Source organism: Molothrus aeneus, chromosome Z, assembly GCF_037042795.1.
Source record: "Molothrus aeneus isolate 106 chromosome Z, BPBGC_Maene_1.0, whole genome shotgun sequence".
Lineage (NCBI taxonomy): Eukaryota > Metazoa > Chordata > Aves > Passeriformes > Icteridae > Molothrus > Molothrus aeneus.
In genome coordinates this window covers 53,857,367-53,978,366 of record NC_089680.1, presented here as the reverse complement: position 1 = coordinate 53,978,366, position 121,000 = coordinate 53,857,367, and the positions used below count along the sequence as shown (strand labels likewise).

General features: G+C 38.4%; 2 protein-coding genes across 2 annotated transcripts; one reads left to right on the top strand and one right to left on the bottom strand.

The window, feature by feature from the left end:
• Nucleotides 1-6,876: 6,876 nt before the first annotated feature.
• Nucleotides 6,877-98,324, top strand: SNX24 (sorting nexin 24). The gene is made up of 7 exons (XM_066568980.1): nucleotides 6,877-6,988; nucleotides 52,425-52,508; nucleotides 61,783-61,887; nucleotides 90,747-90,841; nucleotides 91,951-91,983; nucleotides 92,843-92,907; nucleotides 97,487-98,324. The coding sequence occupies exons 1-7, from the start codon at nucleotides 6,929-6,931 to the stop codon at nucleotides 97,555-97,557; spliced, it is 513 nt and encodes a 170-aa protein (XP_066425077.1). The 5' UTR covers nucleotides 6,877-6,928; the 3' UTR covers nucleotides 97,558-98,324.
• Nucleotides 98,325-99,855: 1,531 nt separating this feature from the next.
• PPIC (peptidylprolyl isomerase C) lies at nucleotides 99,856-108,100 on the bottom strand. The gene is made up of 5 exons (XM_066568936.1): nucleotides 107,977-108,100; nucleotides 104,093-104,206; nucleotides 103,507-103,600; nucleotides 101,641-101,825; nucleotides 99,856-100,419 (listed from the first exon to the last, which is right to left on the bottom strand). The coding sequence occupies exons 1-5, from the start codon at nucleotides 108,073-108,075 to the stop codon at nucleotides 100,291-100,293; spliced, it is 621 nt and encodes a 206-aa protein (XP_066425033.1). The 5' UTR covers nucleotides 108,076-108,100; the 3' UTR covers nucleotides 99,856-100,290.
• Between the last annotated feature and the right edge of the window lie 12,900 nt (nucleotides 108,101-121,000).

Below are 121,000 nucleotides of genomic sequence, written 5' to 3'. Positions count from 1 at the left end.
AAGTTTTTACAAAGCTTCTGCAGAATTAAAATCACCTGCTTCGTCAAACACTGATGTCTTACTGGACTGACACACTGCATCAGTTGTATTCAGTTGTCATCTCAGGATACAAAAATAAAAAAAAACCATCTTGCAGTAATTCTGGTAATAGTTGAGGAAGAAAAGTGGGTAATTCAGCTGAATGTTTGATAGTTGTAAGAGCTAGTATTCTGTTTGGATTTTCTTCAGTAGAAAATATATTTGAAGGGACTTGTTATACCTTTTGCAAGAAATCAGAGCACGTAAACATTTTTCTGAAATACACAATATTAATGTAAGGTGTGATGTCCTGTCATTTTAATGACATACTGAGCTTGTTGATATATTAGTATTAATGTAAACAAATTTTAGGCAAATATACTCACATAAAAAAGCAAGAGAAGCTGTTCCTTTCAGCTAATCATAAGACTGCAGGATAAACACATGAATTTGTATTGTTTGGGGTCAAATATAAAAGGGCACATAATACCATTTCTGAACCACTTCTGAACTGGAAGGTCATACTCTATTTTTACAATAAAGTTAGTGTAAACTTGATTAGTATTTGCTATTGTTTCTCTACATACCTCTCTTAATTCAGTATTTCAAGGAGTTTTCAAGGGAACTAGAACAGAAAACCCTCACCAAAATTTATCAAGCCTAAATTAAGCTTCTTTTTAAATGGTTAAATGCCAAAGCCTTAAGTGAATAATACCCTTATGCATCAGTGTTTGTTCTGTCATTGATCTTAAAACGGCCTTTTGAAGAGCTCAAGTATGCAGGAGATTTATGATGAAGAAACTGATCTAGGCATAAGACTCTGTAACGTGTTACAATGTACTTAATGCTGGCTTACTTGCTGCTCGTTAAAATTGACCAACAGCTCAGTATTAAACTTACTGCTTGTAATATATATTGCTTACACTGAAATTGATATTTCCAGAACTAAAAGACTCAGTTTGGAGATGGCAAGGTCAAAATAGGTGAACATATCCTTTCATTATTTTTTTTTCTTTTTTCTTTATTTATTTTTTCTTTTTTCTCTAAGTGCCCAACTTTCTCAGCTCTTGATCTCTTTTTGCTTCCATCAGGGTTAAAATTCATTTGAATGATGGATCACTTTTCTTCTCTTGTGACAAGAGAATAAGAAAGTCTGCTAGCAAGGATTAGTGTGGCCGTCCATACCAGTCAACTGAAAACAAGAATGAGTTGTGCAAGTTTTTCTCAAAACCAGAAGCTTTTTGGGGAACAAAAAGATAATGGCATATCTGGAGTTCACTGTCACACAGGGTTGGTTACTAATACAAAAGATTCCAGGGGTTTTTTTTCATCACAAGGTTAGCTTGAGCAGAATATCCAGATCAGCTGTTACATTTGGCTAGCATAAAACTCTTGCTGTTTCAAGAAGCCATTAATGATCCTGAGATTGGCTCAATTGGCTGATAATGCCAAAGCTCTGGATTCAAGTCCCAGGTGGATGATTCATTTAAGAGTTGGACTTCATGATCTTTGTGGGTCTCTTTCAACTCAAAATATCCTGTGATATGGAAATTTATTTTGTTTTTCTTCCCCTGCATTGTGAAGATTGGGGATCTGGTTACCGTGTTTCCTCATGTGACTAACATCTGTATTAGCAGAAAAATTTCTCAACCCAAGTGAAAGGAGGTATTACTGAACTCTTTCCTCTGTGGACCTCACTACTAGCTATTGTACTAAATTTAAGTGTGCATTTCATTAAAACTACAAGCCAATGTACCACTGAAGAACCACTAGCATAAGCAAAAAGTAAATGTTTGCAAAATGATGAGCTGTATTTGGAATACTGTATGAAAGACAAGGTGCTACTGAATTCTAGTTTACTTTTTAGGTTAAAATAGAATGCAGATATTTGCAACAAATTCTTCTATTCATCATGTCCATCATCCTTTTTAAATTAAATGTAAATAACATAAAGTGTCTCAAATTGAAGACATTGTTATTTCTTTCTTAAGCTGATGTTCAGTGTACAGTAAGTCTGTAATTCTTTCATCACTATCCCTTTTAAAACAGAATATTCTGCTTCCCTATCAATTATTCTTTCTTCTACCTCTCCTAAGTTATTTCCCTCTGAAAGCGTCATATGGGAATTTGTTTCAGCTTCTGTGAAGTTCATGCCCCAAATATGTCCGTATCTTTCAAACTGTGGAGATGAGCTGCTGGCTGGTAGGTCCTGTACATTTAAGAGAACAGGCAACATCTACTAAAATTATGTGTACAGTGAAATGATTGTCTCAAGGAAAAAAAAAATAGAAAAAAAACCCCATTTGGGTTATATTTTTTTCTCTCCTTCCACTTTAGAGTAGAACAGGCTATGTAATAATCTTAATTTGTGGCAAAATATGAGTCTATTACAAATGTGGGGGAAAAAAGGCAATATTTTAGCAGGTTAGAAGCTGAATTTTCAGGTTGTTCAGAATGTTACTTGTTACCTGCTTGGACAATTCTTCTTTTAAAATTCTTGTCTTCCATAGTTGAATCAATAATAGTAATTGCAGTGATTGTAACTTGTTAGTAATCTTTGGACTTTACTGGTGAAGTCATTCCTTTCCTTTCCCCTCTCCCACCCCAGATCAGTGAGGAAATGATTAACAAAGGAGAGGGGTAAAAAATAATCCTTTTTTTTTTCTCTTATTAAGAAAGAAGAGTACACAAAGCAGTGTAGGTAGACCTGTCCTAGGATATTCATATGCAAGCTAAAATTAAAGAAATATGCAATGGAAATGGAAGGGCAAGAAAAGACTAGAGATAATTTATCTGTGGTTTAATTTTGTGAGTTGACTTAAAATTAGTTTTTTAGCAATTGAAAAATTGACAAACTTAGATTGTGATCTAATTAAGGACTGTTTTTTGATCTGGCCTCTTGTTTTGATGTATATTTTACTTATCACTTAGAATTTTTGTATGGGTTTCTTTGCCTACTTCTATTCTGGAAATTAGCCATTCAGAAAGTCCTTGAATCTTGAGAATTACTGGAAAGTGATCTTTCAGATTTGCCTGTAATTATTCCTTTTTCTCTCCTGTGAATCATTCTAACATGATGGATGCTAAATTCCCCCTCCCTGTATGAGGAATTGCATAGTGATTCTTTTGGAAAAAAAAATAAACACAGAAGTGGCCAGTAAAGGGGCAGATTGATGGTTCCTAGTTTCTATAATTATGGACGGTTAAGTAGAATCTGATCACTGGGAATAGTTACAGCTGGAGTTACAGTATATTATGAATTAATTTTATATTCTGGATCAAGGTAATTTAAGAATAAAACCCAAGATATTGATAGGTGCCACATCACCCAGCACTGAAGGCCAACACTTCCTTGAGTACTTTTGAGAGTCTGCTCAACAGATGAATTTGAAGACAGTCTATGTCACTGTTAGCAGTAGAGTTCAACCATTTTACAGTTTCATTTTTAGGATTACTAACATAATTTTAATGCATGTTATGCCAGTTCAAGTCAAGCTACATTTGAAGTATTTTCACCTTGCTTTGTGTTTTGTGGGAACAATTATTGTAACATCTGTGCAGTTAGCTTTTAAAGACCTTGATGATTTTGAACACACTTTGATAGCATTGTATGAACTAATGTTTCTTAAATTTTTGATCTTTGGTGTGTTAGACAGAAAGACAATCTTGGCCAGCCAGCCATGGGAAGAAATCCTTTTTCTTTCTTCAGATGTAACTTTAAAGATTAGCCAACTAATGATGAGATATTGTGTAAATTAAGTATTTAACATTCCAAAACATATTGACGAATTTGAATTCAGCTCACCATGTAATCTTCCTTGTTCCTCTTGGCTGATGCACAGTCAAAATTTCCATTATATTCTATTGAATTTGAAACCAGATTAATGTCTAAAACATTTCTTTGTTAATAAGTTATATTAAAGAGAAAAGTACCTTTTTGAAATTACTGCTTATTAGGTTGCAAACAGCCACAAACAGTGCTCCAATGAAATTCTTCTACTGACTTCTCAGTGTAAATCCATTATGGCACAAGTGGTGTCCTAAGACTTATCCCTCTGGTTTTTATTAGAGGGAGAACAGAAACTACATCTAAAGACTGGATTCTTAACCAGAAAGTAAGAGTAGTGATAGCATGGTAATTTTTACCTAGTATGCCCATGTTTACTAGAGTGATAAGACTATTATCATATGGCTAATCTTTCCTTGGGACTGTTGTAATATCTTTATCAGAGGGTGCTTTGTGGGGGAATGGGATTTCATATACACCTTTCAGTAAAAGGACATGATGGAGAACACACGGGGGCTGGAAACATTGCTCTTGTCACTACTACCACAGAGCAGTGCTGGGACTGCTGGTTGTCAGCAGTTGAGGACACTGGCCCAGGAGCAGTGTTGTGCAGAAACAGATGCTTGAGAAACATCTGGATCTGATTTCAGGTAATAAAAAATTTTGGTTTGTTACTTCACTTTAGCTTAACAAAGTAAAATAGTGTTAGTTTGCTTAAGTCTTCTTTATTTAAGTCAAATGATGTCTACTTTGTATTGCATCCTTCAAGTCACAGTTCTTTGCTCAGAGCAAAATATAATTAAATTTACCTTTCAGTAAAATAAAGAGATATGGAGGGAAAATGGGCCTGTAATGTGGCACTGTGGCACTCGATGAAGATGCAGGACACACTTTTATGGTGCAAAGAAGAAAAGGATAGATCTCAGCTTATTTTGTGTGTCTCTTTTTGTAGAGTTTTTAAAGAACATCCCATGTCTATCCCCAACTGGTCAGTAACAAGTTGTTAGCCTGTATTTATTGGTCACTCAAACTCCTGGTGTGTACACACAGGAAAAGTTCTTTGTGAGAGATAGTTTTCATTTTTCTGTCTAATGGTGTAAAAACAGTTTATACAGGTGGGTAGTATTTATCACAGCACTAGAGTTCTTTCTCAGGGGAACCAGGTTGTTTTCCACAGACTTACAGCTCTTTCTCAGGGAAAACAAGTTATTTTTCACTGCTGCAGAACTCTGTTCTCAAGAGCTGTCAGCTTTCTCATGGCTTCTGTTGGCTCGAGTCAGAATTCAGTTTGTAGGCCTTTGGCCTGCTGTTTCCCCACCACAGTAATGTTTCCCTCTCCCTCTCCCTCTCCCTCTCCCTCTCCCTCTCCCATGCTATTAATCTAGAAAGAAACAAGTTAGTTTTCAAAATAAATTTCAAAAAGCTCATAGCATAAGCCACAGACATCAGATAAATTTGTTTTCTAACCATTTTTGAGGTATGTTTTTGTACTTGGATCTACTTGTGAAGATCAAACCCTCTATGGTCATGGATTTATCACAGTAGCTACTCCAAAAGATCAGGGAGAGTGTGAGGTTGTCTCAGGTAGTGCCTGAGACTCTCCAGACTCACAAGGTGAGTTTTAAGATACACTGTTTAATACAGTGGCAGTTTGTTGACATTTTGCTTCCAGATGGTTTGGAGCTTGGAATTGGCAAATTTGTGTGAAGTCAAAGCAGTTGCCTGTGCCAAGAGCCTGGCCTCCTAAATTCACTTCATGTGCATTTAGAAACCTTCTGCCTCCATTATTCTTTAAGCCATCAAAACAGCTGCCTATTCTGGAGTCTTATTTAATTTCTCCAGTGGTGAGGAATCACCTACAGTTCTCTGAAATTATATGGTTTCCTTTGCTAAATAACAAAGTTAAGAGTTGGCTTCTTGGGAACACACACAACACAGGGAACTTTCCTGAGTGCCACTTTTCCCCCCCCCTTTTAATTTCATGTCTGTTCCCAACAGGCACTACTAAAGGTGCTGCATTTGTTTATTGACTGACCTAGTCATAGCAGAAGGCTGTGCTGCTATTCAGTGGGCTTGGTGGACTGCAGCGTTGAGTGGCAAGAAGTGGCATGAGGTTCAGTAAGAGCAAATGTAGGGTCATGCACAGGAGTAACATATACAGGAATAACCCCAAGTACCAGCACAGGCTGGGGCTGACCTGCTGGAGAGCAGCTCTGTGGAGAAGCACTTGGGAGTCCTTGTGGATGACAAGCTGGCCATGAGCTGGCTGTGCCCATGGTGTCCTGGGGTGCGCTGGGAAGACTGTGGCCCACAGGTGGAGGGAGTTCCAGTGATGCCACATCTGGAGTGTTGTGTTCAATTCTAGTGTTGGTACCAGAAAGACGAGGTACTACTGAAGAGGGTCTGGTGGAGGTCAAAAAATGATAAGGGATCTGGAGAGGAGAGACTGTGGGAACTGGGCCTGTTTAGTCTGCAGAAGACTGAGAGGGGATCTCATTAATCTCAAAGTCGGGTGCCAAAAGGACGGTACCAGATTCTTTTCAGTAGTGCCCAGCGGTAGTACAAGGAGTAATAGACATAAACTACAACACAAGAAATTCCACCTCAGCCTGAGGAAGAACTTTACACTGAGGATGGCAGAGCACTGGAACAGGCTGCTCAGGAGGGCCTGAGTCTTCCTCTCTCCCTCTCTCCAAACTCATCTGGATGTGTTCCTGTGTCACCTGCTCTAGGTGACCCTGCGTTGGCATGGGGTTGCTTTTGGTGATCTCCAGAGGTCCCTTCCACCCTAATGATTCAGTGATTCAGGTTTGAGCTGCGGTGTGAATTTAGGACTGGATAAATTCGGCCCTCCGGAATTTAATTTTTTTTCCCCTCCGCTTTTTGTGTGCTCCGCAGTAGTGCTGCAACTCCGGCTGAACCAGAAGCCGACGCTGCGGAGCACCGTTTGTTTCAAACCACGTTTTTTCCAGAGGAACCTTGTCCCGCCTTATCCCGGCAGCGCGAGGGGCTGCGGGAGCGGGGCCGAGCCCGCCACCCGCCCCGCCCATGTCACGTGGTGCGTGGTCACGTGAGGGGCGTGCAGATGGCGGCGGCGCTGCCGCCGCGCTGAGGGGAGCCGGCATGGAGGTGTTCATCCCGTCCTTCCGATACGAGGAGAGCGAGCTGGAGCGGGGATACACGGTGAGGTGCGCCGGGGCGGGGCACGCCCGCGCCTCGGGGAGGCCAAGTGCCGCCAGCCAGCAGGGGCTGCGCTGCGGCGCTGTGCAGACATCAGTGTGCCGGGGCCGTTCTGCCCTCCGTGCCCATGCCGGCCCCGACCTGCCCTGCCCAGCCGTGCCCTGACCAGCGCAGCCCGTCCTGCCCCGCCAGCCTTCTCCCCAGCTCTGCCCAGCCTTGCCCCGCCCTGCTCTCTCCAGCATTGCCCTGCTAACCGTGTCCTGTAGAGCCATCCCAGCCCTGCTCTGTGCACCCCATCCATGTCCTCCTTGTCCAGGCCGGCCTGGAGGGAGCCGTGCCCTGCCCAGCGCAGCCCATCCCTGCTTTGCTCCTCTCGGCACGGGCAGGATGGCCTCAGCCCGCCAGACACCTGCTGCCTCAGTCGGGCGCTGTTCTGCGGGGCAGCAGCGGCAGAGGCGGGTGCGGCGTGAGCGGCAAGGGAGGGGAGGCAGCTGCTCCCTCGCCGCTCCGCCCTGCGGGGTCCAGGTGAAGGGAGTGGAGTATCTCTTGCATGTGGAAAGGCTGAGAGAGCCGGGACCGCTCATCCTCGAGAAGAAAAGGGGCAAGGACGTCTCTTCAATATGTACAGATGACCAGAATGGCCAGAGAGAGAGGGCCAGACTCTTCGTGCTGGTGCCCGGTGACAGGAGAGGTGGCAGTGGGCAAACACCAGAACACAGGGAACGCTCTTCAAACATATGACAGGACTGGCTTGTTATCATGAGGTGGTCGAGCACTGGCATAGGTTGCCCAGAGGACTGTGAAGTCTCCATCCTTGCACTTTCTCAAAACTTGGCTGGACACTATCCTGGGTAGCCAGCTGTATAGCTGGCTCCCCTTGAGCAGGCAGATTAGTTTGCACAGGTTTTAGAGGTCCTTTTTGTTCTCAGTAGTTTTCTCACCTCACAAAACTGTTGGACAGTAGCACATTCACATGGTGCTGGGTGGAGACAGGTGGACCAAAACCCAAGGTATTTATCTGAAAGTGGATATTCAAAACTTGCTTCCTCTATTAAATAAATTCATTTAGTAGCTTAGAAAAAAAATCTGAATCCTGTAGAACTTCTAGAAGATTAATCCATATAGGTAGTCATAGTTCCATGAAGCAAGTTCATCTTCCTTATGCTGTATATTATTTGGTCTTCACTACTAGCAAGCGTTTGCAGGCCTTGCAAAAGGTAAACCACTTTAGTTGTGTTAATGTGGGAATGTAGCAGCATTAATACTTTTGCCTCTTGGGTGAACTTAAATGTAAGTGACTCTCTACAAGACACCTGTGTGGTTTTGGGGACTTGGCTTTCAAACATTTTGAATTGAATTTGATTGAGTGTAATTACAATAGCACGGACTGATTCCACCACATCGTAGTTGAGCAGGTTAGTTGAAATGACAGAGTGATTTCTAAGATGCGCATATTGCACAAATAAGATTTCTCATAGTAATGTTTATTTTTAGTATTTGCATTTATTGAGTTTCTGTTTCTTTAAATCTAATACTGTCTATGACTCCTGCTATCTACAGGATATGGGTTTTTAAAATTTCATAAATGTTAAGCTGTGTAAGCTTCAAAGAAATCAGAAATGAAACTATATGATTCTCGGTGTCTTCCAAGAAAAGGATCCTGAGAGCAAACACGTTCTATGACGACACTGTTGATTGTTACAGCATTTTTCCTCTCAAGTCATTTACTGGTGGTGAGTCAGTCTCATGGATCTGAAAGTTGCTGTAGTTTAGTAGATTTTGGTAGTTTTTCCTGCATGATTATTTTGCCATTTTATTCAGGTGAGGGGATTTTATTCTACGTCTGTATGAACCATGATCATACTTTATGCTGACCATGAAACTGTATGAGGTAGTGTAGCTGAAGTTTGTCTGAATTGGGCATGCTTGTAGGAAAGGATATGGAAAACTGCCCTGATAATAACATTGTGTCTTTCCTTTGTGTTTTAAAGGACTATTCATGAGAAAAACTTATGCCAGTCTAATTGCCAATTTGTGATTATGTAAATAATTTGCATAAGTATTGTTCCAAATACAGAAATTCAAAGGGGTATACTATATGTCCTCCTTACAGCAAAACTGAGATTAATGAAAGCTTACCATTGCTCTGTACTAGCTATGAAATTATACAGGTAATCCACTTTATGTTAGTTTTCATCAGCAGCTTTACAATATTAGCATTAAAAAGTGTGGTTTAAAGGTCAAAGAAAGTGTATTCCCAATGGACACTACTGGCAAACTGGTAACAAAAGACAAGAAAAGGCTGAGCTACTTAACTTTTTTTGCTTCAGTCTTCATTTGTGGGTCTCTTTTCCCCACAGTTCTTGAGTGGATAGACTGCAAGGCAGGGAATGGGGATGTAAGTTCTAAGAGATGATAAGGATCATGAAGAACCTGAACATACCTAAGACTATGGATGCTGATAAGATGCATGCCAGAGTCCTGAGGGAGTTGGCTGATGTAGTTGCCAAGCCACTCTCCTTGATATTTAAAAAGTCATGTGAAATCTGAGGTGACTGGAAAAAGGAGTACCCATCTTTAAAGAGCATAAAAAGGAGGACCTTTGAAACTACCAACCTGTCAGAGTCCCCTCCATGCCTGGGAAGATCCTGGGACAGATCGTCCTAGAAGCTCTACTAAGGCACATGGAGCACAGGGAGCCAGGGCAGCTGCACCAAGGGTGAGTCCTTCCTGACCAGCCTGGTGGCCTTCTGTGATGGAGTGGCTGCATCAGTGCCTGAGGGAAAGGCTACAGGTGTCATTTACCTGGACTTCAGTAAGGCCTTGACATGGCCCCATAACATCCTTCTCTCTAAATTGGAGAGGTGTGGGTTGTGCAGATCAGCTGTTAGATAGACAAGAATGGGTTGGGTGGTAGCATCCAGAGGGTGGTGGTCAATGGCTCAGAGTCCCAGAGGATGTCAGTGGCAAGTGGTGCCCTCAGGGGTCTGTACTGGGACCAGTATTATTTAATATCAATGACATAGACAAAAGGATTGAGTGCACCCTCAGCAAATTTGCAGATGAACACCAAGCTGAGGGGTGCGGTTACTCTACTGAAGACAGGACGCCATCCAGAGGGACCTGCATAAGCTCTAGAAGTGTGCCTGTGGGACCTTAATGAGATTCAGAAAGGGCAAGTGGAAGGTGCTGCACCTGGGTTGGGACAACCTCTGTCATCAGTCCAGGCTGGGGGATGGAGGGAGAAGAGCAGCCCTGCCCAGAAAGGCTTGGGGGTGCTGGTGGGTGAGGGGCTGGACATGACCCAGCCATGGGCACTCACAGCCCAGAAAGCCAAGCGTGTCCTGGGCTGCAGCCAAAGCAGGGTGAGGGAGGGGATTCTCCCCCTCTGCTCTGCTCCGCCCTGGTGAGACTCCACCTGGAAGGGGTCTGCTGCATCCAGCTCTGGGGTCCCTAGCATAAGAAAGGGGACTGTTGGAATCAGTCCAGAAAAGGACCACAAAAAAGGGATCAGTGGCATGGAGCTCTTCTGCTTTCTTCTTTCAGTGAGGAAAGGCTAAGCAAGTTCGTGTGTCCAACCTGGAGAAGAGAGGACTTTGGTGCTCCATTTTTGCAATAAACAGGGCTTTTAAGAAAGGTGAGGACAGGCTTTGTAGTAGTAGGCTTTTTCAGTGGAACAAGAAGAGTGCTTTTAAACTAAAAGAGAGTAGATTCAGATTAGACATAAGGAACACACTTTTTACAGTGAGCATAGTGAAATCCTGCACAGGTTGCTCAGAGAGGTTTCAAATGGCCCATCCCCGGAAACATTTAAGACCAGTCTGGATGGGACTCAGACTCAGCAGCCTGACCTAGATGAATATGTCCCTGCTCATTGCAGAAGGAGTGGATTAGATGACCTTTAAAAGTCCCTTCCTACCCAAACTATCACACAATTCTGTGATCACAGAAGTACCACTTTACACAGTTGATTGTTTTACTGTTGTCTTTCCCACGAGTGCTCAAAATTAAAGTATTTTGTTGGACTGGAGTAGCTGGAACAAGGAACTATCAGAGCTTATGCAACTGAGAATAGCAGAAAAGGATGATGGAAGCAGATGGAAGATTGCTGACTTGCAGACTTTCCACCAGCCCAGTCACATGCCGGCGGGTTTCAGAGGGTGCCTTCTGCACTGTGACTGCTGGGGCCATTGCAGACAAGCAGCAGTCATGGGTGGTTTTCTGAGAAGAGTGGTGATGGTTGTCCTGGCATCTTTGCTAGAAACAGTGATGGTGATGACCTCCTGCATGAAATGAGGGATTGAAGGGAGAGTTGTTTCTCTCTATGGTGGCTCTGCATTGCAACCCTAGCATGCTTCCCTGACATCCGTGTGTTTCTAGTTCCTTATCTTTAGCAGAATCGAATCCAGTTCCCCTGGATGCACGCTGCTGCTGTGTGTTCTTACTTCCTGAAAAGAAAGGACACAAAAAGGGTATTTGTCCTTTTCTTTATGGGAATTCATTACCGATTGGTTTGTTTTCAGTTTAGGCCTGTTGTTTTAGATTATTTTCTTTTTTTCCTTGGTGTGGCTAGGCAGCCCTTGGAAAGTGGAATGGCCAGAGATCCATCAGTTCTGCAGAGAGGGAGGAAATGACTTGCCATAGAAAATGGAAATTTCTGTCTAGCTTTAGAGGGCAAACTACAGTACAATTATGAAATAGAAAGGGAGGTCTTGACCAGAGAAATAAAATACTAGGGATATAAAAGATTAGAAAGAAAAATTAGGGAAAAATATAATTATACAATGCTTGAGATTGGGTTCTGTCAATAAAATAAATGGGAAACACAGTTCTTTCAAAAGTGTTTGTTTCAGGAGCTCAGCTTTCCTAAAGCACTGTTTCTCTGATATAAAATCTTGAAAGTCATTTTCCCTCATCCCCTACACAAAAAACCCTATAGAATATTAATCCCGATGTTTCTGGGAGTGTCCTGCCTGGCTTCGTCTAGCCCTCGCTGCTAGACCAAAGGCAGCAGCTGTGGCGTTTTACCCCAGAGATACCTTTGGCCGGCTGGATGCTGCAGCTAGGCACTGGGAACAAATCCAGGCAAAGTAGGAACTCAGTTTACCTCTGGTGGAAAAGGTTCAGGCGACGGTGAAGAGAAAAGGAGCGGGTTCTATTGTAGAGTCTTAATCCAGAGTTTTATTTTAGGGTGGTAGACCTCTGAGTGTTGTAACAGCTCCCAATAGAACTCCCAGCCACGTGGTCTCGTGTCCTTTTAAGCCCCGGGGACAGGGGGAGGGAAGGGACAGGTGAGGGCCAACCAGGTGTGAGGAGGGGAAGCCTCAAGGGATATAGATGCTTGGACGGGCCAATGAACCCGGACCTGAAGGGCATCTTTTGAACTTCTGCCAATCACAAGACACCTTGCTGGAATGTTAAGATTGATTGACAGCTCTTAAGCAGGAGGGCAAAAGGGGGATGGGAAAGGTTGGCACACCTGAGGGGATTGGGATAGGTGAAATAGGAAATCACACTGCAACAAAACCCAAGGAAAGACCCCAGAGTAAACTCGCACTTGTTCCAGTTCTGTTTGGAATGTACATAAAATGATGAAACACAGAATATGGGAAATGTCAGTTTTCTTGGTGGACAATTAAATTTCATTGTCAGTTTAAATTGATGACACTAGCTTCTAAACTATTGAGCCTGTGCTAATAAATGCAACAGTTGTTCATAATTTGGCAGTGAATGACCTTTAAATGTAGGCGCTTACTAAGGATGTCCCTAGAGAACAATTCAACTTCGAAATGACACCCACGTGTTCTTGTTGTCATTTAAATATGCTCCCTTTGTCAATAACAGAATAATAAATACTAGTTAGATTTCTAATGTTGATTCAGATCCCAGGAAACTTATTGAATAAATTAGTGTACATTTGATTTATATTGACCAAAAAAATTTTACAGTGGTATATTGCAGGTCAAGGTGACATACATTTAAATGTGTTGTAGAGCAGAGGGCATACTTGACTGACACAAGTGCTTACTGCACTTTTAATTAATACTTCCAATACTATTCTCCAGATTGCTCCTGGAGCTGCAATTGTAGAAGCAACATCTGACATGTGAGATCGTAAACTAATGTGGGTTTTTTGAAAGTTCATTCGCTTTACCTCCATAGAAGCAGCAGTTTAATTACAAGACTGTACTTCTCTTCATGGAAGTATAAAATCACAAGGATCTAAAGTTTGGTAAAGTTTATGTATTTCAGCATTCTTTGCTGTTAAAATAATGTACATAGAGTCAAAAAGGGAAGTTTTTAGTTCTTCTATCAACACCTAGAATAAGGCACTATAGCAGATTATAAAGGGGCAATATTTATTCATTTTTTTAATGATAAAGTATAGAGGGAGTAATTACGAGTTTATGTAAAAAGATTTCAAAGTATTAGTGTTCTAGCCCTTTAACTTTTAGTTTTCTATACTGTGTAAACTTAGTAGTTTTAAAAAATCTGAACAGATTTTGAGTGCCTTGAGTATAAAATCTACCAGCGTGAAGACGACTTGCATACCGGTTGGGCTTATGTAAGCTCACCATGTATTAACCTTGGGTCAGAAGTAGAAATCAGTGACACAGCAGTCACTCCAAGTTCAAGGAAGTTAAACAGAAGTACTCAATCTATTAGATCTAATTAGTCTTTCACAGTCTTAGTGTCTTCACAGAGGATTTTCAAATGTCCTGGTTTCTCTACCGGCAGTCAAAGTAAGTCTGTACAGATGCATTTCTCTCCTACAGGGATAATGAAGATGATAAAAGATAATTTGACAGATGTCAGTGATTCTGTACTGTCAGAAAAATTCTATTTTGATCATTGGTTTTGGTGAGTTTGATGTTCCAATGAAGGTGGAACATATTAGGAGAGGAAATAGACTAGGTAATTTAAGCCAGATTGCTGTTTCTAAAAATAGATTTTTTTCCTTTTTCTTTTTTTTTAGTAAATCTTATTGGAAAGGGCCATCTAAGATTTCTCTGAGCAAGAAAACCTTTTGTTTTATTTGTGATGGGAGGGTTGTCAGCTGAGTAGAAAAGCAGCAGCATGATTACCTCTATCAATTTTCCATCTGAAAGAGCAAAAGTTGACACATTCTATCTGTACGCTACAACTGCAAAACATGTATTATCCATTCATCTCCCAATATCTACTGGTTTGCAGTTTTAATGAGGAATTTGCATTTTCAGAAAGATTGGAGGTAGCAGGGCATTCAGACATGCATCACAATAAAGATATATTTGAATTCCACTGTGTCTTTTGGAGGTATTGGTGACAACATTTTGTTAGTAATGTAATATTATCAGTGGAATTATTTCATCAGAGGATTCATGCTTAACTGCTCCTGGTGATGTTTCCAGATAGCATCAAGTCATGATAATTGTAAAATCTTGTCCACAAAGATAGTGTTAAACAAGTACATAGTACATTCTTCACTAGCCAGGAGTGAGAACACACCAGACTTTAAAATGCAACATGAGGGAGATGGAATAGATTTCTCCCTTTTTCTTACTGCAGTGCAATTTTAATCGGTCTTTGAATTTGAATACACCACCTGATGTAATTAATTCCAGGTTTAATTGATAGTTAGCGACCGTTGTTTTGGAATTATTAAGTTATCTTGGAATTTCACTTGGCATATGATACCGAAGAGGTGCTTCTGTGCAGAGTGCTCGGTGGGATAACTTCAGTGCTGCACTTGGGTACAGTGGAAATACTTGGTTTAGGTATGCACCATGGAAGTGTGCTAGTGGAGGCTTTCAGGCCATTGTATTCTGAATATTCTTGCTATCAGTAGCCATTTTATTTTTGTGTTTAAAAGAATTATATGAGGACTTGTATCAACTCTTCATTTTCAGTTTTCTATAAGCCTGAAATTTTTGTGGTTTGTGGAAGACTAAAATAGCATTTTGGAGAATGTTCTGTGAGAGGATTTTAAAGACAAAACAGATGTGTTGTTGTTCCCTTTGAAAGTGCCATTGTATTTTTAATAGAAAATGAAAGGAGAAGTGTGTGTTGTCTGTTAATAAACTTATTCTGAGGTGTCTTACAGATAGAGCATGAATACCCTCTTCCTGTAAACAAAATTATTATTTCAACCTATATATTTATAAATTTCACATTTCATAAACCAATAAATGTTGTAGGGTTTTGGTTTTTTGTTTTTAATAAAATATTTGGGGCACAACAATCAGGCTTGGATACTTTCAGGCATTGAAATAAGAAGAGATAGAAGGAGTATACCATGAGTAAGGAGCCCATGTCCATGCCAGGTTCGAAACAACGTATGTTTCTTCTCATTCCCCCTCTGTTGGTGCAGTGAGAGCTCCACCTCTTGTTCAAAAAAACTTTTGGTTCTGGGAGTGTATACATAGGAAATCTGAGAAGATGAATTTGGATGCTGAATTTGCCCTCAGTGTAGGGTACTGACTATGCTAAGTAATTTATGAGAAGTGATAGCCAAACCTCCACTGCAACCTCCATCTAGTGTATTATTTATTTAGATGTCACAGTGTTTGTGTGACCCAAAGGACCCAGTTAAGTCCAGGGCATCTGTGAGACAAGTGTGGAATGATGTACATGCTACACATAGTTTCAAAAGTCACTCTTTAAAGGGGTTGCCTATGCTTGATAATAGTTGTTTCTGGATGAGATGCTGTGAAAAGCATTGCATATCCGAAGATATTCTTACAATTTGAGCACTTAATTCTTTAACAGAGTGTAAACATGTATAAAACTTCTGTGAAAATCTTCTGTCCCACTAGGTTAACTTGAAAATGGTAAGATAAGAATTACTGATCTTCATTGTTTTATTTTTTATATATCTTGTCTCCCTGTGATTGCTTCATTTTTTAAAAATGGACCCCCTTTTTATACCAGAGCAGAAGGTATTCAAGTACTGCAGTATCTTCAGATTGGAAAATAATGAAATCTAACGTTTTCCTTATTATCTTTTACAAAAGGATGAACAAAGTCTTGATTAGGTAGTGAAATAATTAATTGTTCAGCAACAGGTCTGCATTGATGACAATACACTGCTTTTATGAAAAAGGACCATGTGTGTTGAGAAATACAGCTAACTGCTTCTACTTCTGGTTTTGCACAGGACTCTTTCTTTGTGTATAGATTCCCTTGTCTACTCTTTATTTAGTAATCAAGCTCTTAGCAGGAATAGGACTGATCATGTGGCTTCCTTGCAGCTGAGCTGTGATGGTGATTACAGTCTGACTTTCTTGTTCTTTTAAGATGTGGAGAAAGAAAAAAGGGATTATGTCTTCAGTTTAATAGTAAATTAATGGACTAGTAAATTTATGGTAATGTCAGGGAATGTAATAAAAATATTAGCTTTGCTTTAAATATATGAAGAAATGGATATTCAAGAAAAAATGCACATCAACATTGGACTTGAAAGTTATGTCATTATAGAATCAGAAAACATATTAGCCTATTATTTTTCTTATTTGTTCCAAATTCTAAGGTAAATTATTTCCTGTGATGACATACTTCCTATAAAATTTTGAAATGCTTCATTCTTACAAACAAGATGGACAACATTTGAAAACTGTTTTCTAATTAGAGATTCATTCTCTCACTAAAAGTCAAAGACCTCCCAGGTTTATGTTCTAGCAAGGGAGCATAAAAAGTCAGTAATAAGTGACAATATCTAATTTTGGTGTTGAATAGAAATGTCAAAGGCCTTTCCTTTTGCTGAGTGTTCAGAATGTGGGTGTGATTGTGTGATTGGTAGGAATACTGGTTTTGCACCATTGCCTCTGACACAGTGACTAGAAAGCTCAAGTACATTCTGAAGTATGGCTGAGTTTGGGGTGGATTTTTTTTATTGTTTTAGTGTTTGTTGTTTGGTTTGGGGGGGGGGTGATGGGTTTTGTTGGAGTTTTTTATTTAATGATTTCCTTTTCCTATTTGTTGTCTCTATCAAAATCCATTACTAATTTTGGTTTTATCTTCCTGTGTCAGAAATGTTTCAATATCAGACATCCAAGTTTTGGCATGGATTTCTTTTGCCATTTGAGAAGAGGGAGACAATATTTTTTGAAAGAAATTCACTAAGATCTTGATGAGCACGTTATTTTGGCATAGCAATTTTCTTCTCTCAAGTAACTCAGTCCTTATGTTGGCCTGAATTAGAGGCAAAGTAGGAAAGTATACTTTGTAAGAAGTTCAGCACTTGCAGCTAAGAAGTCTTTTAACATTTTGTCTTTTGCTACCTACTTGCTACTATATATTTATCTGGAAAATAAGGAGAATATGATAATGGGAACCAGTTTGAGGGTTCTTGTTAGAATAATTTTTTTCTACATACATTTAGTCTCCATATTTGAATTTTTCCTTTCCTGGCTTGTCATTACAATTACATAATTGCAGCTTTAGAAAACCTCTAAACAGAATTTTAAGGGTGAAAAAACCGTGTACTATCTGGTTTGTAGTATAGAAATCTAAATTAAAAGAATGATTTTTTTTTTGTCTAACCAGTGGGAGAAAGAAGGAAATTTCTCCTGAAATAAATTGTTCAGTATACTAAGAAAAGATGACTTGAAGTTAGTTACTTAAATCATGAAAGTCATTGCTGTTTGCTTTCTTTTCCTTGCTTTGTTTTGTTTTGTTTTGTTTTTAATAAATTGTGAATGTTAGCATTACTTTCCTTGAATGCAGTGGCCAGAATAATACCACTAACACAAAATTTTCCTAACTGACTAAGTATTTAAATAATACATTTTGTGAAGTGAAAAAGAAAAGGTTAGTTTTGAAGTGTGTTTGGTGTATAGGAAAGAAATGGTAACATGCTGCACATTCAAAGCTTTTTTTTTTGCTACTGTAAATTGTCAAAAATTGCTGATTTGAAAGGGGGTAAAAACCTGCTTAAAGTAATCACAGATACAACTGTTATCTGTTACAGGCTAAGAACTTAATGCCCTATTGCTCAAATGAGTTTTTACAATAACGAGATAGCTATATCACACTCCTAAGTGAAAAGCTCATGAACTTTCCTGCATGGTTATTTCCAACCTCTACTCTTCTAACAAGCTCCCAAAGTTGTTGTTGCTTATAAAAGTGGAAAATGGACCTGATAAAAATGTTTAGTCTGCAGGGCTGTGTTTTATTTATCATATCACAAAAGAACAATGTTTTGTTGCATCATGGTCAAAATAGAAGCGACCTTGCTTGTTCATGAGTGCTCAAAGCATAGAGATAAGAGGCAAAGTAATAGAGTACAATAGAAAGAGTGTAGTGTAATTATTTGTGGCTTGTCAAGTGAAGCCCTTTCAGGCCCCAAGTGATTCAAATCTGGGAACTCTGCACAATTCTGTACACTAACCATAGCCAGCATCAGAGAAATCTCACCCAGCTTCTCCGACAGTACTGAAATTGCATCAGTTTGTCACACACTGAGCATGCCAGCTCCGCACAATATCATTTGCTTGCAAATGGGCCTGGCCCCAACGCCCTGAGACACATTCTTTGGTATCTGACTCTTGGCCTGTGATTTGTCATGTCTCTAGTGCTATCGGCGTAAAGTAATTTTAATAGATTCTGATGGTTTGCTTGTGGAAGGTAAAGAATGCACTACAGATTGTGTCAGGTAGCTTTCTATGGCATGCAGTTTGGTGGAGGCCCTCATGATGGTGATAGCCAAACAAAGACTATGGAGAAATGAGAACCCTATTTTGAACAGTATTTAACACTGCCCTTCTCAACACCCTGCTGTGGACATCCTTGCTAACTCAGCAGGTCCAAGAACTTAGCAGCTCAGCAAAGCAGGGTTATTTGTGCTTCAGACTTATTTATGGATGAGAGGATACAGCAGAAAAACAGTGGCTTTTTTGTCCCTACTCAAAAAGTGTGTAAAATGTATAAAAATGTTAATTAGTTTTAAAGAAGTAAACTGGATGTACATTTGTCTTGGTGTTTACCTTTCCATTATTTGTTTTGAGTATTAGTATTCTCTAAATAAAAATTCCCATGTTTTTTAGCAAGTATGTTACATAATACCATAAAAAAATTTTTAAAAGGCTTATGTGATTTATACTAACATGTATCTTTTTATAAAATTATATAAATATGGCCCAAAATATTTATTCCTGAAGAATTTCTTCATAGATTTTAATTGATTTATTTATTTGACAATTATTTGATTGCTAAATCTTTGTTTGAAATTGTTTTCTTACACTATGAAGTAAGTATGTGGCATTATTTTACTCTTCCTTTGACACCACTGAGATGAGATTATTTTGCCATTGACAACTCTGATCTTTGCATCATTTTTTTCAGCTGACTTCCTTAATTGATTACTACTTTGGTGTTGGAGCCTGCAGCATAGCTCTCCAGAATTCTGCTGACACCAATCGATTAATGTGAAGGTGTTAGTTAGTGATTTCATCTAAGAAACATTCAAAACCATGTCAGTAATCGGTTCTTAAAAACTGCCAGATCACTGGATTTTGTTAGTTTGAACGTTTTTTTGCGTTTACAAGGATCAAGGATTTCTCTGGAGAGACAACAATAACAACAAAAGCCCAACAAAACAAAAGCCAACAAGAACCCCAAAAAACCAAGCCAACCCCCCCCCCCCAACAAAAACCAAAGATTCTCCACACTTTGAAGTGAGTCTTGTGGGAAGAACAGATTTTATTCAGTTGTACATTAATATAGTATACGTGCACATGCCTTAATAATTAAAAGACTGTTTTAAAATATGTTCTTATTAATATTTAAGGTATCTCTGAGGAATTTATAAAAATACTTCAGCACAAACTATTTCTTTTTATGTTTACCTGGAGAATTTTTGACAGCAGTGTAACTCTGAGCACCCCGCTAGCAAGTCTGTGCAAGTCTGCCACTTTCTTTTCTGCAGTAACTTTCACATTTGCTTAGCAGCTTTGCATAGCTAAGCAAATTTTTAAAATGAGCCTGCATTTTTTTTCCTTTTTTCTTCTAAATATGTTCAGAAAAATAGTGTTGTTTTATACTATTCCTCAGAGTAATTCTGTGTTATGACCAGAACTCACTGTTCAATATTGCACATAAGAAAAAAAGGAGTAAAGTTTCTTTTTAAGCTTGATATTAACTTTTGAAAGCATGTTTTGCTTTTATTTCTTGGTGGAGTTTTTTGTAGGATGACTTCTTAAAACAACATAGATTTTTGCAGTGTGCTAGGCTCTGTGTATGCTACTGTGCATCAGTAAAACTTCTCTGTCTGATTTCCTAGGGGTGGTTGTGGAGTGTGCAAGTTTGCTAAGTCCAGTGAGCATGCTGTGTTCACAGGCTTTGTTTGTGCAGAAGGCAACCTGAATCAGTTGCCTCTACACCAACATCAAAACCAGCAAAGTATTGTGGTAATATGCTAATATTCAGAATGTAGATGGGCATGCATACACACGTGTTCGTGGGTGCAGATATACAGAAGCACGTGCACATGTCAGCATTGGACGGATTTGTTGGGTTGTATTGCTGAAGGGTCTGTTTGAGTTCCGGTATAACTTGATGTTTTAGTGATGTGGATGATAGAATGAGAATGTCCTTGTTTAAATTTGCCATTGACACCAAGGTGGAAGTGACTGTGATCATGCTGGAGAGCAGTAGAGTTTAAAATAATTTTCATAAGTTGGAAGGTTTATTTAAAAAAGGAAAATGAGGTGCTAACTCAATAGGAACTGGTGTCAAAGGTTATATTTATCAAAAAATAATCAGTTACATGGAGTAACATCTAAAAGATTAGGCAATAGATATTCCTGAAAGGATCTGGGGGTTATCATGCATCGCAAGATGGCCGTGTCACAAGGCAAATGCCTATTGGGGTTCCAAAAGAGGAATGTAACAAAAATGTCAGTGATGTGAAGTGTATACTAAGTGTGGAGTTCCATGTCCAGGTTTAGGTAGTGCATGCTAAGAAACATGAACGAATGAGAAAAATTGTGGATAAAAGAAGGCAATGTAGGAGCACTTACAACAAGTTACATTGCTTTCTGGATCTCTGATCAATGTGAAGGAGCTCTTTAGATTGCAAACAAAACAGTGGGTAGGAACTGCATGACACTCTCCAGCAGTTAAATAACTTGAATAACAGAGGCAGTTGGTCTGTGTATTGACAGTGTTGTGGTCTTCTGCTGTGCAGTTATCTGACCTATCCACCAGAAGTACAGGGCTAATTATGAAATGATCCTGAATCCTAAAGATACTACACCTCCAGAACACTCTTCAGGAGCAGGGTACAGAAGCTTTGTCTGTATGAGGCTTACAGGTTTCTGTTAAGAGTAAGAAGTACAGTTGGTAAGATCTGCAGCCTAGAGACAGCAGAAAGAGCCAGGTAACTCCAAGAAATACAGAGCCAGGTTAGATCTCAGGCTCCTTTTTGTGAGCCCCCCATTGACACTTCGCTGTCATCCTTTGCATTATTTCAAAAATTTTGTTTGTATCTTTGCCCTAATCTTTTATCTCTTACAAATTCTTTGGCTTTCTAAAACTCATATTTAAGAGTCCACACAGAGTAGTTCTGTCTCTTTTCCTGGGGAATGTGAAAGCATCTTTTAATGGAATCGTTGCTGAAACAATCATGAACGTTTCCAACTCTGATTCTTTGTGCAAGAGAAAAAAATGTAATTTGTTTATTTGCTCAGGTAAGCCTTTTTCAAGGTCTTCCTGGGAGGTAAAAATTCTAGATTTTTCCCCATATTTAGCTAATACTATTCAATAAAGCTTTTGTGTTTGGTATTTATCCTGCTTTCATGCTAGTCTATATCTGGTTCCATAACTGTAAATATACATAGCAATGAAAGGAGGTGCAGAACATGAGGGCTGACATCTCCCTCTATAAGCTAGTCAAGAAAATGCAAAAATTCAGTGCTACTTGTACTTCAGTCAGTATGCTTTTTCCTGTTTCACAAAATGAAAGCTTTCTGAGTGTTTAAATTGCTGGATGTGTGGTGTTTTAAGAGGTGACTAGATTGGTGGTTTAGCTGTGAAGCAGAAAGCAGTGTGGGGACAGGAGGGTTAGGAGTCCGGTCAGAGGTCTGAGTCTCTAATCCCTGTCCTGCTCACAGGTGTGTTTCACCTCAGTCCTGTCTCATCTGAAGGGCATGAAGATAGACTGTACAAGTTAGAAGGCTCTTCAGGTTTACTAAATGACAGAAATAACAGAAGGGCAAGCAATTTTTCCTCAATTTACTTCCAAGTATTTTTAGGAGCTGATGAAAAAATTGTATTTTTAAAAGATTATTTCAGAGGGATTTGTAGAGCAACAATTTTTTGCCAAACTATATACCTTATAGTTATTCTATATATACCTTATGTGCAGAACTTTCTGTAGGTATCTTTCATTTGATTCTTTCATTTGATTAATGAATTATGTACTAATTTTAATTTTGTGGGACGAGTTGCTGCTTTGTCAATGTGTGCTCAAACATCAGCATTATCTCCATTTCCTGATGTTTCTTGCATTCTCAGTGGTAACACAGAACATTATCTCTGCCCTGGTGCAGGAGGCATGATGTGATGCCTCTCAGTAGTAAGTTCTTGTTTGCTTGTTCTCATGTGCTTTCTTTTCAGCACTGCTATGATCCATTCCATGATGTGATCATGTGCCTTGGCAGAAGTCAAAGTCAGAGCAAAGAATAGTGCTCTACCATTTGCCATTCTAGTTCTGTCTTGCTACTCTTAGCCAAGGACATACACAGATAGTTCAGCTTCACTTAATTCTTGATGTATGTAATCCATTTATAGCTCATGTGTAGATGTAGCTTTTTACCCTTCACACCATGGAAATCATCAAAAAATCCTCTGCAGTTTCAGCAAGAATGGTACTTTAAAACAGAAGGCTTGGTGCAAAATATTGGATGCACAGCAGTATGGTGATGTGCCACTGTCCTGAACACTAAATAGAAACCTCTCATATTTCACTGCTGTCTTTCTCATTAGTCGGGGGTTTGATGATAAGTGATTTAAATATCCCTAGTATGCAAGAATCATGGTCACTGACAAGGAATATGATTACAGAGATTTTTTTTTTTTTACTCCTCATAGCTCAAATAGGCTATTTCTATACTTCTCAAGGTAACAGGGTGGGGTTATGCTGAGCAGCATGATAAGTAGGCAACACGAGTCAACATTTACTCACTCCCCAGTTATAAACCCATTTTTACCTCCTACATTACAAAAGTTTTTAATTTCTTGTTTGTAGACAGTAAAACATGATTCCATTTGCCAACTGTCAGCAGACTTGCAGAAGAGCATTGAGAACTAATTTTTCATTCCCCAGAGAATGCAAGTTTGTTGCCAGGTAAGCTATCTTATGACTGGCATATATTGACTGTCAGCCTTTCAGAGGCCCCAGTGCTGGGTCCTGCAAGCACCAGAGACACAAGATTTAATTTTGATTACTGACTAACTTCCTTCTGGGTGTTTTTAACCTGAGAGCTCTGTGCATGCATGGATTGCTTACCTGTTAGATGAGACAAGATGCCATGAAAACATACTCAGAAAAGCAGGTGAAGAGGGAAATCTCCAAGTCAGCCAAATTTGGTTTTGTACTCATGCAGTCAAACCATAGCTTTGCACTGCTGTACAGAGGTCAGGGGTTTGGAACTAAAATAGGTAAAAAGCAGTAGTTTGATCAGATAGCCTTCTGTCCTAGTAGTACATTTGGTACTGAAGCTGGCTTGGAAATAGCTTTGGCATTGCACTACTTTTTACTACTACAGAAAGGGAATCGAGGTTCCAAATAGACTTAGGGCCCTTTTCTGGTATAGACAGCTTGGAAATGTAAAATGTGTTCTTGCATAGAATCATGAAGTAGTTTGGATTGGAAAGATTAGATTTAAAAATTATCTAATCTATAATCCAACTCTTTACCATGCGCATGGACAGCTTTCACTATTTCACGTTCCTTGTAAGATTCAGCCTGACCTTTGGCACTTCCAGTGGTGGCATATCCACAGCTTCTCTGGTCAACCTGTTCCAGTGTCTCACCACCCTCATCATATAAAAAGTCTTCCTTGTTTCCAGTCTAAATCTACCCGCTTAATTTATGAGTTAACGTTGCCACCTGTCCTGTCACTACAAACCTTGGTAAAAATTACCCTGTCTCCATCTTCCCTGTAAGCCCCCATTATGTATTGGAAGGTCACAAAATCTCCCTGGACCCTTCTCATCTTGTGCTGAACAACCACAACTATTTTCCTTTACAACTCATCACAGCAGGGATGTTTCAGCTCTCTGGTCAATTCTGTGTCCCTTCTCTTGACTTGTTCCAACAGATCCATTTCTTTCATGTTACTGAGGACCCAAGCACTTCAGGTGAAATCTCACCAGAGCAGAGAGGGAGAGTCTTCTCCTTCTGCCTGCTGACCATGCTGCTTTTGATATTGCCCAAAATGCAATTGACTTTATAGGTTGTGAGCACACATTGCTGCATCGTGCCCAACGTTTCAGTCACTGTAGCCCAAATCCTTTCCTGCTGGGCTGCTCTCAACCCATTCATCCTCTAGCCTGTGTTGATACTGAGGGTTAACCAAACCCATGTTTGCTTTTGGCCATGTTGAATTTCATTACATTGATATGGGCTCACTTGTCAAACCTGTGAAGGTCCCTCTGGATGCCATCCCTTCTCTTCAGTGAATGAACTGCACAGCTCAGCTTGGTGTTTGGTTCAGTTTTGTGTAGAGGGCACTTACAAGACCTGGGATCAAACATGAGCAAGACCAACCACAACAATGGCAGATCACTTGCTCGATGAATAATGCAAAGATCTTGACGAGTAAGTTTTTAATTATCACTTGAGGCAAGCCCAGTGGGATTGATTAAATTGTACATGGACAGGATTATTTCTTGAATTCTGTGACTTTGGAGTTCTTGACTTTTAACCTCAATGGTTTTGTTGTATTTTCTTTGATGGAATAATGTCTAAATTTATACTTTACTATCGTACTCAGTATTTCGGTGAAAACAATAGAAAAGTTCGCTGTATAGTTTGGGGGAAAAATAGCTGAGTTACAGGCTTCTTAAATGTTTTATAACATGTCACTGTTGGTTTCTTTTTTTTTTTTTCTTTTTATTCTCCTTTGTGTAACACTGTAAATATTTAAATATGGCTCCCAAAAATAAAATCTCTCTAAAATGCTGAGCTCCTGTTGAAGGCTCTAGGGATTTGGTGTACTAAGTTAGAACTGGTTGAATGCATTTTAAAAATAACTTGTGGCTATAATTATTTGCTTCAACAGCTTGACTAGTGGTCAGAAGTAGGAGCCAGGGTGCAGGTCAGCCTGCTGGTGGCCACTGGAACAGCTGGAAGTCCAGTTTTTGCCTCTGGACCTGGAGGCTAACGCAGCTACTCCTGAGCAGCCTTTTTTTGTAAGCTCCCAGTATGAGCACATATTGAGTAACATTGGACTGACTTGGTTTAGATGCAATGGAAACTTGTAGTCACTCCAGAATATTCCTTTCTAATTAGCAGAAATTTTGAAGCAGAGAAATTGCTTAAGCTTTTTAAGCAAAGGTTTTCCTCAGAAGAGGAAATCAGTACTATTTTGTCTTACTAGGTTGTTGGGATTACTTCTAGATGAAGTGAAGTCAGAGGCAAATATTTGTTTTGTTTGTTCCTGCACTTTATGTTGTAATCCTGTGTTTGTTACTAAAAAGTCCAGTGGTCAAAGAAATGGATTTAGAATTCACACTTAGCTTAATTTTGCTGTTTTCTAGATCTTGAACAGATTCTCCTACAGAATTAAAATAATAAAAGAATGTATTAGTTGATAAATTGTGTGTGTTATGGAGCACTATCGATTACCTCACTTATTCAGTTGTGCATTAAAGCAGACAGTATTTAGACAAATAATGAAATGCTCTTGTGACTTGCTTTTTATGTATAAAATGAAAGAGTAGCAAGCAAAATCTGAATAATGAGGGCTTGTTGTAATTCACATTAATGTTCAATTGTGAATGTAGAGGAAGTATACATTTTTCTCATTTAGAAACATCTATACACTAAAGTTTGTTTCTTCTGGGTAGTTTTTAAGTTGCTTTTTTTTTTCTTTAATTAGAATTCTTCATAATAATATGGTTTTCAGCTATAGATACTGGTATATAGGTGGTGCTCTTTACAAGCCATCTACTCGATAATTTTGGGTGTTTATAATTACAAGAGGAATTAAAGTTTAAAAGGCCAAAGGAAGCACTGGAATATTTTTGCCTCTACAAAGTTACTAGTATTAGTCATTCTGTAGCTTGAATAAGGTATGTGTGCTCAGCCTGAGGGTTGTCCATGTAAGTAGGCTCAGGATCAGTCCTTGGAGTTATGGTTCTTGTCGGTTTGTGTCTTTGCTGGGGTGCCTAACAGACCAGTAGGGGTCACTCTATGCATTGAATTTAGGGAACATGTTGGTAATTTTAATTACTCTTTTTAATTGCATATGCTAGCACTCTTGAAAAGAAAAAATCCTAGAGGAGAATTCTACTCATTGTTTATTAAATTACTGTTTTTTCTTTGAACTCAGAATATATGTACAAGGCATGTACAATAGTTAATGTATTATAAACTAACATGGCTATTTCACAGATATCTCATGATAAAATTTCAGAGGAGTTTTTGAAAGAGTCTCCACAGTTTGCTGAAAGAGAGTGTGTAGAAAAGAAAGTGATTCTGATTGGGGTTGCTGCATTTCCATGCCCCAACTCAGTAAAAAAGGCTGGAAAGTCTGGTGAGGCAGGTCAATGTGCCACATAAATATTTCAGTGATGTATTCTTCCATTTCTCTCAAAGTCAAACTTTAAGGCTGTTTTTGATACTCTAGGAGAAGGATATCAAGCATCTGTGTGCATCTGTTAAACAAAAGAGATATCCTGGTAAAGATATCCTGGTCTTCTAAGTCTGGCAGTTAATTGTGCAACTAGTTGATGATCAGTGCAGTCACTTCAGACCAATATATAAGATCCATCTATTTCCAGTTTTTCTGTAGTGGCAGTGTTGTGAAATATATTTTTGCCTCCTGTTTTCTTCTAAAATCTATATCTTAGGATTTAAAATGTTTTCCATATAAGATTGGAGAAAGCTAAAAGCATTTTAATGCTTGTGAAAGGACATAATCCTGTCTTAAATGGGGCATTTATCCAATTTTAAATTAAAGGCTGAGATTTGTACTTCATAATACTTTCTTTACTAAGATTTCTTAATGAGGGATACATTGCACATTTTGATGGAACTAGATATGCTATTTAGATTCCTATCCTTTCCATGACCTCCTCTTCCACACTTACTGCAGTAGTTTATGTATTTGTGTTTTTCTGTGCCACAGTTGTGCGCAGGAGCTCAGCTCTTATTTCAAAAGAGCTGGAAGCCACAGACAATCTTCAATGTAAGTGGTCTGTGGAAAAAGGCCAGCAAAAATCACTCCAATCTGGTGGCTTAGCTGAAATCCAGGACTTGAGAGTTCAGTTTCTGACTCAGGCAAGTCAAAGTAGTCTGGTAGTTTGCTTCATAAAAACATGGATAGACACGTGGAGTCAGGTGAAACAGATGGAGAGAAAGAGCATATTTGTGATATTCATGATCTTTTCTTCAGAGGCTGCCAGTAAGGATAAAGTGATTAATTTCAGTAATACTGACACAAGACCAGATGGGAGCAGAAAAAGTAATAGCAAGGTAGTAAGGACCAGCAATTGCTTGTTTTTCTGTGCCTGGTGAGATTTGCTTAATTTGATTGATAAGGGTATCTGAAAAGTTGTGCTGATCACTTTTGCATACATTTCACTTTGATGAGAAAACAAAAGATCAGCTCAGGTGTATGTCTATCTCCATTTTTCAGTGAAGTGGTTTAAATTCTATTTATGTTGGTAATATTTTATTATAGTAAAGAGTATGGTTTTTTCTTTTTGTTAAGTGTTGTCTCTTTACTTAGAAGTGTGTATCAGGGAAGAAAGGGAAAGGTGAAGAAATAAGAGATAAGGAGAGTATTGATCTTTTCCTTGTATTCTTAGTTCATAAAACTGATACTTTATTTCTTTAAGTAGTCCAAAAATTTGTATCTTACAAGCAGAGAAATGTCTTTAAATGACAATGATGCATTTTTAATTGGAATGGAATAAGAAATTTTGTAATCCTGTAATATAAAAACTATTTTCATCTTTCCAGCCAATGTTACTTGAATTCACAAAATTAATTCAACTTTAGTGTGCTTTTTTCAGTGAGACTGCTTGTTTTTCCTTGCAGTATTTTTCTCTGCATTTCCAGTGAAGTCATTATGGCTTAAATAAATCATAGCTTTTCTTTATTTTCTCTCTGCCCCCAGGTGTACTGGTTGTTTTGGTCATCTAAGCCTAACATGTTTTAATGCCTTTATATGTAGCCCTTATTTCTCCAAAACTGATCTTTGAAAAAAAACTTGCTCTCCTTTTCACAGAATCAGAGAATGTTTAAGGTTGGAAGGAACCACTGGATGTAACTTTCACCAATCTCTCTATTCAAGGAGAGCCCTATAGAGTACGTTATTCAGGGTTGTGTCCATATGGCTCTTGAATATCCTGCAGTGAGGGAGACTCCAAGACCTCTCTGGGCAATTTTTCCAGTGCTCAGTCACTCTCACAGTGAAGTTCTTCCACATGTTCAGGTGGAACTTCCAGTGTATCAGTTTCTGCCTATTTTCTGTTGCTTGGCACCACCAAGAAGAGCCTAGTCCAGCCTCCTGGCACCCTCTCTTCAGATACTCATGGACATTGATAAGGTCTGTTCTTAGCTGTCTCTTCTCAAGGCTAAACAGCCCCAGCTCCCTAAGCCTTCCTTGTAAGAGACATTCTCCACTCCCCTAAATACCTTTGAAGCTCTCTGTTGGCCCTACCCCAGGAATTTCATGTCTGTTATGCTGAGGATTCCAGAGGTAGTAGTGGGGATCAAGCACAGTTCCTTTTGGCCCAGTGTACCATAGCATGGCTGCTTGTCTAACTCCAGATCCCCACCAAAATTAATTTCAAATTCATTTTGAATACTTTATTATGTTTTATTATGTTTATTGTAACTTTAAAAGAGTGAACATGTGAGTATTTTCACCTCTTTGGTTGATGCATGTAGCAAAATTCTACAGTAGCTTTACAGTATTGTTGCTAACATGATAACACAGAGATTATTAGTTTCAGTTAGGTAATGCTAATACTTACCACACCATATTATTTAACATGACCACAGATTATTTATTTTAATAATTATTGATAAATGAGTAGTGAGAATTGGGAGATGATAAGGTTTTGGAGGATTTTTTTCTGTTTTGTTGGTTTTTTTTGTTTTGTTTTGTTTTTGTTCTTGTTTGTTTGTCTGATTGGGGTTTTTTTATGGTAGGATTTGGTTACAGCAAATGGTTGTGTCAGTGATTACTTGTATTAATTTATGCACCTTTTTCTTGATAAAAGCTATCTATTTGGACTGAGAGTGAAACAAGACTTGGAGAGTTCAGGGGTTTGATGTGAAGAAGGAATATGACAAATATCAACATATTGGACTGTATTTTCACACAGCACTAGTGGACATAACAGAAAAAAACCAACCAAACCATTCCTTTGCTTCTTCATCCATAGAGAAAAGATGGACTTTCTTCAAAATATATCCAAAAAATGTTTTTTAAAGAATGTTGACAAAATCACCAGATTTGTATGTTCGGACCAGATAAAGGGAACAGGTTATAAGATTTGAGAAGATAAAAATATTTTCTCACTTTATTGACTTAAACAGTATTTCTGTGGTTTCTTTTAAACATGTGATTCTTTTTTTGTCTACATACTGTTTTTCTGTAGGTACATTATAAATTTTGATTCTATTTAGGCTTTTCTTAAATCACAGATGTATCAATTTACCTTTTTTAAAACTCAACTTCATTTTCAAGTATACTTGTATTTAATATTAAAAGCTTAAAACTGAACTTTAGAAAAAAGTGAAAGGTAGTACAAAAAAATTTTAAAAGGAAAAAGGTTTCAAAAGCCCAAGCAGTAATGTAACTGGTCAGTCAGACCACCTAAAGGCAGGGAAAAAACATGTTCTATCATATAGTATTAAATGTCATACTGGTTTTGGAAGTTACTTTGTGTACACTGAGCTTTGTACAGAACAAAAATTGATAATTTTGTCAAGGAGCAGAGTAGGAAGACTGATGCTGAAGGAAGCATCCAAAAGTGACACTGCTGAAGTTGTCATAGATGCTCAATGTAGATTCCTTTTGAGTGGTGTGTCTTCAGTGCAAAGATGAATCCCTGCTTTAAGGAGCCCTCCTAAGTGATGTTTGCTAATAGAAAGATGTAATTATATGGTTGATGCAGGTTGTACTGTTTCATGCTTTGGAATTCAAAATTACAGCAAGAACTGTAAATTATTGCAAAATGGTAAATATTGTAATGTTTGTGACTACATGCATTTGTTTTCCTTAGGTTTTCAGGATTCCTTTTAGAAATGTTGGGTTCTTGATGTATTGTGCACCTGTTTTAAGACAACAGTCTATGGCACTACAATCTATACTTATTCACTAACCAGGGAAGATGCCTCTAATGCATAATGAATCCAAGTATTAGTTTTTTTCTTTTGACTTTGACTTTAACTCCACTGAGTTTAACTAAGAAAACAGAAAAGTCATTGCTTCAGCTAAGTGTGCCTGTCCAGGAAGAAATGGTGATACTGCTACAGGCATGCTTTGAGCAATGGCTTGGGTATTTACCCAGTTCATATATCCCTGTCATAAAGAGTCAGTTTCTGATCTTTTGAAGTGATGTGGCTCTCTGTGAATTATTCACAGGGAAGAAAAGGTCTTCTGTGCCATCTAAAACAGAAACAAATGCCAGTGATATGATTTTGTGTAAGGAAATCAAGAAATATTAGAATGGTGCCCTAAATGTAAGAAAGCTGTTTGTATTATTGCATGATACAGTTAGGATCAGCCATAAAAAGATGAAACCTGAATCTAAAAGAAGGAATAACATTATCAGATGTAAAGTTGTTTTAGATTATCTAAAGACTGAAAGAGATTATCTAAAAGACTGAAGTGTGTTCATCATAAATCACTTTCGAATTCTGCACATCCTCTATACATCCTTATGTCAGCAGTCTATTATACAGTTTCTCTTTCCATTTCTCTTAGCTCCTGCTCTAATAGGGTGGGCATGTATGGCTTCATATTTTTCCTGAGAGAACTGACTCCAAGGTACTAGTGCAGTTTGGGAATTATTAATACTGAATAGTGTTTCCTTAATTTTCAGGGTGATTTCACTGAAGGAAGATAGATGTTTCTTGTGCTTTGGACAGATACTTTGCACTTCAAATAAAACAAATTGTTTTAGATCCAGAGTTAAATTAGAAGTAGGTTCACATAGGGATTTTTTGTTTTTCATAATTGGTTAGGAATTGCTGCTGTCACCAGTATCTGTGTCAAGGCTTTCAGCCCAGATATTTATGCATATCAGATAACTCAGATGAAGAGAATTTCCTGTTTTCTATATAAGCACCAAGTACAAAGACCAGACTTGGAAAGAACAAAATGTAATTTCTCGTCAACTTCTTGTCTAAAGATACTCTTCTATTCTTCTCGATAATTTTGAGTCCTTATGAGTAAAAGTGTATACAGTAGAAGATCTTACAGAAGAATACAGAACACGTCTTTGTTTTCTTTGTTTAAAAAAACCTCAGGGCTGAAATAAGTTTCATAAATATACCTTAAATAGCATCCTATCTATACTTTTCCATTGTCTGGGGTACTTCCTCTTTCCTTCCCACTGACTTCAAGATTACAGGCAGTTTGCTTTTTAGACATTTGTCATCATATTCATTGAATGTTTCTTTATCTTCCATTTTCCTCTTAGATCTGTATATATTAAATATGCATGGGTTTGTGTATGTGCAAATAAATGCTGACAGCTAGCCACAGCATCTGAGATGACACAGTTTCTTTTAGATGCACACTGAGCTAGCTGTGAAAATTGTTAAAGATGTATTTGAAAGCTGTTTGCTATGAATGAATTCTTGGTTTCACATAATGTGAATAATTATAAATATTGGCTTCTGGGCTGAAATTTTCCATCACAAATAATTAGTACACATTGAAATTCTTAAGATTCAGTGATATAATGCATCTGCTTCTGAGAAGAACAAAGTAATAAAAACCCCCAACAAAATGAGGAAATTGTTTTGCCAGAATTAATAAAATAAATTTGATCATGTAACTGTTGTGTTACCTTATTTTTCCTCTCTTTGGAGTGGGAATTAAAAAGTTTTATTAGAGTGGGAAAAGTAATTGCTCTGTACCAGTCTTAGCCAGATGACCTCTGAAAATGTAAGTTTACCCCAAGTTGAGTCTGAAAGCAAAATTCTTCTAGGTTTTTTGCAGAAAGTGCATTACAAGAACCCCAAGAAAAGAACAAAACACTTCTAACCATTATTGCTTTTGTCTGAAAGAAGTTTCGGTGATAACAACTGGACTGAAAGTTAGCAAGGCTGCTTTCACATTTTTCCTTTGCTGTTAATGAGTTTGTAGAGATTAGTTCATATTGTTTCTACTGTTGAATAACAGAAGATGTATTCTGTTTAAGACATTATTCACATGCATTTCTATGTTATTTTCAAAGCTTGGATTTCTCTAGTTGTATGAGATTTGGATTTAGTTAACCTCTGGTTTCATGGTGCTTGCCTAAATCAAGGTATAGGAAATGCCTTCTCTGAGAACTGAGTCTTTTATTTCTTTCCCCTTGAAATGGAAAGAAATTTCTGTGTCTGAGGTGGTGAATAATTTTGTTTTGAATCAGAAGACTGATTCATTTATATTCACTGTATTCATTTATAAGCAGTTTGCCTAAATGCAAGGCTTAACTTTAAAAGGTTGGTCATCACTTACCTACAGTAAAAGAGCAACTTTTGGACCATCAGCATCTTCTTTTGGATTGTTTCTTGAAAACAAAAACCTACTGCTGCTGCCTTCTGTAAGATACGAAGTGGAAAGCAAGTCTGTGCTGTACCCCTAGAAGTTTCATGATTTCAAGCCCATCAGGTACTACTTGTAACATATTGGCTTTTTTTGAATGACTTCTATTTACTTGGTGTAACATTATCCTTTAGTTTTCCAGTTAGACTGATAATGCAAACATAGATTCTGTAAGAAATGGTTGTATAGTGTAATTATACTCTGACAGGTTACTCTGGTGGAAAATGAGTTTTCTGTCCAAGATAACAAAAGAAAAAAGAATGAAAATAAGAAAATTAATATTTTAGCTGCAGGACATCTTGTATGGAGAGCCTCTGCTCATGAATGCCTCAGCATTTAAATCAATACAGTTTGAAAGACTCTCATACAAGCTGATATAATAACCTCTGAAATACTAATGATGAGTTATCACTTCCACTGGGAAACTGTACCGGTCCCAAGCATAAAAGTGGTCATTTAAAATGTCTTTACTAAGCAGCACAGTATTCTGCAGAACTAAATCTCAAGTAGATCTGGCTCCCTAAATGGTAATTCCATCTTTTTTTAAAAGGTCAGCTCAATTAGATTTTGGCAAGATTGAGTCTTCAGTGTCTCTTATGATATTCATCAGGACACATTGGCTGGTAGTTTGCAAGTGTTCATGAGAAAACAGGTTAGTAATATATTGGTACCAGTACAAATAGATTGTCCTCATCACCGCATAGACAAAACACTCATGAGAACTGTGCAATTCTTTAAACACTAGTGGCATGATATAATGAAGTTGTATTCCATTAAGCACTTGTATACAAGGGAGCAAAATGTCATCACCTGAGTGTGGCTGCATTTCTGTGATACAACCTCATCTGTTCCGTCAACTAGTTTTGCTCTGATCAATAAGCAGTTTTCTGTGGCCTTTCACTACTGTCAGATGTCATTGAGTGATGTAAATACACGTCAGAAACTAGAAACTTGACAGCTCACCTAGACTAAAGAGAGAAGTGTGGGAGGGGGTGTACTGCTGGGATAGACAGAAATGACAGCTGATGTCTGCTGTGTATAAATGATTTGATATTGCTACAGACAAGATTTTTCATTTTCCATAAGCATGCAACAAAATGATTCTGGCTTCTACAAGTCAAATTATTCGAAAAGACCAAAAAGAATAAAAAGGATTTTTATATTGCAGGACAGCACTGAACAGAATGGCCCACTTACAGATTACCTTTATTTTTATTCTTATTCTTGCCTTTTGGTACTAAATATTGGGTTCTACTTGATGCTACAATGAAGGAAGAATAAATAAATATTAGAAATGTTTGCCCAGGCAGCATACAATGAGTAAAATATCTATTCATGCTCACATACTCTTTCAAAGTATTAGAGAACTCCAATATTTCACTACATAGAACTCCAATATTTCACTACAGAATCAAAAAACTGGAAGTGTTTTGGTTGCTTGTGTTGTTTTTCAGTTGTGAAGAAGCTTAAAGATACTTTCAAAAATGGCGATAGAGGGCTAACTATGAAAACAGTTACATTCCATAGTGGGGAATTGAAACTGGAATGTGCAGGTTTTTCTAGTTTGAAGTCTTTTTGAGATGCTTCATGATTCCAATGAAGATCAACTGCCTGGAGTTAAGATGAAGAGGAAAGAGTTCAGGACTATTCAGTGTTTATTTATAGCTGCTGTATTATGGGTCTTGCACTCTGAAATATACTTGCTCCTATTTTACCATAAGAAATTTACATTATGAGTTCCAGAACACAGTTTTCTGTGAAGAGAGGAAGTTTCTGTAATAAATGGTTGGCAGTAGAAAAACATTTAAGCTTTTTGAACAGGTGAATGGTATTTGGCCTTTCATCTTGAGTGTTGGTTTTATCCTACCTATGCAGTATATATATAATCCTGACATGTATAGATATTTCTTTATGGTATTTGCTGCTGTGTGAGAAACAAAATATGGAAGTCATGATTTTGAAGAGAAACTGAATATGTTAGTAAAATAAAATCTCTTTCTAAAAAATTCTATGGGCTTTGTAACTTAAAGTAATAGCTACTGATGTGTTGATCTGAACTCTGGCATACTTATAATAGCAATGTCACTGATACCAGCTTGCACTCTAGCTTGCTCTCCTGGCCACTGGCAAAACTGCTGAGAAAGTGGGAGTGTTACCTCTGTGTGATGGTGTGTGCATGTGCATACAGCAATGTATGGAATTCCCAGTCTGCACCTCTGCTCCGGTCCAGGGAGACCCAACATGCAGTGCAGCATCCTGCTCTGGGGTCCCCAGCACAGGAGGGACACCAGCATGTTGGAGTAAATCCTGGGAAATGGCACAAAGATGATCAGAGGGATGGAGCACCACTTCTATGAGGAAAGGCTGAGAGAATCAGAGATTGTTCCACCTAGAGAAGAAACGGTTCTGGAGTGACCTGCTGGCAGTGTTTCAGTACCTAAGGGGAGTCTACAAGAAAGATGAAGAGGGACTTTTAACAAGGGTGTGTCGTGATAAAACAAGAGGCAATGGAATTAAACTGAAAAAGAGTAGATTTAAATATTAGACATAAGAAAGAAATTTTTTGTTGTGGGTGTGGTAAGGTACTAGAAGAGGTTGTCCAAAGAGGCTGTGAATGCCCTGTCCTTGGAAGTATTCAAGGCCAGCTTGAATGGGGCTCTGAGCAGCCTGGGCTAGTGGAAGGTGTCCCTGCCCATGGCAGAGGAGTTAGAACTACATGATCTTTATTCTGCTATCCAACCCTTTTGTGTTTCTTCAATATCTTTGCTGCCTTAATAATGCTGTCATGCTTCAGTGTTCTTATCCACTACACTGAAGTATAATTTGTACAGAGAAAATCCTGTGCTTCTGCTCTGTCAAGACTTGGGCATGTGTCATGAGGTCAGTGCTTAAGTGTTGGAGATTGTGTCTTCAACAGTTACTGGGCCACACTGTTCATATACACCAGGATGTCTCAGCTAAGAAGCCGGGATTCAGACCAGGTGTTGTGATTCCCATTGAATTCTGGAGTTCTTAATTTGGGCTCTCAGGTTTCGATCACCTCTGTCTCTGAGGGTTTTATCTGCAGGGCTTTCAACACAGACAATAGTTGTCCTCATCTGGAACATTTAAAACAGGTTTCTTGAGACTGGCACGAAACTTGGTTAAGAATAGCCAAGCATAACCACCCTAAATTACATGCATTCCCTGTTTTCTCAGACATCAGATCATACCTCCTTTTTCTTTATATTGTCAATTATTTGGTGCTTTGTGTTGCATACAGGGAATGACCATCTGCCATTATAAATTTGTAAGGAGCACAGTGAAATGCAAAGTATGTGATGCTGAGTCATCAATTGTTACTCTGCTAGCATATTTCAGTGAATTTACTGTGAATTATGAACTATTGCTATGAAAGAGATGCTGCTGGATGGCTCTGTGTAGGCTGATGTTTATTTTAAATAAGAAAATTATTTTGAGTTTATTTCTAATTTATCTCATGAAGTCACTCAGAACCAGTAGTGTGTGTCTTGCAAATAAAAAACGTCATTTTTTTCTGATACAAAAACAACCAGTCTTAGTGTGCATACAATAATGGTAACCGAAAGAGTGATGTCATGTTGTAGCTGTTAAGCAGGACTTTGGTAACTAAATTCATTGTGACCAGGATATTATCCACTTTTTTGCAGGGGTAGAAAGGGAGGTAATTGACTTGTGGAGGAGGTCATTACACAGCAGGAAGATATTCTATATCTTTTAGTAGTCTTACATCTTTTCTATATAGTCTTTTATGTCTGGACTCAAATCTTGAGAATTATTCAAGTTCTCTAGAAACTAGCAAGAGAGCTCTAGGGATCTGCTTCAACTTAGCCCCTGCCTGTGCTTTAGGATACTTTATAGGTTTAGACCAATCTAATGTAATTGTCTCCTTTTTTTTACTTAGTTCCTTATACTGGCAAGTGAGATTAGATGTCTTGTAGCCCAGTACAACACCTCCAAATACTGTAACTTCCAGAACACATTGAAAATCCCCCCCCACAAAAGACGGTATAAAATGCTACTTTCCATTGTTCACAGTCCCATTCTGGATCTGATATTTGTAAGATTCTTTCCAGAGCTATGTCTGCTGTAGTTTTGAAATACACTTGCAATTATAATGTATGACCCAGTGATAAAAAAGATTAAAACTCATTTGTGGTAACAGATGGTTGTGTGGTTGCCCCAAATATATAGCGATTTTCCATTCTATTCTTTTTCTCTCTGTTTTATTGTACATAATAAAGTAAGTACATAACCTGGTTTGTTTTGGGTTTTTTGTTTTGGTTTGGCTTTTTTTTTTTTTAATTTACAGATTTTGCAGTGTTTCTGTCACTTCAACTTCTTGTTCCTTATTAAGACTTCAGAGATACAAACCAGTAGCTCAGTAATTGCTTTCTTGAATCTGCCTTTAATAATTACATTTAGTAAAGCTGTATCGAAAATTAGAAAGGCAGAGACTAATGGAAAACTAGATTTTTCACTGAATTAGAAAGCAAGACAATCCATATATTGACAACATTTCAAGTTGAAACAGATCAGGAAAACTGTTTTGGACTGTCTGTGCAAAGAGGCAAACACAGGCCTGATGTGCAGTGGCATCTGCATTTTATACCAGCAGAGAAACTATAAGAGATTTCATGTAAATAGGTGTCTTGAGAGGGGACAGTAGAAATCTGGTTTGGAAGCTAGTCACCTGAGGTTTTTTTTAGTCAGAGAACCTTTTTCTTCACATTAACAAAAGTCTAGAAAGTGCTAACTTTTCGCTGATTAAAATACCTTATAGGCAAGGTGGGAAAAGAGGAAACATGTTTTAATTTCTTATTTTAGATCTATGTAAGAATATTTGTTGAGGGTGGTATCACAACACTGTGAGTCAGCTTGTATGAAGGGGGTAGAGGAGAGGAGGTATTGTATCAGCGTTTAGTCAGTAGTGGAACTTTTCACTAAAAATTTACGGCATTTGAATTCCCATTTAAAGAATAAAAAATAGGAATTCAAATGGGAAAGCATGAAAACTCTTTTCAGGCTTCTATCCCTGATATGGTAATATTTTAAATGCCTCTTATTACAAGCAGGCAGGGGATTGCGCGATTGATTGATTGATTGATTGATTGATAGATTGATAGATGTATTATGCTCAATGTGTTCATTAATTACTAGGTGTTTTGTTTTACCTCAAAATTTAAAAAATGCCCCAAAACCTAAACAACTTTGAAATGTATGTAGATCTGACAGTGTAAAAAGATCATTTCATGGTTGTGTATTGTTAGTGGGATGTATAAGCTTGCGCTTATGAAGATTTTTTTTTTCCCGTTTTTTTTTTACTGGTTCTGTCTCTTAAAAGCTTTCCTTTTTCATTTCATAACTGAGCTGGTTTTAGTTGATAGAGGTTATTTGGGTGTCTTTGGGTCTTTTGTAGCATATTGAGATTGGTCTTTGCTTCAGTTATCTGCTAAACAGACACAGGGCCTAAAAATCGGTTGACACTTTCAGTATTTTTGGAGACCCTTATTTTTAACCAACAGTACAATTCCTCTTACATGCTGCACATTAAATAATAGTTTGCTTTGACAGTGTAATGCTTTCTTCTGCTGCATTTTAGAATGCATATACAGAATTAGGCACATTTTGCATGTAGGATTTGGATTGGTGTTGATTAGTGCAGCATAGATCTTGTTATTTTTATTGCACTGTGGATCAGTTTTGATAAACATGAAAATAGAGTTTTTATTATGTAAATTTTTACAGTTTATTGGATGTTAAACTCATTTTACTGCAAAATGTTGCTGAATTTTCAATTTTTATTACAGTCTCTTTGAAGATAGGTTGATGGTTTGAACGTTTCTGAATGTAGAAGAGATTTCTTCTGCTAGAAACTTCACCTTAAGTCCTAATCACATAGCACAGGATTAAATAGTAACTTTCATTGTTATACATGTATATTAATCAGTGTGTAATTTAAAGTTAATTAATAGTAACTGTTGGTAATCTGATTAATAGTAACTCTTGGTAATCTGATAGACTTCATCACTAATCCAGCAATTTTTATAACATATGGAAAGCTCCAGTTGTTGCTAGTGTTACAGGCAGTGTACTGTACTGTATGGTGATAGCAGCAGTGAAGCCGCTGTTAGATCACCAGCAACCTGACACATTTCACTTCCATTTGTAGAACCCATAGAAGCTAACCTTTTCCTTGTTTGGAATGGAAAAAAAAAATGTATAAGAAAGCACTTCTGAAGTCACAGAGGAAATGGAAGGAACCAGAAAGGTGAGGCATGCTTGAGATTCCTTCCTGTGTCACTGGAATTCCCATAAGAGCAAACAAGTATTCTTTGTAATTTGGAAGGAATTTGTCAGTTTCAAATAATTTGCTGTTTTGATAGTAACTTTTGGACCTATGGTTTGGTTTTTTTCTCTAGCTGGTGAAAAAGATGAAAGACTCTTAAAAAGAGAAATAGCATGAAGCTAATGGGAATATCTATCATCTTCATCCCATTCACCTTCTTCAAAATATTGCAACAGGATCTTCAGAGAAACTTTGCAAACCTAAAGAGCAAATTGCTGCTTGATAACAAAAACCAAAAAAAACCTGTAAAATTTGTGACAGTTGTGAATATATAACTGGGTCTTCTCAGTGTCTTCCAAAAACATGAGCATAGAAAAAGAAGCAATTTTTTCATCTTTCTTCTTTTCCTCCTGCCTTGGAAGGAACTTTCATAGGATCATAGGGTCATTTGGGTTGGCAGGGGCCCATGGAGGTCCAGGCACACCCCCCCACCATCCCTGTTCCACACAGGGCCAATGTAGATCAGATTCCACAGGGTCATGTCCTATCATGTTTTGGCTTTCTCCACTACTTCTCTGGGCCTCAGCTCCAGTGTTTATCTAATATACACTTTCCAATGAAACTATTAAATAAACCAGATTTGGCACTAGGTCTGGTCTTATTTTCCAGAAAAATTGAGTGGTCTTTGCATGCAGTAATTTTTCTTTGGTTCTTTAAAAAGAACGGATGGAATATTTGATAGAAAATGTTTTCAATGGAAAGAAAGATGTGGGAATAGAGTTATAACAGACTGTCCTAATAGAATAGAAAGACAGGCATTTAGGCCTTGGACTTTTAACTTCAGGCCTCTGAATTGTGCCCAATCTGGATGTTCTAAGTAGGTTTTTCTAAGCACAAACATGAAATAAGTTGTTCAGCATTGCAGAAGCACTTGGATTTTAGATCTAAAGTTTCCAAAGTAACCATGATGTTATAATTTGCCATACTTTCTGTATGTGTGGTTTTCCTTGTTAAATGGGTTTTTTTTCAGTTCTTACATGGAAGGACCCCATAACCCATAAAGACATTGTCCTTTGTTAATTTGTTCCCACCACAGCTGGGCATGCATGCTGAGCCAAGTGGACACTCAGTGGGGAAAAGCAGTGTGTGACTGAGTGCTACAAGTAGGTATGTGCAGCAGTGTGGGTTGCATTGTGTGAAAAGCTTAAATATCACTGTGAGCATTTAAATTCACAACCCTTGTTTCTTAGCAGTTTACTTCTTTTACTTACCTTTTTACTTCTTTCATCCCTGAGCAGGTAACTGGGAATTAAGGGAAGGGAAAGGAATATATCATTTGTACAGGTACCGCCCCAGTCATATGTTGATGTCTACCTTTGACGTCCCCAGTAGAAACCTCTTGACTAAGAGACACCTGGGTTTTTGTCATCCAGCTGCCCCACCAGCTGTGCAGGGAGGGAGAGGAGTACCATGTGTTACCAGTGGGTTTTCAGAGCAAGAGGTGCAGTGACATACACTTGTGATTCATACACAGTGGAATTGTGCATTCCCTTTAAAAATACAGGAGTGGGAGTATTTCAGACTACAAGCCCCTTCTCCTGCTCTTCCTTGGCCACCTTATTTTAACAGTATGGTGTTCTCAGGTGTTGTTTTCCTGTGCCATAGATTCCTGTCCAGCATCTCTTACACAAAACTTTAAAATGTCCTCAATTGCTTTTCTGCTTCCTAACATTATAGCTGCTCCTGAATAGAAAAGTGTTCTATAGGTCTGAAATTTATCCTAACTTTGTAGAGAAGCCATGAGCTTTCAATCAGATCAGACATGCTGTGAAAATAACAGAGCACCAGCAGTGCCTATCCTGTTGGAAAAACTACATTATGAACATACTCAGTGCAAAGTTTTGTTAGTAGTTAGGCAGTTTTCCAGAAATTTATGACTTGGCCAAATTTTCCTCCCAGATGTCTTCCTGGTCTTCTTGTCCACATCTTGGAGAAATTTGAGTGAAGCAGTTTGGGTTTTGTTTTGGATTGGGTTTTGGGGTTTTGATTGGGTTTTTTGGCATCGATAATGTAAAATGTATTTTTCTTTAAGTATGTGTTTGGGCTGTCTCAGCTGTAACTTTCTAAAAATATTTTCTGTCTGAATCACATACCTGAGACAGAAAATCTAAGCACAAAAATTAAAGGTTGGCAAAACTATAAGTAACCGAGCACCGTCTTGTAATGGAAAATATTAGATTATTCTAATTGCTCCTGGCTCTGCTATTGAATTCAATAATGCATTTTATTAAATTACTTCCATCTCAGGTCCTCTTCAGATGTTACTGAGATTGTAAAAAGAAAAATAACATCAGTGTGTCTGAGCTGCAGCGTGAAACAGGAGGGTGAGGAATTAGTTGATGCAAGATGAATATCCCCCTTCATTACCCCTTTAGAATTCTTACCCATGAAAAACATGCAGGTGAAAGAAAAGGTAAGTAGGGACAGAGCCTGTACAGAAAGATGAGTATTTTCTTGCTGAGGCAGTTGGAGATGACTTCTCAGTCACATGTAGGATGCATCTTTTTTTGCCCTATAAATAGAAAAGTGACACTTAATCTAAATACGTGGAAGAATCCAACTTTTGCTGCAAGAACTTAGAGTTAACAAGGCATTTACATACCTTCTGCAGGGGCCCACTGCAGTTTCATAATAATAGAGCCTTTGTAAGAGAAAAAATATTAGAAAAAGTTATTTATGGCAGCACTTTGTGTGAATAAAAATGACAGAAATTTTTCTATTCAGTACAAAAGGTAAAACAGGAAAATGGCAAGATTCAAAGGTTTGGATAGGCGAGTAAGTTTTTGCTGAGTACCTAATAAAGCAAGAAGAAAATTTGAAGCCTCAGAATGAACTAAGGAGTGATACCCGTGACAGTATCAGGTTGTACCTGTAAGTCTTCTTAGCGGTATCTCTAATATTTTCTTGGTAGTATTTTTGTCCAACTGAATTTAGAGTTTTAAGTCTGTATGTATTTAAATAGGGAACTTGGTTGGTATCTGCTGGTGATGAACATCAAGTTTTCTAGTAGAAGATTTCTTTCACACCCAAGAAAGAATAGGACATGAAATGGGACTCATATTTGAGCTTAAATGAGTGTATGGATTCTGTTTCCTCATAATACTGTTTTTAGGTAGATACTAGCTTTTGTTACCAAAGTGTTCAAGTCAAGTTAGTTCTTTGGTAGTGTGTGCTGGGCTGTGTCTTCTTTTTTTGTCTTCATTGAGGAAAAGGCAGTTGAGGATTTTTAATACATCCTGTGAATAGTGCTGTTTGATTCTTTGAGTTAACATTTGAGGAGGCTGCCACATCGTATTATCGTTGCAACAGACAGCAGTTAAAAACAGCACAATTTTCAGTCATCTACATCCTGTTGCTTTGTTTGCAGTATGTATGCTTTTTTAAACATATTTCATGCATCAGACTCAATTTCTAACTTATTTAAAATCTCTCAGAAATGTGCTGGATACATAAAACCTTATCTGGCTGAATACTTGTACAGGCATGTAATTAGCTATTTGCCTCACCATCTCCCAAGTGATTGAGAGACCAGTTTAAAATAATGTAATATTCACTGAATCAATTTTCATGTCTTTGAAATATAAATACATGACTGTACAACCCGTGTTCTTGGATAGCTTCAATCTTGTAACACAAAATTACTAATGGGATACTTTGATTATATATATTATGGTGGATATTGGTTTGTATTAGTATTTCTACTGCCTTTGAAGCTATAGAATCTGTTGACATAATTGTACCAAAAGTAGTTCCCATAATTGGTCTAGATATTGCCTTTTCTCAGACATGGCTGTTTGAGTCAAAATCTGTGCTGCCTTAGCTCTTCCGCTAATGTCAATGTAGTTCTCTGTTTGAAGTATCTTTGATTTACGTATTTGCTGTGTTTTCTATTGTAAGCAAAGCAAGTTAAGAAATATTTGTTTCTCTTGCCTGTGTTATTTTTTTATGTTCAAGTAACATCCATACCCTGCTCTGAACTTCGCGCTCACCTGCTCCCTTTTGTGGTGTGCCTGCACCTTGCTGACTGCAGTCCCCATAGACATACTTTGAACAGACGCTCTTGTCACTGAGCTTTGGCCAAACTTTACAATGAGTTCTGCAGTTTGTGCTGCCCATGCTGCTGCTACTGTTAATGCTGTCACCAGTCCCTGAGCCAGTTTGAATCTAGCCCAGGAATATTTGTATTCACTATGTCCAACAAGCCAACTATATAAATACTCTGTTAGTCACAGTGTGTAAATTCAGAAGCTCAAAAGCTTAAATCTCAATTTGGATGCAATATTTTATTATTTTTGAGCACTGTTTGTGGTAGCTGCTGTTGCATTTTCTTCAGTAGTTATGCAGAGTTTGTCACTTCTCTCTACCTTCCTTGCACATGAAGAAGCATTTGATTTTCTGCAGCTGGATACATTGATAACCACATCCTGGTAACCTGTTTTAGGTCTTGTCTCAGTCACAGCAGGCTTAGTCCAGAAGCAAAACTTATATCTATTTGAGCTTATTTCTTTGTCCCACTTTGAATTACCATTCCAAAGAGATTGACCTGGCAAGGGAAACCTTTGGTGAGCAGGATGGCATTCTTTAATAAATTGATGCAGTGACTTGTCTCTCCAGGAATGAGTGCTGATGTTTGAAACTGTGTTGTGTGTAAGAGTAACACAGGTGGCAGGCAATTGCAGACGTAATGAGGTTTCCATTTTGGAAGACCGGCCAGTGCCAATTTAGTTGAAGTTTGGATGATTTAATTTTGGATGAGTTAACAGAATAACTCATTTTGGGTCTGAAAATATGATAATCACAGTATTTAAATGTAGTACAGGAAGGATATTTGCTAAGTTGCACAGACATTTAGGAAAACAACCTCCTTTGACTACTGCTCTTAAAAATTTGCTTGGATGAACTACTTACGTGATAAAGAGGAGCAGAGACTTCTCAGATGGATTACTGTGGAGACCCTAATAAGAAATGTTGCAATGTGGATATACATTATATTTTTCCCCTGGTTTTTAATCATCATGATGAATGTGGAGCTGACTTTAATAGCTTGTGTGTGTGGTATCTTGACTAAATCCTGTTGTGTTTCGAATCCATATGTGTTTTGTTAGTCACCAGGAGAGAAAAAAACTAAATTCATGTATTATGGTAGACATACCAAGGAAAATGAGACAGTGGGAAGTCAGTTCCTTTGAAATGCTTATTACCCTGATGTATATCTTTTTATGTGTTCTCTGGCAACATTTACATTTCTGTTTGTAAACAAAATATCTGTGCTTTGGAGGCATTAGGTTACCCAGGTGCATTCACTCCAGACAGAAAATTCAAGTGCAAACAGAATAACACAGACTCAATGTTTCTAGGAAAAAACTTAATGTTGTGTCTAACCTCTCACAGAAAGGAGCTTCTTGCTGCTAGTTGGCTGCAATATGAGGGTACTTTCATTGTGGTTAGGAATTGCATCCTGCCTTGGGAAGTGAGAGGATTCATTACAGACTCTCCAGAGAAAATAGCAAAGGATTTTGTGACAAAATAGAAGGTTCCTTATATTTTATCCAACTTAGATTTAATCTTTTTCTTGTAAATATACTTCTGGCAACAGTTATTTTTTGCAGTATTCAAGTATTTTATCCCAATTTACTGTTTCTATTGGAAAGCTAATATTTTCCATAAAGAGGCTCATAGTTTTTCTATTAGTAGAACATCTATGATAAGAGGCATTGAGATGATCCAGATGAGAAAATAGAGCAGATTAGACTAATTTTATTTTTTGTCTGCATAACTATAGGCTTTAGCATGGGTTGTAAACTTTTTCCTTTTTCAGTAAATGATCAACACATTTTCCCTTAAGTCTGACTGTAAGGAAGTTAGCCAAATAGGTAACTACAGTGACAATACGATTTTGAAAGGATGTCTGTCGTCTATGTAACAGTTGTCCTCTGCGGGGCCAATAAAGAAAAATGCCAAAAACAAATCAGGTCTTGTAGCATCTTGGTTTGGTTATAAATTAGATTTCCATAGCCAGTGTATCATTGGCAAGGGGGTAGGTTTTTTAGTTTAGAAAGCCAAGTAAGTTATTTTTCAGGAAATGACAGAGAGGTTCCTATGGGATTTTATGAACCATGTGTTTGGAAAAGATTGGTTTAAAGAGAGTTGAAAAAATCAGAAAACTACTTACTCTTACATGTCAGCTACTCTTTCATTCAACAGTGACAGCTCCGTAGAAGCCTCCCTTGAGCTTCCCATGTTATAAGAATTACAAAACTGCCTGACTGGGTTGCAGTATAAATTGTTTTTTCTATCTCTTCCTCCAAACCCTAAGAAATATGACACCTCTAAAAGGCCATCTTCAGGAAGAATATCCCTGAATCCTATGCATGCATTTTGTACATTATTCCTACTAACACTGCCATTTTACAACTGGAGGAGCCTCATACTGCAGAAGAGTGTAGGGGAAGTGTAAGGAAATAATCCTCAACTATTTTGTATTGTTGGTGGAAAATATGAACTGCATGCTGGAAGGTTCCTGAAGAGACTGTAATCTGATTTAGGTAGATACTGGTACCATTAAAACTGGTAGCTGTTAGGGAAGAGAGAATTTTTTAAGTAAACAAGTGTGAAGGTTGTATAAATTGGTAAGGAGGCATTTGAATTAGGAGTCACATTCATAAGAACAAGTGATTTTTCTTACATACACATCTTTTTATTTAGTTATTCTTTTTAGCAATGAAAGCCCAAGTTAGATTGCAGTAACATGAAATTTAACGGAGTCAGTGAAACAGCAGACTTGTCCTCTTATGTCACAGTAGAAAATCTATTTTTAAATGTTAAAAGCAGTAAGGCTGTTTTCCCAGGCAAGAATGGGTCATGGAACTCCTTCACACAGGCTGGAGCTGTTGGGAATACTCTCTGGAAAACCTACAGTGAACATTTCATTTCTCTGTCATGGTTTTTGTCCCTCACAAACTCTGGACAAAGCAGTGTCATAATTGGATAATACCAAGCTTTCATTTCCATAGTCAATAAAACTGTGTATTTTTTTCCTTGTGCTGTAACTTAATATTGTATATTGTACTTGGGACTAAGTGCAACATCTGATTTCATATGACAGACAGTGCTTGGGGTGAGGGAAGGGACACTGAGTTTAACCCAACTTTTGAGCTGACTTGGGGTGAGATAAGCAAATCTTGTAATTGATAATGCAGTGGGTCTGAGTCTCTTTGGGGCCCCTTAGTAGAAGTGAAATGTGTGTTGAGCAGAGCTGTACTGCTGGAGGGTGAGGCGCAGGCACAAGGAGCACCTGCCCCAGGTGAGCAGGGAGGTGGAAGAAGCTGTGAGGACCAGTGCCCAAATGTCTGCGCCAGCTGAGTTGCCCCACTGCAGCTCTGGCCTTCTGCCTGCTCTCATAGCCATCAGGAAAATGTTCAGCATGTGTGAGGATGATACCAGGAAGTGTGGATGACTCTTAGCTCTGTGCCTGTTCATACTCCCTCCCAACACTCTCGATTCCTTAGGCATTCACTTCTCTTCTTTTGCTGCCTTTGGCAGACATTCTCATCTCTTCTTTGGGGCCCAAAGCAAAACCATATGGAGCAAACCGTTCTCATTGGGGCTCTACTGCTTCCTTCTTTACTGTGCCCCAACAAGTTTCCCAGTTCTGCAGCAGAAAAGGGGTCCTTTCCTTATGGGCAGACTGCAGGAGCTCATGTAAGGGCTGCTTGTGTAGAAGAGCAATTTCTAAAGAGAGGAGTCAACAGATGTGACTGTATGCAACCCACCCAAGGAACAGAAGGCCTTAAGTCTCAGTAACTTGAAATGGTGGTGATAACCAAAGTAAACACTGGGTGCTAGACAAAGGAGAACTAGAACTGGGGAGAATATGTTTGGAGAGCCAAAGGGAGATTTCCTTTGCCTCATGCCTCTGTGGATCATGTCAGCCTCCATGCCCTTGAGCTGCCCTGTGCCCGCTGCAGAGCTGATTTTTGCTGCCCTGCTTTCCAAAAGATGAAGTCAGAATAAGTTAATGTGTTTTCATTTGGGGAATAGAGAGATTCAGTTTTATCAAGGCTAGTCTGAAGTTTGAGTTGGCTCTGAATACTCTCCTCCTCTCCGCCTCTGCTGTGGAGGGCATTCAGAAGTATGGAGCATTGCCATGAGGCACTGACACTCCCAAGAGGCAGAACTGCTGTTGTAGCTACATGCAGTTACCACAACCACCCAGATGCTCTTACCGATCATGTAAAATATTGTTTTCTCCTGAAACAGTAGGATGGAAATAGGCCTAAAGTTATCTTTTGATCTCTACTATTTTCTGCAGTCTTCTAGTCGTAGTCGTTGCACAACTGAGACAGAAAATGTGCCATTGTCTGAGCGATAATGAAACACTAAACACGTGGAAATCCTATTAGTGTTTCATGGACCGTAGCTGTCATTTCATTTGCTCTGGAATTCCTTCCATATGGCCATGACAAAGGTTTAAGGTTGAGTTTTCTTGACACTTTGAATGCATTAGCTGTTCCTCAGACAAAAGTCTGTCAAGTATACTGAAGCATCTGAAGGGATGTATTTATTTCTGTAAGTAATATATTAAATAGAATTAGGGTCAGTAAGCTTGGTCTTGAGAGATAAAAACATGACACTAGGATTTTGTGGAGTCTTCTTTCCTGGTGAATGTTAGACAAATGTATCTGGTTTTCGTAAATTTATCTTTTTCTGCTTCTGTTTTTTGTATCTTCTTATTCTAAATGACACTGCCCCAATTCTTTTTTGCAGCTATAATTTTTCAAAAGTATTGCAATTCACTTTTTCATGTATAAGTATGCACAAAGTATTAGGATTAACTTACCATAATAGTAAACTATATAGCCGGCATAATTTCTATGAGTGAATGAGACAGTCGTCTGTGTATTTCTTGTGTAATAGAAAAGCAAACTGAGATGTTATTACACTTGTTAGTTTTCATCCTTACTCATGGTCAATTTTTTGAGATTAAGTTATAGGAACTGCATATTTTTGCATCAGATTATCAGATAAAATATGTCTTTTTGTGTCCAATATACATATGTGACATAGGTAAGAACTGACGGGAGGCAGTGTCAGTGTTACCCACAATACATGATATGCACTTGTGGGCAGTTTTTGTACATCTTATTAGTTCCTGTTTTCTTCCATTTGTGCTTTCTATCTTCAAAATCCCAGTGTTAAAGTACCAAATTTTGCCCATATATAATCCAGTTTAGTTGCTATGTCGAACTGTCAAGGTTCTGCAACAAGAAGAGAAATGTATATGTTCTTGAAAGTATCAAAAAAGGACCATTCGTTTAGAGGTTTGGTAATGATCAGAAACAGATAAATTCAGGAAAATGGCAAAAATCAGGGATAGTTGCTAATAATAAGAAAAGAAAATGGTTTCCAGGATCTGAATGTAATCCGTATAATTGGAACAAAGTGAAGAGGGGAAAAAAATTATGTGTAAATTTGTTTTATACTCAGACCTGAAAATTTTTACTATTTTATTAACAAAGACCTTAGGAATTCTTCTTTCAAAGTTTTCATCATGAATTTGGTTATGAGTTACAGTGGCAGAGCTGCAATTCTGCTAGTTTAAGAAATCAGCATTATTCATACTGACATCCAATGCAGAGATTTTTGCCCCATACATTGTTAATGTGTGTTAAAGTCTGTTGGAAGAATGCTTTTAATGGCTAATGATCTTGTAGCTATGTGCAGACATCACTGATAACTATTGTGGCAGCAACCAAGAACAGTGAGATGTTTTTAGTTTCAAAGTACTCTTGGAGTTTTCTAATTGGTGTCTTAAAATCTGTGGTCCTTTGTGTCCTAGTCAGGGTGAACTGCAAATTGTTCAGGGAAGTGTAATTTCTGGTATTCCAATGGCTATGGGAAAAGTATTTTGCTTGTCTAATTCAGAGATTAATTCTTGCATTTTTCATTTAAGTATCTTTCACTTATAAAAAGTCATCTTTTGAGAGTTATCTGTTCAAGGAACATGAACATTTTTACTAGAAAAGTAATTTCCTAGCACTGTTGCAATTTTTCCCCCATAGTTCTTCCGTCTTTATTTTGGCACTTTCATCTATGTTCACCAGTTTCCTTATATTGTTTTTCTGCCAGGGCCTGCAATTGCACAGTTAAATTTGTGCGAGATTTGCTCATAGCTATTTTGTATCCATTAAGAGATCCTATCTTTCTCTCAGCTCAATGTATTTTTTGTCTTTCACACAAAGCCATGTCATTTTATGAAACAGTGGCACAGAAACTAATTCATATGCTTTTTAATTTGCTCTTGTGAATTGTGATCTGGTAAATAGTGACAAGGCAAACCTGGAATTTATGCAGTCTGAGTTAAGTCATGTAATCATACACGTTTATAAACATAATTGTGTTATTTCTTGCATTTCTGCTTTACGAGTTAATTTGTAAATCAGTTTAATATTTAGATTTAAATTAGATGAAAACATTTCTGCGTTGTCCACTCATTTATCACAAATTTCTTTATATTTCCGAAGTCTAGGTGCCACAATGAGTAGATTAGAAACACCATTTGCACGGTTTTGTTTTCAGTGATACTCAACTTCAAGCATAGCAGTTGCTGTTGCTTTTGTAAATTTTAGGTGTCTTTTAAAGCTGGATCTGAGGCCTCTGGAATGTGAGGGGCAAGTTAAAGCCTTTACACTTTAGGACCATGGTGCAAGGAGTTGAAGGTGTAAGGGTGGCAGTGTGTGTATTTTGAAATAACATTACAGGAGAAGCTACGCTTCCTTCTTTCACCTTCTGTGAAAGTAATTGTCAAATACATTGTTCAATGTCATTACAATAGCAAAATTTATGAAACTGTTATCAAAAGAGGATGAAGAATAAAAGTAGCATAGTTTTTGGTGTTCTGAAAACATTTATGTGGTTCCTTAACCCATGATGAAACACAGAACAAAATAGATACATGCTTTGAAAACAAGGTCCACATAAGGATTTATATTTCATTTCACATAATCCACTCTTCTCCTTTATGAAAAAATGAGTTTTTAGATTTCAGAGGGACAGATATTTCTCTGAAGACACACAAATGAGTAAAATCAAAATGGAACTTCACATGCCAACCTGTGATTCACAAGAAAGTTACCTGCCAAGGGAGTGGTTGTAGCTGAGGGAGGAGCCCCTTTGACTTCTCCAAATTGTTTGGCAAATCCTGTAGCCAACAGAAGTGCTAAACTTAAAGTGGTGAGTGGGTCTTAGCTGGCTGACGTGTAAGTGGGTGTTATAAAGTTCCTCATAATTCCCAGAGATTTAAAATCAAGTAAATACAAAACTGTTGCAACACCTTTGCTTGAGACCCATGATCACTTTTCATTTAACTGCTTTCATATTTTGTTACCCATTCTTTCTAACAAGTTATCCTTAAAACTCCTTTGTTCAAGTGCAATCCAAAACAAATTGTTCCTTGCAGAACTATTTCTTTTATGTAGTGTATAGAATATGAAATGTAAATAATATTTTACTCTCAATTAATATGTTAAGACTTAACTAAAGAAAAATGTCCCCATTGATTTTCCTTTGCATATGATTCTCTTTACAATTCTGAACCTAAAGTTGTAGGGGTGCCTTGGAGTTTTTTCATGTGTGGAGGAAAATTGTTTCATAGCCACTGGCTGTCCTTCCAAAGTAGTCCAAATAGAAGGGGGATGGGGGGCGGGAAATCAATGCACCCAAATAAGACCATCTGCTTGTACTGTTAGGACACAGACATAGTCCTATTCAAAGATGTAGAATGTAGCACAGGTTATTACAGCAACCCAAATGAATTTTGGTAATATAAATATTGGTGGGAAATGGCTGTGGTCCGATCCATACTGCATTCAAAGGTAAAAGCATTTCAGTCTGGGTTAAATAAAATACTGTCTGTTTTTAATGTTGTTTGGCTAGCCAGTGAAAACCATAGCATTTTGACCTGTTTGAAAGGCAGGTTCTAGTGGACAATAGAAGGTGTTTATCCAGTATGGTATGTCAGTGTTTGCTCTGATCAATGCTAGCTGGGCATGTTGTGACAGAAACCCCTTTTTTCTGCATTCAGGCATAAACACTGTTTGCAAATTTATTTCAAAGAACATTTTATTTGGCTAAGTTTTGGGTCTTGATGTGATCATCTATCCTGAACATTGTTTTGCATTGTCCTGAAAATAATTATTTCCAGCATTTTTTGGGCAAAACAGAAAACAAAGAACTCCTAGATAGAACAGGCACCTTTTCTGTATTACTTCTCTGTTGATTTTGTCTTCATTTAATAGACCATATTTTCTTGAGTACCTCGAAATATTTCTCGTCACTTGCCCTCAAAACTGACCTGCTGACCTGAGAATCAAGAAAATGTCATGTTAGTGACTACTAATTAGTGGATCCAGAGAGTTGCTTCTCCTGGCCTTTCAACCTTCCAGAGGCAGCAACAAAAGCTGTCACATGTATCATACAAAGAAAATAAGCATTTGCCATGTGTGCATTTTGTTTTGTTTCTTCATAGAGTGTACATAGCACAAATTCAATTGAGACTAGAGGTGAATTTGTAGGTTAGGAGGAAATTAGCCTAGAATATAGTGTTTGCATTTATTTCTCTATTTCCATGCATAACGCATATATTGTCCAGCTCCTATTGGACATGTGTGAATGTATTAGTACGCTGCATTGTAAGAAGGGGGGAAGAATTAAACCCCTTCCTGATTTCTTTTTTTCTGTCCCTACCAATTTCTCCCTGATTTTTTTTCTGTCCCTACCATTATTTTTTATTTTGATTAGTTCAAAGTATATTGTATCTTTCTGAAAGGAGATATTTTAAAGCTTACTTTTTAATATAAAGCACATAGTCCATGCTTAAGCTGGTTTTTATGTTTGTTGAAAGAACAGGTTAACAGAAGACTCAGCCTTATTTAGCATTAATCACTGTTGTACTTCTGCAACTCATGAGGCACATTGGGTTTTTTGGGACTACTTAGAAGAATGACTGTGGTAAAATGTGCAGTCACAACCATGTCACTGAACTGTTTGTGCAAGTAACATTACCCTCTTTTTTATTATTTATAATTTTCAGGTCTTTAAAATAGAAGTGCTGGTGAGTGGAAGGAAACATTTTGTGGAGAAGAGGTATAGTGAATTCCATGCACTTCATAAAAAGGTACTCATCTTTTACTTTATAATATGTTGCTTTGTTTTGCATCACTGATGTTTTCCTCTCTCTTGTAGTTGTGGTTTTCCTCTCTCTTCTACATGGTTTATCATAAATACATCCTGTGATTCATGCCTTTGGAAATTAATTCCTAACTAACTCAATTTCTTCTTTGTTTTGTAGAAGGGAGTGATGCTTTCTCACATTTACTAAGTCTTCTTTTCTTTTTGATTATTGTTTACATGCCATATGGCTAAAATGCTGTCTGTAGTATGTTTTTATCTTCTTGTAAAGTCACAAAATATATCCCATGCCTGCCACGAATAGAGTGGTTTTTTCCCAGTTAGGCAAATAATTTGTTAGATCTATACATTTTGTTGCTAACCTGCCATATGTAAAGATGAGGAAACAACTTTTGTACATGGGAAAACCAGATACGAAAATGACCAAGTAAAGCATCTCAAATAATGTAATATAAAATAAATGCTAAGCTTGTCTACAGAATCATCTCAGTAACATATAGAAGGGAGCTTGGTGCTTTCAAGGGTGGTTATCCACTAATACTTCTGTAAATTGCTTTGACCATTGTTTGTTGAAGTATGAATTTTTCTCTCCAAGCTGAACTGAAAGACTGCTGTGAAGCTGAAAGGCATGCTTTATTTTTTTTCTCTACTTTATGGAGGCCAGGTATTGTGAAGGAGAATTCTGGAGGAGCATTGCAGCCCATTACCAGCAGTGGGACTGTACTGAAGAGCTTCAGTCCTAGGATCTGGGTCAACTAAGCGTCTCTTGGTTTGTAGGTCTGATTGGCAGTGAAGTGTGGGCACAATCAGCTACTTTGATGCTGCTTGCCTTCATTGTGGAAGAGCTTCCTCTGCAAGCAACAGAGATCAGCATGGGTATTTACAGCTCCTGCCAGTGCAACTTCAGAGGAGTTTATTTCCACCATTATGTTTGCTGGTGGTTCTGAATTGGCTCAGGAAAGAAGCATTAACCTGAGGATGATTTTGCCAGGCTTGTAAGGTGTATAGGTTTAAGCAAACTTGTCTGAGCAAAAGGCAACTATTGACCCATCAAAATCTAAAGACAAGACCCATTTGTTTTACTGCACCATAATTAAGATGTGCTAGTGCTTCTTGCCTATTTGCTTCTTGCCTCAGTAGTGGTATCATCTGCCATTTATTAATACTCATTTCCTTGTTTATTGTTTTACTACAGATATGTCTCAGATATTGTCATTCTTGTGTTCATATTAAATATGAAACCAAATAAGCAACAGTGTCAGAAAGAGTAAAATAAGTCACTCAACAACCACTACGCTTTGTGATATATGAGTGCTTTGTTTTACAGATGAAAATAATTCTGCAGTTGAAGGTAAAGCAGATGAATAGAATTTATACAGTGAAATAGGCTAGGGCACATTAAGAGGGAAAAATCAGGATTTATATCCTTAAAATGTGCCCTATCCAAGTAGGCAGGCTCCTGTTGTTAGAATAGTATAGTGTTGCCACACTTGGGGCGTGGCATCCTGGGTCGAGGACGGCTCGGTGGCAGCACCTTTGCCACACGGACCAAGCACATGCACACACCAAGGTGGTGGATGGTGAAATGGCATTTGTTAACGGTTAGACAGGGTCATTTATAGCAGGGGTTAATGGTAAAGTAACCATAAAAGGGGAGGGGTTCCGCCTGAGCGTAACATCGCGATATCTTCCCACATTTCCCCCCCTTTTATGACCAGCTAAAAACATAGAAAATGCTAAGGTTAAAACTGACAAGTGGGAAACATATAACTGGCAAAATGCACGGAACTTGAACAATGTAACACAACCGCAACAAACTTGTAACTGTAAATGTTTAACAAACAAAAAGCTAACAATCTCTAACTGTTTTTTTCTAAAAAACAACACAAAGTTGTTTAAAATATAAGGTGATCAGTCTTGGGGGCTGACTGAACCATGACTTTGGATATCTTCACAGGACCTCCTCAGTTTTTTGGTTGACATCAGAGCACCGAATTATCCTCCCAGAGTCTGCGACCTGTTTGACCTTAAAGCTAGAGATTTGGAGAGCTCATGTCCAGACTCATGTTCTCTCCAAAACGCCCTTTGAACCTTTGATGCAGGAAAAACTCCAGGTTGATTGGCATTCCATTCAAGTAGAGCCAGAACCTGGCCAGAGTTCAAACTCTACTTGATGGATACCACTTAAAACAAGACTTTCAAAAACAACATTTATGTGAACCATGACTGATAACATTTTGTTGAGCTTTTTCCCCCCAGTCCTTCTCTGTGCCAGCCTCTCCTTTAGTTTGGTCACTGAGTTCTTTCACGACCCCAGCATGGTCTGCCATCGGGCTGCTTGACGATTCGTCACAGCCTTTAGGAAGATACAGGCCGTGGGGGTGTCTGAGGATTCAGTCCTGCAAAACAAACTTTACAAATTTCATTAGTTTTTTGCCCTGAAGGTCCGGTTTTATCGACTTAAGCGGGCACCGTTTAATTTTACTATTTTTCCTAACGGCTGTGTACCCTCACCCTGTGAGTACTAGCCTCCAACCCGTTTCCCATTCTCCTAATTCATTTTTGATCATGACTTGTGGGCCTTCCTCTAGTGGCCCCGCGTGGCCCAGTGCCTCTGGGCAGGACTTTTTCTTTCATCTCCCCTGGGGAACTGATTTAAAGCCAGCAGGGCAGTTGCTAAGATGCGCGCTTGGTCTTTTGGCGGGAATGGAATTGGTAAAACCTTCTGTTTTTGCTAGCACCTCCAGTTTAGTTATTAGGGTTTGGTTAGCCCGTTCGACAATAGCTTGTCTGGTGCTATTATACGGGATGCCGTGGACTAAAGTTATACCCCATCTTGATGCGAATGTTTGGACTGATTTTGAAATGAAACTCGGACCATTATCTGTCTTGATTTGCCTCGGGATACCAAGCCATGCCATGGCTGTTAACCAATGCTGGATAGTTGCTTTGGAGTCGGTCCTTTGGTGTTGTGTGGCCACGATTACTCCACTGTAGGTGTCCACTGTTACCGCAAGCCATGCTTGGGGTTTCAGCAGCTCGCATAATGTAGAATCTGTTTGCCATATTTCAGCAGCCTTGAGGCCCTTGGGGTTGATGCCGCTGGACCACAGTGGTGATTTTTGGCAGTAGGGGCATGAGGCAACGACGTGCTTCACATCAGCGGCTGAGATCCCACATTTCTTTGCGAGCGCTTTGGCCCTGATGTGTCTGTTTGATATCAAATGGGAGCATGTCATCCCCTCCAAAAACAGTCAATGAGAGTAGAGACCATCACCAAATTAATCCCCCTGTCTGCAATCGCTTTGACAATTTCCCGTATGTCCTTGGCATTCACAGGCGTATAGGTTCTTTGATTTCCGCCTGGCCCCCCACCCAGACAGGAAACACTAACTTGGCTGAAGGGGCCCACTTGGCACACGCTATTTTTATTCTCCTCCAGTCCATAAGAGGAGCTTGTTCTTTTCCTAGTTTTCCCTTGACCCAAGGAGGAGGATTGTGATGGCTTACGTGCTCCCACCTTACGTGCTCCCACCTTACGTGCTCCCACTCCCTTTTTGTCTGAATCAGAATCATCAGAATAAGAGTCAGGATCAGCAATGGACCACCTGCGGAACCACTCATCCCAGCTCGAGTCTGACGCGGTCCGGGAACTCGACTGGCTGGAGACTTCTGGGCTCCAGGACCTTTGGGAGCCACAAAGAACATCCCCGCAGCTGTAAATCCCCACACTCGGAGAACTCATGATCGCCCACAGTCTAAAGGTCCCTTGTTTGATCCCGGGTTTCGGCACCACTTGTTGCTGCCGCTTGGGGCGTGGCGTCCCGGGTCAAGGACGGCTCGGTGGCAGCACCTTTGCCACACGGACCAAGCACACGCACACACCAAGTGGTGGCTGGTGAAATGGCATTTATTAACGGTTGGACAGGGTCATTTATAGCAGGGGGTAACGGTAAAGTAACCATAAAAGGGGAGGGGTTCCGCCTGAGTGTAACATCGTGATATCTTGTGCGTAACATCACGATATCTTCCCACAGTATAGTACTGTATAATGTAATGTAGTACAGAATTAGAATTAGAAATATAATTGAATATTTTCAGTTGGAAAAGATGTACAATTATATAGTCAAACTGCCTAAGCAATGCAGGGATGACCAGAAATTATAGCATTATATTAAGGGCATCGTTCAAATGTCCCTGACAGGCCTGGGACATCCACCACCTCTTAAGAATCTTCTTTCAGTGTTTGATCATCCTCTTGGTAAAGAAATGTTCACTCTGAACCTCGCCTGGCACAGCTATGAGCCATTCCCACATGTCCTGTTACTGGATCCCAGGGAGAAATGCTCAGCACCTTCGGCTCCACTTCCCCTCCTCAGGAAGTAATGACATCATCCCTCATCATACTTTTCTCCAAACTAAGCAAACTCAGTGTCCTCAGCCACTTGGCATCTATCTGCTGAGCACCTACATGAGGGTCCTTTGCAAGCAGAGGAGAAGAAATGCCAACACCAAGGCTGGATATGGAAAAGGGAGAAGAAAGCCTGTGGTTGTGGACAGAAGCCTTTCCCAGGCTGCTCACCATCTGGGCAGCTGTGCAGCTGTTCCTTCACAGGGGCAGGACTTCATAATTCCCCTTCTTGGGCTCCTGCTGTGGCAGGGGATGACTCTGGCATGGTGTAGAGTCAAATTGTGAGTCAAAGCAGCACCAAATTGTGACTCCAGGCAAGAGGAGAGATTTGGGTGCCACTGTACGAAGGCTGCCCCAGGCATTGCAGGCTGGTAGGAGAGCAGAGCCCAGGGACATGGAGCAGAAGGTACAGAGAAGAGGAAACAGGCCTGGAGTGATGAGCAGTGGGGTCATGGGCTGGGTCTGGAGACCCCAATCTGGGAACACCTGTCCCAGGATCAGCTGGGCAGTGCTTGCATGTAGAGGAGCAATGATACAGTACTTGACACAAGTAGAAGGACCCATCAGGATTAACATTCCATCCTACCTGGCAAAAAAGAGCGAGGACAGAATCTATACTGTTAATAACACTGAGACTTTCCCTATAGATTTGTGCATTTATTTTATTTCAAGAGTTGGGGCTGGGAGCTTTTAAGGGCTGACACATACCACCAGTTTTAACCATGTTCCAAGGCATCTTCCAACATCATGGTGCTGGGCTCTTGTTTGCTGGAGAGGCCCTGGGGGTCTTTTTCCCTTCTCTTTAGGAGTTGCTGTGACCCTTCAGGGGAGCATTTACTGTGCCATTTGGAAGTGGCAGCCCTGGGCACAGCCTTCCCTGACTCAGCCAGGGGCCCTTCTTGCTCTGTAGAATGGCAATGGAAGCCCAGGGGTGGCTGCCAGGATCCCCACCAGCAGCAGTGGAGGAGGTGCCTTTCTGCTGCTGCATTGCACAGCGACACACGCACACTGCTGCACGGATTTCACTATGCAGTTTTGGAGGGACACCCCAGCATCCAGGCCAGCAGCTCTGCATTCATCCTGTGTTTGGTTGGGATGGTTGTGATGGTGTCTTCCACCATGGCTCATCCAACACTGTTGCCAAATATCTCCATGCCATGATGGATCCATGGTTGCAGTGTCTGGAGGAGCATACCCTGGTTCTGAACGCAGTTCAATGAGCACACGGAGGCTAGATGCCACCCACGGGACACCTGAGCACTCATTCTTGAAGCCCACCTTTGTGGTGCTCCAGGATGATGGATGTCCCAGAGCCACACCCACCTGGTGGATGACTCATGTCATTGGGGGTGTGGTGACATGCTCCAAGCAGTCATCATCCAGCTGAAATGATTGCAAGACTGACAGTATCCTCCTCTTGCAGAGGGGGTGCTTGGGCTTGTCCTCAGCCCATCGCAGGATGGACATGTAGCAGAACTGGTGGAGGGTCCACATCACATAACTGGCATTCTCCCAGCTAGCCAGAGAGATGGGACAGCTGGTCCAACTTCAGTGTAATTTCTGGAGCTGCACAATTACTCCATGAAAAAGTCGTGGATGGCTGCAGTCTCACTCAGATTTGTCTTCTTGTACACCATTTTCACTGCAATAACTCCTTTTGCAGAGATTTCTTATAACACCAGAAAAACCATAAATGATGCCCCCTTTCTTTCTCTGCAGAAGTAGCAGCAAAATAAACAAATCTGAAAAACAGATATTCTAACCAGGCACTTTGCACCACATTTCACTTTGTTTTGTTTTCTTATTCATTTGCTATTTATATTACTCTGCAAAGGAATAGAGACTTTTCCTTATTTGTTCCCTGCACAGATGCAAAACATATATAATATTTTTGCAACAATATACGTTTTCAATAAGTATTACTTTTTGAAGTTGTAAAATTTTGGTTAGTATTGTTGAACAGCTCATACTCTGAACCTTAATGCTTTCGGTGTTACAAAAATCCTAGAGAAAGTATTTGCATCAGTTTACTATCAGCATGCCAGTATGGTCTTTATCCTCCTCTCTTCTCCTTTAATTTGAAATGTATGTTTCATTCTAAATTCCTGCAAGTACATGGCAATTGGAAAGGTCTCTTTAGACTTGCTGCATATTCAAGGTGCCCTTAATGTTGGAGATGTCTGTAGATAGGAGAAACAAAGTTTCTGTAGAGAGCACCTGTGGTAGAAAATGGACGTAGAGGCTGATGAGGAGATTGTGCCTTTTGCTGGAGAACAGTGTGCCTCACTGGCATTGTGGGGAGGAAGGAGGACTGTTGCTCTTAGAAGACATTATTCATTCATCAGAATGCCAATCAATGTTTTGATTAATTACATTTTTTAAACAAAGCTGTTTCCAAGAACACGTCTGGATTTCTGTCTTGGGTTCAATCTTTCATAGATTCCAGTTATGTAAGAAAGTAAAGCCCCACTTCCTGTGTAATCTGGCTGTAGTGGAAAAGGTTTAAAATATTTTCAAGACTTCCACGTTGCACCAGGAGTACAATTTATACTTTTCACAGAAACGACCCACAGATGTTGGCTTCTATGAAATAGCTTGCATACACCATTATGCTTTGCCTTGCTTATGAACAACAAACCTTGCCTGTCAGGCTATGCACCATACCCATTACAGTATTATATATGTCTGAACAGAAGTTTTATTATTCTCATTTGGAAAGTTTTTTAGCAAGAATTAAATTATTTCTAGGTGTATAACATAGTTTAAAATACAACCATTTGTTCATATTTATCCCCAGATATCTTTTTATACTTCTTTGCCCATATGTTAATAAATATTGGTAGTTCTTTTTAAATATAATTATGCTAGAAAGTCACAATGTTAAAACTACTGCAGTGAAATTTACAAAAAACTGAAGAGTAAAACATCTTTTTTTTGCAAGTTGTCTATAATTTTAGAGTAACTAGTGTATACATCATATTGTCTTTTCATAATTGGACAAATAACTCTTTACTTGATCATGTTCACCATCTTTAGGTCTTTCAGGAAATAGAGACTACAGCATGTCCATGGGCATTAGGTCAGTGTTACAGACAGGAAGGTACTGTGGCCAGTAATAGTCCTCAGATAAATATGTTTTGTTTTGTGTTGGAACAAGTCTGAAGCAATACAGCTAATGCATACATAGTTTTGCGTAATATTCCTTGACATTGTTATAATTTTTTATAGCAATATATATGACTGGATTATTGTAAGCATAAGAAAATGGGCTTTTAGTGTATCTTTTGTATATGTATATGTATATCTGTATATGTATATGTATATCTGTATAATGTTGGCTTCGTACTTACAACCAGTATCTATGCCAGCACATTAAATAGTTGGGGTTTGGATGTTTTATATGTAACAGGGCCACAGAGCACAAGGGGATTGTTAATCACCAGCTGAGTTACCAGCCACAGAGTATTTGTCTTGTAAGCAGCTAGGTCTTGGTGGACACTTGTATATTTTCAGATTTGTCTGCACTCATCTGGAGCACTCTTCTCATTTGTTGCTCGCTTGCAGGTGCTGTCATAGTTTGCAACAGTGGTGACCGTAGTTTCTTCAACATCCCCAATCAATTTAGAGGGAAAAATGGGGGGTTGTATTCTGTTTTTAAGATCAGTTAGTAAACGTAGCTGGGTTTGGAGTTTTATTTTCAAGTTGTTTTTCTCACTTCACTTTTAATTGTAATTTAGCACTGTTAAGAAATAAGGAAGTTGCAAAATGTTTCCAGAGCAATTGAGGTTTCCTGGCTGCAGCTTCGATACTTGTGATTGCAGAGACGTTGATACGTTGCCACTGCTTTTTCCTATAGTGACATCCCAGCAAGCTCAAAGATGAAATGTAAATTCTCAGTCTCCCATGGGTATGCATGTCAAAGTCAATTTTGAGTTTCTTTCCTTGCATTCTTTGCTTCAGATTTACTCAGAGGCAATATCCAACAGAAAGAATGCCAGCTTCTATTAAAATGCAATAGAGTCTATTTCAGCTATTATTTTTGCTCTGTAGTTTTGAGTAAAACATTAATAATTTTTGATTTTAAAAATATGTTGCTCCAGCAAGGGGATTTTTAGTGTTGTCAGGTTGCATGTTTTTGTCTTTGTATATACTATCATATGTATACATATATAAATATATAATGTATGTGTGTGTGTGTGTATAGATCTATATAGATACACATTATGTATAGATCTATGTAGATACATGTGTAAGGTTTCCCGTGGGAATCTTTAGAGGAATAGTTATGGAGCTGTCTTTGAAATATAATCAGTGACAATCTTGCTGTTTCTCTGTGTAAGATATTAAACACAGACTGTCAATCTCTTGGTACACTTTAAGAGCATCAATATTTTTCTCTCTTGATTGCCAGCTCTCTAGAGAAATGGTTAGCACTCCTCCTTGTACTTTTCACACCTGTTTATAATTGCCTAACTCTGGAATTAAAAGCCATCATCGTGTGTTCACTGCACTTAGCAAGGTAATTTCTGGTTATGTCATGGTAATGTTGTGAGGTATTGTCCCAGGTAGACTAATGGGAAAATCTAATTTCAAATATTCTCATGTAGTGGTTGCCATTTCATTTTCAGGCTATTAGTCACAAAAAATTGTTAGTACGGTTCCTCTTTACTATCCAGGGCAACTGGATGTGAAGATTTTTAACATTCTGTAGGTATGACAGCTGTTATTATTTCAGGGAGATGATTGTAAGTAACTTCATTTCCATGCTGTTGTCCTTAATACATAGGTTTTTATGCTCTTTTTTTTTTTTTTCTTTTTCTTTTTTTCTTTCTGTCTTTCTTTCTTGCAGCTCAAGAAGTTCATAAGAACACCAGAGATTCCTTCAAAGCACGTGAGAAACTGGGTCCCCAAGGTCCTGGAGCAGCGACGACAAGGCTTGGAGTTGTACTTGCAGGTGTGTCTCCTTGCAGCCTGCTGAAAGTAAAAGCAGCATCTATTTCCACAGCATTAGAAAGTAGGAAGTGTGGCATTTTACTGATAGGCAGTTTTAGAAGTGGGAAGTAATCTGTATGCTTACCAGCAGCAGTGATTTCTGTTCACTTAGCAGAACTACCAGCTAGAAATCCAGACTGTTTTGCATTTTTTTTCCTGATTTTTCCAAAGGCTGCTCATTGACTTTGGTGAACCTTCATTTTCGTCTGCCTAAAATGGGGAAAATAATGTTATTATTTCCAAAGAATATAGTCTTTGTTCTGTCTATACCAATCAAAAATGTTGCAGAAAAACTATAAGGAGGCTTTAATTAGTTCACCTCCATTTAGACAGACTAGGGAAGCATCGGCTCATTAAATTCATATCACTCTGCTGTACATGCCTGTATATGAACTGCTCCTCTAGGTGAAATAGGCACCTGTCATCTCATATTAATTTTAGTTGGTTTGGACATTTGCCTTAAGTCTTAGGATCTACCTAGATGGGTCATGATTTTGATAAAGACAATAAAAGGAGTCTTCAGGAATGATGCAATTGTATAGACGTCTAAATATATCAGGAATAAATCCCATTCATATTTAATAAATGGAATTTCTATTGTCACCATGATTGCTTTAAAAAATGTCCTGTGGTGTACGTTCACAGCTGTTTCTCTGGTGGCAAAGCCAGATGAAGGTGTTCCTCTAAACATGTTCCCAGTTCACTGCGCTTTCAGCTATACTAATCCAAGTGCTGTTTACTGAAAGGGTTAATAGAAATAATGTGTCAAAACATAATTGTTTTGAGAGGAAGGCAAGAATAAGTCTTCTATTTTTACTCACATTGGCCTCTTGCAGTGAATTTTTGGTTTTTCTGGTTTCCATACAACTTTCTATTGGACATAATCACTACCAAAGCACACATACTAGTTAGTCTTAAGCAGCTGATTTCATTAAAAAGGTAGAGATGTAATCTGGTTATCACTTTTAATTGCTGATAAACTGTAAAAGAACATCTCCCCCTACTGGAAGAGTTAGTCAATTCTTGTTCTTTTGCAGTCTTGCATGTTTAATTAACTCTTCCTCTATTCTTTTGCTGTTGGCTGTCATAGGAACATGCCGTGGTTTAGGTTGGAAGGGACTGCTGGGCATCATCTGTTTAAAAACATGACAAGCCTCTAAGTTGTATGCATACCAATGTGCATACTAATTTAAACAAGAAGAAAAGTTGTTAATACTTTTGTCATAGTAATTAATTTCTGTGCCCATTAGTAGAAAGCAGAATTAATCATCAGTGAAATTTTAACATTTAAGATAATTAGAGCGTGGTTCTAGACAATAAAAATTTCATAGTAAGGCACTTCAGTTATGAGACATTTTTTAACAGTGCCAAGCATTTGCCAAAGCACAGTGTAGAAATATCCTACAATTTCAGAAAATGTGATCAGTTTTTTATTTAACACCATTTTTGTAAAATATTGCAAACATGTTTTCAGGTGGTACTACTGACAGTTTATCTGTAGGAGTTGTTTGGCTACTACTGTCACTAGTCAGTGGTGGTGCTTGTAGCCAGACATTTGTGCAGCAGATAAACTTTTATGACAACATGCCAGTCATAAATTGTTTTGTATAAAACCAGCCAGAACCATATGCAAATCCTGAGCTATTACATAGATGTAATGTTCAATGAATTCATACCATGCAGATGGCCATCGAATACAGACCTGTACCTGACAAGGTCTAACCATATTGAGTTCTTAAGACATTTTCAACTAAATAGTTGTCTGTAATTAAATGCAAATAAAAATATTGACATGAAATGAGGGTAGTAGAATCATTCTCTATAAGTAATAAAGAAAGCAAGACATTCCTCTGTCTAAGACAGAAGGTGCTTCAGTTGCCAGGACCTTGTTACTTTTTGTGACCTTTTCATGATGAAACCACCCTTTTAAATGCTTTCAGCGCAAGTTGTTTGTTTCTTGGAGTGGATGGACAGGAGCTCAGAAACATTTCATTATATCTTTCTGAAGAGCAGCAAAATTACAAATAAATGAAGTATTATTAAATTGTGAGCTACAAAGAGTATTTATTTATTATTTTTTAATGTATCAGTAGCCACTGGCAGCTAATTGTCACAAGACTGGTTATTTTACTTCTGTTTTTGAAAGGTTGTGTCAGGACTTTTTCTTGTTATAGTAGACCAATTTTAATAGAATTTTGAAAGAATGATTTATCTACACTATTTTTAAGTAAGATTTTCATATTTTGCAAGTTTGACTGTAATGTGCTACTTTTGTTTTTTATACTGTGAAACAATTGACTAGAGCACTAATGTGCTTAGTAATTCAACTGCATATATAATAATATTTACAGAGTCCTTGTGAATACTGAGAACAATCAACTGACTGACAAGAGGAAAGAAGGATTATGTTTAATTTATTAATGAGGAAACAGATGCAAAGATAAGTGAATGACAGATTGTGGCCCCAAACATTAAAGCAAATTAGTATGAAGAAATAAGCTATTACTACTTTGTTTATCATGGTAAATGTCTCTGTGCATGAGCTTAAACTACAGCACAAAGCACTTAAACTGAGCAGATTTATTCTTTGCTAAATAAGAAAATCACAGAATCTGAGAATAAACTGAATTGGAAGGGACTCACAAGGATCAATGGGTCCAACTCCTGGCCCTGCACAGCAGAGCCCCAGGAGTCACCCCATGTGCTCAAGAGCACTTGGTCCAAACACTTCTTGAGCTCTGTCAGGCTGGTGGTATGACCACTGCCCTGGGGAGCCTGTTCAGTGCCCAGCCACCCTCTGGATGAAGAACTTTTCCTGATATCAAACCTAAATCTCCTTTGAGAGAGAAGAGATCAGTGCTTACCCCTCCTCTTCCCCTCCTGAGGATGTTGAAAATGATGCCTCCCCTTGGTCTCTTTTGAATCTCAAAACACCTGTTACTGTCAGTAGAAGAGTACTTAACCAGCTTTTACTACCTTGTAGTGGCCATTGACTAAGTAACTTTATAGTTACTTACTTGTATATCTGAGCTTGTAGCTTGCAGTACAGCAGAGATGAGAATCCAGGTGGTTTTGATTTTAAATTTGTAAAATAAATCACTGGGTTACACTATTGCTCACAAAAATCTGTCTTGATAGTAGTTTTAGTATGCAGTAAGATTTGGACTTTATATTTATTTATGGTTAGAAATATCTTCTCCTGATAAGCTTCATGAGGAGCTTTGTGTTGAACGCAGGTAGAAGATAAGGATTTTAAGCAGCTGGTTGTATAAGGCGCCTATAATTTGAGAAAGGCTGCCTAAGGGATCTTCCCTGAAAGCCTGTGACTGCTCATAGTAGTGAGTGTAGATAAATGTATTTGCTTTAAAGTACCACAAGGTGAAGGTAAGTGTGGAAGATGATGAAGCAGGCTGATAACCAGCATTGTAGCTTCTGGATGGTGTTTGTTTGGTTTGGGTTTTTTTCATCCACTGTCCAGTCTTGGACTGACTGTTATCACAAAGCAATACAGAAATATAATTTGGTTTTTATGTGTATTTAAATAAGATATAAATCACTTGAAAACACAGTAAGAAAAACAGTTTTACTGTGTCTGAGTTCAGTAAGTCATTTTGTAGATGGATCAAATGAACAGGTAGTTGGGGTCTTATTTTGAATGTTGAGGGGTGACACTGGAGGGACCTCATCTAACTGGCTATCAGAGCAGCTGCAGCTGCTTTGGATCAGATCAGTATTTGTTACAAATACATTTTATATTATATACTATTGGAGGAGCAGTTTTTACAGAGCTTATTTCCTGTGAATTGGTAATGGGGAAGAATTTGATCCAGCCACCTGCTCATTTGGAGTTAGGTCATATCCTTGTCCCAGTAAGCTGACACTGGATGTTATTGCCATCCAGTCTGTCTACCCCAGGGACTTGCCCTTTGACAGGTCTGCCTTTTAAAGTTCAATGGAATAGATATTTTCAACCCCCTTGGGCTAAAGAAATCTCATCATTTGCTGATATCATCAGTCCAACAAGATAACAAGCATCGTTAACAGAATTCACTTTGAAGTGGCACCCACACCTCAGCAGGAGACTTGATAGCTGCTGCTAGTCTTCACTGAAATAATTTGCTTATAGGGAGAGATTTTGAAGGAGGCCCATATTTTTTATTAATTTTAGAGTACTAACTCATTTCATGTGGTCTGGGTGACCTGAAGAAATTCTTCTTGTGACTAGCAAGGCTCTAATATAAAACAGAGTTGTAGACCTTCTAAAGTTCTCTGTATAAATGTATAAATGTAGGGTCTCTATGTACATATGTCTCTAACCAGAGTTAATATGTAGAGCTAATATTCCTCTCTTGGCTGAGGTCAAGAAAACATACTTGCCTTTTATTTATTCTTGAACTTTTTACAAAGAGAACAGTCCTGATTCCTGGAGATAAGATTGGTTAAAGTGCTCCTTGGCTGTGAGACATGAAGACTTGATGAACTTCAACATTCCAGTAGTTTCAGGAATCCAAATCTTAAAAATGAATTATGGCATTTATGAAACTAGACTAGAGATTTGTTTTCCATTTAAGGAAATAATCTGGAGATCTGAGAAGCACTTTGACCTATATTTCAGTATTCTTCAGAATGCAATTATCTTTAAAAATATTTTAACTACCAGTCTTTCCTGAAAACCATAAGTAAAACCATATCTGTTATAATTTTTCTTTTAAGAAATTAAAACCCAATTCTATACTCCTTAGCTGTCTTAGTTTCCAGCAGGGTGGAGTTAGGAAAACAGTGGATGTAATAATGTAATGAATAATGTGTAGTTGCTTTATGAATAAGCTCATCAGAAATATAAAGAAGAAAAGTACACATTATTATATTGCTTTTTTTTACTCTTTTTGGAGGAACAGTTCAACTGCAATTGCAAAAAATGAGGACAAATGAGCTATTTCTGTAGTTAGTTAGACTGCAGAGGACAAACTGTCAATACAGAAAATTTGGCTAAAGGTGTCTTTTCTTCATGGGCATCTATGATTTTCTTTAATTACTTCAATAAGCATTGATACATAATTCCTTGTGGTAAAGTTTAAATAAGTAAATAGCCTTTCCTGACGGGATAGTGGATATGAACAAATTTTTTGTACTATTTTCTTTTAAGTTGATCTAATTTTGTGATGTTACTTCATAAAAGTTTTAGATTCAATTAAAAATACTGAAAGGTTCTTTTTGTTGATTTGAAAACTCTGTTGCAGAGCATTTCAAACTTAGTATGGCATTTCATATTCAGCTGGGGATAAGAATTGTGCTTTCCTCAAGCTTCAGTCATTGTCTCTTTTCACTATCATTCTAAGGGCTGTGTTACTGTGATTTCTCTGGGTTTTTTATCAAATTGTGAAGAAGAAAGCTTTCCATCACCTTATGCGGAGCTTCATTAGTTTCTTCACTGCTTAACTGATTCAATTTCTGTTGACCTCTTGCTATTCTAACAAGAAGGAATGCAAATTCAGACATTTATAACTTTAGCCATTGTCAAGAAGACTGGAGAGATCTCTGCTCTAAAATGAGGCATCTGGGCTCCTGATGCTAGTGTGCAAGTACTCCACGTAATCTGTTTGCTAGAGCTTTGCCTTTCAATAGCCAAATAGCCTGTTGTATAACTGCAGCTGAAATCCTGCTACAGAACTCTGAAGTAGGAGTAGGATCAGAAAAGAAAAGAAATTTATTTCGGGAAAAGAAATGCTTGGTGATGTACACGGTTTTTCATTGTTTTCTCTTCTCTTTGAAGTAGAGGAAAAAAAGGTCCCATAGTAGTACATAAAAGTTATCTGAGCTCTCTTAAGCAGAACAAAAACTAGGACTTCATATAAAGACAGGAAGATCTTGATTGTGGCTTAAGCTGATACAGACCTCTAGTATCAGATGTAATCTGTAAGTGCTTTTCTAAGTGGAACAGTTTTTGATGTTACATATGTAATAGCTGTAGAGATGACTGGTGCTTTTGGAGATGTTTAGAATTATTGAGATCTCTATGTGTGATAGGTGCATTTTATGGGACATTTTATTGCCTTTGCCCAACAAAAATGAATCAAGTTGCTTACTATTTAATTATGGAAATGCAGTGGCAAAATGATCTTAGAATTATTCAATGATCATTCAACTATTTAAATTTTATTTCTGTGCAGTTCAGATTCATCACATTTATCCATTTTGTCCATGTTCATTCACCACATTTATCCATTCATTACAATTTTTCTTGCTTTATATTTTCAAAAATCCATTCTGTATCAAGCATTTAATTGTTCCCACATACCTGTGTACCTTCACCAAAGAGTGTTGTGAACACAAAATTTTGAGTTAGTTCAATTGGAAGGCTGGAAAGGTATATGAAAGGATAGCCTATGTCAAGCATAGAAGGTTCTCTAGTTGGAAATAACTTTTGAAGCTGATTTTGTTTTGAAGAAAAATGTCTTATATGGTAGTCTTGCACATTTATACTCTTCATTGGTATCCATTTATAGCCATTTTGGGATATAGGATACAGTCCTAAATGGATCTTTGGTCTGAAGCAATGACCTTTCTTATATAATCCTTAAAGTAGTTAGAGACACGCTTGTGTTTCAGGTTGTTACTATATTTGTTTAAACATTAATGTGTTTTCAAGAACTGAGCTCTGTATATATCATGACCACTATCTAAAAAGAAAAAGGAGTTAATTATGTGGTTGAGAAGACATATTTGAATAATTGAGATATATCTATAGAGATAGATAGAAGATAGATAGATAGATAGATAGATAGATAGATAGATAGATAGATAGATAGATAGATAGATAGATAGATAGATAATGAAGAGGCATGCAGGTGATGTGACTGTGCAAAGCCACTTGTAAAGGCTTTTTCAGACCAAATGCATGACACATGGGAGGTAATTGGTTATATACTTAAAATCTGAATTCAGAGGTTGAAATTTTAAGCTATGAAAGTTTTACACAAAATATGGGCTTATTTTTTTCTTCTCCACCTTATCATCTGTGTGTCTAACCTGTGGGGTTTTTTCCCCACTAGGCTTCTGCTTAACCATTCCCCATGTCTGTGAGCAAGAGTGGACAGAAATGACTTTGACTTCCTTGTATCATTCATTAGGCACCACAAAAGTTCCTGCAGAGGCAGTCCTTTCCTTTGTCCTATATACACATTCACTGTTAGGATCTATTTCTAACGAATTTAAGATCAAATTGGCTTATTTGCGGAAAAATTCCCATCAAGTCCAGAAGAGATGCTTATCTTCCTGATTGCCGTTTCTGGAAACCAGTTTTATTTTAAATACAGGAGAATATGCTGAGAAGAAAGGGCCCAGCATTAGAAAGTTGCAAAAAAAAGTTGGATTCAGTGAAATAAGATTTAACTAATGTTTTGCTGGAAAGTCTGTTGAATCACCCACATCTATTAATCACATTGAAAATTCTCTCAATTATCCAAAATTATTCAGTGTCTTCTGTCTCTAACTCCATTTAGTGTGTAGAATCAAGGCTGAACAGCTTCTGTAAGGAGTTCGAAAAGCAATGGTATGATAAGTATAAAAAGACAAAATGTTCTTTGTCCTCATTAAAGATTGTGAGCAGAGTGTTAAATAATATTAATGGCTGGGATTGTCAGTACTTAACAGTACTTTCCTAGTACAAGTGATTTTATTGATCGATACAGTCTCAATGTAACAGGGCAGATTATTCTACTGATTTTATCGAAACCTTAACTAAGTTTGTTAGTGTACCACATATCCTTAAATAGATCTAGATGATGATGTAGATTAAGAAAAGCAGACCACCATCCATCTTTTTTTGATCGGTTAATAACTTAAATCCATCATTGTTGTGACCAGCTTTTTTAAGATTCTGTTGTGCATACGTGTTTCTTTGGTGGTAAAGATACATAGCTGGGTCTCGATGGCTGTGGATTTTAAATTAGTGTGCCTGACACATGCAGGATTGCATATTTGTTAAGAAGAAGCAGAAAGCCAAAGAAAACAGTGAAGCAAAATAATTCTGTAGATAGTTTACAGGAGACCCATTTATTAAGTGTCTGTCTGCAGAGATTTATGAAGAATTATTTAAAGCAATTTTCAAGTATGCTCAGAAAATTACCTGGTTTGTGTTTTAGGAGTTAAATTTTTGCTTTTCAACTTGTGCTGTGTTGTGATTTATGATTAATATTTTTTTCTTTCATCTTCAATAATCTGTTTGGTTTTGCTGTATAGAATTGTGCTGCATGAACTCTCTTATTTTACTCTTACATGTTAAAGTGATCAAAATAAATTTTACTCAGTTAAGCACAGAACTTATATTAGTAGTTGTGACAGATTTAGAAATCATGTCCAAGTGCTTGTTCCCTTTTCATTATACTGTGTATCATAATGGTATTGTATTACATTCTTTGCCAAAGTTAAGATGAACATCAAAGTGTACTAATCATGCACTTCCACACAGTGAGAAATGGTCTCTGTCATGACTATACGTGCTCAGAATAAGTGGAAAATATTTAAGAGGAGAGAGAAAGAAATTAAGTTCTCTGTCTAAATCACAGTCTATGAAATCAGAACTATGGGTATTAAAACTCAAAGGCTGGCACACTCCTCTAATCTGCTGATGACTATTCTAACAGCCCTGATTCCTTCTAAATCCATACAAAGTATGAGATACTTAATTCATTTAGCTATGGTAAAAGAAGTCACCTTCATTTTCCTGAATGTAGCTCCACATTTCATATGTAGGCAGTAAATTTTCTTTTTCTTTAATAGATATGTAATAGATTTGCTTAAGGTCTTTGGCAAAGGTGGAGGGAAATCAAAAATGTTTGTCCATTGTAATAAAGAAGGAAGGAGGGGGCAGTAATTCCTGCAGTCTTATTATCACCACCTGAAGTTTGGTAGAACGATTCAGGTTTCCCCCATCTTTTTAATCAATCCATAGCATTTTAAAAACATTTTCAGTTCCTGTTCTGTGCTGTTTTACATAAGGTAATTCTTATATTTAGGTATACAAATGACTATTGCTTTTTTAAATTGGACTTTCAAAGTAAGGTAAATCTTAAGGGCTTCTTCTTCAAAATTAGTCTGTAAAGTTAATGAATTGCTAATAAAGGGATAAACTTATTTTCTGCTGAAGGAGTATTTTATTATTGCAGGTGTAGTGTAACACACTATGTTTCATTAAGGTTGTTCAGTAGTATACAGCACTAAATTAGAATATAGTTTAGACCTAGATTGCATTGACCTTATACATTCTGGTAGCATTGTTCTACATACACTCGTTGTGTGAGTGAAGATCCACCATTAATATTCTTTATACACTTATAAATTGCACATGAGGGCAGGGGGAAAATGTTCATGAAGAAGTGTATAATTCTTTTTTTACATCAGGACTTGAATCTGCACATAAGGCACAGCCTGTGTTTGGAAGCCAGAGGAAGAAAACAAAATATGAAATAACTGAACCATTTATTATGTGCTTTGGATAAAGAACTCCTGGGGGAAAAATTAGTGTAGGAGCATGCTACATGTGTAAGCAATGTTAAATAAATCCTTATACATAAGGAAGCTGAATTAAAGCTTGATTCTAGTGTGCCATAATAACTTTATTGTCCAATATCGTTTGTATCATTTAACATAGACTATTCTAGACTATCTATTTAACATAGACCATTCTGAAAAAAAACCCAGAAAAACAAGCAAACAAAAACCCAACAAGCTGTGGAACTAATCACAGGGGATTACCAGAAAGATACTGAAATAAACAAGCAGTAATTCTTGAACTTCTGGTTTAGATGTTGAAAGGAAGGAGCATAGGAACTGAAGAATTCTTTGCAAGAAGGACTGCTAAGCAAAACATGAGAGCTGGTCTAACAGTAACTAAGAGAGGTGAGCAGAGGAAGAGGCAAACAGTCTTCCTCAGACAGGTTATGGCAGAGTAGTGAGCCTTCTTCTTTGGTTCTGTAGTAAATTGAATGCTCCTGCATTAGGTGTAATTCCCATGTGTCTGTGTGTGTGCTGCCTTTTCTTGGCATTTATGCAGTCTTAGATGACTCCTTTCTGAAAGTTGTTGAAGGATTTCAAGGTGAAGTAAGGGGGGAAGGTCCTGTGGTCATCGGTAGCTTAGAAGAATAACAAATGCTTGTTATCTTCTCTAACATTGTCTATCTCTACCCATATCACTTTTGATTGTCTTTTTTTTTCCCTCCTGCTTATTGTCTGTGTTCTCAAGATATAATATAGATTTAGTAACATGTAAAAAAGCTCATTTTACTAAACCCCTTCATTGCAGAATTTTTCGACTGAGATAGTCTTGGATTTCTGTGAAGGTACATTTACAAACAAATACACATTGAATGTTCCTAAGTTTATAACTCTGATATGGATTTTTCCAGTAGACTTTGAAAATATGGACATTAAAATAAGAAACTTCCAGGGTTGCTTTTGATAAACACTTTGAGTTATAAATAAGAAAATTTTCAAGTATTGATGTAAAAGTTGAGGCTTGTGGTGCAGTTTCTTCTTTTTAATTTCTTAAAATTGTCTTTATCTAATATACTTTTTCTTCTGTAGATGAAAAAAGTTTGCAGAAACAAAGCATGAAGCAGAAGTAGAATCTTTAATTTCATTAGGAATGTTGTAACTGGCGAAGATTAATGTATATATCTCTTGCTAATTCTTTTCAATTACTCAGTTCATATAAATTCCCAAACCTTGTTAATTAGGCTGAAGTCAGGTGGTAATTTTTAACAGTGTTTCCACAGCAAGGGAATTTTCCTGGTCTAACCTTGCCCTCCTGTAGAAACTCTCAGCAGATTAGGCATTCTGACTCTAGTCCATTCGTTTTCAGCACAAGCCTAATTGCTGCCGACTGCCTGCCACAGGTACCCTGGTTATTGTACATTTAAGGGATGCAGGTTCTTCTGAGAACAAATAAGGAAAGATTAATTGTTTGTTTTGTTTCATCCCAAGAGAAATGTGGGAGCTTAATCAAGAAAAATAATTTCTTCTGTTGATTTGGCTTATTTGTGGAAAGGGATAATTGTATAGAGGCAGGCATAGAGCTATGCATTTTGAAAGAAATTTTGCCATTTACCTACTTGGGAGGCAAAGATACAGCAAAATGAATGTAACACAGCCTTGGAATTGATGGGGATGGTTCACATTTCTCATAGTAAGTAATTTGGCTACTGGGCTTTTATTTTAACCAATATTGCTAGGTGGTGTTGTCATTTGTTTTGTCTGCTTCTTTGGATATCTAATCAAGTAGGGGGAAAAACGCTTTTCCAAATTGTCCTTAATTGCCAGAGCACGAAGTGAGCTAAGCACTCAGGTATTTCCAATTAAAGAACTTGTTTCCAGGAAGCACCATTAAATCTATCTTTCCCAATCTGATAAATAAGCTATCAAAGAGTGGAACAGATTAATTGAGAGCAATTAGTTCAAAGCTCAGTATAACAGGCTGAACCAACATTATCAATGAATGCAAATTTTACGTAAAGCAGTAAGAAGCACTGATGCAGCAAAACTGAGTTGAGAGTAGCCACTAAGCACAAAGGAAAATTTTATATGTGATACAGAAATAAAAGATATGGAAGAAACACAGGTCATACAATTCAGAAACATCACAAGATTTATTCTAAAGCATAAGAAAGCCCTGCATATACTTCAGCACTTGTGTTTGTAGACACAGTAATCTCCAAGTGTGCGTTGCTTATGTTAATAATCAGTAACTCCTGTATTTGGTAGAGACTCAGCTTACACACTGTATTTTGATTCCCTTTTAGTACAGGTTTGTGTTCCTATATATCTAGACCTTTTGGATGGGTGTTCCTTTCTTCCAGCTGCCTGTGCATGCCAAATTGCAGTGGTCCACATGGTGCAAACATCATTCTGCATCCTCTGGATGTTTCTCTTAATGACAAAACAGAAAAAGCACCTGAATGCTGGTGTCAGCATTTTGATAACACACATCATCATGAGGAGAAAGTCTCTCTGTCACCTTAGATATTGAAATAAACTTATAGGCTTCTAGTATAAATACCTTTAAAATTGTTTTACGAGTTTTTTTGCTTGTTGATAATTGCTTTGTATACTCTGCTTTGGAGTAATCTACTCCATCAAGAAGTGGGCACATGAAATAGACTGATTTCTTCAGTTTTTGTAGAACTACCTTGGCTAGGCAAGTTGTATTGCTGCTCTGTGTGTTGGCATCATTCCCATAAATTGACAGCACAAATATACCAGCTGCCACAACTTTTAAAACTTCTCTCTTAGAGCATCAGTTTGTGTGGTGCATCTCTGGCCTTTACAGCAGCAATGTAGCTGGAGTCTACTTTTGCAGAATTACAGTTTTAAAATGGTTGGATAAAAATCGTATTTCTTATGCTGTTGCAACCCACTGGGTACATCTATTCTAGGAAAATGAAAAGGTCAGTGATAACTTTCCCAATAAAACCTTCTGAGAAAATGTCATTCCACTTATGTGTATCTGACTGGGAGAGTTCATCCTCCATTTTTTGAGCTTCATATTTTTTTATTTCTCGAATATCATCATCATTAGAGGAATTCAACATTCATAACCATGATAGTATGCTGTCATAGCAGCTCATGAACTGATGATAACATACATGCTTTAACAGACACAGAACTTTGAATACAGGTAATTTACAGTATTTTCCTTTGTATCCTTGCTGGCAAGTCACACCTGAATAAGATCACAGTTGTATTCTGTGTAACCATGGTCTTCTGAGCAGCTTCCCCTTAATGCTGGATTCTGAAAAACTCAGATTATCTCCCAAAAATGATGAAGAAATTAGACAGGTGAAACTTCTCTTAGTTTCTTTGGATGTCGAGGCATCCACATCTTCAAGTGCACTTTCACTGTGGGATCCAGCTCTCGCACATAGTTTAGTGGGAAAGGTTCCTGATGTAACACTCATAAAGAAAAGCACCCACAAAGCCACAGGAGAGTATGGAGGAACAAAGACCATGCACAGAATTCAGAGTCTGCAGTCTTGCAACCAGCAGCAATTAAGCAGCCATCTCCACATTATCCCATCAGACGTTTCTCTGTGTATTTGGACTCAGTCAAGGTCAAGCAATGATATGTGCTAATAGTTTTGAACAGCAGCAGTTGTATAACTTCACAGTTAAGAAGCAATTTGTGTTTCTGTAATGATGTTGTATTTAAATGCCATGCAGTAGTGCCTACCTGCCTTACAGGGGGAATTTTTTTATAATTAATCAAATTCAGGCAAGTTTAATTATGTGACCTGAATTAGTTATCCAGTTTTAAGTGCTGGAATTACAAGAACAGGTACTGCAAGAGTAAGTTACCACAGAATATTGGGGTCTTTTCATAGTATTGGAAATAAAGATTAGCAGGTTTTATGACAAATTTGCCTTCTAATGTTGTAGGAGGCTCTTGATAACTGGGTTCAATGCAGAAACTCAGGAATTGTATTATTAATGTAAAAGTATAGATAGCATTTCAGTGAAGAGGTCCAGCAGCCAGGCTTTACATCTCAACCCAAATTTTAAGTGGCAAAAAATTCCAAAAATAATCGAAACTTCTTTACAGAAATTAATGTCAATTATTTTTGCCCAGTTTTACAGAGCAGTGATGTTCACCAAGGAAGTCAGAGAGAAGTCTATCATCAGACTAGACTGATGGGTTTGTTACTGTGTATATGGAGACATGTAAATTATATTTCCTGTAGCATATTTGCCAGTTATAACCACCATATTATCTTTTTTTAAATCTATAGCAGATTCTATCAACTTCAGATTCTTTCAGCTCTCCATCTTTCAACCTTTTTTTGCTCTGTTTCTTTTTCCCCCTGATATTTAATTTTTTCCCTTTGACTTTATTCAATCTTATTCAATTCAATCTACATGTCAGTTTAGTATTGTCTTCTGATGATCATGTATCGAAGGTCATCTCTGTGGCCAGTCAACAATGATAGGTGTTTTGTGGATTTCAGATCTACTATAAATCCTTTCTGAACTGTTACAGTACATCCACATCTGGTGGCATACTCACTTTTGTTTGCTCATCGTGGAGTCTAGAGTTTGATTAATCTTTCTGTACCACTGTATATAGTACTGTGTTGCCTTTTCATTGAAGCACCACGAGGTGTGACTTAAATAACACTTTTACCTAGCTTCAGATGCCACAACTTTCTTAAAAAGTAAATTAGAGTCTTCAGAGAAATAATAACCACTGGGAAGAAAAGGTGCAACACAGCGTTTTTTTACGAATTCTTCTTGTATGGAAAACATGGAGACCATATATTTGTGCCAAAGTGAGTAATAGAAATAAGGAAGATTGCTGTCTAAAATGCCAGAATATATGTATGATTCATTAATCTGTGATACTCAATTTCAGCCTCATTTGTGGAGTTTACTGACCATAATTAAGTAGTTCTCTGGTTGCTGAGTGAGGAACATCAAGTAGTTGCTAAGTGAGAATATAGCATCAAAAATACGGGATTTATAGAGAACATCTTGGAATTCTTGCGGCATTCTAATGTTATGATAATTTTTAACAGAAATACAGATAACTCTTCTGCTTCTGTTAGCAGGCTAAATTGCAATATTTTTTCTCTGTTTTGGAGAAGTTATCCCTCTTTCAATAAGAAGAATGTGGACAGTTTTTAACCAAATCAGAACATTGTTCACAGAATTGCTATGGTGTGACAAGTACAGGCTTCCAGCTGATGCCACTTGTGTGCCATCAGCACAGAAAGGTGAATAAGCATTCACTGACCAAGTTAGCATGTGTCTTTTCACAAGTAATTGCATCATTCCTCACCTTTATGAAAGACTCTCTTGCTGGTGAGTTTTGGGAGGGACAAGTGTCAAGGAATAGAACCATAATGAAGTACCTGTGATTGAGCAAGGATTACATCGCTCTGTTAATTCTGTAAAAACTTGTCAGTTTGCCACCCAAATAAATGCCTAGACTGTGTAAAACATGGAGCAGAGTGACCTCTAGAAGAAAAATCAATGGCAATTCATATTTCATACGTCTATTATTGCTTGTGAGAATATGGCAGCAGTTTGTTTATAGAGTAGCTTGTTCTACCAGGGATTGTTTCCTGATTTTTTCTTCTTTCTAGTGGTGATGCCACGCATGGACTGTGAATTACAGCTAGACACAGCAATAGACAAGTTTTATTGGTGGTGATTTTTTATTATTGTTTTCACATTACTGTCTTCAGAATTGCTGCAATGTGTTCTGTTCCAACCAGTGCACTAATCTATAGTTACATGTAAATCGTGTTCACAACTGTTTCTGTGAAAGACTCATGAAGCTGTTTTTTACTTCTCTTTAGTAGGCAAGGCTCTATCCTCCATGAAGTCATCCATTTGCTAGTATTTTAGCCATCTAAACTGATTCCATTGTATTGCCATCATTTTTAAGCAATTTGTCAGAGAAGGCATTCTCACAGTCTGCTAATTTAAAGACAGAATTTTGAAAATATCTTTTTTCCCCCTGCTTTGCTTTGTTTTTGTTTTTTTTCTTTTTGAGAAGCTGTTGTAAGATTTGTATCCCCACTGAGGACCGAGATGTCATAGGGATAGAGAAAATGCCGCTCACTTTATGGATTACTGTTAGGTCAACAAAACTTTGGCAGCATTGATTAACTTGACAGTGAGTACAGCAGTACATTTATCACTTATGGCTGTGCTGTAGAAAATCTAATAAGAGGCAAACAATTCCCTTTAGAGCAGTAACAGGTTCACTGTGGCTAACGGTGCATGCACTGGAAATTTCTGACTTTAAATTATACCCTTGCTGCTAGTTGGGTCATTGACTCCAAGCTACTGCACTTTCACTACTATGTTCTGTATTATTAATTTGATCAAAGTTGTTTTGGCTTCTATAAATGTGTGCAAGCCATATATTGAGGTTCATATAAACTCATAAGCATTTTTGAAGAAGGGATGCAGGAGGAACACAATCCAAGCTACATTATACAGAAGGAGCGGTTGCTTGTTACCACTACAAATGTTTGGGGTCTTATAAGGTAATAAAAGAAAAATTTTGAACTGTCGCTTATAAACCTGCCTCTAATTCACAGATTTAAATAAATCCTAATCCCAAATCTATCTTATATTCATTAAGTTTCATTGATTGTTCAGAAGGACTTTTTCCACATGTGTGAATATGTTCTTTTTTAATTACCAGTAATTACCTTAAAAATTCTATACACGCTGATTTGCAGATTTGTTCTTCCAGTTGCCTTCTTTTTGCAATAATAATGAAAACTGAACTGCTAATGAGAGATTTTTTTTTGCCTTTCCTATGTAGAAGTACTGCTGCTTGACTACAAGTTGTTTGGTTATAATCTTATGGTGAAATAGAGTTTTATTCAGTATTTCTTGGTTTTACTTTAATAGAACTTTTCTCAAAGCCTGTGCATTGGAAAATGTCTTTGCATTGCAAATATTTAAAAAATCAAGGTTTTTTGGTTTTGGTTTTTTTTTTGAAAATTGTACTGATTAGTTTTCTTAAATGGAAGCATAAGATACTCTTCTACAGAAGAATATCAAGCTTTTTTTTCAGTTCAAATAACCACATGTATGTAAAGGTCACATACCCAAATAATTGTGTTTCTAGAAATATGCAGGAAACAAGATTGAAGAGAATTTGGTGTGAAGTGCAGATCAGAATACAGAGTGTGCCGCTTAACTTGTGGCTTTGTGATACAATCCGTAAAATTGCTCTTCAAATGAGAGAGTAATTTTAAATTTTTTTTAATGTTAGGATATCTGGTACACTAAACTAGAGAGCATTTGTGGGTAGCAGCTGTTATTTCAAGTATTTTATGTTATTTTAGGAAACTGTTTAAATTGGAGGTTTTGTTCTGCAGTATCTGTAAAAATGATGTTGTTTTCTTTGTTGGGAGAGAAGTATTCTACTTGAATCAATTGTCAAGAGGCTTAATGTAATAAGGCAGTTTGTGGTCTGACTAAAAGAAACACTGTGCAGAAGAAATTCCCATAGCAGTTTGTTTTTAACAGAAAAACTGAGTTCACCTGAACCATAAATACATTGAAAACTGAGGCTTAATAAGGTAGAGCAGCTTCAGAAGGAAGAGGGTTTGTTGTCCAATTGTAATGACTACAATTTAACCAAATATCTGTGTAATGATAGTGGAGCTCTAGCAACACCACAGCTGATTCTTTGCAAGAAATTATCAAGCAAGTTGACATTAGTAATGTTTGCATAGTTAGGGGGAAAACACAACTAAAATAGTGGCTCTACTTTTTATTTTATTTTTTTTTAATTTCCAGGATAGAAGTTGTGATGTTCACTCTTTTATTGCATTTTATAGGTATGAGACACATTTCCACACTTTCTCCTGGGTTCATACAATAAAGGAGTTACCCTACTGGCTCCCTTACTGAACAGAGACCTGGTATTGATTACCTATCACACTGGCATCAGAACTACTCTTAGGATTCAATTTTTTTGTTGTTTTGCATATTTTATTGATCAAAAGTGGTAAATGAGCATCAAGCGTGCAAGAAGACGATGAATTGTTTACTTGCATAAAATAACCTTTCAATAAGGGAAGATGCATTGCTCACACTTTTGGTGCTGTTCTGCTGCCCGAAGCAGATGGCATTCAGCTGCTATTGATTTGCTCCTATAGTTACAGAGCAGCATGTAACAAGGCATGCTCATTTTTCTGAAAGAGAGGTGAGGTTTTTTTGCCAGGGTGGCAGGAGTGAAAAAAGGAAGGATGGAGGGTTATGAGGGTTGTTTTAGGGTTGTGGGTTTTTTGCAAGAAAAACAGGGAAGTCCTGTGTGAACAAAAAGCAGGAGTTCTGTGTTTGCAGAGGAAGGAATTACTTTGTCCAGTTCTGGCAGTTCTGATGACATTAATTCCTGATGCAGATTGAATCCATGAGCAAGCAAGTACTTAGGATTTTAAAAATAACCAGAATTTAGCATCACAGGCTCCACACCACTAGTCTTAACTGCTGTGGTTTTTTGATTTATACATGTTTGGTCCTATCTGTGTAAAGACTGTTGATTCATCAGCAAGACAAAATCATACTGCAATGTGTTGGGATTGATTATGCAAACAGGTAATTTAACTGAAGAATACAGAATTTAATAATTTACTGCTGGATCTCTCCTGTAATGGAGGACATGCAGGCATGACAAAGTCAGCTTTCTCTGAAAATATATGTGGAGGGATATTTAATGCGGAATTTTGGCATGAACAAGATCTCTAATTCTTTGGCAGATTTTAAAAAAATGCAGATATGTGATAGAAAAGGATGTCAGCAAATACAGTATAGGCATGTTTGTTCTAAGACAAAACATTTTAGTTAATTTGTAGTCTTATTCCTGAAAGAGTAGTTTAGTGGGTGATATTGAGGATCAGGGTACAGTCCTTGATCAGTCTCTTTTCACACAGAAATAACCCATCTGTCAAGATCCACAAGTGTTGTAGTGTGAGAGCTAAATTCAGACTCGTGGTGACAAAACTGGACAAGTGTTACATATTAAAGCCTTTCTTGCTCACCTGACTATTCTGCAGTGACTTACTGCAAGAAATGCTTACCGTTGCTTTTGGACAGTCTTGAGCATTTTCCTGTTCTTAGATTATTTAGGAAAATAAAATTAAATAATTTACTCCATTATGACTGCTCTACCGTCCTCTATTTCTTTTGTATTGTGTTTCTTTTTAATGAAAATAATGACTGAGTTATGACCCTGGCAAAACATTGTCATGCAGAGTTAGTTATTAGAGAGCAGAATTAATTACTTATCAAGAATTTAATTTAAACATGCATATCAGCATCTGTTAAAAATGTACTTCTATTCTCTCTGACATTGATTTCAGTCTGCTTGTGTAATTTATGAAATGCTGTCTTATGCTTTTTTAATATCCATATTATGTCACACATATGTCATTACATCTTGACCATTTCTTATGATGTTTCTATAGCATAAGCAGGCAAGAAGACATTGTTTGTATCTTTGACTTTAACCTGTTGGCTCCAATACATAGTAGACATTCCTTATGAGTGTTTTTCAAAGCAAGGAAAACAGATGTTTTTTAATCAATTGCTAATACTATCAGCACAGCATTTATTGCATTGTTCTAAGTTGATTTGGTCTTGCTCTCTTGTGGGGCTATGGAAATGTTTGAAACATAAGAATGTTTACAAACAGAAGTTAATATAAAGAACATTGGTAAGTGTGTGTTTTAAAACAGGGTTTTCTCTTGCTAGGAGAAAGCCCTTTGCTTTCACAAATTTAAACAAATACATTCATATTCTAGTTCTATACCTGTGATGTCTATCTGTACTGTTAGCACTGACTCCAGTTTTCTTTGTTTTCTCCATTTCAGAGTTTGTCAGTGGTCACAATATACTCTGTGCTTCTTTGCCATGGTTAGCAATCACCCCTCAAATACAGAATCAAGGTATCAAAGTAAATTGTTAGTATATTAACTATTCAGACAAAAAAAAACCCAACCAAAAAACTCAGCCCTAGACACAGATTTTTTACCTTTCTTTTGCTAATTAAGGTAAGTAAATATCTCGCACACAGCATGTATTTTCTTGTTGACTAAAGTTTAAGTAAGCTTCAGAATTTTTAAAATAAAGCTTGCCAATTTCATTGTAACTACACTTCCAACATTACAAAACAGCCTGGAGTACTTATTCAACATTGTGTTTTGTGCTGAAAGGGCTACCAACACTCAAAACTAACAAACAAAACCCAAAAAACACCACTATGTAAGTCTAAATATATTTTGCAAGCTATGTTACCCCTGTTTTACCTCTGCAAAAATGACACAATTGAGTTCATTAACCCCAGGTGAAGTGAATTCCCTGGGCTTTCTACATTCTGTTGTTTGGACTTCGGAGTGGGTACCTGCTGCTTAGTCTAATTAGTTTCAAAGGGAATGTAGAATCATTTCTCAAGAGTTTACCCTGACCCAAAACATCTGACAAGAAAATGTCAGAGATACAAAATAAGAAGTTATTGTAGAGTTGAATAGCATTTTTGTTACAGTATCTTGTAGAAATAATGCAGATGAGAAAATCACGCTCAGATGACTTTTAAATTTTGATACAAGATTTGCATGAAATTGTCATTCTTGTGGAAAGCAAGACTTGTTTTCATAAATAAGTTCCTCAGACCTTACCAAACATCTGTCTCTTCCCTTGTTCTGAGCAAAGCCAGCAAAATGAGTTAGAGCTGTGGGAGATTCCTCATGACACTAAAAAGAAGTGAAAATGCTATTATAGACATCAGCAACTCACTCCCCCAGTCGCTAATGGCGTTCTAAGGTCCATCATTGTTTTGTTTCATTTTTCCAGTATGCATCACTCAGAGCAGTGTTCTCCTAACCTATCTTATAACAACTTATTTATCTTTGCAAGGATCTTGTAACAACTTATTTATCTTTGCTGAGTTTGCCTTAAGGCTTTTGGTGGGGGGGGGACGGGGGGGTGGTTTGTTGAAACAGGGTCTGTTTCCTCTGTTGTACTTTATAGTCAGTAACCATCTATCCAGAGTCTCCCTGTTTCAGTCACAGCAGTTCTGTGATATGTTTCCATTCACATGTGTATATCTTTGTTGCCAATAATTCTACTCCTTATTGTTATTGCTATCTTCCTGCTGCAGGCATATCACTTTAATGCCTAGTTCTCTCATGGTACTCTATTGCCATCATCATTATTATTATTACTATTACTATTGTTGTTACTGTCATCATCGTCATCATTATTGCTGTAATTTTTTAGTTCTCTGGTTCTAAAGCAGATATAAACAAGATGTTATACACCATTGTTAATCCAGAAATGAATAAGTTTTCTTTGAAGGAATACTGTGCTCCGGCTGACGTATTACTGTTAAAAGTAAATACCTTTCTGTGTGTTTTATGATCTCAACTATGGAAATGCTTTGATGAGGATCCAAAAAAAAGGGAAAATGGAAGTGTATGGTGGGTATTCTGAGTTTACATCTGACAGTGATGAATGCTGATGCTTCACAACGGCTGCTCGTGTCTAGAACAGACATACTCTTTGCTGAACAGCCAGGCCCAGAGAGTGGAGGCAAATGGAGTTACATCCAGCTCCTGGCCACTCACAAGTGCTGATCCCTAAGGCTCACCCTGTGTAAAGTCTTTATCCATGATCTGGATGTGGGGATCAAGTGCACCCTGTGTCAGTTTGCAGATGACACTAAGTTGGGTAGCAGTGTTGATCTGCTGGAAGGTAGGAAGGCTCTGCAGAGGGATCTGGACAGGCTGGATTGATGGGCTGAGGCCAGTTGGTTGAGGTTCAATAAGGCGAAGATCTGTGTCCTGCCCTTGGGTTGTTACAGCCACCTGCAGTGGTACAGCTGGGGGCAGAGAGGCTGGAAAGCTACACAGCAGAAAAGGACCTGGGTGTGCTGGTTGACAAGCAGCTGAACATGAGCCAGCTGTGCCCAGGTGGCCAAGAAGGCCAATGGCATCCTGGCCTGTGTCCACAATAGTGTGGCCAGCAGGAGCAGGGCAGGGATTTTCCCGCTGTACTGGACACTGGTGACACCTTGAATCACAATCATACCTTGAATCCTGCATTCAGATCTGAGCCCCTCAATTCAAGAAGGACATTGAGGCACTGGAGCATGTCCAGAGAAGGGCAGTGGAGCTGGTGAAGGGTCTGGAGCACAAGTCTCTAGGGAAAAGCTGAGGGAGCTGGGCAGATTTAGCCCAGAGAAATTTTTTCTCAGGGGGGACCTGATCACTATACAACTACATGAAAGGAGGTTGTGGCAGAATGGATGTTGGTCTCCTCTCTCAGATAAGAAGTGGCAGGATAAGAGGAAATGGCCTCTACTTAGGCAGGGGAGGTTTAGATCTGATGTGAGGGAAAATTCCTTTAAGGAACAGGTTGTCAAGCATTGGAACAAGTTGTCCAGGGAAGTAGTTGAGTCACCATCCCTAGAGGTATTTATTTAAAAGACATAGACATGGCACTTAGGAACTTGATTTAGTGATGGATTCAGCAGTGCTGGGTAAGGGTTGGTCTTAAAGACCTTTTCCCACCTAAATAAGTCTATAATTCTAAGAGGGTTGTCACATATTAAGTAGACGGGGATGTACACTAAGCCCTGATATTTAGAGGAAGAAGGTTAGGACTTACAAATTTGAAAAATGTAGAACTGACATTTCCACTTTAAAGTAGATTGTGTATTTATGATAGTATTTAATTACCTGGTCAGATCTGTTGCAGGGTTTTGCTTCTTTTTCCCATACAACCTTCTCCCTGATGCACAAGGATCAGCATAGAAGGAGGGCAGTACCTGACTGACAGAAAGCAAAAACCTATCAATTTTGAAATTTCCCTGGTGTTATAATTTGCAACTACATTTGTTACGCTTCTTATCTTTCTTTTTCTTTTTTCTCTATTTGTCTTGGTGATCTTTTTCCTTTATGTTTTCCAAAATGTATTTTATAGATAAGTGATGTCTCATAAAGCTCTGGTAGTGAACAGCAGAAACTTCGTGAACAGGGAAAATACATGCACTTCTGGTGATATGAATTGTGCTGTGTGCAGGCCCTTCTTGTGGCTGGTTTGTACCTAGAGTGTTCTATGAGGAAATTCTGGCATTTACCAGTGACTCTGTTGGTCTGGGGGGCTGTGTAAGAGGTCTCAGATGCTGCCTGTCTCAGGTGAGCATCCTGGTGCTCCATGGCACTGCCTGTTGGATCTTGCCCTGGGAGAGGGACTGGGTAAACGAGGCACCTTGCTTCTCCTGAATGTTCAGCGGGGCTTTTTTTAATGATAGCATATTTGTATTTAGTTCTTTTAAGCTTTTAGAAAACAGTACTGTAATCTACTGTGTATGGTAATAGTAAATATGGTTGCTTTTTTATAAGCCTTCTTCCCCTGTACTCTTGAGAGAACTTTTCCAAGCCTAACTACATAATTTCTGTATCTTCCTAGAATTTCTGTATTTTCCTATATTTTCTGGATCTACTGATTTATATATATATATATATATATAGAGAGAGAGAGAGAGTTATCTAAGATATTCCTGCACCTGTTTGTAATCACCACCACTATTCACACTGTCTTTATTACTTGTTAATTTTTCATGTCCCCAGTGGTCAATTACTTCTGAAAAATACTTCAATTTACACATTTTGAAATCAGCATCTAATATTGTCATTAGTGGATATATTTACTCTTTGTATTACTTTTTCCTGTCACTTATTTTTAAAAGCCTTTCTTATTCCAGCTAAGTTTTTATAACGTCATTAACTTGGCCTGCCCTTTTTTTTCCTTTCTGCCTGTTTCTTTTCCTTTCGCTCTGTTGATTTCTTCATTTCTCATCCAGCTTTGTCTTAACCTCCAATCCTTTGAGCAGTGTCTCTGGAAATTGTATTGACCGCTTACTTTCATTTGTATTTTTCAAAGGAACCGTTCTTGCACTTTGTTTCTAATCTTTCAAGGACTAGTCTCCTCTTTTACTGAAGAGAAGTTCACTGTTTGCTCCCACTAAATTATGTTCCCAGTTTTCTGGAAAAAAATTCAATATTTTATTTTCACATGAAATGGGTTATATTTGTAGACTTAACCACAAGTCTGCACTTATTAGTTAAATATTAGTTGGAACTGTAACTGTGTTTTCAACTACCTTTCTATCTAAAATGCTCTCATCTTTAGACCTATTTTTAAACAAAAATCAGTAAACTGTCTTGGAGTGTAAGTTATAGGCACTGTCATGAATTTCTGCACACAGATTTTCACTGATGATCCAGTAGTCATTTAAACTATTGGGCTTCCCTTTCATCTAATTTATCCTTTGCATAGCTTGAGATGACTATGATAGATGGATTTGTCACTCATGAGATACGAGGGGAGTTTCAAGCTCACAGGAAGTATCCTCCAGTCTTGAGGTTCAGAGGTGCAATTCCCCTCTGTCCTTCTTTTTTTTAAACTCTTGTGACTTTACATTATCTTTCAGATAGTTCAGTTGGAACTTCTGGATCTTCATTGGATGTATTTTGTCTTATAATCCCTATGGTCAGTATTTTTTCCCTTTCAAGCTCCACTGCATGGATGTCACTCTTACTGTTGACTTCCCTTTGATACACAGTGTGGGAGTGTTAATTAGCTGGTGCTTAATATGGAGCATCACTTCTATGTTGCTGTACATGTATTTGCATGTTTCTTGAAACTTTATACAGGTTTTTAAGCACGTTTGATAACCTTATTCTATTCTTACATATGTAAATACTTGTGGTAGTAATGAAAAGTGGAAATTCTTTTTAGAATTAATCCCAGTTAATAACCTCTAACAAGCCTCACTGAACAAGGGAGTGAGTTTCTTCATAGTTCTTCACAATGGATATTATAAAACATGATTGTATCTGCTATTACTTTAAAAAAGAAAAGCTTAATCATTCAAGTCTGGTTCCTTTGTCTACTTGGTTTTTAGCTAATGTGTTCTTTTGATAACCTTTTTATCATTTCATGGGACTGTGTAAAGCAGTTGAGGAAAAGCAGGTTAATAGAAGAATATAGACTCTAAAATGTTCTAAAAGATGTGGATTTTGGTCCCAGTGGAGACTGACACTCCAGCCTACTTACTGTAGCTGGAATGTATTGATTTTCTTTTCCCCCATTTTAGCTGCACCACTGAATTAGGTATTGTGAAGCATCTTTCCCTGTGAAGAGAGGAAAAACTGTCGTGAACTTTTTCACCCTAACAGTACAGCCTTTCAAACTAAACCCGACTGAATAGAAAAGTCTGTAAAAACCCTGTAACTCAGCTCCCACTCTCTTTTGTCCCTTTCCCACAGTTCTTCCAGCAACCTCAAGAAAGTGTGATAGATGTCTGTAAGAAATTGATTTTTAAATATTTCTTTATTAAAACCAGCAAGAATAATAATAACAATAATAATAGTAATAATAACAATAATAATAATAATAATAATAATAATAATAATAATAATAATAATAGAGAATTATGCATATCTGTGGCATGATCTCTGAAGGTTAGCAAAGTGGTCTTGCTCAGGTTTTCAGAGAGATGTTCAGTTACTGTTATAATTGGCTGATGAGTAGGTTTGGGCCTAACTAGAATGCCAGTGTTCGATTTCACAGTGTCCTCTGTGAAGATATGTCACCATTTACCCTGGCTTTAGTGACAATTTTCTAAAAAGGAAACTCATGGGAAATCATTATGCTGTTTATATGTCTCCCTTGTTGGAGAGCATTATCCTGTGATATTTTAGCACTGTTTTCCACTGCATGATGGCATCTAGCTAAGGTTAAGGCAGAACAAGTCCCTTTGCAATTTTGTGACTATATTTTACTTACTGAAGGAGAAAAGATAACCGACAATTAAGTATTTCAGATGTCACTGAAAGAACATGTGCAACTAATCAATGACATCCTTAGGGAACATGATTTTATGAAACTGATAAGGTAGAAAAATCGGGGATTTTATGATTTGTCTTACATAATAATAATTGCACCCTTCCAATGAAAAAGACATTTCTACTGATGTAAACATCAGACTTTCCCTTGTGTTGTGTTGTGTTGTGGGTTTTTCTCCTGAAGCACAGAGTAGTTCATTAAAGTGTGACAGTAAGAGATAAATACCCTTTACAATTTTCTAAGAAAATATGGCACTTTTAGTTCAGCTGAAATCAATGAGTTGAAAAATGTATTTCTGGAGTCACTTCCCAAATCACTTGCTAGAGGTTGTATTAGGTTTAGTTTTGGGGGAAGAGGGAGTTTTATTTCATTTAGGAAGGAAATACACATCCTGCAGATTTTTTCTTAAATTAGCTTCCTTAGCACTCTGGGGCCCATATTTGAAATTCATTGCTATGATCTTGATAGAATTTGGATGCAACAAAAATTCACATTACAAAGAACTAAGTGTGAGTTTTTATTTCTTTGAAAATATTTATCTTTCAGTTTCTGATGGCAGAGCAAACAAGATAGCTAGTCATGCCTACAAGCCAATATCATATATTCACTTGAACAAATGCTGCAGTTGAGCATATTAAATCACAAATTATAGGTAATGGTACAGAAACTACCTGCTGGTTCCTTTTCTGCACACTTATTATGTAAAGATGGTCAGGTTTGCAAAATATGGATTTCTTACAGGTTTTCTCTTGTGTTATGGGTTGTTCCGGGTAACTTAAGCCAATTATAATAACATTTCTGATTTAAGAACAATTTTTCTTAACTTAAATAGGAAGGTGAGAATGCTTCAATTTTTTTTTTCTATATGCACACGCCTAATCCATTGTGGCTGGTTGGTGCTTCTAGAGGTTTTATTTTGGTATTGGTTGGTTTGTTTGATTTGGGGCTTGTGTGGTTTTTTGTTGGCTTTTCTTTGGTTTAGTTTAGTTTTGTTGTTGTTGTTGTTGTTATCAGGTGCTTTTTTTTCTCCTCTCCTTTGGTTTCCACTGTGTATTTTAAATCGCAAGATTATGTCCTTGCCCCTTGTTGAATCAAAGCCAATAAAGTCAAGCCAGAAGATAATTTGCCACCTATTAGTATAATTAACTTGTAAACTTCATATTTTTATTTTTAATGCTTAAAAATCCATGTCACATTATATTACATCACTTGCAAAATCCTCCTTTGGTCAATGCAGTCATTCCTTCCTTCATAAAATTCTGGAAATGACAATATTCCCAATCAGCAGAGGTGGTGTACAAATACAGTGCAGTGCAAAATTGCCTTTGCTTCTCTTCAAATTCTACATTTTCAAGTTTAGTGATCACTAAAGCAGAGTTATTGACCACTAACAAACTGTATGGTTTAACAGACTAAAATGGATACTATTTGCTTACATTTTTTTGTGAAAGCTATGTGGTCAGGCCAGGATTAGCAGAGCTTGGGTTGACTTGATACATGTTGTGGGGGGAAAAAAAAACCCAAACCAAAATAGAATAAGATATTAATCTCAAGTGAGTGGAAGTAGAAGCAAATAAGCTTGTAAGACCTGTCAATAGTTTTCCTTTTATAAAATGGTGTATCCTTCTGTTCTTCCCTGCTCCATTCAGCAGCCTCAGCAGGCAGCTCAGCTTTTAGAAAAAGCTGTCAAGAGTTTATGTATGAAGTTGCACATAAGCACTGGATGCCCTTAAACATCTGTCTACAACTTTTTGCAGTTCCTCATCGCATATAATTAGCAAGATGGTTTTATTTGAGCCAGCCATACACATTTCTATGCAATTCACACACTCTCTGAATATGCATCTACCTCCACACCTTCTTTTGTGCATAACGTGAATGCAGAATGGGATAAATTTTTCAGGAGCAGAGTGCTGATTTTGCAGAATGCAAACAGAGTGGCATTTTTAATGCAGCATCTTCATATAAAGGTGAACTGAAAGGCTTAACACTTACCAACATCTTAGACCTCCTTGTTTGTTATATCCCTTAAAATCTAGAACAGAAAAGTTCAAAAGCTGCATTTTTTGCTGAACTTTTATTCAAACATTTTAGTGATGACCTCAGCTGTTAAGAAAGTATAGCCTCTGAATTCAGACTTGCAAATGTAAAATAAAAAAATATCCACTTCTCAAATACTTCTGGTTTTAAATGCTTTTAAGTCCATTACATCTTATGTAATTTTAATATTGAGCAGGTTTTCCTTACACAAATAACCAAACCATTTGCTATAAAATCTGCTATAAAATCTAGATGACTTCTAGATGTCTCTTCCAACCTTTCTTTTTTGTGATCCTGCTATCCTCTATATACCACTGCCTCCCTTGTGACATTGTAATGTAAAAGAATACACATGTGGGAGTAAGTTACCTTCTGAATGTAAAAGTAATGTGTCTTTCCAGACTTGTTTCTTCTCTATATTTATTTCTTCTATCATGGGGTGGGAAAGTGAGCAGAATGAACATGGAAATCTTTGCTTCTAGGAGTCAATTTAATTTTAAATCCAGTGAATTTTCTTCCATACATACATTCACTTCAGATCAGGCCTTTATGAAGAAAATCTCTTTAAGAAAGCTTATGGCTTAATTTTTCTTGTGAAGTACACGTTTTCAGAATGCATGTCAGTATGAACAATAAAGAAATAGGGGCTTTATCTTTCAGGTGAGATGGTTGAATTTATGAACTGTTTTTCTTTGCCTTGTGAAAACTATAGATCATCTCATCAAGGGAAAAAACAGAGGATGTAGTCTGGGCATTATGTGGCCGTTGTATCATGGTTGTGGAAGAATGTGGCAAGTCTGGCCAGCAGCTGTGTGGTCAGAGCTTTGTCATTCAGAGCCATAGGGCAGATACATGGAGTGTATTGTAAGCTGACCGGTCAAGCCAAGCAGGGGGTTTCCCTTGTTGTCATTTACCAAGACGTGCATTAATAAAACTGCACAAAGTGAAGACTTCTTCTGCTCACAAGATGGTAGTCTTCTGTGAGGTGAACATGAAAGCACTAAGCTGAGGCTGTTTTATTTTATACTTTAAATAAACAGAACTTTATTCACAAATGAGCAAGCCAGTAACTTAGTTCCAGAGTCAGACATCTCTGCTTGAGAGGAATATAGGTTGGCACCAGTGATGGCAGGTGAAAAAGAATGTAGTAGCATAAGCTGAATGTATTTCTAAGTGATTCATCGAGAACTGTGGTTTTCCTATCAAAATGAGGCATTCCAAAATAGGTGTAAAAATGGAGAACTGAAAAGTATTGCAAGAGAGAAGTGTTGTTTTAGTAGCTTGAATGGAACTGTGCAATATCTAAAATATTTTTTAAACTTGGGTTTCTATTGTGCCTTTTTTTTACAGACAGTCATTTTAGAAAATGAAGAGCTCCCTAAGATATTTCTCGATTTTTTGAATGTTCGTCATGTACCTACCTTGCCAAAAGCAGAAAGCTGTGGGTAAGCTCTCCTTTACTGAAAAATATATGGAGGCCAAAAGGCCCATATTCACTCAGTGCTGATGCAATTCCATTGACTTAAAATGGTCTTGCTGCCAACTCTAACACTGTAAAATAAATGGGCATTAGGCTAATGTTAAGTATGTTTATGTATCCCCAAAAGGTCGTAAAATAAATCCAGCATGTTCACAACAGAAGGGAAGTTTATGTAATATTCTTGGAAAGCAAAGGAGAGCTTAGATGAGAAAAATATGACTTTCTAGTAGATCATGAAGTATCTACTGAAATGTAAGATATTCATAAGCACTTAGTAAAATTGCATAGAAAGCCTTTGCATGTGTTTTATGATCATAGTATCTGCACAAAATAGTGCATCATTCCATGATAATTTTATGATCTCACTCTGTGTGTTCAAAAATGAGGTTCTTTTTCCTTTCTGATGACATTACCCCAGTGACCCGATTGCCCATCTCTGGGAGGGGCTCCTAGCCAATGGCAGAAGGGAATCTTGGGACGATGAGTTTAAGGGCTACAGAAATACCCAAACCAGTGTAACTGGAAGCTCTGTTACCATCTGCAGCTGTGAGCTTTGTAGGCAGAATTTATTTTGCTATGTAAGATGATGTGGTTGATAGTTCAGAAGCATTACCATTCTGCTCCCCAGAAAGCCACATGGCCCTTTTCCACTTTGGGGCAGGCTGTTTGGATCCATAGTAGTGAAAAGGCAAATTTACCTGAAGATAATTTTGAGGCCCTTTTATCCTTGGAGGTCTCTATGGCACAGGGCAGTGTCCAGAGTGACTCAGAAGCTATCAGGCTTGTAGTTTTCACTTGCAGTTAATGACATCAGCCAATATCCTCAGTGGAACTACACCTCAGCACTTCACAGATAGATTGATGGAAATTAATCTGTTACAGTAAAATGGATGCTGTCATTTTCAAATAGTGGTGTTATAAAATTATACAATCTCCCATGTACATTTCCTTATGTGGCATTATGTGGCCACTGACCAGCAAATTGCTCCCTTTGGTGATTCTTAAAGTATTTGGGGGTTTTAATTGTAAAATTAATTTTGTTGTAACCAAAGCTTCCTGTCACTTTACTTGCAGCTCTTTTGATGAAACAGAATCTGAAGAATCTAGGTGAGCTTGATTTCTACTCTTTATAGGGCACCTCATTAATAAACTACTTTAATTATTGCCATTTACTTTATTTGTTCCTTGCAGTTAACAAATTAGTAGTTTAGCATTAAAATTGTATTTGTTAAATATTACCATCAGCTGTGCTATATCTATCCATTTTTTGTGTGGCTTGAACATCCTTATGCTAGTGTTGAGAAATTCTTTACAAAACTGACAGAACATTGCCAACTCTGAAATATATCTGGGAATGTATTTTTTGTAGCAAGATTTAGCAGAAGGAATTAGAGATCTGGGTTCTTCCCCATGCATTTGATAGAGCTTCATCTGCATCTGGTGGCACTACTTGGAATGTATATGTACAGAGCAGAGTGGAGAGGGCTGGGGGAGGCTGTCTGTGCTATGGCTAAGGGTGAGAGTCAGGCATGGGGGGCTTTCAAGGGCTTCTGTCGACAAGTGATGGATACAGCAACTGCTTTGGGGGCTGTAAGAACATGGCGGCATTTTGAGTCAGCTTGGTGGCCTGGAGAGCCTATGGAGCTGGGCTGTAGGTGGTCTTGTAGCCTGCATGACACCACGTGCCAGGGAACAGAGCAGTATCAGGAAGTCTCAGAGCTGCAAGCCAGTCCTCCTGGATGCAGCCCCTTTACTCCAGCTTGACATTGAGGGTTTCAGTGTATGGCTGAGGAGCAGCGAGCTTTGCTTCCCGGAGATGGAGCCTGCCCTTCTGGGCAGCGCTGGTGTGTGGAACCACACTGCATGGCTCCCAGCAGCTCCACCACCTCACTTTATCAAAGCTAGTTTGTAGAACAGTCTGTTTGCTGTCCCTTGATACTGACATCCCTGTTCTTGACCTTTCCAGCAAACTGTCCCACCAGCCTGTGCTGCTGTTCCTAAGGGATCCATATGTCTTGCCTAAGGCCAACGGTAATCAAACCTGTCATCTGTTAACAGCACTTTACTGATCTGACCCTGCACTGCATAAACCACATTATTATTATTAATACTGGCCTAGTCAAATGACACTGGTCCAAAATCTAATAACCTGCCAATAAAACGATAGTTCTTGTATAAGAAACCATTAAAACACTAAGTGGGGTGGGTGATTTGTAAAAGGGTGGAATTTTCCCCCCAGTTGTTCTCTCAGGCAAACCTACTGAGAATTCAAATCAAAAGAAGAACACTGCTTTTCTTTTCTTGTTGTTGACCCTTTGGCTGTTTTGTCTGAAGGTCTTGAACTTGGAGGCCCAGTCCTTTGTAAGTGTTTTTTCCCTAAACAACAGCTGGTCTACTGCAAGCATGTTTGTATTTCCATTTGAATTATTATTATTTCTTATCATTTACAATCTCTGGAGCTCTTTATGGGGAAAAAAGTGTACTTAAATTGATATATTTCACAAGACATTTACATTAGACTTACGTGATTCAAAAGAGCATTGGAATTTGTTATAAACTCTTTTTTAATATAAAAAAGTTCTTTGAATTAATAATTCAGAGAATTTACCCTGTCTCAAATTCAATGTGTGCAGGGAAAAAAAGTACCATTTTCAGAGTGGGTTCCTCTTAGCTTTGTCATTTTACTTGTTTGAACGTGTTATTTCTAATAAATATTTTATTTTTAAAATGTAATATGCTTTCAAAAGAGAATTTTCTCTCTGAACTGCACATAATTTTTTTTAATATGGCATTTTGTTTCATTTCACTAAATACTGTGTGGAAATCTCACACTGCCTTAAAATTAATTAATTTTTTAAGAATAAATTTAGGAAAGAACACTTTTTTGCTTTCCCTAGACAATGGAGTGTACTTCCTTGATATTTTCTCAAGATGTTTCTAAATCCTTGAGGGGAGGGCATAAGGAAGACAAAGCCAATCTCTTTTCTGTGCTGCCCAGTGATAGGACTAGAACATAAGGAATATTTTCCCAAGCCCAGACACGGGCTGTCCAGAGAGGTGTTGGGTCTCCACTCTTGGAGACACTCAGAAGCTGCATGGCCATGGTCCTGGGCGACTGTCTGGAGATGCTCCTTCTTGAACAGGGGTTTGGACCAGATCACCTCCAGTCATCTCCCAGCTGCAGCTGTTCTGTGGTTCTGCTTTTTCAAGCTGTTTACCACAACCATAGGGATGACCTCATATATTTTGAGAGGGTTAAGCAGTCTCTCTTGCAGGCAGCGACCATGCTAGCTAGTAGTGGGGCCAAACACTATTGATCCTATGAAGACTTACTGAACTCCAATATGTAACTAGAGTGAAACTCAGACAACAGAGGTCCAGTGTGATTCAGGTCCACATCAGAAGACACATTACAAGGTTGTTTAGCTTTTACTTTGACTTAGCACTAGTCTGATTTCACAGACTGAATGTTCATTTGAGGCTGAAGTGCAGATCACAAAATCGATGAGCCAAAGCACAGTAAGGGAAGGGGGTCATTGCACAGGGTCACATCTGACCCAAGTGACAACAGTAATGAAGAATCACCCACAGAGAAACCTCTGTTTAAAATTTGGTCCAGATGCTGCCTATACTAATTCTTCGAGTGAGCCACATTGCATGTCTTAATCTTAGTGTTTAATGCTCCTCCTAATTATATACTTGATTCCTCAAGAGCCTGGTATAAATTATGAACATCATGTAACTCCATACCATTCTGAAGAGAGAAAATGGATTTCATATACTGTTATCCCAAAAAACTGAGACAGATCTTAGTATTTCCAACCCACATGTAACATTTTGCTCTAAGACTTCAAGATTCTGCAGTTCTGTGATGGTATTTATCTCCCTTCCATAATGTGTACTCTCAGTAAGGCTCCTTTTTGTGAAATCATTAAGAACTTTCCAATGAATTTTGTAACTGTTCTTTGAAGTAATGCAAAAAAGCATTAAGATAAAGCCCTCTTCTAATGAGTAACATGTTTATATATTGAGTAGGCCTCATTAATGACATATGATATAAAGGACATTTCAGATTCTTGCCAAGGCATTTTCTGACCTTGATCCACCGTATTTAGAATTTTATATGGCAGGTGAATATTCTTTGTATTTGAAAGCCCTAAAACATCAAATTCGCTGCAAGTCAATCTTTAACTAAATGAATTAAAACACAAATTAGAACGTGAGTTGTGGTTTAAAAAAGGAAGAAGAAAACCAAGTCCTGAGTCTAGAGCCTCTACTAGTTGACTCAAGTCTAGTTAGAAAGGAACAAAGTTTTTACAAAACTAGCATTGCCTTTTATTCTTCTTTGTTTTTAGTTTGCAGCACAGAGAAAATATAGATGAGCTTTCTAAAATTTTCCCTCTCAGATTAGTTCTTACTTTGATAGACTCTGATTTCCTTCTCTGTAAAAACAGCCAAGGTTGTTCAACCTACGACCAAAAGTAAGTGTCTGTTAACAAATAACTATTTATTATATGCTGTCTTTGAAGAAGGTGAATTTCAATCAGAAGTCTTTCCTGGATACAGGGATGCCTGTGTTAACGTATTTCAATAAGTAGGAAACAGGGTGAGTTTTAAACAAAATAAAAAACTATTTCTGGAATATAATACTCAAAGAAAATTTTTACCCTGTCATTGCACTGTGACTTGTCATTATAAAATACAATCTTGCCATTACTCTAGTGACTGGGCTTTAAGCACTGTTGAATTGCAAGACAGTTTTTCCAGAAATAAGACGCACAGTTACGAACCTCATTGATTTTCAGATTCCCTTTTTCAAGATGTATTTAACAGTCTGAGGGCCCAAGTGTACATTACTTTTTGTGTAAGGGTATAGGGAGAAAGAAAAAATTAATGTTCTCAAAAAAAAATAAAGGAAAAACCTAATGTGCTTCAAACTGGAGATGATTCTTTGGAAGCTAAAAAAGTGGGATCTTACATTTACTGTCAGTTGTTTGAAAATTGTTCTGATGGTTCTTTAAGCCATGCAAGGGTCACAGATCTGCAAGACTGTGCTTTGTTGTGTTTATACTTAAGTTTTATATATATATATATATGTATATTTTAGTTGCATTTAAATTGATATGCTTGATTTTTTAAGCAGAAAAGGCTCACCTAAATCTAATGTTGTAAGGATGCATCATTTTGAAAATTAATCCTTATTTTCCTATATATACTGTATGTTATAGAAGAACCAATAAAAACTGATATCATTTAATCTACAAGGAAAGCATCTGATCACCTTTACAAGTATATTTTGGTAACATTAATGACAGCTGCATAGGGTTATTCTGCCAGGGTAATTTGGGACAGATGATCTTACAGGATTTGAGGAAACACTAATGGATTCAAAATATCAGCAAGTCATTTCTAATTATGTCTTACTATGAGAAGCTGGGTAGAATTATGCATAACTTGTTTACAGGGGAGGTTAAAAACATCCTAAAGTATCTATGTTCATAAAATCTGTAATATTCTGAAATCACTTTATTAATAACAAAGAAATAACACATTTAAGACAATAAGGATTGCATTGATAGGGTCCAAATCTACCTTTGTTCTGTATTTTTAATTCCAAAATTATTTATGTGAAAGAGTTAGGGGCAAACCCTAATTCCCACCCACATTAGGTGATCTAATTTATCACATACTAATGATTTTTATAAAAGTTGCATCTTTCCTTTGTGAATACCTGTAGGCTGATGGTTGAAGCTTTGTTTCATGTGGAGAGTTCCACATCAGGAACCGTCTACTCTTAGCAGGAAATCCATTTCTAGTATACTAACAATTTTAAGGTTGTAAGATGTGATCAGAAATTCTTAGTTTTAATGTCTGGTGATTTAAATAGATCCTTCATTAAAACCTAGATGTTGGTGCATTTCAAAAATCTTTTAATTCAACAGTGTATATCCATGTACATGGATCTATTATTGTGTTCTATCTGGCAATTCTTTCATGCCAAATGGAACATGAAAATTAACTGGCAGTTTCCTCTGCATCCATGACAACAAAGTAGTGGGAATTTTTTCCATCAAGTACTGTAGGATGACATTTTGTAATGTAACATTTTATGTTGATTGGACAACCTGAAAATTTCTTCCCTCAAATAATCATTTTTGTACAGGCATCCTCAAGTCTTCGTCTAAACATCGCTGTAAACCACAATACAAAAAACAGCTTTGAAGTATTCCCAGTAGTAATCTAGAAATTTCTTCAAGTATATTGAGATTTTGTTAGAAACTGAATTGCCAGTGTAATCCATCTTCCTTGTGAGAAAAGATTCAGATAAAGAGCTGGAGTCTAGCAGCCTTAAGTATTAGAACATCCCTTTAAATCAATAAGCTACAAATCTGGCAGCGCATTCATGCAATGCCCACTGCTACCCTAAAGTGGCTTTAGTGCTGAAACAGCATTACTAATAGCACATCGCCAACGTGGATAAACAGTTGAGTGATGCAGTAACCCAAAGTAAATGAGGCCTTACCTAGTTAAGTTTCACAAAAACATTTATATTGCACTTACATGGATAAGAAAGTAAGTTTCTTTCTTTTTTTTTTCCCTTTTTTTTCAGATGACTTTCCAAATGTAGTTATAGACGGCATTCTACATGGAATATTTTATCCTCACTTACTGCCCAGGTAGAAGTAATACGAGGCAAGAAGAAGCTGAAGTCATGGTTAATAGAATTAACAGGAATAAAATTCTGTGATGTGAAAATTATGCTCAGAAGCAAGAGGCACAACCTCAGATTAAGTTCAAGCATTACGACTTTTTAAATAAAATCACTGTCATTACAGTTGCTGCTTTTAAAAAAGATATGGAAACAACAGTATTGAAGTTATTTATACTTTCTATATATTGACATGCTCTGTTTAACACTAAATGTTCTAAGTCATACACTGAACTATGCTAACCTTTGAAGAGAAAAGTTTTACTAATTATTTCTGTAATTTCTCTTAAAGCAAACACTAACCATTTTGCACCAGGATTTTTCCCAGCACATTACCCATTGCTGGCACTGGATGGATTAGAAGTGCTGAAGAGAGTGTGTGCAGAATTGGAAACATGCTTTCACATTCTGAAACACACAGCACTCTCTGAGGAAATTTTCTAGATTTCAGTTTAAATTATTTTACTTACCAGGAGCTTCTCTATGGCTTTTGCACATCTCCATTCAGTTATGACATCTAACTTGTGTGTTTGTTTACTTTCTACACCAACTTGCTGACTGTATTCCATATATTAACATTTTATAAGTCACAGAACATACAAATCTGTGGTAAACTAAAGCAAGAATATTATTATGATCAAACTAAAACTGATACATATATATGTATGTTCAGATTTAACTGGAAACTTTTATGTGTGCTGCTGGACATTATAAAATAAATTACTAGGACATGACTGTACCACTTCAGTGTTTTTTTTGTGAAATTTTTCTATTGAAATTTTTCTGAGATTCTGTTCTCCGAGATGGGTCTCACAGATGTCTGTCTTCCCAAGAAGTGTGAGAAAATACCTGTGTGTCTGCTCATTTAAAGCTCTTAGCTGAACATGGCAGCCTTACAGAACTGTATGTCTCGGTGAAAAAAATTAAGGTTAATGGAACACAGAGGAAGTCACTGGGCTCATCAGCAGAAGGGAATGTTACACAAAACCAGCAATGACAAAGCTGGGCACAAACATAAATCAGATCCTGGAGACACACAGGTTGCTCTAACTGGTAAATGTGTTTGGAAGCCATCTGGAGAAAGTGGAAAGCTGGGACTTCAAAAAAAGGTAGGCCTGTGACTGCAGCACTTGTTCAGGTACCGTAACTTTATGAGGTCTGTAAGCTCAGCCTCCAGGAGAGCTTTCAGCTACTGGCAGACTGAGGCATTCTCACTTCTTCTTGCCAACCCTGCTCCCAGAGCTGCTTTTCAGAGAATTTTACTTTAAACAGCTATTAGAAAGAAAAGTGATCAGAGGCAAAATGGAAATCTGATTGCCTAGCCCTAGGCAAATTTAGAGGCCCTTGCCAAGTTCTCCTCCAGTTCTGTTTGCAGAGGACAGTAGTCCTTTCACAGGTCTCTGAAAAGGAGTGTCAGCATTTACCTTCAGGAGAGGCCCCAGGGCTGTGGACGAAGAACCAGCAGGAGCATCCTCTAACAGCAAATGATATGAAGAACCTAGGGTAAATCCCTGCCCACAGTTTTTTCCTGTTTCCTTGTGAGTGGAATGCCAATAGGTACCTACAAGCTCTGTGCTGTAGCAGCCTCTTCTGCCCTGAATCACTTAGGCTCTGGATACACCTCAAAGCTCCTTCAGGACACCCTTCAGGAAATGAGTCATTACAAAGAGGAGTAGTGTACTGCCTGCCTGTGTTACAGGTGGACGAGCCCTTCATCAGATCTTGGCACTGCCTCTTCCACCTTGAGTCCTAAAACAGTCAACTCAAAACGAAAAAATCCACATATCTGCCCTGAACTTAACATAGGTGTCTCTTAAGTGTTACCCTACACTGACCTCCTCTGAAAGCTACCAGTTGTCAGCTTAAGAGTTATTTATGAAGCATCACAAAAAAAATGAACCTAAAGTTCTCAAACTTACAGCAAAACGTAAAGAAAAAGTGTTTGAGCTTTAATATAAGTAACATTAATTAAATGTTACAAAAGTCACCAAAACAAGAATTCTTCTGTTTTAATCAGTTTCTAACAGACTACCTTATTTAATAATAAGACAGAAAAGCTGCTTGTTCTTGATCACAGAATGGTATCTCAGTACTGTGGTTTTCTGAAAGACAGAAGGACTGACATGTTTAGATTAGGAAAATTTACCATCTCTGCTCTAACCTTACAACCTTATCTCTTGAAAAGCAATACCCCCTGCATATTATGTGGAATCAGTTGAGATGAGAAAAAAGACTTTGGCGGGGGGTGGAGTAAAAAATGCTCTCAAGTATTTATCTGAAAGCAAAGTTTATTTATTCAAAACACTTCTATATTTTACCTTTTTTTTAAGTTTTTAGAAATGCTGGTAGTGTTACAGTAAATATTTTCAGTTGAAAAGACAAAAACAAATATTGCTAAAATTTCCAAACAGAACAAAATTACTATATTTTAAACCCTGGAAAAATAGAATTACTGCTATAATTTTTCATTAAAGACTTTTTCTGCAAGATCTAGAATTTGGTGGGATATGTCTTGAATTTCAAGGAGTGGCAGCTCCAACAAGTTGTTATAGAAATAGCCATATCTGTATTTGGCAAATGACAAGTACTGCCTAAATGTAACTTCAGCTGTTTTGAGGAGAAAACTTGGTGGATCATTGAGATTGGTCAAAAACCAGCATTAAAGACAAGTGATTAAGTTGTACTTTTCATTCTGACTATTGGTCTCACCAGTCACCAACTTCAACTACAAATGGTTCCTTTACAGCTATTTTGCCACTGTTCACAATCACACAGTCTTGAAGGGGCCGATCATGTTCATCTGTCTGCTGGAGTTCTATCGAGTGCACCACAGACTGTCAAACAAAAAAAGAACAAACAGAAAGGTTCAATTTAGCCAAAGAAACTCCAGTGGCTGAGGTCTGGTGCCACGGAAACAAAAAAGTGCACCTAACATCACTGCTTATTAACCAGTTTGTGAACAAAGTCCTTTACCCTGTAAACTTCCCATATCCTTTTCTTTCCACATTAGCAGTTGTGCCACTCTGTAAATCAAACACAGTTGACAGAAGCACAGGGAAAGCTGTTTGCCCTCCTAGAAAATCCTTCAGCCAACAAAAACATTTCGAAGGGGCAACTAAAAATGTACATTCAGCTGATTAAGCTGGCACATACGGGATTATATCTGTGGCCTATGAGCAAAAAAGTGAATCCAGAGATCACAAAAGGCAAGCATGATTATTTTTCTAATTATACAGCATAACTGCGCTTCCAGAAATCTGGTTACTGCTTTTACCTTTAGCATGTAACACACACATACAGATTTTTAGTGTGGTACCAGTATTTTTAAAGGACAAAATTAATTTAGGTATATTGACAACTTGTTTTTTATATTTTCCATTAATCTGACTAAACTGAAACTAAAGTCTAAATAGCTTCTCAAAAATTTACAGCTACTACTGTAGATCATGAAAATGGAATTCAGTATGAATGTGGGAGTGAGGGGCAAGTATTCTGATGAAGTTTCCAAACTCCTCAAAGTCCAGCAGCTCATGTTTTCCCCAATAATTTCAAAACACAAATTAAAAAGGAATAATCCATAAGGAGAACCAGACTAATAAAAGTATAATCACTTGAAAACATAATTTTTTAGCTGAAAATTTGATTTGGCCTCTCATCAGTATGTGTTTGCCTGCTTTACATTCACATGTTTCTAAAAACCCTTAGCAGTGAAAGTGTTACCTATAACTACCATGCACTACAAAATTTGATTTTAGCCTGTAGAAAACAGTGTTACTGAAAGGAGGAGCTGAACTCTCTTAATTTGTAATTTGCAAAGGTGTAATTTGCAAAGTGTTGATTTCAGTGCTTAGCAGTCTGAAATAAGGGCCGTGAAAGCCAAAAGCATGGTACAGGTTTTCACTTCTGATATTTCACTTCTAAATTATCCAGCTGGAGCTCCTCACAATCATTTTCTACCATGTACATATTAGATGAATAATGAACTGTCTCTGAACAGGGGTAACAGGGGTATAATGGGCACAATTTGTCCAGGTCAACCACTACTTTAAACTTACCATTCCATCAAGGACTTTGCCAAATACTACGTGTTTTCCATCTAACCAGGAAGGCTTTGTCACACTGATGAAGAATTGGGATCCGTTGGTGTCTGGGCCAGAATTAGCCATGCTAACCCATCCAATTCCATAGTGTTTGAGCTTGAAGTTCTCATCAGGAAATCTTTCTCCATAGATGCTTCTTCCTATGACAAAAAAAAAAAGAAAGCAGACTTTAAAAAAATAATTAAGAAAAAAAAAGCTGCTTTTTGTTCAAAAATGTGGAAAATGAAGTATGAATTCAGGACTTGAAGATTCATTGTTTAAGTAAACACAGCAGCATCACTGTCAAACCATCAGCAACTCCATAACTAAAATCATTTTTTGTGTAAAGGTAGGCTAAACCACTACACATAAGGAAGGAATAGTCAAAGCCGATGATGCTTTATCCCTTGAATTTAAGCAAGCTGAATAGCTTCAAAGGTCTGGCTTACAGACACCACTGAATAATAGTATACTTCATCCTGTTGAGCAAATTAAAGTACATATTTATGGCCACCAACAATAAGATGTAATTGTCACAAAATAATGTTTTGTGACAATTTCAGTATTTAAACCTTTCCCTTATGCTAAGAAATTGCTTTAGGCACGTTTAAAAGCATATGAAGACCAAATGGAAGTTAGACTAAAATATTTGGTGTGTATGTGTACAACCACAACATAAAGATTCTGGTGTTTTTAAAATAGTTCAGAGAAAAAACACATCAGTCATGGTTAAACCACTATCACTCTAAAAAGAGAAGGCTGTCTGTCTCGCTTTTTGCTTGTCCAATGCCTAGCACAATGGGGACACTTTTCCCAGCACCACCAGATGCTATCCCAATAAACAACATCAGCAAGCAAATAATTGCTGCCTACCTTTAATGCTAAAACTATGTCTTTGGTATTATGGTCATCCCCAGTGCTGACTGCTATGAAAAGGAATGAATGTTTTCCATTCTATCCCAGTAGGGAAATCACTAACAGTTCATGCAGACAGTTCAAATTGTAGCATGTCAAGAATGTGCATGTAAAGGAAGAGAAGATATCTGCAGCCAGAGTGAGTGCAGTGCAAGAGATGCTGTGCTGGCATTGCCCCCTGATTGTACTGAACTGTTCTTCTGGAGGCTCAGGAGGGAGAAGTGATACACACAGCCAGGACTCACAGCACCAGCAAGTTTACGGTTTCAGTTTTAGTAAGAGAAAAACGGGGAGAGGGCATAACCCTCATCTTCTAATTTCTTTCTCTCTCCCTGTTAAGAAATTCCTTCTCACAGCACATTTCAGAGGTTCCTCAGAACAGACTGAGCTGAGGGCAGAGAGGACAGCCTCCTCCTTCCCTACCTGCCTTCCCTCTACGCGCTTTCACTGTTTCATCACGGATTAGACTTCTGCTGGATGACTTGAATTGGTTCACCTATACATGCAATCAGTGAGTGCCTCAGGGAAGGAGCGCTGTCACAAAGCCAGAGCAGGGGAAGGGTGGAGACATCCATCTTTTGGAGACGGTAAGTTGTAGGAGCAGCTCAGCTGGTCACGTGGCTCCAGCCCAGCACGCAAAGCCATGCTTCTTGAATGGGGACAAGTCACAGACAGAAAAGAGCTATCTGCAAAAATTGAGGACAAAGGAAGAGCTACACATACTTATAAATCAGATAACCCAAATAGCTGCAGCTTAGGCTACAAGACACTTGGAAAAGTACTAGGTGCTCTAAACCAAATGTGGGCTGGTTTGGGGTTTTTTCATTTATCTGAGCAGAAACCATGAAGGAATATGCTGGTTTGCCCATACTTTCAGCAGACATTTGAACAAAGAAAAGGGAACCTGGAAGTTACTAAGTATGTTACCTCCTGATCCATCTCCAGCTGTAAAGTCTCCTCCTTGAATCATGAAGTCTTTGATCACACGATGAAATTTACTTCCTTTGTATCCATATCCTCTCTAAGAAAATGAAATCATTCTTTAAATGAATGTAACATCCAGTTCTATATACAATCATAGGAAATACACAAGTTGTGAACAGCTAGATTTCACAGAATATACCACCAAGGGACATAATACTGTCTAGAAACACATTAAACTGAGGTGCAGGTAAAAACATCTAAACTGCACTGCCACAAAGAAGGTATTTATTCAGGTGATCAAAGCCATTGTCTTTATTTGACTTTTTTGTCTGTATCTGACCCCAGTAACTCCATATGCTAGATCTGCAAGGCAGGTACAGACTGAGGTGCTCATATCCAGCATCTCGTAATTACATCTTGCAAACCAAGGACCTGAGAAGACACACACTAGTGTACATCCCTGGGGACAGCACTTGTGCACAGGCTCCAGTGAATGAAGACTGACAGTTCACAACTGAAACAGCATTAAACACACACTGCTTTCCCAAGCCAAACTTGAGTACACAGCGGAAGAAAACCACAAACATACTTCTCCAGTTGCCAACACAATGAAGTTCTCCACGGTCTTTGGGACAACTTTTCCAAACAATCCAATTACAATTCTTCCAACATCTTTGTCTCCGATCTTCACATCAAAGAACACCTGAATATTTTTGTGAAGGGAACAAAAGTGATATAGATGTGAGCACAGCAAACAGCCAAGCTTTTCAAAGAGTAAGGTGGTAAGAAATTACTTCTGGCTGGTTGTAGTAATAGTATCCTGCAATTCATAAGGGTGCTGTTTCAGAGAAATCCTTTCAGAGCCTCCAAAATCAGGTTATGCAGAAAACTATTTGAGAAATGGTGACTATATGTTTTGATTCTTACTACTTTTAATGGCTCAGTGAGACTGCTGTATCTCAAGTTTGAAGATACTGTTCAAGAAGATTTTTCCCAAACATGTAAGTCTTTAAAGCTGAATGGAAAAAATTAAATATGAAAGTAAGGAAGAACAACAATTCTATTCCCATATGGGGGAAATAACAAGGAACTATAGTACTGACACTCCCCACAAATGACCATTTGCTATCCACTCATAATCTTCACTGTTTTAGGTATCAGTAAGTATACACAAAAGCCTAAATTCCATTGAATTGACAAACAGTGGGAAGAAAATCCTTTGGCTCAAGCAAGCAGTTGCTTTCTAAACATGAATTCAAATCCAGCAGAGAAATAACCAGGCCAGATTATTCAGCTGATTGCCTAAATCTTCAATGTATATGTCACTGAAAAGCAACTTCAAAAAGACAAATGAGTTACAAGACATTTTAATGAATCTATGAATGCATACTTGAACGTGCAAAATGTTCCAATAATTACTGAAAATAGGAACAGCTGTCAGGAAATGAGGCATTTTGAAGTTCTGAAAAAGTTACATAAAGGCTATTACAACTTCTAGGAAACAGCAATGTGTATTCCTATGATGTGGTATTTGCTGTTCCTTGTGGCACTCAACCAAGTACTACTTGTTTGTAATGCTAAGAAATTAGTCCAATAATGATAATAAATGATCACAGTCTCTCCAATGTGAATGCCTCTTTCACGCTCTCCTACTAAATATTTCTACCATTTCTTGATCTTCTATGTGGTTTTGACTGTTGAACTTTTGGCTAACACTATAAAAGCGCTATAAAGGAAATAAAATTCCTTTTGATACACCTCATTCAATTCCTTGACACTTGGCAATGAATAACATGCTTCTTAGATATGTGGCTCCCAAAGTATTAACAGCACACTCTCACTAACTTTTTAATGGTTCTATAAACAAATCTCTCTGAATTGTGCCGCCAGGGTTATCTAGGTAAGGGGCATTGCCTTCCTACGTTTTCTAAAACCATTGCCTGTCTATTTTGCCTGGAAATGTTGTTCTAGTAGGACTGCCTGAAATACATGGGCACATATAAGTAAAAAGACCAAGGCTACCAAACAATCACCCCACAGAGCACGAACATCATACACTTTGTTGACAGCACAAGGAGACAAGTTCGTCATACACTGCAAGCCTAGCACAGCCACAAGGCTTCATACGTGGCACTGCTGCTTGCCTAAGCAACAAACCCAGTATTAAAAATGTGCCTCTGCATATTTTTGGCCACAAAATCAAGTACGGAAATATTTGGTAGCCCTAGACACTATTTCTGCATAGAAAAGCCACGTTCTCATGAGTGTATTTCCACAGGTTCCCTGGAAATTCAGACACTTGTGAACTGGTTGATACAGCATTTTTAAATCTCAAAAAACATCTAGCCGATTCTTCACCAAAAACTCTGAAAGAAATTAAATATTATAAATTTTCGGTCTTATTAATATTTTTATAAATATTTAAAATCTGCAGTTAAGTATTTCAAGACTGAAATGAAAAAAGAACACACCAGTAAGAGTGGCTGGTTCTCATAAAAAGATTCATATATAATTTACACAAGATGCTGTACATCTAACTGAAAAAATGGACAAGAGCATTCAATTATTTAAGGAAACTAAAGTGACTTTGAAAGGAAGATCTCATGATTCTTAAAGACCAGCTAATGTAATAACCTCATAAATGCAAAATTACTGTCTATGGTGTAAAGCCACAACAAGGGGGCCAAAATACATCTGGAATCATCCTGAGTAGTTTAGTGAAAGGTTTGGCTTTGGGCTTGTGAAGGTCAGAGAAGGAAAATAAATACTAGAAATAATTAAAATGGATACTGTAAAGAGATGGGCATAGCTACATCTGTACTGTGAGTTCACACCCTGAGTGCTGCATGTAATTTTGGCCTATCTACTGCAGAATGATAAAACCAACCTAAAAAATGTTAAAAAATGGGCAGAACAGATGCTCAACAGGTACGGAATATCTTTTATATGAAGAAAGGTTACAGAAAACTACTTAAACTGGAAGAGAGAAAACTGGTGTGATTTGAAGAGCTCTGTAAAGTTACTACTGCCTAGGACACAAAAAACTGGCAAAGCAATTCTTTATGTGCCACAGCAATCAGAGAAGAGCATAACATTATATATAGTCCAGGCAGAAGAAATGAAGAAGGAAAGTACTTTATTTATAATTAAATAGGAATATATTTCCAGAAGATTATTTGAAGGTCAAATTTACCCTTCCCCCCAAAAAAAATCAAATCTGTGGTCTAGAAGTCCATGGCAATGAAACTGTAAGCAGTTGCAGACAACAGAGGCAATGAAGCACAGAGATAAAGGCACAGTCCGTGGCTTAGGATACTGAAGCCGTGCTAGAGCAAGCAGTTCTGCCCCTGCCGGTCCCTGTCACACTTTCATGAGTGAAGGGGTCTTTCCCAGCATGGACACATTCTCTCCTGACTGCAGATGGAAAAACACTTGGGGGTTGAAACACGGAATTCCAAAGCTGGACTAAACATCCCACCTCCTGCACCAAACAAACATTTTTTGGAAAGAGATGCTGTCATGGTGGAGTAGTTAGGTGCCTCCCTATCCCGCCAGCCAGCCCCACAGCCCACAAGTCCATCTCCTGGCCAGTACCATTGCAATCTGACCCAACCTCCCCACTCAACCAGGGCCACCAATTCTCTTCAGGGCAGAGAACTGCGTCCAGGTGGTTCTTGGATATCTCCTGTGAGGGAAACTCCATAGCCTCTCTGGGCAATCTGTTCCAGTGCTCAGTCACTTTTGTGCCCTGCACAATAAAGAAGTTCTTCATATTCAGGTGGAACTTCCTGCGTACCAGCTGGGCACCACGGAGCAGAGCCTGGTCCATCCTCTTGGCACCCTTCCCTCAACATTCTCATTGACATTGATAAGGCCCTTTCTCAGTCATGCCTTCCCCAGACTGAACAACCCCAGCTCCCCCAACCTTCCTGGCAAAAGAGATGCTGCACTCCCCTGATAACTCCGTAGTGCCCCGTTGGATCCTCTCCAGAGCTTCAGCAGAGAGGAGGAATGAATAAAACCCATGGCACAGACGAGCCCCAGAGCAGTCAAACCCCGTCCCGCTCGGGGAAGCCTGGCAGCACCAGCAGCCACAAACTGCCCTGGCAGCAGCAAAGGCTGCAGCAGCGCTGGAGGGGTGAGGAATTTAAAAGTTTACACTTCTGCAAGCCAGAGGGAGGCTCTGCTGGCCCGAACTCCGCGATGTGCCAGTGCCTACCGAAAGGCGGCAAGCCCAAAGGGTTAAAAACCAAGTAAGCAACCAATCAACCAACTAAGAAAACCGAATAAGACGGTGAAGCTCTGGCGCTAGGCCAAGCCCGCCCCAAGCCCTGTGTGCCCGGGGCCGGCTGTGGAGCGGGCCAGGGCAGAGGCCGGCCAGCTCCCCCGGCACGCCGCCACGGCCGCGGGACATCCCGGCCGCGGGCCTTGCCCGACCCGAACCGAGGTTTCCCGGCGGAGGGCGAGAGTCACCTTGGCTGTCACGCTGGGTCCCCTCCTCTTGAAGGCCTCGGCCACGGGGGCCAGGAAGCACAGACAGGCCACGGCGCCGAGCAGCGCCCCGCGGGCCATGGCGCCGGCCGAGTGCTGCGGCGCCTGCGCCGGGGAAGGGCGGCTCCTCCCGCCGGGGCAGGGGGCTCCCGGGAGCGGCTTGCCCGCCCCACGGAGCGGCCATCCATCCCGGAGAAAGGCCACCAGTCCCAGGGGACGGCCAGCCATCCCGGGGAAAGGCCACCCATCTAGAGGAGAGGCCACCCATCCTGGGGAGGGGTCATCCATCCTGAGGAGCCATCATCCATGCCCGGGGAGTAGCCACCCATGCTAGGGAGCGATCACCCATCCCAGGAAGCGGTCACGCATGCCAGGGATCGGTCACCCATCCTGGAGAAGCCGTCACCATCCCAGCCGGAGTGGTGACCCGGCGCTGCCCGGGGCTCCCAGGACGGGCCCGGCGCCCTGGCTGGATCCGGGGCGGGTGCTGGATTCGGGGCGGGCTCGGTGCTGTACCTTCTGAGGGGCGGCGGGGAGCCGGGTGCCCTCCGCTGGGCCGGCCTCGCTCAACGGGAGCTACGGTACCGAAGAGGGGCACAGCCTTCGGCTTCGGCCGGGCTGTGTGCCCAGCAGGCTCCCACAGGTGGGTGAAGAGGCCAAAACAGTAAACGCTTGAGAGATTGAGCCAGCAGTGTGCCCTTGAGGGAAAGGGCAATGGTATCCTGGGCTGCATTCCAAAGAGTGCTGCCAGCAGGTGTAGGGAGGTGATGCTGCTCCTCAGCCCTGCTGAAGACACATCTGGAGTGCTCTGTCCATTTCTGGGTTCCTCAGCATAAGGGAAGTGTGGAGCTCCTGGAGCGGGTCCAGCACAGGGCAAGAAGAGGACTGGAGCATGTCTCTTGTGAGGAAAGACAGAGAGAGCTGGGCCTGCTCAGCCTGGAGAAAGGATGACTGAGATGGGACCACATCAATGTCTATGAGTATCTGAAGGGAAGGTGTCAAGAGGATGGACCAGGCTCTGCCTGGTGGTGCCCAGAAACAGCATAAGAGGCAACAGGCAGAAACTGATACACAGGATGGTCCACCTGATTACAAGCAGGTACTTCTTCACTGTGCAGGTGACTGCACATTGGAACAGATTGCCCAGAGAGACTGCAGACTCTCCTTTATTGGAAATACTGAAGAACTATCTGGGCTCAATCTGAGCTGTGTGCTCTAGGACAACCCACATGACAACCCTGTGGTCCCTTCCAACCTCAGTAGTTCTCTGATTCTGGGATTTTGGGAGTGCGTCATTAGTCCTTCATGTTTGCTGTATTTAATGTGCTAGAAACTACAGGAGCTTGTGAGGCACCTGTAGTACTTTTGCCTTCATTTGTGTTAGCTGTGGTGGTGTGCTGCTTGTCAGCTCACACCTCTGGCTTTGGACAACAAACAGAAATGCTGAAGGAATTCATCAAACACAAACATTTCTCCCAAGCCATTATGTGCTAAAAAATCATTTGCATTCAGGACCTGTTTCAAATGGTGTTGCTGCTGCAGTCCCTAGAAAATTTGTAACTTGTAGCACACTGAAATTTTGTGGCCTCTCAGCTGCCAGCATATGAAAGTTGAAATGGATGCCAATAGACTGCAAGCAGGAAGCTGTCAGTGGCTTATGTAAACACACTTAGGCTTAAACCCAGCAGCACTGTGGTTCTGGGTGTATGGCATAGCACTTACACAGACAATTGCAAAGGCAGCCCAGAGCTCAGGTGCAGTGCCCAAGGGAGTGTGTGCTCTGCACCACGCACGTGCGCTGCATGTCTGCCAAACTCCTCAGCTTGAGACTGTGCCTCAGCTGGCAAGTAGTAGAGACAATAGCCACAGACTCACAGAATTGTTTAGGATCATCGAGTCCAACCATTAACCCAGCACCGCCAAGCCCAGCACTTAACCATGTCCTTAGACACTGCATCTACATGTCTTTTAAATACCTCCAGAGTTGGTGATTCTATCACTAGCCTGGATAGCCTTCAGTGCTTAACAGCCCTTTTCATGAAAAAATTTTTCATAATATCCAGCTTAAACCTCCATTGGCACAGTTTAGGGATATTTCCTCTTGTCCTAAGGCTTTCTACTTGTAAGAAAGAGGCTAACCCCCTCACTGCAGCCTCCTTTCAGGTTGTTGTAAAGAGTGAAAAGGTCCCCCTGGTTATCATTTTCTCCAGGCTGAACATCCCCAGCTCCCTCAGCTGCTCCTCATCAGACCTGAGCAACAGACTGTTCCCCACCTTTGTTGACCTTCTCTGGATACACTTCAGCATTTCGACATCTTTCTTGTAGTGAGGGGCCAAAAACTTAACCCAGATTTTGAGGTGGCCTCACCAGTGCTCAATACAGGGTGACAATCTCTTTCTTGGTTGTGCTGGCCACACCATTTTTGATACAGACTAGGATATCATTGGCCTTTCTGGCCACCTGGACACAGCTGGCTCATGTTCAGCCTCTGTTGACCAGCACACCCAGGACCTTTTCTGCTGAGCCACTTTGCAGCCTCTCTGCCCCCAGCCTGTACCACTGCTTCGGGTTGTTGTGACCAAAGTGCAGGACCTGGCATTTCCTCTGTTAAACCTCATAATCTTGGCTTCAGCCCATCAATCCAGCCTGTCCAGATCCCTCTGCAGAGCCTTCCTACCTTCCAGCAGATCAACACTGCTACCCAACTTAGTGTCATCTGCAAACTGACACAGGGTGCACTTGATCCCCACATCCAGATCATGGATAGACTTTACACAGGGTTGTCCCCAGCACTGAGCCCTAGGGATCAGCACTTGTGAGTGGCCAGGAGCTGGATGTAACTCCATTCGCCTCCACTCTCTGGGCCTGGCTGCCCAGCTGGTTTTGGGCAGCAAGGGGTGCACTTGTCCACGAACAGACAATGTCTTTGCTGTGTATTTTCAGGTGGCTTGTGCAGCTGACCAAATGCCTACAACACTCAAAGGATTCAGGCATGCTTGTGGAACATGTTTCTCTCATGTAGACATTTGTCAGGCATCTGGTTCGTGTACGGCAAGGCTTCTCTGAAACAAACACGGTAAGCTGGTACACGGGAAAGATCCACTTCAAAATTCATTCCTCATCCAATCCAAAACATAGCATACCCTGATGCTCACTTTTGGATCTGTGGGATGATCACAGACTGTCTTTCACAGGGGATATAACTTTTCTGCTCTTTTCCATTCTGCCCACATTCTGCCTGCACAAGTGGATCTGAATGTAATGAAATTTCTCATCAGGCGACTGCAGTAAAAATTAATTTCGCGGCCACAGCAAAGGGCGTGGTTACAGCTTCTGCCTTAAATAGCACACGAGCAGAAGCACCAAATTATCATCTTGCTTAATTGATGATTGACACAAATAGATCCTTTTTCCTCAAGAGGTGTGAAACATACTTGTAGTTCCTGAGTCAAAGAGCAATCTGGACTAATCTAGGGCTTGACTTTGACGTCTGACCTATGTGCTGGCATTTTGTACAACTGAGGGTTTTACCAAAGCCCTGCCCCTAGGGGATGCCATCAGCACTAGGGGATTTGGGGCTTTAGGGCATGGTTCAAGACATTTATCCTGTAACTATTTAGATCTGTTCATTTTAGTAAACCAAAACTAGTACATGTGTGTGTAGGTGGTTATGGCACTTCTCTGATCCCATTGCTAATGAGCACAATATTGCACAATCATATCCTTTAAATATCAAAGCAGGCCCAAAAGGAAACATATGTCTCATATGATATATCCTTTAATATGTCAGTGCACTTTCAGCAGGTATGTTAGTATGCGAGTTTACTCAGGGTAAACTGCATATGTGTTTATATTCTCTGCCAGTTAGATAAGGTACTGAGAATTTAATAGGATTCAGCTGCCTTCCTTGTGCTGCAAACACATAGCAATGGTGCTCAACTAATTATGGCATTAAGATTTACTGCAGAAATGTAACAAAGTCCAAAGGCTTACTGGTTTGTTCCAGTAGTTGGATATAAACTTTAAAAAAACTATATTGCTTTATAAAATCATTAGACAATAGTTAAGGATTCCGTCTAATGGTGAAACATTTTCAGTCCACATATGTGTCTAATCACATAGGTCTCAATAGTTAAAATCCAGGAGGTGTAAACTTACCATTTCCATCTCTGTTTAGAGAATCATAGAATCATAGAATGATTTGAGTTGGAAGGAACCTTAAAGATCATCCAATTCCAACTCCCTTGCCATCAGCAGGTACACCTTTCACTAGACCAGGCTACTCAGAGCCCATCCAACCTAGCTGTGAGCTCTTCCAGGGATAGGGCAGCCACAGCTTCTCTGGGCAGCCTGCTCCAGTGCCTCACCACCCCCACCATAAAGAATTTTCTTAATATCTAACTTAGACCTTTTAATCTTTTAATTTGAAGTATTTTTAGGTTTGACATGCATGGGACAGAACATTTTTGTTACTTCAAATGCATGTGGGTCACCAGATGAATGTGTAAAGAAATAAGGAAAAAGGTGGAGCCAAGGCTAATTCCAGATTTTGAGTTTGAAAGAAGACCAAGGCTGGCTGATGAGACTGTATTGTCTCAGAGCAATTCAGTCAGAGTAGTACATTGATTCAAACCAGGAGGTGCAGAAGAATGAGCAAGGAACTGGGAAGACACAAAAAGATGATCTGTCTGGGAGGCTCCTTAATTTAATACTCCTTTATACAGAGTGTATATAGGTATGCTGAATGACACTATCAAGTCACAGTACTCCCAAGAGATCCCTTTCACTCTCCCTCAATAAAAATGTTGGTGTTTGCAAGGATGACTTCGCTGTTTATTGACATGTAAATATGTTTCATTCATGTACAAGAGGGCAGTATGAGGCAGAAAGAATGAAAGGAGTACTTGATAGCACTGAAGATCTTTAAAAACAGCAAGATGAGAAGATGAGATGGGATCTGGTTTATATTATCTTGGAAAGTTTATGCATACTGGTGATGCTGCTAAATAATTTTTGGAAGAAGATAAAACAATGTTTAAGGAGGAAATCTTGAAAAGACACAGAAACTTAATATGTTCAGTGAAAAGTCAATTTTACACAGAAAATCTCTTCCTGATGCTAAAAGAAGTACACGTTCTTTTTGCAGGAGTTTGATGTCATGACTATCAAATAGGAAGTACACAAAAGCCGGACAAACAGTAAATTTTGTGCTAGCTGTGAAAAGAAAGGAATCCTTTCAATGAAGCTAGACAATGTGTAAGAACTTGTTATGAAGTCTTTATTTTTTTGCTTTAATTATTCATCACATTCTTGAAGAATTTGGAGGTCTTTGCAAACTCTTTACACCAGCTGGATACAGTGTGCTGAGAACTACACTGAATGCACTGTGGCTTTGCAGAGACAACTTCTCCATGTTAAAATTTTTTAAAAAAGGTGCAAAATCAAGAGAGGGTCTTCGACAGAAAACCATTCTTTCAGGTTCCATCTTTCCTAGCCATGAACAATTTGTTCACCTCTTCAGTGAAGCTGATTTGAAAAAAACTGTTATCATTTCTTCCCTCAGTTTTCCTTCCTGTAGACTAAACAACCCCAATTCCTTCTATCTTTCCACATGGGTCAAGTATTAGAGCAGGCGTCGTCTGGATGTATAGCTTTTTGTTGAAATATTACCTTTGTCCTTACGCATCAGTAGAAGCTACAGATAAGCACATTTTGTCATTTCTTGCCCTTTTTTTTTTCTTCTTTATTGTTGTATTGCACTAAATAGTTTATTTAGTAGTTGTTCTGCACTGGGTAACAGGAATTTTGTACTGAGTGTGGTATGTAATGTGGATTATTCCCCCTTCCTCACCACATGGTTTCTCCCCATGCACTCCTTTCTACACACCTGGTGGTCTGCCCCATGGATACCCCTCCCCTCGCCCCTCCCCAATGGCATCCCATTGGCCACAGTCCTCTCTCCCCACCCCCATCCCCTGGGGGATAAAACCCCACTGCAGGGAAAGGATTGGCCTCTTTTGCCATCTGGGTGGTCACTGTGGCCAGCAGTGTCCCATCACAAGCCAATGAACAGGATATGGTGGAAGAGCACTCCTCGTCCTTTATCTTCAGTCCATGCAGTCCGTGCGGGCTTGGGTTCCAGCTGGCCGGATTGGACCCATACGAAGCCCAGAGAACCGCCGGTTACTGCACTTTAAGTAGTTCAAGTGGCATAAGGCTGTTGTGCCAAAGATTATGTAGCCCATTCAAAGACTGTGCTCAGGCTGTCTTGTGTTTGTGTTATGGTGTAGGGGACATGTTGCATTTTAGAGCTGGCTGATGCATTATTTGGGTGCTTGTCTCTTGAAGTCACCAACCTTTTAAAAGAATAATTTGCTACTGTTTGACAGTCTTCGATTTAAGTAATAGTGTCTGTAATGAGATGTTTTGTTTTTTCTTACAGGCTTTCTACAATTTAAAAGGGGTACAGAAGAGAGAACTATTGAGCATATAGAATCTGACAGATTTTGTTTTCTAGTCGTACTAGCATTGGCAGTAATTCTAGACATCCCTTCATCACTATGGCATGGTATGAGCTATGATTTATTGTAGTTACGTGGAAATATTTTATATCCAAATTGCTCTAGTATATCACGTTATACAGGTAAAAGAATTCTGGTACACATAATAATGCTTTATGGTTCTGTAGGCACTTTCATCGGTGTTAACTGCTTCATAGCTGCCAGGATATAACTTGGAGTAAGCATTGTGTTCCATAAGACTGCTGTAACTGAGCTTTTATTTTTATTTTGTCACTTTGAAATGGGTTTTGGATTCTCAAGGCTGAATCACTGAAGATGTATCATCCCTTCCAGGACTGATCTTTGTCCATAAAGTTTCACCCTGCCATAGTGTTACTTGTCTTGTTTATTTTATGTATCACTGGCAGAATAAAACCATAGGTTTAAAGCCAAGCTTTAATCCCATAAGGACTAAGAAATGCCCCACTACATCTTACATACCAGCTAAATTATAAAATGGTTAAAAGTGTTAAAAGATCAGAGCCACTGTGACCTGACATATAATTCTGAGATGCAACAGTTAAAAAAAAAAAAACATCTTAAGGTCTGCAAATTGTAAGTCACTGTATATGGCCCTCTTGAATAATGAAGAAAGAGGTTTATGGGAAGTTTTGTTTGTGTTTTTTTTGTCTTTTCCTTTATGTGACTTCAGAAAGATGGAGTGTATTGTATGTGCTGTCTCTTCTATTAAACCACTTGTAAAATGGCTTAGACTGCTCCTGTCATCTGATGCACTTATGCAAAATGAATGTGTCCTATGCTCCGGATAAGTGTCTTCCTTCTGGTGAATGGTTTTTAAGCTTTTTAAATTTTGTATCCAAACACGATTTGAAGTGTCACCCTTTCCAATCTAATGGTCAAAGCATTTATTTAGGTGATACCAGCAATGTGTTTTCAAAATAGTGCAGCTGGAGGCAGAACCATTTTGAGCCTATATGTTTACAGGATATCAGAGCTATCTGTAATTGCACATCTCATTTAGCACATAGTCATTCATTTAAATTCTGGTTTTCATAGCATCTGTGGTTGCATAAGATCCCTTAGGGCAAAACTGAATTTTTTTTTTCACTAAAGCATAGTTGTGAGGAAATGTACAGTAAGATTTCTTTGTGTTCAAGGCAAAAAAGCTAAAATTTAGGAAAAATAAAAGCTGGAACTGCATAAGATCCTATTTTTCGCCCTTCCCCAAATAATACTTCCAATTATAGTACATTTTTCATTCCAGTTTTCCAAAACACTATTGCATGTCCCTAAATTGTGGCTGCCATCTCTTTTCTGTGAAACTACTTACACCTAAAGGTAAGTACATAGATGTTTCAAAAATATGTCTTTGTCAATAAATTTAAGTTCCAGTAATCTATACTTCCAGCCTGATAATGCCCAGAGGTGCAAATCAGAATATGTAGCCTGTGTTTCTAGGCTCTTAAGAAAAAAAGATGATTCCTTCCTCAAATATGGAAACGGGAAACTGAATAAGTAGCATTCCATCACATATCTGTGGTGAAGGATAGGCACAGGTTTGTTGTTTTCATGTGATATTTGCAATTATTATTATTACTGTTGTTCTTGGTGGTGGAGCAGGAGAAAGGTAGGGAAAGAAGGGTAGGAAGAGTGAAACAGTGAAAGCTCATTAATTGTCCAGGAGGTAAATGGCAACCCAGGAGTAGCACTCAGAAGAAAACAAACATAATCAGCAGTGCTAAAGTGTGTGAATGAGTTTGGCCCTCACCTTCCAAACACCAGATGAGGTTGTAGTAATAAAAAGGGAAAATGAAAGTTGAAGCTGTTAAAAGGAAAGTGAAAATTACAAGAGCTTTTCCTTTACAAATCATAAGGAAAACATTGGATATTTAGAGAGATTTTGTATGAAAACTGATCATTTTAGAAAACACCTGAACATCTAGAACAAGGGAAGAAGCTGCTGCCAGGATAGTTTTAAATGGAAGGAAAATATATTGGTGGTTTGTTTCAAGATGAGTGAAAGGTGAAGATGCATGATATTTCTCTCTCAAACTCACTCTGGAGCCTGCTGTGCTGACAGAAGTACAAAGCTAGCCTCATTAGTACAGGAAATATGGGTTAGAAGATACAGGGGGAAAAAATAGGGGTAATTTCGATGTCCCTGAAGTTCTGCATTGTTGTTACCATGTTAAAAGTAGTGTCTGGTCAAGGACCTCATCTGTCTAGTTTCTTTCTAATTTCTATTCAGTATGATGCACTGGTTCTGAAAAGATATATTAATTTGCTATCTGACAGATTACACTATGTAAAAAAGATATCTTAATCTACCTTAAGATTTGTGTCTAGCTCTTCACCTCTATATTTACTTTAACTTTTATTAAGATTTTATTCTTATGCTTATACAGGTAACTGCATACACTTGACTTAGATACCACCCTATTTGTTGCATGTTTCAGGTCTTTCAGAAAGTACACACTGAAGAAGGCAAAGTATTTTATTAGTGCTGTAATATTCTTCTTGGAGATCTTGCCAGTCAAAGATCAAATTGCTTAGAAACACTTACCATGATCCTTTATCTAGAGGAAATAATTTTGTATAATTTTTTGTATATTAAACCCGTGCAACAGCTAGAGAAACTCTGCCAAGATTGTGTAAGGATCAAGGAAAGGACAATAGTCCTGCATACAAGGTGGGCACTAAGTGGTCAACTGTTAGCAAATATATATAGTTGGTGTTTTTACTTAGTATCTTTTATTTGAACAGTGCTACAGTCAGTCACAGGTAAAATTCTCTACAGTGATGCTCATTAAGAATTTCCATGTCACAGTATCTAGGAAAATGTAATGATTTCTCATACATAAAAGAAAAAGAAAATATTCTGATGAGCAGGATACAATAACTCTGTATGTATTGGTGTTTGTTGTGTATGTTCAAATAAACACCATTGAAACTATTCTTCTTTCTCTAACCATTGTCTATGCTAAGTCAATTGTCTCTTTTTTAAATTATTTTTTTCAATAAAAATCCTACTCTCAAGTGCTTTGTAAATACTATGTTTTCTGTCCAGTGACTTATTCCAGCAGTCAACCTTGCATTTCATCATTGTAATGCTTGTAATGAATGGAAGTGTGAGTTATTTTTAAGAAAGGAATTATAGGTAATTTGGAAATAATTCTGACTCGGAGTTTTGGAGAGCTGCACTGATGGCAGCAGGACCTCTCTGTGGGAAGAGGGCCTTGGCTGCATACAAGATGCCCACCAAGTTGCTCTATCACTCTCCTCAGCAGAATGAGGGGGAAGGAAATAAGATGGAGAAAAGAGCAATGAGTTAAGAAGAGGGAAGTTAAAAAAAAAAAAAAAAAAAAAAAAAGAAAGTGCAAAGGTTGTGCATGGAAGCAAAGGAAAGCAAAAGATCTCTTGTCTACTTTCCGTATGCAGGTGTTATCCAGCCACTTCCCAGGAATTAGGGCTTCAGTACACCTACCAGTTGCTGGGGTGAGGGAGGAGGCAGAATGTTGGGGAGACAGTGCTGGTGCCGTGGGGCCACTCAGCAGCAGCCAGGGCACGACCAGCACCTCTGCAGCCACCAGCTCACAGCACAGCAGAGCAAGGGCTGCTGTGGGAAAAGAGCCCATCCAGACCCAGTGCACCTCCATTGTCACAGTTCTGGTGTTCAGGGATACGTGGAGGATCTCAGCTTTAAATTCCCATTGTCAACAGAGATTTTATATACCTTCACTTTTGGGAAAGGAGCTTTCAGCCATGGTGGAACTTTTAAGTACTGCTTTTATATTTTACAGTTAAACTACTGAAAAAGACTAGCGTTCTCGTGATTTTTTTTAAAGTGTCATCAACCCCCTAAGCCCTGAAGACCACAAAGGCATTTTAAAACAAGAATTTCTTACAAAATACTTAGAATATGCATAATGTATGGAAATGCAATTGTCTGGAATGAAAATTTGCTCATACAGCTGTCACTTCTCAATATTTAATTCGTCAGAAACTGATGCTGATGGCAAGTTTACCACTTGCCATTTGTGTTCTCTGTATTTCCTGTGAAGCAAGACTGCTAAGCTGTAAATGTCAGTACTTTTTCTTAGTATATTGTCATTAAATGTTTTACTGATTTTTGGTTTTGTCGCCCACTGATATGAAGAATTGTAAGAAAAAAGTAGGAACAGTCTGGGAAATTTCAATTGGTCTGAGCAAACAGAGCAGGTTTCTGAGCAACCTAGTCTAGTTCTAAGATATCCCTGCTCATGGCAGGCATTTGGTCTAGCTGACCTTTGTAGGCCCCTTCCAACACAAACTGTTCTATGATTCTATGAAGATGATCAGATTTGTGACTGCAAGCAAAGGAACCTGGAATAAATAGCTCAAAGATCAGATGTGTTAATAGCACCTCACTGGGAAATGCTCTCAGAAATAGAACTTCATATTGTATTTCATGTCCCAGCTTACTTAGTGTAATTGTTAACACCATTGAAAGCATTGCTTTTCCTTTAGTTTTTAGATTCCTTATACTGTGGTGGTATATCCCACAGTTTTGGTTGGCAAAATAATGATTTGTATGGTGAAACAGATTGGAGAGTCTCCCTTATTTAATCCATTAAATTCTAGATAAGCTTCATTAGAGACTCCAAAGACTTGCATTGATTACTGGTTTTCAGTTCAAAATAGACATTGGTGGATTTAAATGTAATCCCACAAAAGCTACCTGGAAGCTGACTTATTTTTATGTCAGTTTTTACATATCTTAAAATACAGCCCTGGTTTCTAGCAGAAGCAGCATCAGAGTAGAAACAAAGCAGATGTTTCTCTGATTGTATCTAAGGATATGTCAATGGTATTCTTAGAAATAGAGAAATTTTGGCTTGGCAAACTAGTGGTGGCATTTTTGTTCTCATTAAAACATCAGATTGATAAAGTCCATGTACTGCTTTGTTCCAAAATGTTCAGGCTTCTTTAAACATTAGCATTCTTATGATTTCATTGGCATTGCAGGCTTCTAGGAAACTCACTTTTTTACAGATCTCTTTCTTCACATCTTTGCTTCCATCAATCTGACAAGTGCAAAAAAGTCAGCCCTAAGACTGCCAGTTGGAGCTGCTGCTGAAGACACAACGAATACTTAAAATTTGCTTCTAGGAAAGCTTTTCCCTGTTCGGGGCCCTGTTTCTCTCCCCATTGACAGGAAAGCCAGGACTTTTTTAGACTCAACCATGTTCTGCGTCAAAACTCTCTAACTTCAGACAACATAGTCAGGGAAGTGACAGCTTTATATGTATCTCTTTATAGAAGACCTCAGTGGTGTTGTAAATCCAGAGTATATTCACAACTGTTGTGCTTAAACACTGCTGTAAAAGCAGATGGATATATCATGTGACATGCAAACTACTGTTTTCACACTTAGGACACCAATCTGTAAATTTGAACCAGTAAATCTTTCTGAACATGAAGACAAAGTTGGTACTTGTTTCATAAACACATTGGCTATGTATATTATGGCTAATGCAGCAAATGTTCCCCTAAAGGATAAACAATGTCATCCACAGCTAAAGTGTTGTCTTTTAATGGCATGGTTCATAAATTACAATGTCATTAAAAAATTAGATTCAAACTATTTACAAAAGCAAAATAAGTTCATTGCAAAAGTGAGTGAAATGTAAATTAGAACTTGGATCTTTATTCTGCCTCTTTAGCATCAGTGTAAACTCAGTTCTAACCACTGTGTTTGCCTCTGTCAGAGCAGGATATTCCAGAGCACAGGAATAGTGTGCTGGTGAAGCATTCCAGCAGGAGTGTCCTTGTTGGCTGACCCTCTCTTCTCTCTGTCTTCTGTCAGTGATGCTTCCCCATTAATTGCATTTTCTGTCTGAGTAGGATTTTTACATTTGCTGGTGTAAGATTTATATATTTGGCAGCCCTTAAGGATCAACTTGGCTAAGAATGTTTTTCTAGTGAGACTAAGAGTGTCCACATGTGGTCTTTTCTGCCAGAAGATATGAGTGGTAGAAGAGACATTACACAGCTATGATCTGATTAAATTAAGCTTATCCATAGTTGTGTCTGCCTTACCAGTTCAAAGATAGAGGTGTGATTCATGCTTCTCCTTTCAGACCTAGAATAGGACTGTGTGACTACAGATACTATCACAAGCTATATTTTAGACATCAACTGAATAAGAAAAATTGTAAGGTGTCCTAATCCTGATTTCTGAAGGAAAATAAGATGACCATGGGTTTCAGATCAAATAATTAGAAAGATTTCCTCTGTGAACACTGGAACAGGAGCAGATCATCTGTGAAGAAGCCAAGGAGACAAGTTCATACTGTAGCAAACCAGGATAGACATGAAGTTAGGACTTCACCTTCCCTTTCCTTCCTTCTCTTCTTTTCCCACTGACACTTTCAGAGATTTACAAAAAAATGTAGCTCATCTGTCTACCTTATTGCGACATACACATCAGTGGCTCCATTGCAGAT

What these genes read in the sequence shown, in the direction of transcription:
- SNX24 (XM_066568980.1), top strand. Translation starts at nt 6,929, where the DNA reads ATGGAGGTGTTCATCCCGTCCTTCCGATACGAGGAGAGCGAGCTGGAG. An exon ending in ACAGAATCTGAAGAATCTAG is followed by an intron (nt 91,984 to 92,842) that starts GTGAGCTTGATT and finishes TGACCTTTCCAG; the next exon opens with CAAACTGTCCCACCAGCCTG. An exon ending in TGTCTTGCCTAAGGCCAACG is followed by an intron (nt 92,908 to 97,486) that starts GTAATCAAACCT and finishes CTTTTTTTTCAG; the next exon opens with ATGACTTTCCAAATGTAGTT.
- PPIC (XM_066568936.1), bottom strand. Translation starts at nt 108,075, where the DNA reads ATGGCCCGCGGGGCGCTGCTCGGCGCCGTGGCCTGTCTGTGCTTCCTG. An exon ending in TTGTGTTGGCAACTGGAGAA is followed by an intron (nt 103,601 to 104,092) that starts GTATGTTTGTGG and finishes TCATTTTCTTAG; the next exon opens with AGAGGATATGGATACAAAGG. An exon ending in AGCTGGAGATGGATCAGGAG is followed by an intron (nt 101,826 to 103,506) that starts GTAACATACTTA and finishes TTTTTGTCATAG; the next exon opens with GAAGAAGCATCTATGGAGAA.